The sequence below is a fragment of the Oryctolagus cuniculus genome, chromosome 8 (genome assembly GCF_051225735.1).
Source record: "Oryctolagus cuniculus isolate XC-2025 breed Fujian yellow rabbit chromosome 8, ASM5122573v1, whole genome shotgun sequence".
In the NCBI taxonomy this organism is placed as follows: Eukaryota; Metazoa; Chordata; class Mammalia; order Lagomorpha; family Leporidae; genus Oryctolagus; species Oryctolagus cuniculus.
In genome coordinates this window covers 137,073,955-137,195,850 of record NC_142874.1, presented here as the reverse complement: position 1 = coordinate 137,195,850, position 121,896 = coordinate 137,073,955, and the positions used below count along the sequence as shown (strand labels likewise).

The following is a 121,896-nucleotide window of genomic DNA, read 5'->3' as shown; positions in this document are numbered from 1 at the left end:
CCAGAGTGCTATTTAGGACATCCGCCATTCTAAATATATCAATTCCCAACTTGACTCTCACTGGGATTAAACGTGACAATAGGTCTGATCTGATTTCATCATCATTTAAAAAAAATCATCTATTATTTTTCACTTAATGTTTCTGTGTGGGAGCAAACTGTTGAAATACTTACTTAAGGTATGCTAGGCTGATCTTCTGTATATTAAGATAATTGAAAATGAATCTTGACGTGAATGGAGGGGGAGAGGGAATGGGAAGGGGGGGGTTGTGGGTGGGAGGGACGGTATGGGGGGGGAAGCCATTGTAACACATGAGTCGTACTTTGGAAATTTATATTCATTAAATAAAAGATAAAAAAAAATCAAAAAAAAAAACAAACAAACAAAAAAACAAAACAAAAAAAAAAAAAAAAAAAGAACGCATATGGGATATCAACGTCACAGGCTGTAGCCTAACCTGCTGCACCACAATGCCGGCCCCTAATTTCATTTCCACAAACTTTCTGAAAAACCCCTGTTATTAGCTTAGCATTCACAGTGTAATATGAGTCATGTACCACTCTGACCTGATCTTTTCAGGAGGTGGGGTTATATGTGCGAGGCGCAGAAGCAATCCTAAAACCCCTCCCCCGTTTTCATTTTGCCCATCTCAGTTCGGCGTCTGTCCTGGCCTCTCCCTGTCCAAACAAGTGCGACTTGAACCTCTGGGGAGCTCTGGACCACGTATCATCAGGGAACAGGAATGTGACTGCCCCGGGTCACTCGGAGGCCACAAAGTTGGCTGAGAGGGGAAGACAGGGCATTGATTGTGGCAAAAAACATCGGAACCTCTGAGGCAGCCCTGGTGTTGGAGGGTGATATGTTGACTGCATCTCATGATGAACTCTTGGAGAAAGATCCGCCAGGGGACTTCCACCACGCCATGGAAGATACAAATTGAAAGATAAGATTGTTTTGGTGCTAGAAGTTGTTGAAATCTGTAAAAAGCTTTTTCATACATTTCCCATGAGGTCTTTGAAGACCTCTCATGATCAGATACACACTCAGAGGCGGAGAGTGGGCTGGGGGAGAGAGATCTTCCATCTGCTGGTTGGCTCTCCAAATGCTTCCACACCTCCATCAGGGTCAGAGGCTGAAGCTGGGAGTCGGAACTCCTTCCCGCGTGAGTGGCAGAGAGCCAGGTCCTTGAGGCATCACTGCTGCCTCCCAGGGTCTGCATAGCAGGAAGCTGGAGTCAGGAGCTGGGAACGGAACCCAGGCGCTTGCCTAAGGGACGCCCCTGAATGTCCTGAGCTGGGACACTTGGAAGGGGTGAGGATGCCCGCTAGCCCCTGCCGGGGTTTACAGGCTCACACAGCCTAACCACATGCCCGCGAGGGGCACCTCCCACCCCTGTGGCCGGCCAGGAGGCCCTGGCTTCAGCAGCCACGAACAAGCGTGCGAGGAGGAGCGTGCAGTTTCTAAGGCACACTGTCGCCTGCAGCGCGGTTCCTGGGGCGGGGAGAGCGCGCGACGACAGCTCGCACACTCGAGGATTTTATTCTGGACGCCAACTGCAGAAAGCAAAATTTAAAGAAAACGATCTGTCGGTTGCTCTCTCCGGGAGAGGGCGAATCCCGGGCTGGACGGCTTCCTCCCGCGTTGCGCTCCGCCTTTGCTCTCCAGTGCGCACTGCGCCCCGGGACCCCTTTGTGGCCGCAGCGATCCCGGACCTCGCTTCCTCCTCCGCTGCTCATTTTCTGAAATCCCTGCAGGCGCTAGCCTTGCCTAGTGGCTTGCCGCTAGCTCTGCTTCTGGGACGGATCGTGCTGGGTACTGACACCCAGCTGACACCGTTTGAAAACGGGGCGGGGTCCCAGGGTGGGGTCCACCGGGTAGAGAGCGACCGACCCCTCGCCACCACTTCGGGTCATCGCCAGATCCCTAGAGGGCCTTGTAAACGAGGAGTGGCTTCTCCTTGGAGCCCGCCTGAGAACCTTGTCCTCTGTCCAGTCTGCTCCCAGGCTCATAAGGCGAGGTGTATCGGACAGAGCCCGGGGGAGACCCAGTGAGCCCGACTGGCGCCCCCGTGCCTGCCCGGGCCTCTGCGCTCAGCTGTTGGTTGCGCCTGTGCTAAGTTCTGGGTGGGAATCTTTGGAAGTGGGCTCAGTGTAATATGGGATAATGCAGATAGCTAGATTAGGGTCAGGAGCTGGAAGCCACACCTCCCCCACCACGTGTAATCCTATGGGCCCACCTGTCAATTAAATGACCCCTTCCCCAGGATGTACCCCTGCTTACCTGGGCAAACAAGTGAATTTCTCTCTCCCTTCCTTCCCTGGCCCACTCTCCCTGAACAATGCCCGTGTGTGCGTTTTCCTCACCTTTAGGTAAACTTCATCACTTTGTACGTTGTATTGGTGCCTATACTTAAAATGCCTCTCTAAATACGAGGCAAGAGCCTGGCATGGAAATTTAGGCACAGTCTGCCCACAAGTGTGCAGCCACTGTCGGGAATTCCTCCATTCTGTGACTTCCCAGACGCCTGGCGCTTCGGATTCTTCTTGGTTTGCTAATTCTTGGGTTTTTTCAGATCAGCTGGTCTCTCCTAACAAGCACGAGTTGTTAGTATCCTGGGAGTTGCAGGCAAGTTACAATCTGAGATCCTAGGTGCCACTACTCTTTTGTGGCCATTTAACCCCTAACAAGATTCTTTTTAGTTCTGATTCCAAAGCTCCCTTTTCTAATCCATCTTATCTTACTTGATTGTTGAGCACCTGCTATGTGCCAGAGGCTGCTTCCTAGCCCAGGGGAAAGGTACAGTGCTAAACAGGGCAGGCAGGCCTGTTCATGGAGCTTACGCCCAAGGCAGTAAGAACCTGTTCTGTATTTTGAGTCTCTTTTTCTAAGCTGTCAACTAAATTCTTGTGGCTACTCATTCTCACTTAACCCCAGGGTGGCCACATAAGTAAATTTCACTTTTATACTTGGGGTGCTGGGTTGAAGGTTTGTGTCCTCTCCAATCCTTGTTTTGAGATCCTAGCCTATAACCCTCCATGTGGTGGGATTAGCAGGTGAAGCCGCTGGGAGGTGATTAAGCTGTGAAGATGGAGAATTCACGAATAGGGATGGCCATTAGGCCCTTATAAAGACAGGCCAGAGCGTTAGCCTGCCCTCTTTCTGCTTGCGAGGATGCTGGGAGACGCCCATGGTCTGCAGCCTGGAGCAGGGCCCTCCCCAGCACCTGCCCGTGCTGGCATGGCACCTGCTGTCTCAGCCGCCGGAACGGTGAGAAATACAAGTGTGTTGTTTGTAAGCTGCTCAGCACACATCTTTAACTGTAGGAAAACACTAAAGCAGGTGTGGGAAACCGCTCTGAAGTGCAGTATCTGAAAGTTATTGTGATGGTACTGAAGCAAGCCGGGTTACTATTTAGGAAGGCGGCTGTGGAATCTCCCCACTTGGTTCATACGTGTTGCTGTCCGTGTGTGAAGTCGGTCGCCCTCTGTGGGTGCATATGTGTTGCTGTCTGTGTGTGAAGTCAGGCTCCCTTTGTGTGTGTTTGTAGTGGGCATCTGCTGTTGCTACCACCATGCAGCTTCTCCCCGTGACGCTGAGGAGGAGACATTCCCGTCATGCCTCCGTCATGATCTGAGGATCGCCACACAGCTCCCTCTACCCTGGATGCCCTCTGTTCTCCCCAGGGGAAAAGAGTGGCTGCCTGGTGGGTGTGTTTGGGTGCAGAAGCCGAGCATGTTAGTTAGATTCGGTCTCTTTCTCTTTGGCACCTACAGGTCTGCTCCTCCGCCCCAGGAATCTGGTGGTGAGGCCCCCACGGTGGCGGGAGTGCGTGTCTGGGTTGCCGCAGGCCCTCTGGTGCAGGAATTCGTAGGCTCACCTGGTTACTGGCCTGAAGCCCCATGGTAAAGGTGCTATTTTCACACCTCTCCATTTGGCTCTGGGGTCTTTTTCTCAACTGGCTCCAATCTAGGGTGGGACGTGGCGCGCTCTCAAGCCTCCCATCTTCCCCGGCTCATAGTTTGGATTAAGTGAAGCCGACTCCACATGTGAGACTGCAATCCATTCCCCCTTGAGTGTGCTGATTGGTTTAAGGTTGAGCCTATCAGCATAATCAGGTTCTCATTGGAGAACTCTTGATTTGGGTCTGCTGGACCTAAAAGAGAGCATCCTGGGATTAGAGCTGTGGTGGCCATCCTGTTGCAACACAAAGCAGAGAGAGGTAGAAAGCTAGTCCTGAGGATGTTTGGGTTCAGGCTTCAGTCCTATCTGGAGCAAATTCTTCTGCATCTGGATTTTCATTTTAAGTGAAACAATTTTCTTTTGGCCTAGGCCAGTTTGGGTCGATTTTCGGCCATCTACAGTGGTGAGTCACTCTTCATGTTGTTTTCATATTGTTCATTTTAATTGATTTTAGAAGCCTACAGATCACTTTTAGAAAGTATTCAGTCACCCCACGAAGGAACTTGAGTTTTATTGTTGAGATATTAATTGCGTTAGTCATATGTGTTACATATTTCCTTTGTGTATTGGTCTGTAATTCTGGTAACAAATCTAATGTGATCTTGGACTCACTTTAAACAGATGATCATTCTAGTTTCTTTCTTAACTGGATTTGTTCTTGAAAGTTATAAAGATCATTATAAATGTCCTAGAGGAAACAAACTCTTTGGGGAAAGTCACTTTAGTAATATACCAAGATAAGCAATCGACATTTTGGTTGGGAATTTTGGTGAAGGTGAAATTCATCAAGAAGAGTGTTGAGATTTGGATGAGCAACAAAAAAGGAGAAGGACTTCCTGCTAACGGGAAGGAAAGCAGTGGAGGTAAGAGGAAGCTACATTCATTGCTATGGAGGGAGAGATGGCTTCTGTTTTATAGAATTCTTTTTGAAAAGAGAAACAGAGTGACAGAAAGGGAGAGAGAATGAGGGAGGTCTTCCATATGCTGGTTCACTCCCCCAAGTCGCTGCAACTGGCCAAAGCCAGATGCCCAGAATTCCATCTGTGGTCTTCCACATGGTTGGCAGGGACCCAGGTGCTTGAGTTGTCATTGGTTGCTTTCGCAGGCACATTAGCAGGAAGCTGGATTGGAATCAGGGCAACTGAAACTTGAACACTCTGATATGGGATGCCAGAGTTGTAAGCTGGGGCTTAACCTGCTGTGCCACAATGACAGTCCTTGTTTTATAGAATTGCTGTTGGAAAGTGGTTGCTCATCGAAAGATTACATTTCCCAGCACCCTTTGCAGCTAGACAGGATCATGTGACTCATTTTCACCAATGAAGTGTGAGTATAAGTAATGTGTTACTTCTATGCCAAGTCGTCGTCGTTGTCTTTTTTTAAGATTTATTTATTTGAAAGTCAGAGTTACATACAGAGAGAAGAAAAGGCAGAGAGAGAGAGAGGGAGGGAGGGAAGGAGGGAGGGAGGGAGAGGTAGGTCTTCCATCTGCTGGTTCACTCCTCAATTGGCAGCAATGGCCAGAGCTGCACTGATCCAAAGCCAGGAGCCGGGAGCTTCTTCTAGGTTTCCCACATGGGTGCAGGGGCCCAAGGACTTGGGCCATCTTCTACTGCTTTCCCAGGCCATAGCAGAGGACTGGATCAGAAGTGGAGCTGCTGGGACTCGAACTGGCGCTCATACAGGATGCCGGCACTGCAGGCGGCAGCTTTACCCACTATGCCACAGTGCCGGCCCCAGCCATGTCTTTTAAAACAGTGGTGCACTCTTTCCCCCCCAACACTCCCAGAAACCTTTTATTTAAGGTATACAAACTTCATGCATTTCATAAATACAACTTTAGGGACATAGTGATTCTTCCCACCTACCTTCTCTCCCACCTGCCCTCCTACCCTTCTTCCTCCTCCCTCTTTTATTCCTATTCTTACTTATTAAAATCTATTTTCAATTAACTTTATACACAGAAGATTAACTTGATACTAGGTAAAGAGTTCAACAAGTAGTATGAAAAAAAAAAAAAAAACCTGTTCCTCCTCAGTTTTTTGATTTTACTTTTGATTTCTTCTACCCATTATCCAATCAGGAGCATGTTGTTCAGTCTCCATGTGTTTGCATGTGTTCTAGAGGCTCTTGAGTTGTTGATTTCCAGCTTCATTCCTTGCAGTAGGAGAAGGTGCATGGTATGATTTTGGTTTTTTTCTTTTTGAATTTGCTGAAACTTGCTTTATGGCCTAGCCTATGGTCCATTCTAGAGAAAGTTCCATGCACTGGTGTGAAGAATGTGTATTCTGTAACTGTAGGATAAAAAGTTCTGTAGATATCCTTTAGGTCCATTTTGTCTGTAGTGTCAATTAACTGTTTCCTTGCTGATTTTCTGTCTGGTTGGTCTGTCCTTTGCTGAAAGTGGGATATTGAAGTCTCCCATTACTATTGTATAGGAGTCTATGTTTCCCTTTAAATTCATTAACATTTCTTTTATATAGCCAGGTGCCCTGTAGTTAGGTGCATGTACATTTATAATAGTCACATCTTCTGTTGAATTGATCCCTTAATGATTTCATAGTGCCCTTCTTTTGTCTTTTTTAATAGTTTTTGTGTTCAAGTCTATTTTGTCTGGTCTTAGGATGGCTACACCAGCTCTTTTTTGGTTTCTGTTAGCATGGAATATCTTTTCCATCCTTTCACTTTCAGTCTGAGTGTATCTTTGTTGGTGAGATGTGTTTCTTATAGGCAGCAAATAGTGGGTTTTATTTCTTAATCCACTCAGCCAGTCTGTATTTTTAACTGGAGAGTTGAGGCTATTTACATTCAAGGTGACTATTGATAAGTATCGACTTTGCCCTGCCATTTTTTTGTGAATATTCCTGTTGTTTACTTTGGATTACCTTTATACTTCTATGAGGGGATTTTCTGCCTTTACCTTCTTTCGTAGTGATGACCATGTTTCTGTGTTTCTGTGTGTAGCACATCCTGAAGCATCTTTTGAAATGTTGGATGAGTGGTGACAGATTCTCTCAATTTTTGTTTGTTATGAAAGGTCTTTATTTCACCTTAATTCATAAATGAGAGCTTTGCAGGGTACAGTATTCTGGGTTGACAGTTTTTCTCTTAATACTTAGAATATATCTCACCATATATATCACAACTGGGCTGATCTCAAGGCAGGAGCCAGGAGCTTCCTCCGGGTCTGCCATGCAGGTGCAGAGGCCCAAAGACTTAGGTCATCTTCTACTGCTTTCCCAGGCCAAAACAGAGAGCTTGATCAGAAGTGGAGCAGCTGGGACTCGAACCAGCTGCTGTATGGGATGCTGGCAGCATAGGCACGACAGCTTTATCTGCTACACCACAGTGCCGGCCCTATCTTCCTTATTGTTTCTTGAATGGTTGCGTTTATTTTTAGGCATTTGTGGAGATACCTGTTAATTTTTTTCTCCTGTGATGGCTTTTGTCTTTGGACTATGCTCCTGTCCCTGTGGATTAGTGGAGTGTCTACTCTTAGTACCCTGAGGTGTATGCTAGGTGTGACCAGGGAGTTCTGTCCAGTGCATCAGGGTGAGGGGAGTGTCCAAGGTGACACCCAAGTTGAGTGTAGTAAATCTCTCTCTCTCTCTCTTTTTTAAATCAGAAGGGAGGTTTAATCTGCTCTGTTGGCATTGTCTCACGCTCACCTCCTCTCTTCCAAGGAGACCAATGCCTGGGCACTAGCCCCAGTAGGTATAATATTCATTTGCGCTGCCACAAGAACCACACAAAGGATCCCCTTTGTACTCAGTGTGAGCATGGATCCTGCAGCAGCGACCCTTACCAGGGAATCGGGGAGTCCTGAGCATGTGGAGCTGCCCACAGTGATTACCCAAAGACCCAGCCATACCCTGCACCCTTTCACTCAGCCACAGTGTGCTCACAGTCCTAGCACACAGTTCTCCCGTGGTCATGAGTACTGTGTAACAGCCCCAGTCAATTCTCCCATCCAGACTTGGGCATCCCTTCTTGGCTATCTGCTGGGCATGTAGATGTGAACTGGTGTAGCTGTTGTGTATGTCCAAAATGGCGCCTGCCCACTCTTGGCTAGTTATAGGACACTGGTGCTGGGTGGTCGTGGAGAGAGAAATGTGGCCCCGTTTCCCTTCTAGGCTGGCAGGTATACTGTCCCCCACAGGATTCCCAGCCGGACTCGCGCAAGGCTCTTCCTACAGCTTTATTGCCAGTGGCTGCTGCAGTCTGGTCTCGCCTCACTCCATTTCTGGTGCTGAGGCTCTTGGCTGCTGGGGTCCTGAGTTGTGCATATCCACACTCTCCACATTGTCCGTAGTGTCCCTCTAATATGCATGGAGTTTCTTCTGCTGTTTTCTCCCTAACTCTTCCCTGAGATTGCACTCTCTCTATGCTTTTTTTTTTCTTTAAACTCTCTTGACCTAGACTAGAGCAGTAAGCTCCCTCCCTGTTCTGCCATCTTGGTGTCTCTGGGTCTGCCTCTCTTGGAGCCCTCTGACAGTGGTCCACTCTTTTGGTACCTTTTCTCTCTTCCATCTGTATGATTCTCCAGTGTTTGATGGAGGCATAAACCCTAAGATGCTTTGGACTGTTTAGTGAAAGCCTCTGCTGTATTTGCTGTGCATTTGCGGATGTGTTTGAAGCAGTGGCAATGAGTGATTCTCAGTGTGGTTTCTAGACCAGGAGAGTCACCATTGCTGGGGACTTGTTTCCACGCGCTGTCTTGGGCCAACCCTAGATGTGTTGTATTAGAAAGTCAGAGAGATCTGTGTTTCAACAAGCTCTCAGGGGGCTGCGCTTTCCCACCTCTGCTACTCTAACTGATCAAGTGCTTTCTTCCTTCAACTTGGCCTTTTCTTCATCAAGCCCTCCCAGGACCCCCAGTTTCTGGATTTCACTGTGAATGGTGGCTGAAAGTTAGCAATGAATGGTATTGGAAAATCATGTGCGCGGGATAAGATGCTTGGGGAATATGGAGTTCTGCTGAATTCTGAGGACAAGAAACTTCCTGAAGCTTAAAACAGCCTATAAACAGTTTTTTTCCAGTTATAAATATTTTCATTTGAAGGAAAGCTGTCCTAGGGTGGGAGTTACAACCCAAATGCATCTTAGGCAATCTAACCAAGGGAAGTGGGCTGGGTGGGGGGTAGCAACGAAGACTAAGCAGCAGCTGATGGTTCAGAATGTGACCCATGTGCTCTCAGATCTAAACATTTTAAAACAGATCTGGGCCAGCGCCGCGGCTCACTAGGCTAATCCTCCGCCTTGCGGTGCCAGCACACCAGGTTCTAGTCCCGGTCGGGGTGCTGGATTCTGTCGCGGTTGCCCCTCTTCTAGGCCAGCTCTCTGCTGTGGCCAGGGAGTGCAGTGGAGGATGGCCCAAGTGCTTGGGCCCTGCACCCCATGGGAGACCAGGATAAGTACCTGGCTCCTGCCTTCGGATCAGTGCGGTGCGCCGGCCGCAGCGGCCGTTGACGGGTGAACCACGGCAAAGGAAGACCTTTCTCTCTGTCTCTCTCTCTCACTGTCCACTCTGCCTGTCAAAAAAAAAAAAAAAAAAAGGCATATCTGGAAAATTGGATTTTCATGTCACATCTTCTGGTTTGTAGATGTTGACTTACATTAAAAAAAAAACACCTAAGTTTTGTGTAGGACAAACATTGCCCGAGTGTTGAATTTGGCCACTGGGCCTCCAGCTGCACACCTGTGTCTGGAGGGACCAGGGAGCCAGGAGCCTGGCCAACGTCTCCTCAGTCATCAGGAGGCAAAATAGCTTCTACACACAGAAGATGAGCTTCAAAGAAGGGATGAGGAAGAGCTTGCACGAAGTAGTTGCCAAGGTAACGTCTTGCTGATGAGAAAGGGACGGCGATTGGGTTTTATGTCGACGCAGTGGGAGAATGAAACATAATTTCCCCGTCTCCTTTCTGTTTAAGATCAGCGAGGAGATGGATGTGGTCGCAGTGCTCTGCCTGAGGTTAGCAGGGAGCAATTCCTTTCCCATTTGGAGAGACCCCAGTGAGACCTGATCAACTGGCAACACACAGAAGTCACACCATTAAATCTTCCAATTTGCTAGCAGCAAATCAATGAACTAGTGGCTGCCCTAAGCTAGCATCCAGGGAGCTGTGCACAAGCTATTTGATACCTGAATTTTAGTGAGGGGAAGGTAAAGCTTTTCTTAAAGCAGAGAGGAAAAGATAGTATGAAGTAATGGGAGTAGACAGTTGAAGTTTTATGCAAAGAGAGCGGATTGTTTTAAATTCTGTCTTAACCTTGTTGTAGAACTAATGGTAGGGTTTGGTTGCATGTTCATACCAACCAATTAATAAGCAAAACTTTTGTTCTATTTCATGTCAATGAAGCTGAACTCTTATTTTTTATTATACAAATAAGACGTTGCTATAGGGCCTGCAGGCAGTCTCTTCATTCTGAACAAGACTCTACCTTGGCATGTTTTCAGCACAGTGAGACGGAAACTTCCCAATGCCAAGAGACACATATTAGACTGAGGAACTTCACTTTCCCTTTAATCCTTACCTAATACGCAGTTATTAGCTCTACTGCCTTGACCTGTGGCCTGAAGGTGGTCTTCCTTGAGTGTAGAAGTCTACACCCTCATGGGAGACCTGGAACCTGGCTCTGGCCCCAGCCCAGCCCTGGCTATCATAGATGTTAGGGGAATGAACCAGCAAAAGGGAAATCTCTCTCTCTCTGTTTTGCTCTCAAAAGAGATCTGACTCTGGATGTGGTCTTGGTTACTTACTGGGAGCAAATCGCAAGGTCTCCCCCATGACACAGTCGGGCCTCCTTTCCACTTCACAGCCTGTCTATGCCTTTTCATAGAGGTCTACTTCATTTTTTTTAAAAAATATTTTATTTATTTGAAAGGCAGAGTTAGAGAGGTTCATTCCCCAGATGGCTACAACTGCTGGATCTGCGCTGATCCAAAGCCAGGAGCCAGGAGCTTCTTCTGGTTTTCCTACATGGGTGAAGTGGCCCAAGGACTTGAGTCATCTTCTACTGCTTTCCCAGGCCATAGCAGAGAGCTGGATCAGACGTGGAGCAGTCAGGACTTGAACCGGTGCCCATACGGGATGCCGTCACTGCAGGAGACAGCTTTACCTGCTGTACTGCTGCACTTGCCCCTCCACCTCATCCTTTGAATAACTGTAGGTTCTTGGACAGGTATCCAAATACTGGCTGTCATTTATGATGTGTCCTCTTTATGTTGTGATATTGCAATAAATATCCTAACAACCTATTTCTGCTTACCTGTATAATATTTTGAAGGACAAATTCTTCCCTGTGAAGCTAGAAAATCTAAGTGCAGGTGGGTTTAAAGTTTCAGTATTTTACTGCCCTGCAGTGGGTTTAGAACAATTCATATCCCTATCAATAATTCATTAAGCTGTTGGTGTCCCCGTGGCCTTTCAATATATTGTAAGATATCTCAGCTTTCTCAACATGATATGGAAAAAATAGTGGTTTTGTTCCAGTTTTTTTTTTTTTTTAGTATTACAAGAGACTTTGAACATTCTTCCATACGTTTTAAAGGTGCCTGCATTTCTTTTTCAGTGAAATGTCTCTTCATCGGCTTTTATAGAAGTTGTTGGCATATTTGTGATGGGCTGTATTCATTCTTTATGCACTAAGCGGTTTAGACTTTTGTCACATGATTGGTTTAAAATATGTACTTGTGTTCAGGTGGCCCATGTTCTTAGAATTCGTAGTCTCAGGTGAACTCCCCACCTGGGGAAGGACTGGCCAAGGCTACACACACACGCCAGGGTCTCCGAATCGCTCAATGACAATAGACCTACCTTGGACTGCTTTGTGAAGGCCTCTGCTGTATTTGCTGTGCACTTGTGGGTGTGTTTGATGCAGAGGCAATGAGCGATTCTCAGTGTGGTTTCCAGGGAAAGTGCTTGAATCTCGGGTGCGGGGGATGCAGGTACGAGGTGCGTACAAGGAGGCCCTAACCCACTTGTACACACCTGTGAAGGAAGACAGTCTTAGGATCCGAGGGAGACAGTTCAGCGAGTGGCTCGAGCCGTGTCCAGGACACCGGTGATGGTGTCCAGCAGGAGTGGCTGGGTGATTGTGGTGCTGGGGCAGGCAGGGCTGGGTCCTAGCTTGGGTTTGGAAGACCGATGTGATGTGTATTTAGATGTCTGGAGCTCAAACTCGTAGGACAAGTTTTGTTTTTCCCCGTTCACATCCAAGGACAGCCCTCTGTCTCGCTGCTTCTTGGTGTGTGTAGAGAACACTCATGTTTCCTGCAGTGCTGGTGTCTTCCCAGGCCAGGGCTGTGCGTGGAGAGAAGCTTGTTCAGGCCATCGGGCCAGGGGTAGACTCTCTCGGGGATAGGGGGCAGCTTTTCTTTCTGGTGCTCCGTGTGGTGCCCTCCTGGCACCTCTTCTCGTGTGGGGCCCTACGTTGACCTCCAGGTCTGCATTCGAGTGGATGGTGAAACCTCCACCAGTGTTCACCCCATCCCTCTCCTTTGGTTTTCACAAAGAACACTGAAGAACCTTGACATTCCATAACTAGCAACAAAAACTGTTGCTCCGTTCCTTCTTGCAGATAGATCTTTTTTTCTCACATAGGCCGCTTTTCAGACAGGAAATCTGCAAAGAGCCCCGTGTTTTCCCACATGCGGTCTCCGCCAGTGCTGTTTGCACAATGCCTTAGTGCGTCCTCACTCAAGAGCTGGGTCTGTTACTCCATTGACTGACGTTTTCACATGGCGTTTTCAGCTGCCTGAATAACTGCAATATTTCCCAGGAAAAAAAATCAAAGTAATGGGAGGGACCTAAAATTATTCATCTCTTAACACCACCAGCCTACATTTTCTGCCTGGAGCCTGGTGAAGTTCTCATTTTTAAGGTTGTCTCTAGCTACCAGGAGTCTGTGCTTTTGTTATATAGGTGATGTGTAGATTGTAAAAATCAATGACCATTACAGATTGTCAAAGCAGCCGTGATTATAAAATGATGAGATCAGCTGAAAACTGCAGCTCGCAGACATCCAGGTTTGTAAGAGAAATTGAAGACGAGAGGGGAGAGTCGATTGCATTGAGTCTGCCTCCTGGTCTGGGAGCTGTGCTCTTCCCACTCAGGCTCCTGGCCTTGCAGGAGCACAGGACTGGGAGATGCTGGACTCTCCAGTGAGACGCTGCTATCCCCACCCTGCCACAGGCCTGGGCCAGGTGTTGTCATTCTCAGTGGCCTGGTGTCTGTGTTAGTCAACCTAAGGCACACGGGAAAAGACCTTGTGATGTGAATCAATAGAAGAAAGCTCCTTTGGTTTAAAAAAAAATTCTTTTTTTTCTATTGGTGGAATGTGCTGTGCATAGGGTCAGGTATGCCTCTGACAGTGACAGGGCACTCACAGGTTATGTCACAGGAAAGTCCTCACAAGCGGTTATGTCCCCTGTGACGGTGTGGATGTGGTTGGAGTGTGTGACCCAGTGACTCGTGTGTTGAAAGATTTTTTTTTTTTAAGATTTATTTTATTGAAAGGCAGAGTGACAGAGGGAGGGAGAGACAGAGAGAAAGAGAACGTCCCTCCCCAGCTTCATTCCTCAATTGGGTACAACAGCTGGCGCTGGGCCAGGTTGCAGCCTGGAGCCAACAACTCCACTGGGTCCCCCTCATGGGTGTCCGTGGCCCAAGCACCTGCTTTCCCAGGCACATCAGCAGGGTGCTGGATCAGAAGCTGAGCAGCTGGTGCTTGAACTGGCGCTCTGATATTGCATGCCATCATCACAGGCGGGCCATCAACACAGGCAGCAGCTTGACCCCCTGCACCACAACACCAGCCCCTCAGGTGTGTCAACTTAATTCCCATTGGGAGGTATTAAGAGGTGAAGACTTAATCTGGCTTTGGTGTCTAGAGGTGGGGCCTTCGGGAGGGGATTTGGTTTGGACAGAGTCATTTGGGTGGAGCCCCCATGAGTGATCAGTGGTGCATTTATAAGGAGAGAGAAATCAGAAAGGCACATGGACACATGTGTTCCCCATGTCTTGCCATGTGGATCCTGCCCTGCTCTGGGACTTTGCTGACAAGCAGGTCATCACCAGAGGCAAGTCCTTGAGCCCCCAGAGCTGTAAACTTACCCAGCCTCAGGTATCTCGTTACAGGAATGCAAAGTAGACCAGTGCACCCCCTTCCCTTAATATCTGCTCATGTAAGCTCATGTGCATTTTTATCCTCTAAGTCTTTGCTGATGTCATGGAAAGACCTTTCCAGAACGGATAAATATCTAATTTCCAAATATCTAATCTTTAGATCAAATGTCACTTCTTTCCGTGCTTTTTTCTTTTTTTTTAAATGAAATATTTATTTATTTGAAAGGCAGAGTTACAGAGGCAGGAGCTTCCATCTACTGGTTCACTCCCTAAATGGCCACAACAGCTTAGATGGATCAGGCCAAAGCCAGGAGCCTGGAACTCCATCTAGGTCTCCCATCTGGATAGCAGGGGACCAAGCACTTGGGCCATCTTCTGCTGCTTTCCCAGGTGCGTTAGCAGGGAGCTGGATCAGGAGTGGAGGAGCTGGGACTCGAACCCATGCTCATATGGGATGTTGGTGTTGCATGTGGTGGCTTAACCCAAGGCACCACAACACTCGCCCTCTATGGTTTTCTAGATCCTTCTTCCCAGGTAGAAGTTGCACCATATATCCCCTTATGTAATCACTTTATTAACATAAATATCCTCATTTTACAGAGTTGGTGCTGCCTTAGCACATGTGCCAAAGGACAAAGGAGGACATTGAGTCTAGGGGAAAGCACGGAAAGTAAAATCAACCTCCCACCCACTCCTGTGCAATGGGCAGAACAGGGTGCCAATTTTGGCTCTAAACTTCTAGCAGCTTGTGCAGAATTGAAGACACGATGAATGATAAGATTTGAGTATTTCCATAATATAAAAACAAGTCAGTGTTCTGTGAATGTTCTTCCTGAATCAGATCAGAGAGAGGCTCCTCCTTCGAATACAAGCCCTGCAGGATGTAGGGGAGGAAGCTTCCACGGTGATACACAGGTGCATATTTCATTGCATTCAGGAGTTTTTTCAAAACAGTTGTTTGGTGAGCAGAGAAAATGAGAGAGAGCGAGATCGAGTGAACACCTACCTCCATTCACTGGCTCACTCTACAAATGGCAGATGGCCAAAGCTGGGAGAGAGAGCTCAGTCCAGGTCTCCCACAGGGGTGGCAGGCACCCAACCACTTGGGGCATCACTTGCTGCCCTCTTTGGTCTGCACTAGCAGGAAGCTAGAATTGGGAGCCAAAGTCAGGAGCTGAATCGAGGCACATCAATTTGGGACATGGATGTCTTCACCAGCACCTTAGCCACTGGGCCAAATGCCCACATCCAGCAGTTTTTAAATGCTACACATTAGAGGCTCATAATGAGATACCATAGCTGGGCAACAGCAGTGCCACTGAGATATGAACACGTGGCTGTGGGTCATGCTCTTTTAGTTTTTCACTGATTTTTTAAAAACTGAATTATGGGGGCCAGTGCTGTGGCATAGTAGGTTAAGCCTCTTCCTATGGCACTGGGATCCCATATGGGCATTGGTTCATGTCCCGGCAGCTCCCCTTCCAGTTCAGCTCTCTGCTGATGGCCTGGGAAAGCAGCAGAAGATGGCCCAAGTGCTTGGGCCCCTGAACCCACATGGGAGACCTAGAAGAAACTCCTGGCTCCTGGCTTTGGATTGGTCTAGCATTGGCTGTTGTGGCCATTTGGGGAATGAACCAATGTATGGAAAGACCTCTCTCTCTGTCTCTCCCTCTCTCTCTAACTCTACCTCTCAAGTAAATTAATTAAAAAATCTGAATTATGTAATTATTTACATAAAGCATATATATTGACATAGAATTAATGTAGTAGATGGTCTGTTTATCTTTTAGAACTTTCAGAAATTATTTATCATGAGAATGTTAGCTAAGGGTTGTTTGGCTGGGCGTTCAGGCCTACATGTGTTATATTACATTACATCATATAACATCACATTATATATATATATATATAATGTAATTTTCCCAGCAAGAACCAAGAGTGCGGGTGACCTGCAGCCTGTTGAAGACAGTGTGGGTCGCCTGGCAGCCTGGCAGGATGTGCCCGCATTGTATTTTAGTAACCAGCCTGGCAGGCGTCCAGGAAAGCAAGTCCAAAGGGAAGAGTGAGAGACAGCCAGGCAGGAGCCTAGAAGGGTGGAGATGGGAGGGGGCCCCAAGCAGTGGGTTGGGGTTGGGGGTGGGAGGTGTGGAGATGCCCAGGTACCATCTTTCCTGTTGAGTCTGCTCATGTCTGCGCTCAGTCCCTTTCCCACCATTTCCACCCCTGGGAGTTGCAAGCTGCTAGAAATACAGGAAGTACAATTCTAGCTCCTCTGAGGGCTCCAGTTAGCTTTTGCCAATGGGAGATTGGGAGGAGGCAGGGAGGGGCAGCTATTCACCTGGCTGTGACCATGGTAACAGGGGTGGTGCTGGGGTGCCAGGGACTCCCAACAGCACTCACGGTGGTTCCAGCATCACCTGTGGGAGCTTGGACCCTTAGTGCCTGCTACGAAGCAGGGGTTGGCAGCCTGCAAGATGGCCACCTCTTATCCTGGCCTCCTGGGACTCATGACCTCGTGTATTCCTCTGCTCTTGAGTGACTTGCTGCCACCCAGTAGAGTATGGCACCATGGAGGATGCCATTTCTGTGCTGAGGCTGCAAACACTACCTTCTGTTTGCAAGCAGCCTCTGCTGCCCTTTTAGCTCGCATGCTTCGATGAAGAAAGCACCGTGCTCACGGCAGCCACGTGGCAAGGACTGAGGCCAGATTCTTGCCCACAGACTACATGGAGCTGGATCCTGCCAATGCCTCCGTGGGCCTGAATATGCACCTCTCCTGTCTGAGCCTTCAGGTGAGCCGAGCCTGCCCGACACCCCGATTGCACCTGTTGGGGCAGTGGCAGCCTCTCCCAGGTAAGACCACCTTCGGCTTAGCTGTGTTTGCGACGCACTTGTCACTGTTAGAAAAAGAGTGCAGAAAGGAGACATAATATGAACTTGCAGCCAGAACGAACTTATTCAGAGAAAATAAATTTGCAGAAGTGGGTGACCAAGGCTTCAACCCCAAGTTCTGGCCCTTTTATATTTCAGGAGGGCCAGGGGTGGGGTAGGGGTAGAGGGTTGCAGGTGGGGGTGAATTCCTGGAACTGGTCTTTCAGGTGGCGTGAGGGGCTTTGGGGACCTGGGAAAGAATATGGGGGTGGGGTGTGAAGGCAGCAGGTGTGAGACCCAATTGAGATTCAAGGTCATGGAACAAATTCCAGTGTTTGTCTTTTGGGCAATGAGCGAGAAGGGCTAAGGCTTGTGTGTTTGTTCCATCAGTCACCATTTCCTGTGTTAAATCCCATGTGTCTGGAATCCCTGAACACTACTGATAAAACCACAGGACTGTTTGCCCTGGTAAGGAGGTAAAGGAAACACTATAGGATTCTAAATGTCACTGCTTTGTAGCTATAAGAAAATGGGACGTGACTTTGAAAGAAGTTTGTTTACTTATGAGAGAGAGAGAGCGCGCATGCGAGCAGGTAACGGGGAACTCCATCTGGGTCTCCCATGGGATTCACTCTAACTGCCTGTGATGACTGGGGCTGGGCCAGGCTGACCCCAGGAGCTGGGACCTCAGTCTGCATCTCCCTGATGGAGGGCAGGAACCCAGTTCCTTGAGCTGTCCCCTGCTGCCTCCCAGGGTCTGCATTGGTAGGAAGTTGGAATTGGGAGCAAATCCAGGACTTGCATCCAGGCACTCTGGTATGGGAGGTGGGTGTGGTAACCACTAGGACAAATGCCTACTCCTCCCCTCTTTCCTTCTCTCTTTCTCTCTCTCTCTGGGGTCAAGGTTTGTCTCTCTGCCATCCTAGTATCTGAGGAAAGTCAACTTCAAAACATGGAGTTATTGGTTGGATATATGAGAGGTCTTCAAAAAGTGCATGGGAAATGGGATTGAAAGATAGGATTATTTTGATGCAAAAAATTGATCTATGCACAGTCTTTATTTTAATTTTTAGTTTTAACAGATTCAGTGTTCTTTGTAGATACAATTCTAAGAACATAATGATATTCCCTTCTTCCTCCCACTCTCTCCCTCCCACCCTCCTTCCTTCTCCTCTTTTTTTTAGTTTTGAGATAGCATATTTTAAATTTACATTATGATAAAAAGGCTCAAAATGCTGAATAAGAAGTTTAACAAGTAAAAAGCGAAAAGTTTGCTGGTAATATGGACAATGGCTATAAACATTAATTGAATGGCGAAATGACCATTTCACCCATAATCAGTACATTTTAAAATAAACACATCTTTAAGCTATAGTAGTATAACATTCTTAACTATTGGTTTCATAAAGGTATAAAGCAAATTTACAAAACTATATTTGCAGCAATACTGTTAGACACAGGCATTTCTTTTTTCTTGTTCACTTTTTTAAAATCTTCGTTCCCACCTATAAAGGACAACAAGCAGTATTTGTCTTTCTGGGTCTGGCTTATTTTAACGTAGTGTCCTCCAGTTGTGTCCATGTTGCGGCAAATGGTTGAATTTCATTTTTTATAGATAACAATATTCCATTGTGTATACATATACCACATTTTCTTTATCCATTCATCTGATCTGACACCTTGGTTGCTTCCAAATTTTGGCCATTGTGAACAGTGCTATTACAAACATAGTGGTGCAGGTATCTCTCTGATACTTTGTGCTCAAGTTTTTTGGGTATATACCCAGTAATGGACTGGTGGGTCATTTGGCAAGTCTATTTCTAGCTTTTTAAGAAATTCGTACACTGTTTTCCACAGTAGCTACACTCATTTACATTCCCACCAACAGTGTATAATGGTTCCCCTTTGTCCACATCCTTGCCAGCATTTGTTGTTCTGTGTTTTGGATTTTAGCCATTCTGACGGGGTAAGGTAATATCTGTGGTTTTGATTTGCATTTCCCTGGTGGGTAGTGATGTTGAGCATTTTTTCCATAAGTCCTTTGCCCATTTCTCAAGTAGATTGGTTGTTTTGTTGTTGAGTTTTTAAAGTTGCTGCTATATTTGGGATATTAATCCTTTGTCAGATAAGTGGTTTGCAAATATTTTTCCCTTCCTGTTGGGTGTCTCTTCACTAATTTGATGGTTTCCTTTGCTGTGCAAAAGCTTCTGAGTTTGATGTATTCCCACTTACTTAGTTTTGCTTTTGTTGCTTGTGTTTTGATGGAAGTCATCCCTATACTAAAGTCCTGGAGTATTTCTCCTACATGTTATCCTGGCAACTTCATAGCCTCAGGTTTCAAATTTAAGTCTTTGACCTATCTTGGGTTGATTTTTGTATATGGTGAGAGGTATGGATCTAATTTCATTCTTCTACATGTAAACATCCAGTTTTGCCAGCACCACTTGTTGAAGTCAATCCTTACTCCACTGTATGGTCTGAGCACTTTTGTTAAAACTCAGTTGGCTCTATGTGTGTGGAGTGATTTCTGGGCTCTCTGTTCTGTTCTATTGATCTGTGTATTGGTTTTTATGATAATATCGTGCTGTTTTAATTACTGTAGCTTTGTAATGGCTTTGGAGTCAGGTATTGTGATGCCTCGAGCTTGATTTTTCTTGTTCAGGGATCACTTAGACTATTCTGGGTCTTCTCATGCAGTCTTTTCATAATACACATCGTCCATGAACTTCTTGGAAGCCCCATTGCATAGCTCCTGCCCACTGCCGGCAGCAAAGGTGACCCTTGGGGACTCTAAAGGACACACAGCAGCTGCCTCTCCGATTTCCTGTGAGAGTCTAGAGAAGTCCAACTGCTGCCCACTCCCTGTAATGGAACAAAATGTGTGTGTCTGTATCTCTGTGCTTATGTCACTACATGTGTGTCTGTGTATGTGTCTGTGTGTATGTGGGTGTATAGGTCTGTGTGTGTGTGTGTGTGTGTGTGGGCAGACTCCTAGCTCAGCAGGTAAACAGCAGTCTCCACTGCATTCTCCCTAGAGACTGAGACAAGAAAGCAACCTACACACCAGCCCTTAGTGGGGCTCCAAAGAGAGGTGGCAAACTCTGCAGTGTCCAGTGCAGACCAAGTCCAAGACAGCTAAAGCTGTGGCTTGATAGCAAAGGGAAAGAAAAGATGTCAAAGAGCTCTACCCCACTCCCTGCAAAAAGAAAAGCAAACCTGAAACCCAGGAGGCAAATGAGCTGCCCTCCCGCCACCGGAAGGAGACACTCAGCACAACTCCAAGTGCAGAGAGTCAGCGAGCTTATGTGAGGAAGGACAAGTGAGCTGGGTGAGCTTCTGACACAGGGCTGCACGCGAGGGCGAAGGTAAAACATCAGTGTACACCTGGCCCTGGAGGGATGCCTGTTCCCCAAGGACCTCAGAGCAGGTAAGTCAATGAACTGACTTGTCAGACAATTAAATTATTGCTTATTCTTTTTTAAAAGATTTATTTATTTGAAAGGCAGAGTTCAAGAGAGGGAGGGAGAGAGGAAGAGATCTTCCATCTGCTAGTCGCTCCCCAAATGGCCACAGCAGCAGGAGAGGGGCCAGTCTGAAGCCAGGAGCCAGGAGCTTCTTCCAGGTCTCCCACGGAGGTGCAGGGGCCCAAGTACTTGGGCCATCCTCCATTGCTTTCCCAGTGCATTAGCAGGGAGCTGGATGGGAAGTGGAGCAGCTGGGAATCAAACCAGCACCCATCTGAGATGCCAGCCTCCCAGGTGGTGACTTTACCCACTATGTCACAGTGCCGGCCCCTGCTCATTCATTTTTATCTGGCATTTTATCCTAAAATTTGCAACGTCTTTTCCAACTGAAGCGCGTGGGTGATTCCCCGGATAGCCCGACAGACGCAGTGTGGCCCTTGCTTATGGGCATGTAGGGGGCGACCTCAGAGAAGCCGGGAGCACACAGAGCCAGGGCAGTGTGAACCCTCTGGAACGGCGGGGTCAGTGCAGGGGGAGGAAGGGCACCCTGCGGGGGCAGTGTGTTGTCTTCTTGTTTAGTTTTTACTGTGTATGTTTATTTACTTTTTATTTACATGAAAGGCAGAGAAAGACAGGGACAGAGATCAACCATCCATCTCACATGCCCGCAACAGCCAGGGCTGGGCCAGGCCAAAGCTAGCAGTCTGGAAATCCATTCGGCTCTCCTGCATGGGTGGCAGGAGCCCAACTACTTGGGCATCACCTGCTGCCTCCTAGAGGTGCACATTAGCGGGAAGCTGGGACGGAAGCAGAGCTAGGACTTAAACCCAGGCATCCCATACAGGATGCAAGTGTCCCGAGCAGCCTCTGAACTGTTGCACCAGGCATCTACCCTGTCTTGGTCTCTTCTGTGGTTCCTCACGGCCTGGGGCAGACAAAATTATGGCCTCCCAGGATGGGTATATCCCTGTCAACATGTTACCTACTGTGGCAAAAAGGACTCAGATGGGAACAAGGTAAAGATTGTGAGATGGGGGGAGGGCCTGGATTCTCTTGGAGGCCCCGTGCACTCGCAGGGATCATTGGAAGGACAGGAGGGAGACAGGGGGAGATGTGGTGATGATGGACATGCAGGCTGGGGTAGTGCAGGGCTGTGAGATGAGGCTGGCAAGGACAAGGAGACATCTGCCCCCCAGGGCCCCTGGCAGCCCATTCAGACTTCCGGCTCCTAGAATGTAGGGTGTCAGCTGGGTTTTTAAGTCGCTAAGGTAGCGGTGGTTTGTTACAGCGCCTGCATGGCCCCCTGCTGCTACAAACCTAAGCTTTCATTCCCTGAGTCTTTTGGGTAATAGAACTATGGAGGATTACAGTGTTTTTCCTTGCAAGACGTCCTGGGTATTTATGCATGAAAGTAGTAGATTGGATGGCTGGAAGGAAGAGGGCCACTATGGTAGCAGCAGGAGTGGGCGGCAGTGGGTTGAGGGTTAGTGTGTGTGGGTGCTGGCAGGGTGCCTTCTCTCTGGTTTCCTAGAGCGGCTCTCGCAGGGGAAGTTCTCTTCCATCTACAGAGCTGAGTGTGAGACCACCACCCCTTTGGCAGTGGAGCTGGGGTGTGAACACAGGCAGATCCAGCATGTGACCATGGCAGGAAGTGGCTTTTCTCCATGCTTCTTAATTCCTTGAAGGGAGAAATTGAGTCCTGTGTGAAGGAAGGAGTGTGGGTAGGTTGTGATAAAGTCAAGGGCATCCTCTCTTGGACACATGGGAGGTGAGGCACCTGCCTTGGCCAAGAGGAGGGGGAGTTGATATTCCTCCTTTTTCCTCCTGTCTGCCATACCCCGGCACTTTAAACAGTGGCCCCTGTCACAGGCAGCTCCTGCCCCCATTCCTTTTGCCAAAAGAACCTACTGAAAGAGAGCTAACCTTTCTCGGGGCACAAGCAGTGTCTGCCACCAGGAACAAGGATACGGAGCTGGCGGTGGGGTGGGGTGGGTCCTCCATCAAGGGGTTAGGGGTTGAGTGAGTGAGATCCGGGGGCAGTAAGATAAGAGACCAAGTCTGAGTGCTATGCTGCTGGGCTTGCAGAGCCAAGGTGGGTATCTGTGAGACCTGGAAGAATTCAAAACCCTGCAGGTGCTTTGTAAAACGGACCTTTGTGATAATGACCGCTCCTTCACATCGTGACTGGGGGATTGACTTAATGAGCGTAGGGTGCTGTGAGCAGTGCTGCAGGAAGGTAGCAGTTACTCTGCTGCACCCAGCCCCCAGCTTCTCATTCCCCAGTGCTCCTGTTTCTGCTGCCCCTGCCGCAGTGGCTGCTGCATCAGCGCTGCTACTGCTGCCTGTTCCCACTCCACCTGCGTCCACCATGAGGCGTACACCATGCCCTCTGCCTTGCCTGTTACTGTTACGCCATGGCTCTGAGTATTCTACCCCATTGCCACCTTACTACCGTTCTCATAATTTCTAGTATTTCCATTGACTTTCTCTGCTACTGCCGCTACATTATTGCAACTAGTGCCATCACCACTACTGCTGCTACTGCTGTTACTGTGCCAAGAATACCATTAGTGCTAGTGTTACTACTGCTGTTACTGTGCTAAGTATGTAATTAGTGCTGGTATTACTACCACTGCTACTGGGATAGGTTTACCACTAGTGTTAGTGTTACTACTGCTGTTATTGTTCTAAGTATATCATTAGTGCTGGTGTTACTACTGCTGTTATTGTGCCAAGTATATCATTAGTGCTAGTGTTACTACTGCTGTTACTGTGACAGGCTTACCCTAACTGCTAGTGTTACTACTGTTGTTTACGTTTATCATTACTACTGCTGTTACTGTGATAGGTTTACTGTTAGTGCTAGTGCTACTATTGTTACTATGACAGGTTTACCATTACCACTAGTGTTACTACTGCTGTTACTGTGCCAAGAATACCATTAGTGCTAGTGTTACTACTGCTGTTACTGTGCTAAGTATGTAATTAGTGCTGGTATTACTACCACTGCTACTGGGATAGGTTTACCACTAGTGTTAGTGTTACTACTGCTGTTATTGTTCTAAGTGTATAATTAGTGCTGGTGTTACTACTGCTGTTACTGTGACAGGCTTACCCTAACTGCTAGTGTTACTACTGTTGTTTACGTTTATCATTACTACTGCTGTTACTGTGATAGGTTTACTGTTAGTGCTAGTGTTACTATTGTTACTATGACAGGTTTACCATTACCACTAGTGTTACTATTGCTGTTACTGTGACAAGTTTACCATTAGTGCTAGTGTTACTACTGCTACTGGGATAGGTTTACCATTAGTGCTAGTGTTACTACTGCTGTTACTGTGCTAAGTATGTAATTAGTGCTGGTATTACTACCACTGCTACTGGGATAGGTTTACCACTAGTGTTAGTGTTACTACTGCTGTTATTGTTCTAAGTATATCATTAGTGCTAGTATTACTACTGCTGTTACTGTGACAGGTTTACCAGTACTGCTAGTGTTACTACTGTTTACATTTACCATTACCATTACTACTGCTGTTACTGTGATAGGTTTACTGTTAGTGCTAGTGTTACTATTGCTGTTACTCTGCCAGGTTTACCATTACTACTAGTGTTATTATGGCTGTTACTGTGACAAGTTTTTTTTTTTTTTTTTTTTTTTTACTACACAACATATTTATTTATAGCAATAGTTATAGTTCTGCAGGTAACAATTCCAAGACAGATTTCACTGGGTTAAGACTGAAGTGTCAGTAGGACTATGTTCTTTTCTGGAAGCCTGCAGGAGAACTGTTTTCTTGCAACCAGAGACAACCCAAAGTTATCAAATTCTGGACTATTCCTTAGAAAGTGGACATCTTTGGGGATCCTTATACCACCTACTGTAAGTGGTCTAATATTAGAAAAACCTAGCCTTCTAGATCTTCTCTACATTAATCTTCATGAGGCATGACAAGTTTATCATTAGTGTTAGTGGTACTACTGTTACTGTTCTAGGTTTACCATTAGTGCTAGTGTTGTTATTGCTGTTACTGGGACAGGTTACCATTAGTGCTAGTGTTACTACTGCTGTTACTGTGACAAGTTTATGCCACTACCACCACAGTGTGACTGCATGGAAAATACTTCAATTACAACGAATATGCAACATAGACCTCTGTAACTTTGAACAGGGGTGTAGGAGTAGATCCTGAGGTCATCCTGGGTTTGTCAGACAATTGTTTGTCATCTGGCTTTTTTCTCTGGGTTGTTGCCATCATTTTGAACAAAATGACTGTCACTTCCCTGGAGGGGTGTGTGTGCATGTGAGGCAGTAACTCTTCTGGCTGCACTAACACTTGTCAGTGACAAATGCACCTCACATCTATTCCCCAGTGGCCCTGTGTAGAGGGCCAGCAACCGCACAGTCATGAAATTCCACGTCTCAGGTGGAAGGGATGATTTCAGTTGTCACCAGCAGCCCAGCCGTGGGTTGCTCAGCTCAGACTGAGTCAGATATTTTGGGGATAATTGTAAGGACTGACCTTTACTGGGGGTTTGATGGTGTCTCATCAAGCACTGTTCTGGGGACCTGAATGCAGATGGTCTTTTTGACCTTCCCAGAAACTCTGTGATGTGGTCACCATCTTTAATCCAACAGTCGAGGAAATGCAGGCACAGTGGCATTAAGGCACTCGTTAAAGACGAAACAGCAGGTGGGAGAGCTGGGATCTGCGCTCAAGCAGTGTCACTCCAGAGAAGATGCAGTTGGCCGCCATCAAACAGAAGACTGCACCAGGTAGCGTTTTACTGGAAGGAGATGAAGGCTCGGTGGGGACTGCTGCCCATGGTGGTTGCTCAGTACATTCTAGACCAGTGAGTGAATGAGTGAGTGAGTGAGTGATGAGTGGGAGCAGAGAGTCCACTAACATGTCATTTGTGTGAGTGAAGAAAGGAGCAGTCATGACGAGAGCTAGAAACCAGAGAGGTGGCTCAGTTATGGGTGGGAATAGACCAATGAAGGCTTCCAGGAGATGGAGCAGAAATGGGTCAGCTGGTGTGTGCTAGATGGCTGGAGAGTGTGTTGCTGGGTCTTCAGATGCTCTGGAGTTTCCTGGGCTTCTTGGGTCTACTGGTGGCTGGGGAAGCATCAAGCAGTGGCGGGAGATGAGTCTTGGGGATGCTTGATCTTTTCCTGAACTTCGCTGGAGTGGCTCATGAGAAAGTTCTCCCTTTACAAGAAGTCAGCCGGCGCCTCTGACTACGTGGAGAGTGAGCTGCTTGCTTTGATAAAAGCTCCTTAAAATTCAACTACCCCCATCTTACTGGTAGGGACTGTTGAGTCCCACCCAAAGGGGTCAAGTGACTCGGCAGGGCCACAGTGCCAGTGAGGGGGCAAGTCCTCCTGATTCTCCAGGGTCCACACTGCACCTTTGACGAAGGTTGATTCATTTGCTCACCCTGGCCTGGTGACAGTCCCTTGTGCTGACTTAAGTACAGTGGAATTTCAGACCAAAAGCTGGGCTCGACTTTGCTAATGGCCGTTCTGATATTTGTGAGGTGGTAAGTACTGGTGGGGAGGTGGAGGACACGGTACCTTTCTGCACTCTTGGTGGAGATGTAGATTAGTACAGGCTTTGTGCAAAATGGAATGTTTGTGCCTCAAAAAATCACAAACACAACTACCATGTGCCCCAGCCATTCTCCGGGGTGTGGACCCAAGGGAAGTGAGATCATGTGCTGAAGAGTTGCCTGCACTCTCATGGCCACTCTAGCACTGTTCACAACTGCCGAAATATGGCGTCAGTAAAGCGTCCATCGGTCGGTAAATGAGTAGAGAAAATGTGTTTTATATATATGTAGTGGAATGCTAGTCAGGGAATCTCAACATTTACCACTCTATCGGTGAACCTGGGTGATACCGTGTTAAGTGAAATAAGTCCGACACAGAAAGACAAATATTGCATGATTGATCTCACGTTAATGTGGAGTCTCAAAAAGCTGAACTCATAGAAGCAGAGAGTAGGATGGAGGTCGCCAGGGCTGGGACTGGGGTGAAGCTGGACACAGGTGCAGAGGTTAGCCAGGACTACGTTCTGGAGGTCTGTTGCATAGCGTGGTGACTGCACAGTAGGTGCCTGTGTAGTTAATAATCATGTGTTGTCTACTTGACAGTGGCTTAGGGGGTCGGTCTTAACATTCTCACCACACAAAAGAGAAGTCTGGGAGGAATGTTAATTAGCTTGGTTTAATTGTTTACAGGTGTATATACATCAAACCATTATGCTGTCCACCATAAATACACAGAATTTTAGTTCCTCAATTATGCCTTCTTAAGACTGAGTGTTAAAGGGGAGAGAGAAATCTAAAGTTAAAACAAAACGAAACAAAAGGTTGCTTTGAGCTGGAGCCACAGGCATATTTTGTCTTTCATAACACTGGTCACAACAAAGATCTAATTAGCTAATTAATCTACACCGCCTTCCCTTGTTATGAGGTCAGACAGCTTTCATCTTTAAGATGGACAAACTAAGGTAGCTCGCATTTGCCTTCATTTAATATTTAAAGCCTCTTTGTGAGGGAAGCGGCCCCAAAGAATTCTACTTGCACTCATATTAATATCACTTAATTAAAAACATTTTTCAGCGTGGCAACAAACAGCGCAAGCACCTCAGCTGTAGCATGTGCTCTGCTAGCAGCGAAAATTTGCCTCTTTACGCCGTCAACAAATGTGAGCCTCGTGATTGTGATAAATTATTTAGAGGGCATTTGCTTTTAATTATTACTTTCTCAATAAATTTTGAAATGTAACACCAGAGGAACTAAGACGACTTACTTAGAGACGAATGGTTCAGATTGGACCCATTCTGGCTTTCTGGAAATGATCACCTTATCAAACATTTCTTTTGCTTTTACTAAGGTAGGAAAAGGGGGAGACCCCCGGGTTGATCAGACCCTCTTTTTCCTGGCCGGCATGTAACTTCTCCAGAGTTGTACTTCTGCGTGGTTCCACCTTAAGAGAAAATATCCCATCTCCTTTCAAAATGTTCACAGTAATTATTGCTGGGGTCTGAAATAAAACAGTGATTAAAGTATGTCCTCTCCAGAACCAACTTGACAAACCACAGTAAAAGCTTCCTGTCCAATTCCCATGCGGTCTGGGTGATTTAGCGTGGATGCAGCCTGCTATTGGTTTTTTCTGTACTTTGATGGTAGAGTGCTACTTAGGTTTTCTGTCACTCAAAAGGGAAAAAAATACTATTTTTATTCTTAATCTCACTACACACTTTTATTTGTAAGACAGTTTGGTAGAAGCCACACAATGAAACATTTTGCATCCCAGAGAAGTGTTCTCATTCTAACTCACGTTGTGGCTGGGTTGGTGACCTGTCATTCAATCTGATCCCAAGACATCCCCTCCCGTCTTACATTTCTCTTTTCCATTATCCCATCATTTGATTCTTGCAGGATTTATCTGGATCAGCCTAGGGAATGGAGCTCAAGTGTTCAGCTGTAAGCCCCTTTCTTCTTTTTATTGTAATAATCACAATTTTGTTTTTCAAATTTATTTTCACTTTATTTGAAAGATAGAGAAAGCTTTCATTCACTGGTTCACTCCCAAATGCCTTGCGTAGCTGGGAGTGAGCCTGGTGGAAACCAGGAGCAGGGAACTGGATCCACGTCCCTCCTGTGGTTGCTACTTGACCATCATCTGTTGTCTTCCATTAGCACACAGCTGAAATCTGAAGTGTAAGAGCCGAGCTCTGAGCTCTGAATGCAGGAACTCTGATGAGGGATGCGGGTATCAACCATGGTGTCCAACACCTGCTCGCTCACTCGCGCTCTCTCCTTCCTTTTGTGAAGCTCATAGAGAAACGTGCAGCTCCTAGAGTGTCTCCCTTTCACCTGCGACGCACTGATGAGCTGCTGTTAGTTCTCCATGTTGCTGATGGAGAGATGCAGACGGAGCCAGCACGGGGCACTCGCTGCAGGTTACGCAGTCAGTCAAAGCTGCAGTCAAGAGGAACAAAACACAGGAATGAAAGTTGGTTAAATGGCCAGCGCCGCGGCTCACTAGGCTAATCCTCCGCCTGCGGCGCCGGCACACCAGGTTCTAGTCCCGGTCGGGGCGCCGGATTCTGTCCCGGTTGCCCCTCTTCCAAGGCCAGCTCTCTGCTGTGGCCCGGGAGTGCAGTGGAGGATGGCCCAAGTGCTTGGGCCCTGCACCAGCATGAGAGACCCTGGCTTCAGATCGGTCGGTGCAGCACCGCCCGTTGGGCAGTGGCTGTAGTGGCCATTTGGGGGGTGAACCAATGGAAGGAGGACCTTTCTCTCTGTGTCTCTCTCTCACTAACTCTCTGTCAAAAAAAAAAAAAAAGTTGGTTAAATAAATAAACTCATTGCTCCAAGCACAGTACTAACTGGCGATGCTGGGCCAGAGGCCCCGGGGGCGGGGGGGGGGGGCTGTCATCAGGCTGTGGGGTTAGCACCTTCCTGGGGACGTAAGGACATTTAGTAGCCGTTTCTAAGTTTGGGAGGAAGTTGAGTCTTTTCTACAAAATGTCTCTTGGTACTATTGTCAGACCACTGGGCTAAGCCAGGATGGCAATTCTTATTTTGTTTCCCAAACCCCTTTTGGTGTTTTATCTACTGGAGCGTTCATTTGAGACAAATGGCTTGTGTACTCTCTCTGGTCAAGCAGAAACCAGAATGAATGACAAAATCGCCCAAGAAAATCTGTCCTCCTGATTTCCCACGTGCAACCAGCTGGAGGATCGCCGTCCCCCTGACAGGCACTTCCGTGGGCTCCGCTGGTACCTGTCAGCTGCCTGGCTCATTGTGGGGGTGGTGGCAACTGCTTCTTCAAAATAAAAACTGCAAGTAAGGATATTTAAAAAGCGTGTCCATCCTGGTCGTCTCCCCAGCTGTGTTCCTGGTGGAATTAGAGTGGCAGCATCAGGGACATCTTTTCTGAACCTCCTGCAAATCCAGACTTGCCTTGTCAGTGGCTTTGTGTGTTCACTCTTATTCCCTACATTCTTATTTGTATATTTTTCTCATTTTTATGAACGTCAGCTATACACCAGGCACTGTGCAGGAAGCTTTAGATATTTCACTTAGTCCCCAGACGGCCCTACAGAGCGAGTGTTCTTACCCATGTGTGACTGTGGGGAGCAACTTGGACTAGACTAAGTTACTGGAATTAAGACTTATTCTATGCATCTGCTCTCCCACAATATGGCGCTGAGAGGGGAGGAAACAGCTTCTATACAGCTGCCTCCAGTTCAACCAATAAACAGCAGGACCTGCTCCTGATTGGAGGAGAGCAGCATACTCGGCGTGTGGGTAGCAGAGTTGGGATTGGTGGAAGAGGACTATAAAGGAGGAGAGAGACAACATGCACCAGGAACATCTATCTGAAGGAACACCTGTGCAGCCCCCGAGAGAGCCGGCCGGCGGTGTGCCGCTCCCCCGCAGAAGTGGGGAAAGTGGCAGGGGGAACCGCCCTTCCACGGAGGTGGAAGGGACGGTAGCCAACCCAGGAAGAACCAGCAGCAAACCCGGGGAGGGCCGAGCAGACAAAAGAACAACGCAGGGTCCTGTGTCATTCCTCCACGAAGAGGGGGAGCGACATGTGACAGCACCAAGTTTGAGTGACTTGCCCAGGTCACCCAGCTGAGGGACACACAGGTCTGGCTGACTCCAAGGCCTGTCCGTGTTCCTCACTGGCAAGCTCCATGCCTCGGTTGGGACTTTACTTCATTCTGTACAGTCTTGCCGAGCTGACCCCGTGTGGTTGTCCTCAAAGACCGATCACCCTCCCCAAGGGCAGTGACACAGGCTTCGTGCATCGCTGAGGGACTGGTGGCGATGACTCAGGCTCTCTGTGGGCTCAATGTCTCTTTCTTCATTTTTTTGAAGATCTATTTATTTGAAAGAGTTAAAGAGAGGGGGGGAGGGACACACAGAGGGGAAGATGTTCCATGCCCTGGTTCACTCTCCAGATGGCTGCAACAGCCAGAGCTGGGCCAGGCTGAAGGTAGGAGCTTCTTCCAGGTCTCTCACATGAGTGGCAGGGGTCCAAGCGCTTCAGTCATCCTCCATTGCTTTCCCAGGTGCATTAATGGGGAGCTGGATTGGAAGTGGAGCAGCTGGAACTCAAACTGGCACCTGTATGGGGTGCTGGCATTGCAGGCGGTGGCTTTACCTGCATGCACAGGTCCTCTTGGCTCAATTTCAAGTGCCCAGTTGTGTGTGTGTGTGTGTGTGTGTGTGTGTGTGTGTGTGTGTGTGTACACGGGTGCATGTGTATTCTCTGGCAGGGAGAACTGCCAATGACGGTTTCCCTTGGCTGCTCCTTCTTAGGGGCCTTTAGTCAAAGGTCAAGTAGAGCACGGTACTTCTCCCAGAGAGTCCTTCCTCTTTTTAATTTTTTTTTTTTTTGACAGAATGGACAGAGAGAGAGATAGAGAGAAAGGTCTTCCTTTGCTGTTGGTTCACCCTCCAATGGCTGCTGCGGCCGGCGCACCGCGTTGATCCGATGGCAGGAGCCAGGTGCTTCTCCTGGTCTCCCATGGGGTGCAGGGCCCAAGCACTTGGGCCATCCTCCACTGCACTCCCTGGCCACAGCAGAGAGCTGGCCTGGAAGAGGGACAACCAGGACAGAATCCGGCGCCCCGACCGGGACTAGAACCTGGTGTGCCGGCGCCGCTAGGCGGAGGATTAGCCTGTTGAGCCGCGGCGCTGGCCTGAGTCCTTCCTCTTAATTCAGCAAAGACAAGTGAAACTTTTGGAAGAAAACAAAGACAAACCGTCAACACCAATGGCCAAACACCCACATGCATATGCATATGCACGGATAAAACATGTGGTGTAGATGGAGGGGGCTTTACAGCACGGATGCATCGTGTGAAGCCAGGTGTACTGGGCTTCTGGTGCTGGGGTGAGCTCTGTGATCACCCTGTTGGCCCAGCCAGGCTCTCTCATGTGTGCAGTCACTCGGGCATCTCTGCTTCCACGAGTTCCTGCGGTACAGTCCTCCTGGTGCCCTGCCCTCCTCTTGCCTTGTTTTACTACTCCCGGTGTTCAGTGGCAGCCCCCTCCCCCACTGGCCCGGGGGTGGCTGGATTTGCTTTATCTTAAGGTTCTGGAGCCTCAATCATTCAAGGGTCTGTGCCGGCAACCTCTTTGGTTCCCTGCCAGGATAGGAAAAGACTTGCTGCTCTTTCAGTTTCAAAACTTGGCATCCCCTGTTGGATTGCGAATCTGTTCCTGTAGTGTTGAGGGATATTTATTGTGCTCATTTGTAGGGATGGGGCTATTTTTTTTAGAAAAAATATTTATTTGAAAGCCAGAGTGACACACAGGGAGAGAGAGAGAGAGAGAGGGAGGGAGAGCGCACGCTTCCATCTGCTGCTCACTCCTCAAGTGGTTGCACTGGCTGAGGCTGGTCCAGGCTGAAGCCAGGAGTCTGGAACTCCATCCAGGTTTTCCCTCCATGTGTGGCAGAGGCCGAAGTACTTGAGCTGTCTGCTGCTTCCCAGGCACATTAGCAAAAAGCTGGACCAGAAGCAGAGTAGCTGGGACTTAAACCAGCACTGCTGGTTGGGTGTTCCAACTATGGCTTAACCTGCTGAACTGCTATGCTGGCACTGGACTGGGGGTATTGAAAGAACTTGCCATATGACCAGTCACTGCCCTCCCTTGTGACTCTATGGGGACTCATCCAACCACAAGGGTAAGGAAATATCCCACATCTACAGCAGGATATCGTATTTTATTCCCTCAGTAACTTCTGCATCCTGGGCAGGTCTTATATTCATGGAAATCTCATAAAGGCAGGTATCAGTTTCCATGTCTTAGACTCCAAGTGATGGAGATCAGCTCTGACTCAAGCAGAGAGGGGTGGCGAATGCAAAGCACAAGGGAGGCTGGGAAGAGATCACATCTGGAAAATGAATGTGAATGAGAATCGAGAAGCGTGGGACGTGGGCCATGCCTGGCGGGTGGTTGTGCTGTGGCTGTGCGTACATTTAACTGGCCCTTTGTCTTCACTTCCCTGGCTCAGGGGAGTGAGAGCCTCTGACACTGACCTTGGTCCTACGCCTGTGTTGCCCAGGTAGCAAGGAGAGAGGAAGGATCATGACTTGGTGGGGCCCGCGGGAAGCCTCTAAGAGAGTGCTAGTGGAGAGACGGGTGCCCCAGAATCAACAAAGGAGGGGCTTTCCTCAAAAACAAAAAAGAAAAGGATTTGGGCAAAGAAAGCCCAAGAAGAAAAATCTCATTACCTGTGAAATGTGTTTTCACAGTACTGTTTTTTTTTTTTAAATTTTTGAATCTCAATTAGCATCCCTAAGACTGTTCTCAGTCTCAATAGCTCTCCCTCTGGTTCCTTCTTAAATGCATACTTTTTTAGGTTAGCAATGGCCTTAAGCCTGTTCCCATTGCACACAGAGCTGCCGCAGAGTGTACAGTCAGAATTGGATTCTGAAGATTGATGTCCTGTTCAGCCCCAGACCATCTGATGCCTGGATTTCCTCTGGGCAATGAGGCTGCCTCCTTTGTCTCCTCTCTGGCCCGTCAAGTTTGCACCACAGTAATAATATTTAATAAGAGCGGCAGTAACACTCTGTCACGCCTTCTCGGATGGCCAGAGAGGAAGGCAGCCCCAAATAAAACAGGAGCGACTGCCGAACAGATAACACGGTTGTTTTAGTTCTTTCACCTTGACAAAGGAGGAGGTGGCTGGAATGTTGATTGAGCCTTGTCTCGCCCAACCCAGGGGCATGAAAACTCAGTGCCTGGGTGAGGCTGTGAGGGGCACTAGATTATGTATTAAATATTCCTGGGCTATTTGCAGCTGCACCTTCTGACTGGGTCTAGAAAAACAGCCTTGCTGTCCAGGATAAAGGAAATAATGCTTTTGTGGCTTGACCACTACACCTAAGTCAAGAGGCCTTCTATTTTTTATTAAGATTTATTTATTTGAAAGGCAGAGTGACAGGGGAGGAGACAGGTCTTTCACCCACAGGTTCACTCCCTAAATGGCCACAAATTTTTTTTTTTTGGGAGGATCAGGGCTTTATTAGTCATTCCTGGTTAGAAAACGCGGGGCTTGGGCTCCCGAGGAGGGGGCAGAGGCTCTGCCGGTCACTGCGGGGCAGGGCCAGTTGCCCATGTGGGCACGGCTCCCTCTCGATGGTCGCCAAGCCCAGGCACTGAGGTCAGCAGGGAGACTGGGAGATGGGGGTGCTGGTGCATCGGCGGGAGGTGAGGCGACTCCTTGTCCCTCAGGAATGTCCTGAGACGGAGGCCGGCCAGGGCCCTTGGTCTGGCCCATCCATGGACCTGCAGCTTGTCCCCAGGGGGCCACGACCCTTCTCCGGGCACAGGACGCTGGGCTGTCCAGTTCCAACCTTCTGGGCCTGCCACTGGCCCACACACACAACACAGCGGCCCCCTGTGCGGCAGTCGGCGCAGTGGCTGGCCGCTGGGCCTGGTCCAGCAGAGGCCGGCCTGGGCTCTGGAGGCTCCGGAGTGCCACGTGCAGCAGGTGGATGCCACAGGACGCAGCGGCTCCCAGGGTCAGGCGGGTAGGCTGCAGGGCAGGTGCGATGCAGGCTTCTGGCCCTGCCGGCTCCCCTACTGCTGCGGTGCCGTGCCCGCCATGGGCTTCTGGACCCCGAAGGCTGTGATGAAGATGTTGACCACCACGATGACGAACACCAGGCCTGTGGCCAGGTTGTTGAGGAAGTCCAGTTTGGCGTGCTTGGCCGGGTTGTTCAGGTCGTACTTGACGAGGAAGATGAGCAGCACCCCCACGCCAATCTGCAGCGCCAGCGAGATGGAGATGAGGACCACCAGGGGCACGAAGAAAGCGAAGCTGGGGCCCTGCTCCACCACGGCCTTCAGCTGCGACGCGTTGGCTATCAGCAGCGCCATGTCCAGCCGCGCTCTTCTTGTTGGCGTAGTGGTTCACGTTGATGGGCCGGTGCCTCCAGCTCCAGCGGGGCGGCGAAGCGTCGGGCGAGCCAGGTCGCGGGTCGCCGTTGAGCTCATACTCCTCGGGGCCCGAGTCCATGATGCGGCCGCTGGGCCGCCTGTTCCGGCCTGAGCGCGTCCGCACCTCCGCCTTGGGTCCCGGCTGCGCACCCCCCCCCCCTTTTTTTTTGTGGAGGAGAAAAACATGCAATTTAATAAACATTTACATAATGTAGATAGGATAGAAATGCAAAGTGAAAGCTAGGAGCGCCCCGACGTGGGTGGCGGAAGCACGTGGTCCATTATCTGCTGCTTTCCCAGGTGCACTAGCAGGAAGCTGGATTGCGAGCGGAGCAGCCGGGCTGGAACTGGAGCTCCAGTACACGCTGCTGACCTCGTTGCAAGGAGCGACTTAACATGTGGCACCACAGTACCACTGCCAAAGGCTCCTTTTCTGAGGATGGTGAAGCGTTTTTTGCCAGGTTCTTTGCTGATACAGGGCAACGCATTGAAAAGAAACTTCTGCACACGGAAGGCTCCTAGAGATGTTATTTATATCAGAAAAGGATTTTACTTTGGCCTCCTGGAAGAATTTACATTAGAATTTTTAAAATTAACCAAGTCCTGGGGGCCTGCCCTGTAGCACAGTAGGCTAAGCTTCTGCCTGCAGCACCAGCATCCCACATGGGTGCCAGTTCTAGTCCCGGCTGCTCCTCTTTCATTCCAACTCTCTGCTTCTGGTCTGGGAGAGCAGTGGAAGATGGCCCAATTGCTTGGGCCCCTGCACCCATGTGGGAGACCTGGAAGAAGCTTCTGGCTTCGTATCAGCCCAGCTCCAGCCATTGCAGCCATCTGGGGAGTGAACCAATGAATGGAAGACTTTTTTTTCTCTGCCTCTCTACTTCTCTCTCTGTTATCTCTACCTCTCAAAGAAATAAATAAAATCTTAAAAAAAAAAACCCAAAAAATAACCAAGTCCCTTACTGGATTAAAATATTACCTAAGTGCTGGCACTGTGGTACAGTGGATTAAAGCCCTGGCCCAAAGCGCTGGCATCCCATATGGGTGTTAGTTCTAGTCCCAGCTGCTCCTCTTCCCATCCAGCTCTCTGCTATGGCCTGGGAAAGCAGTAGAGGATGTCCCAAGTCCTTGGGCCCCTCCATCCACATGGGAGACCCGAAAGAAGCTCCTGACAGCCATCCGGGCAGTGAACCAGGGGATGGAAGACCTCTCTGTTTCTACCTCTCTCTCTAGCTCTGTCTTTCAAATAAACAAAATCAATCTTCAAAAAAGTCATCTAGACTTTCTCTTAGGAACACATCTACTATTTAAAGAAGCTATGTTTTCAGGCATCCCATTTTGTAACTGGAGAAACGAGGATAATTCAGAAAGAGTCGTAGAACTTCCATGTGGTTCTGGAGGAGGATTTGGGGGTCAGGGTTACCCCCTTGTTCTCCCAGGAAGACAGAGGCTTCCACGGAGGTAGGAACTAGGAGCATAAAAACCAAGCCCTAATTTGAAAGTCAGTCCACCGTGGGTGGTGACATTGCCAAACAGTGCTGTGAATGAGCTGTCACGTTGATGGCTCGAATTTCCTGCATGGGAAGAAGAGACTTTTAGTGCATTTGACTTCTAGACATAAAATTTATTCCAAGAACAGCCCAGCTGCAGATTCTCTCCTTTGTGGTTTAGGGGAAGACCACTTCAGCCTTTTGGGGTCTCAGTTCCCTCATCTGCAAATGAAAAGTTTTGATCCAGATAACCTCCGAGGCCTTTTATAGCTCCCAAGGCTGGTGCTCTGCTCTTTATCAGAGTAACATCGATCCTGTCACTCTGACATCCTGTCCCTGCTCCTTTGCTGAACTACATCACTGACCTGTGCTTTATCTTCTCATTTTATAAATATGCCTAGTGTTTTTAAAGTTTATGCCCAGGCTTGACATTAGTTAAGAGGTCTGAGGGACAGCACAGCCTGAAGTCAGGAAGCGGCCCCTCCTCACAGGGTCAGGATTCACTGCTATCTCCAAAAACCAAGTATTGCAGTTCTCGCAGAGTATTGTCATTCACACAGAGTGCTGGCAACCAGGCTCTGTGCCTAGAGTTTTTATTGGAGTTCTATTACATTGGTATGATTGATAGAGTTTTTGGCCGAAAGATTGGCTTAGTCTCCAAGTCCCCTCCCCAGCAGGGATAATCACGAGGCTGAAAGTTTTAAGTTTGGTCTTGCTGGTGTTGCCAGGTCCCAGATGAGCCATCCCCATTGCAGAAACTGTTCAGGGACCACCGTGAGTCACTGGTTAGCAAAAGCCAGCAGGGCCCACCGTGAATATCAAAGTCACTCGGATCTGGAAGTTTCAAGGATTTAGAGGGTGTCTCCCAGGACTTGGGGACAGAGGTCAGCCCAGTTCCTGATCACACACATGCTGCTTTGGGCTCTCTCCTGTTCTGTCATCTTTATGAGGGGCACAACTAACAAGCGACTGATTCCATCAGTCTTTCTCTGCCGAAGACATCAAGGTCATCATCAAGGTCATCCGTTGGTTCAGAAACAGAGCAGCAGAATAGGTAACATCATAGGCTGCTAGTGCCCATCCTGATTCTCCCATTTAATAGCACAGTGGTCTTGGCAAGGTAGTTAGCTGCCCAAAGCCTCAATTCCCTCCTTAATAGAAGGGTAAGTTTAACATGAAGCCATGAGCTAATCTCTATGGCGTGCTTAGCACTGTGTTGGGCATATCAGGGCTTATGGTTCCCTATTAATGACTGAAGATCTCTCTCTCTCTCTCTCTCTCTCTCTCTCTCTCTCTCTCTCTCTCCCCCTTTAAAATGAAAAAATAAATGTTAAATAAAATTCTAATTACAAAATCACCAAGAAATTAGAACTTGAGAGAAAATGATCTTCTAGGGCTAGAAAATGTGAAGCTAGGGGAGGTTTCGGTTGGCTTGGGAGTCCTGGGAGTCCTTGTATCCAAGTGTGGATCACCCAGCTCCCCTTCCCTGTGAGGGGAGCAGAGCTTCTGACATCATGAGATGAAATGACCACTGACTGCATGAACCCCATTGTAGTAACCCCCAACGTGGGCAACCTTTCTGCCCTCTCTGCTCACCTCATCAATATCTTCTTTGATCTTCTGTTGATTGCCTCAACTTGCTGAGGTCAGACACTCCAAGAGGAAGGCAAGGAACACTGGCTGCAAAGGAAAATTGGAGATCTTGCAAAGGATGCAGAATGTCCCCAAAGTGACTGAAGTGATTTGGAGAACTGTTCACTCACTCACTGACTGAACAAATGTCTGTTGGGTACCTACTGGGTACCAAGTACTTGGACACTAGCCCTGAACACAACACAAATCCCAGCAGCATGGAGCAGCCAGGCCAAAGTCAGCCAGAACCACTGACCAATGGGTCTGATGCAGTTGAGCCAGTGACCAGTCAGAAGACATGGTCAACAGGAAGGTGATACACTGGGTGCCTTCAGTGGCTTTCAAATATGTCCACAGGTTCTTTGATGCTCCTCTTGCAAATGGTAGAGCCTCCTCCTCCTCCCTTCAGAGATGGCCTGGCCTTTGAGGTTTGCTTGTAAGAAGTAGAGTTGGATAAGATTTAGAGTAGGGGAGAAGCTGCCGCCTGCAGTGCCAGCATCCCATATGGATGCCGGCTTGAGACCTGGTTGTTCCACTTCTGATCCAGCTCTCTGCTGTGGCCTGGGAAAGCAGTAGAAGGTGGCCCAAGTTCTTGGGACCCTGAACACACATGGGAGACCTGGAAGAAACTCTTGGCTTCTGGCTTTGGATCAGTGCAGCTTCATCCGTTGTAGCATTTGGGGAGTAAACCAGCAGATGGAAGATCTCTCTCTCTCTCTCTGCCTCCCTGTAGCACCATCTTTCAAATAAGTAAAAAAATCTCTCTTAAAAAAGGAGTAGAGTTGGCAGCAGTGATGCCGTGTGACTTCACAGGCTATCGTAAGACATGATGTGACTTCTCACTTTTCTCTTATGGGCCCTGGTTGCCATGAAAAAGGTCCTAGCACCTGATAGCACCTGAAGTTGTCATGCGGGGGAGACCACGTAGGGAGACCAAGAAAGAGAAAGCTGCTCCCAGACTGACCCCTCCAGCTGGGGACAAGGGGAGCAGAGAGGAGCTGTCCTCACTGTGCCCAATTAAATGGCCCATTTATGGGCAAAGTAGATTTTGTTGTTCTAAGACACTAAGTTTGGGGAACATTTGTTAGTTGCCATGATAACTGGAATGATGCTCCAAACAAGAGTGATAGGAAAATACAAGGTTTGTTCAGACCCAGAAGCAAACCAAAGAAACCTTTGAATAGTTTTGCAGAAATAACCCTCCTTATGATCATCTGTTAAAGTTAAATGGGAAGTGATGGTCGTTTGAGCTGTCATTCAATTCTTTTTTGGAGGAAATTAGTGGAAAAAACTTCACATAATGATGCATGAAGATGCTTAGAGCCCACTTTAGTGAAATCTGAGGTATATACACAGATTGTGCTTTTTGAAGATTTATTATTTGAAAGGGAGAGACAGAGAAAGGGATCTATCCACCGAATCACCTCCCAAATGTCTGCTGGTCCAAGCTGAAGCTGGAAGCCTGGAACTCCGTCCGGGTCTCCCATGTGGGTGGCAGGGGCCCAAACACTTGGGTCGTCCTCTGTTGCCTTCCAGGCACATTAACAGAGAGCTGGATCAGAGGTGGAGCAGCCAGGATTCCAACTGGTGCTCTGATACGGGATGCCGGTGTGGCAGGTGTGGGCTTAACTCAGTATGCCTCAGCGCCGGCCCCCACAGCCTGTCTTCATTCATGCTTTCTAAATCTTTTTTTCCCCAAAATCCTAGTCAAACCCTTTTTGACCACCACGGTTTGCTCCTCAGATCTGTTTCCAGGTTAAATGGAGGCACAGAAAGTGACCTTCTCCATCTCTCGGGATGTTCTGTAGCAGGAAGTGGGGCTGATGGCGGGGGTGGGGTGGGGTGGGGTGGGGTTGTGTTTGCAGTGGCTTTCCCCGGGGGGGGGGGTCAGGAAAGTATGCAACATCTCAGAACCAATCCAAAGCATGAGCAGGGATAGTTTTGACCTCCTCAGAGGGGCCTGCAGACCTACAGAGCCTTCCTGAAGGTTCCTGAAGCCAAGCCCTCCGCGTGGAAGGGGGCACAGAGGCATCCCTTCCATCAGACTAGCACCCGGCCCCGGGTCAGGAGAAGCGGATTTCCCTTTGAACGTCAGGATGCACGCGTACCTGGGAGGTGGGTGCCATGCCGGGAAGAAGGCCAGCCGTTTCCGTGGGAGCACGGAGCTGCTTAGAGTTCTCGTTTTATAGTCGTGGTCCCTTAGGATGGGCCTGGCGCTTCTGTATTGATTGCCGTCTTCACTAACGAAGTTAGGGAGAGGATTGAAGTTGCACAGAACGTGGGCTTTAGCAGAGGCAGAGAATACGAGCCTGGCATTGTTTCCTGGCCTCTGGGCATGTTTGGGTCCTTGAAGGTTCGAGCCAGGGGGATTCTTTATCTTCCAACATTTTTATTTAGGGCAATCAAACCTTGCAATCTGTGGTCCTCTGCTGTAGGGAATCTCAGACTTCAATAAAGAGGATGGTATTTTATTATCTCCTCCGGTTGTTTCCAGAACTTCAAAAAAAATTACACAAACACTTCTAGGGAGTAGCAGGGTCGAACAAACCACTCGAGTCTGCTCCCACTTAGGAAAGCAATTTTCGTTGTTCGGGACCTTTGTAGCCAGGCTCCTACCACGTGCAGAGTTTGGGTTTTGCAGCAAGCTCTTTTTTTTTTTTTTTTTTTTTTGACAGGCAGAGTGGACAGTGAGAGAGAGAGAAAGGTCTTCCTCTACCGTTGGTTCACCCTCCAATGGCCACTGCGGTTGGTGCACTGCGGCTGGTGCACCGCACTGATCCGATGGCAGGAGCCAGGTGCTTCTCCTGGTCTCCCATGGGGTGCAGGGCCCAAGCACCTGGGCCATCCTCCACTGCACTCCCTGGCCACAGCAGAGAGCTGGCCTGGAAGAGGGGCAACCGGGACAGAATCCGGCGCCCCGACCGGGACTAGAACCCGGTGTGCCGGCGCCGCAAGGTGGAGGATTAGCCTAGTGCGCCGCGGTGCCGGCCGCAGCAAACTCTTGTGCCAGTGGCCAGCATTGCTCCGGGAGTAGCCAGCTCTTCCGTTCTACGGAGGACATAGAGAGGGGAGCTCGCCAGTCAGGGGGACTGTTCATCGCACACAAAGGGAAGCCTCCAAAATTTTGCTTTTGTGGCTCCTACTGGCCAGCAGGGATCTGGTTCCCCCAGGGTGAGCTTATGTCCTTTTGCAAGTGAGCTACGTCTGAAATCCTGTGGGGTGCGTGTAGGAAAGTCTGCCTGATGAACCTGAACGTGGAGTCCGTATCTCAGGCCCTGCCTTGGCTCTCTGGTGGCTCCTTGACCAAACTCTTTGGGTCTCAGTTTTCCCCATCTCTAAACTGGGACTAAGTAATATAACTCCCTTGCAGCTTTGAGCAGAGGCTTCCACAAAGTGGCCTCAGATAGTCCCTGGTGTACAAGTCTGGCAGGTGGTCCACGAGTGTTCACTGCCTCTTCAGAGTGGCAGGAGTGTTGTGAAGATCAGGTGTGTGGGACAGGGAAATTGTCACGCAAGAGACACGTGGCTGTTGACCTCTGCATACGGATTGAGATGGATGTGGGTAGAGGATAAGAAGAGAGCCTTCAAGACCATCTGTCCAGTGCCAGGGAGCTAAAAGTGCCCTCAGATGCTGAGTGATGTTTAGGACTGCTGTTCCCACCACGGATGTGAGCCTTTGTCCTAAAAGTGGAACATCACTGCCACTTCTTGGAAGCCAGCTGTCCAGAGTGGACCTGTGGCAGGCTGGTAGTCAGTGTGACAAAATAAGAAGTATGCATGCCAGGGAGTTCATGAGGAAATGGAGTTAAAAGACAACACAGACCCTCATGTCTGGTCCTCATTCCTGGCTCCTGGCAGGCAGCTTCTAAAACCCTTGGAACTTCCTGAGTTTTGGGGGTGAGCAGAGCATCTGTTCAGAATTATCACCTGTCAGCCACCCCTGGGTTTATGCTCACAAAGGACCCTTGAGGGTGTGGGCTCTTGGAACATGGAGACCCAGCGGAGCCAGCCCTGTGGTCAGAGGGTTAGGTCGTTCAGCCCCATTGCTGACTGAGAAGACGGGATGGTCTGTGAGAGTGACTCCGGGGCCAGTGGCCAGTGACTTAATGAATCATGCCCAGTAGTGCAGCCGCCATGGAGGCCTTAGTAACAGGGCTCTCAGAGCTACCCAGCTGGGCAATGCATGGAGGTGCAGGGAGGGCTGTGTGCCGGGAGTTTGGAAGCTCCACTCTTTCCCCATAGTTTGCCCTGTGTACCTCTCCCATTTGCGGCTTCTGGGTTGTATCTGCCATATGCACCAGTCATAGTAAGCTCTTTGCCTGGGTCTGTGAGCCATTCCAGCAAATTATCCAGCTCGTGGAGGGGGTTATGGGGGTCCCTGATGGATAGAGTGTCAGACGTAGGGGACGCTAGGGCTGATGATTGGTGTCTCAAGTAGGAGGCAGTCTGGTGGGACTGGGACCTTGATTGGTGGGATCCACACTAATTCCCCATAGTTAGCGTCAGAATTAAACCACAGGACACTGGCTGGTACCTGCAGAGAAATGGAAAATGGCTTGGTGTGGAAAACCAGCCGTGACCGTGGTGTCAGAAGTATTGTTACTATGAAGGAGGGGTTTCTTACGGTCCTCACCTCACCAGAATGCTGGCTGGAGCTCCTGCAGTCTCATCTGGCTCCACCTGGGGCAGCACAGCAGGGAGCCCTTTTAGCAAACAACAAGGCAGCCAACCCGGCTGCTCTGTGCAGGGGCTGGGGCAGCAGTGAGACCCAGCCTGGGCCAATGCCAGTCCCAAACCAGGTGCAAGTGGCAGGTGCTTGTGTGCACAGTTCCCTCCACCCGGTACACACTCGAGCAGTGAGTTGTATGAGGTGAGTGCTGTGGGCCAGAGTAGGGGGTAGGGGGTAGGGGGTGGGAGGTAGGGGGTAGGCTGGGGCACCTGCTTTACCTGGAAGACCTCCAAGGGCTGATTCTAAGTGGGGCCAGGAGTTTTGAACCTGAGTCATCTGGTCTGCTGGCCACTACAAGATCCAGCCCAGGCTCAGGGTACACAGGTGGCTGCCATGTGTTCCAGCTTCCTGTTCAGGTCAAGTTACCTGGGGAGAACAGCAAGGGGAGAGAGGGCCGGGCTGCGAGGGAGAGGAAGAAACCCCCAAAGGACCGGACCCCTGCTAGGGGGCTGCATGGAAGACTGTGTTGAATTTCATGGAAGCTGGAGGAGAATGTCCTGATATCCAGTCCCAGCTCAGACCAGCATCAACTCAGCCAGACATTCAGAACATGAATTAAAAAGCCAACTGATCTAGCTGGAGCTATTGTGACTGCGTCTCCACACCGCTCAGGCTGATGGCCCAGGGCACAAGCTTCAGCAGGGGAGGGGGTCTCAGCAGCACAGGGGTCAGGCCCATCCCTGGGGCTGAGGCCCCGCACTGTGCTGGGGGCCACTGGGGGCACTTCTCATGGGCCAGTGCTCCATCTCCTTAGGAGTCTGTTCTCACCTTGTCAGGTGCAGAGAAGAACCAGGGTGTAGAAAAATAGAAGTTGGGGCTTGTGTTCCAAAAGTGGGGGGCTCCGGAGTGATGGCTGCTGTGCGGGGTGGTGAGGACCGGGGCTACCATGCCACCTGCAGTCGCTCCATCTCTTGTGGGTCTGAACCACAGCTACCAATTTTGGGAAGGAGAACATTCACTCTCAGCTTCGACCAACAGTTTTAAAGGAGGTGATTGGGCTGGGAACCGCACAGAGGCGTGAAGCCCCTCTGGGGTGAGCCTTTTAGGAAATTGTTGATTTTTCCCTGTGCTCACTGCTGCCTTGTAGACAAGACCCCACGCTGTCCTTGGGCAGGAGAGCACATGGCTAAAACACAGCCCCTGGGCCCCAGCGCTCTGGTTCCAGGGTGGGCGTTTACTGCATGATTCTGGGTCAGGTCCTTCGACTTCCTCATCTGTACAATGGGAATAACAGGATGCCTGCCTCTGAGGGCTGTAAAGAGAGGCTTCCTATCAGTAGTGCTGAAAACAGCTCCTGGCCCATCGAGAGCTCTGTATTAGGGGTTGGGGTTAGTGTTGTGCAGACACAACCCAAATTCTGCCCCAGGTATACTTTAAGAATATTCTAACTATGTGTCCCCTAAAAGCCAACCTATTAGAAGTAGCTCTGGGGCCAGCCATGAGCTCCTCATCCTGGCTTAGTCTTCACCAGGTGTGTGTGACCTGGGCCAGTTCATGACCTCTCTGAGTCTGGCCCATACACTGGGGACAAACAGTAGTAGCTCCTGCCAAGTGTTGTGGGGGAGGTTAAATGAGGTAAGACATGAAAAATGAGTCACCTACCTGCTTTGTGCCTCAGTTCTAAATTTCTGCAAAGCGAGGATAGTCGTAGAATCTACCTTGTGGGGCTCTTGTGAGGGTGAAATGAGGATTAAATACAGGGAAATTGCTTAGGACGGTGCCTTGAGCCTAGGAAGCATGAGGAGGGCTCTTCAAAAACCTCCTGGAGGCATTTGGGTTGATTCCATGTCTTAGCTATTGTGAACTGAGCTGCAGTAAACATGGGGGTACAGACAACTGCTTCATATACTGATTTCATTTCTCTTGGGTAAATTCCCAGGAGTGGGATGGCTGGGTTGTATGGTAGGTCTATATTCAGATTTCTGAGATATCTACATACTGTCAGATAGTGGCTTTATCAGTTTCCATTCCAACCAACAGTGGATTAGGGTACCTTTTTCCCCACATCCTTGTCAGAATTTGCTGTTTGTTGATTTCTGTATGAAAGCCATTCTAACGGGTGTGAGGTGAAACCTCATTGTGGTTTTGATTTGCATTTCCCTGATGGCTAGTGATCCTGAGCATTTTTTTCATGTATCTGTTGACCATTTGGATTTCCTCTTAAAAAATTCCTGTTTAAGTCCTTTGCCCATTTCTTAACTGGGTTGTTTATTTTGTTGTTGTTGAGTCTTAATCTCTTTATATATTCTGGTTATTAATCCTTTATCAGTTGTATAGTTTGCAAATAATTTTTCTCATTCTGTTGGTTGCCTCTTCACTTTGCTGAGTGTTTCTTTTGCAGTACAGAAGCTTCTCAATTTGATGTAATCCTATTTGTCAGTTTTGGCTTTGATTGCTTGTGCCTCTGGGATCTTTTCCAAAAACTCTTTCCTATGCCAATGACTTGAAGGATTTCCCCAATGTTCTCTAACAATTTGATGGTGTCGGGTCTTAGATTTAGGTTTTAGATCCATTTTGAGTGGATTTTTGTATAAGATGTAAGGTAGGGGTCTTGCTTTATGCTTCTGCATGTGGTGATCCAGTTTTCCCAGCACCATTTGTTGAAGAGACTGTCCTTGTTCCAGGGATTGATTTTAGCTCCTTTGTCAAATGTAAGTTGGTTTTGTAGATGCTTGGATTGATTTCTGGCATTTCTATTCTGTTCCATTGGTCTATCCATCTGTTTTTGTGCCACTGCCAGGCTGTTTTGATTATAACTGCCCTGTAGTATGTCCTGAAATTTAGTATTGTGATGCCTCCAGCTTTTGTTGTTGTTGTTGTATAAGATTGCTTTAGCTATTTGGGGTCTCATATGTTTCCTTATGAATTTTAGCATCATTTTTTCTATATCTGAGAAGAACATCCTTGGTATTTTGATTGGTATTGCATTGAATCTAAAAATTGCTTTCAAGAGTATGGACATATTGATGATATTGATTCTTCCAATCAGTGAACATGGAAGATTTTCCTCTATTTCTTTTTTGTAATGGACTCTAAAGGTTATGGAAGAATTTTTTTTGAGGATTTATTTATTTGAAAGAGTTACACAAAACACACACACACACACACACAGAGCGAGAGAGAGAGAAAGAAAGAGAGGTCTTCCATCTGCTGGTTCACTCCCCAGTTGACCCCAATGGCTGGAGCTGCGCTGATCCGAAGCCAGGAGCCAGGTGCTTCTTCCAGGTGTCCCATGTGGGTTCAGGGGCCCAAGCACTTGGGCCATCTTCTAGTGCTTTCCCAGGCCAGGGAACTGGGTCAGAAGTGGAGCAGCTAGAACTCAATCTTCTTTTTCTTTCTTTAATGTTTTGTGATTCTCATCATAGAGATCTTTGACATCCTTAGCTAAACTTATTCCAAGGTATTATTTTTTTGGAGCTAATGTGAATGGATCGACCTTAGAATTTCTTTCTCGGCTATGGCATTATCTGTGTATACAAAGGCTGTTCATTTTTGTGTATTGATTTTATATCCTGCTACGTCACCAAACTCTTTGAGTTCTAATAGTCTCTTAGTGAAGTCTCAAAATCATGTCATCTGCAAATAGGGTAGTTTGACTTTCTCTTTCCCAATTTGTATCTCTTTGATTTCTCTTTCTTGCCTAATGGTTCTGGCTAAAACTTCCAAGACTATATTGAATAGCAATGGTGAGAGTGGGCATCCTTGTCTTGTTCCATATCTTAGTGGGAATGTTTCCAACTTTTCCCCATTCAGTGGGATGCTGGCTGTGTTTTTTTTTTTCATAAATTGTCTTGATTGTGTTGAGGAATGTCCCTCTTATACCCACTGTGCTTAGAGTTTTCATCATGAAAGGATGTTGTATTTTGTCAAATGCTTTCTCTGCATCTGTTGAGATATTCATATGGTTTTTGTTCTTCAATTTGTTAGTGTGTTGCACCACACTGATTGATTTGCAAAAGTTGAACCATCCTTGCATACCAGGGGTAAATCCCACTTGGTTGGGTGAATGCTTTTTCTGATGTGTTGTTGGATTTGATTGGCCAGTATTTTGTTGAGGATTTTTACATCTATGTTCATTAAGGAAATTGGTCTGTAGTTCTCTTTCTCTGTTGCATCTTTTTCATGTTTAGGAATTAAGGTGATGCTGGCTTCATAGAAAGTATTTGGGAGGATTCCCTCCCTTTCAATTGGTTTGAATAGCTTGAGAAGAACTGGAGTTAGTTCTTCTTAAATATCTGGTAGAATTCAGCAGTGAAGCCATCCAGTCCTGGGCTTTTCTTTGTTGTGAGGGTCTTTATTACTGATTCATTTTCTATCTTGGTTAGGGATCTGTTTAGATTTTCAATGTCTTCATGGCTCAGTTTAGGTGGATTGTATGTGCCCAGGAATCTATACTGCTTTGCCAGCCATAGCACAGAACTGGATCGGAAGTGGAGCAGCTGGAACTTAAACTGGTGCCCATATTGGATGCTGGCACCGCAGCTGGTAGCTTTACCCACTATGACACAGCACCAGCCCCTCAATTTCTGTTTGTTATAGAAGGTCTTTATTTCACCTTCATTCATAAATGAGAGCTTTACAGGGTATAGTATTCTGGGTTGACAATTTTTTTTCTTTTTTTTTTTTTGACAGGCAGAGTGGACAGTGAGAGAGAGAGACAGAGAGAAAGGTCTTCCTTTGCCGTTGGTTCACCCTCCAATGGCCGCCGCGGCCGGCGCGCCGTGGCTGGCGCACCGCACTGATCCGATGGCAGGAGCCAGGAGCCAGGTGCTTTTTCTGGTCTCCCATGGGGTGCAGGGCCCAAGCACCTGGGCCATCCTCCACTGCACTCCCTGGCCACAGCAGAGAGCTGGCCTGGAAGAGGGGCAACTGGGAAAGAATCCAGCGCCCCGACTGGGACTAGAACCTGGTGTGCCGGCGCCGCTAGGCAGAGGATTAGCCTACTGAGCCGCGGTGCCGGCCCAATTTTTTTTCTTTTAAGATTTGGAATATATCTCACCATTCTCTCCTACCTGTAGGGTTTCTGATGAAAAGTCAGCTCTGAGTCTAACTGCAGATCCTCTGAAAGTAACCTGGAGTTTCTCTCCTGCACATTTTAGAATCTTTTATTTATGTTTTACTATGGAAAGTTTGACTACAATGTGTCATGGTAAGGATCTTTTCTGGTCATGTCTATTAGGAGTTCTATTTGCTTCCGGTACTTGGATGTCCCTTTCTTTCTCCAAATTAGGGAAGTTTCCTGTTATTATTTCACTAAAAAGGCCTTCTAATTCTTCCCCTCTTTCCACACCTTCAGGAATTCCTAAGGCCCTTAAGTTGGGTTGTTTGATAGTATCCTGTAGATCTGCACCATTGTCTTTTAGTTTCCTAATTTCTTCTTCTAGTTTTTGACCTGACAGTATCATTTCCTGTGCTTTGTCTTCTAAGTTGTATATTCTTTATTCTGCTTCACTGATTCTGTTGTTAAGGGGCTTTCCACTGCATTTTTCATTTGTTCTATTGAATTCTTCATTTCCAAGATTTCATTTTGATTTCTAAGATCTCATTTCATGGGAGAAATTTTCTTTCATGTCACATGCAGATTTCTTTAGTTTGTGGATTTGCTTCTGATTACTTTTTTTTAAAAAGATTTATTTATTTATTTGAAAGTCAGAGTTACACAGAGAAGGGAGAGGCAAAGACAGAGAGAGAAACAGAGAGAGGGGGGGTTCCATCTGATGGTTCACTCCCTAATTGGCTGCAATGGCTGGAGCTGTGCTGATCTGAAGCCAGGAGTTTCTTCTGGGTCTCCTACACTGCTGCAGGGGTCCAAGGACTTGGGCCAACTTCTACTGCTTTCCCAGGCCATATCAGAGAGCTGGATCAGAAGTGGAGCAGCTGGGTCTCAAACTGGCGCCCATATGGGATGCTGGTGTTTCAGGCCAGGGCGTTAACCCACTGTGCCACAGCACCAGCCTCTCTTCTAATTACTTCTAAGTAATCCTAAAATAAATTTTTTTTGAATTATCTTTTTGACATTTCTTTCATCTCTTCATCTTCACATTGTAGTATTTTTTTTTTTTATTTTTTGACAGGCAGAGTGGACAGTGAGAGAGACAGAGAGAAAGGTCTTCCTTTTGATGTTGGTTCACCCTCCAATGGCCACCAGGCCGGTGTGCTGCGGTCGGTGCACTGCGATGATCCAATGGCAGGAGCCATGTACTTATCCGGGTCTCCCATGGGGTGCAGGGCCCAAGGACTTGGGCCATCCTCCACTGCACTCCCTGGCCACAGCAGAGAGCTGGCCTGGAAGAGGGGCAACCGGGACAGAATCCGGCTCCCTGACCGGGACTAGAACCCGGTGTGCCAGCACCGCAAGGCGGAGGATTAGCCTAGTGAGCCACGGCACTGGCCCAGATTGTAGTATTGAAGTGTTGTGTTCTTTTGGGGGCATCATGTTGTCTTCCTTATTCTTGTTTCTTGAATTGCTGCATTTATTATTAGGCATTTGTGGAGATACTCGTTCATTTCTTTATTTTTTTCCCTGTGCTGATTCTTGTCTTTGGACTATGCCTCTCTGTGGATTAGTGGAGTGTCTACTTTAGTGAATACCTAGAGGTGTTTGGTGGGTGTGGCCAGGGAGCTCTGTTCAGTGCTCTAGGTTGGAGGAAGTGTCCAAGGTGACACCCAGGCTGGGTGTCGTAAATCTGTTTAATCTGCTTCTCGGTTGGCATAATCTCAGCTCAACTCCTCTCCTCAATGGAATCCAGTGCCTGAGTGCAAACCCCAGAGGCCATAATATTTGTCCACACTGCCACGAGGACCACACAAAGGATCTGTGCAGTCCTCAGTGTAAGTATAGATTCCGCAGCAGTGACCCTCAGCAGGGAATCAAGGAGCCCTGAGTGTGTGAAGCCTCCTGCAGTGACTGCCCATAGTCCCAGTCACTTCAGAATTGGCCCTTAAGGAATGAGAGTTTCTCAGGCAAAAAATGATCTAAATGAAAGATCTCTGCGAGTGAGCTCCCGGTGGAAAGAACAGGCTATCAAAGAAGGAGGTACCTTTCTCTGAAGGGAGGAGAGAACTTCCACTTTGATTATGGCCTTGTCTAAATAAGGTCGGAGTTGATGAACTTAGGAGGCTTCCATAGCCTTGGCAGCTCATGGCAAGAGCCTCAAGTGATTACTGACATCATAAATAAGAGCGTCATTTGTTAAATCAACAACAGGAGTCACTGTCCTTAATGTGTCATGCTATGCGAATTAACGGTAAAACTAGTATTCAAACAGTACTTTATACTTTGTGTGTCTGTGTGGGTGCAATCTGTTGAAATCTTTACTTAGTGTATGCTAAGTTGATCTTCTATATATAAAGATAATTCAAAATGAATCTTAATGAAGAATGGGATGGGAGAGGGAGTAGGAGATGGGATGGTTTGCAGGTGGGAGGGAGGTTATGGGGGGAAAACTGCTATAATCTAAAAGCTGTACTTTCAAAATTTATGTTTATTAAATAAAAGTTTTCTAAAAAAATAAGTTAAATGTATGTACAGCAAAAACAGCACAAAAAATAAAAGTGGCATTGAAAACAAACAAAAACCCAAATCCTGAGCCCTCCCATGCAGCCTCAGTGTTTTCATAGTCCCGGCACACAAGCCTCCCACAGTCACGAGCACCCAGCCCCAGTCAGTTCTTCCCGTGAGACTTGGGCATCTCTGCTCCACGGGTTGCTGTATAGGGACATGAGCTGGCACAGTTGTTACCTATGTCCAGAGTAGTGCCTACCCGCTATAGCTTGTTACAGGACACTGGTTGCAGGGTGATCAGGGAGAGAGAAAGGAACCCCCCTTTTTTTTCCCTTCTAGTTAGGCAAGTACACTGTCCCCCACAGGGCTCTAAGCCGTATTCCTGCTAGGTTGTTCTTGCAGCTTCATTGCCAGTGGCTTGGGTTGCTGCATTCTGGACTCCTCTCACTTTCCAACGCTGGTGTGTAGGCTCTCGGCTGCTGGGGTCCTGAGTTGTGCGTGTCCACACCCTCCACATGGGTCCACACTGTTGCTTTAATTTGTGTGGTGTTTCCTCTGCCGTGTTTTCCCCAGCTCTTCCCTGAGACTGAACTCGCTCCACTTTTTTTTTTAAACTGTCTTCTCTTAGACTCGAATAGTAAGCTTCCTCCCTATTCCACCATCTTAATCCAATCCCTCAATGTGTATTTTCTTTGATATTTTGGTGATGTGAGCCCTGCATTGGACCCTGTCTCCCTCTGTTTCCTGGGTAACGGCTGATTCTGCCCATTGCAGTCCGTGGTGTCCTATCTGATTTTTGGTGACTCAGTCAGCATCTCTCTGGGTACCATGCATACACGGCGAGTTCGTGGTGGGCTGTTTGCTGATTGAGGCATTCCCCTAGCATTAGCGGTCTCCCGAGTCCCTCCCTACAGAAGGCACGCAGGTGATTAAGGCTCCCCAGGGACTCCTGCTACACCTGGGTTTTGGGGCCATCGCTGCTTGTAGGCAATCCCAGGGCATTTTTGGCTCAGGCCCTGGCTCAGGCAGGAAGAGTTCATGTGAATTAATGAGCGCCCACAGTCTTGGGCTATTTGGAATCTTTGCTTGAGTGGCTACCCTTCCATGGTGGTTTGTCATTGTATGCAAAGACTACATAAGTGAACAAAAGCACAAAGACCTTCTTACAGAACTCTTAGGATTGCTACCCATGCATTTTCTTCTTCAGTCCTCAGAGAGCAGTTATCATTATACCCCTTTTCCAGAGGTGGAAGCTGAGGCTGAGATAGATAAGCTGCATGCCCAAGATGACACTGCTAGGGAGTGGCAGAGCCTTGAGGGGGCTTGTGCATCTTGAATCCCACACTTTGTTGCCTCTCCAGCTGCCTGTCACGTGGCCGGGTGTCAAGGTCAAGGTGTCATGTGGCGAGAGCACGGCCGTGTCAGATACAGCACTGGAAGGCCCCGGCTGTCTCTTCATTCGCCTGTGTGCCATGTAAGGACTGGGAGGAACGCAGCTCCGACTGAGGAGGCTTTGCGGCTCAGGGTGATGCTTCAACTGTGCTCATCAGAACTCACGCTGGTGATAAGATTGTCAGGGGCCGACACTTGGGCATCGCTGGCTGTGTTCCAGAGGAAGGCAGCATTCAGGTGCTGCATCTTCCAGCTAAGGGAGGCCCAAGAGGACCAGGGAAGCCCAAGCCAGGGAGAGGCCTGGCAGGTTCTCCCTTAGCGGGAGGCAACCTATCAGCTTCTCTTTTTTTTTTGACAGGCAGAGTGGACAGTGAGAGAGACAGAGAGAAAGGTCTTCCTTTGCTGTTGGTTCACCCTCCAATGGCCGCCGCGGCCGGTGTGCTGTGGCCGGCGCACCGCGCTGATCCGATGGCAGGAGCCAGGAGCCAGGAGCCAGGTGCTTTTCCTGGTCTCCCATGGGGTGCAGGGCCCAAGCACCTGGGTCATCCTCCACTGCACTCCCTGGCCACAGCAGAGAGCTGGCCTGGAAGAGGGGCAACCGGGACAGAATCCGGCGCCCCGACCGGGACTAGAACCCGGTGTGCTGGTGCTGCAAGGCGGAGGATTAGCCTAGTGAGCCGCAGCGCCGGCCTTATCAGCTTCTCTTCTAAGAATGCACTCATGTAATGGTCATGGCAGCAAATTCCAGGTACTAGTCTGGGTTCCCCAGAAGTCTCCACAGAAGCTAGGATTTTAGTAGAAGGGATTTTATTTACTTAGGTATTTTTTGTTTGAGAGCAAGAGAGAGGGGGGGGGGGTGGAGAGAAAGACCCTCATCTTTGGGTTCACATCCTAAATGCCCAGGAGCTGGGAACTCAGTCCAGGTCTCCTGTGTGGGTGACAGGGACCCAAACACTTGAGCCATCACCTGCTGCCTCTCAGCTTTTGCTGTAGCAGGAACCTGGAATTGGGAGTGGAGCCAGGACCTGAACCCCATACTCCAGGAAGGGATTGGGCATCAAAATGGTGTCTTAACCGCCAAGAAGTGGCTTGAGCTGGAGTAGTGGGAGGGGCGGGCAGTCAGTCTAGGCCTGTAGTTAGAGCTCTGTGTGGGTGGGGCCCTGGGAACCAGGGTGGAGCAAGTGTCCCAGAGGCATCATGCCAGAGGGGCTGGGGCGGGTCTATGAAAGCGCTGGCTCGGGGTGTGCGCAGGAAGGCTGTTCTTGTTGGGTCCAGCAGAATGACTGATGTCAGGGGCAGCTGTCAGGCCATGGAAGCGCAGGCTGCCAACAAGGCAGGGCCGGGGGGATGTGGGCAGTGCACCAGCAGCTGTGCTACAGTCCTTGCATGAGCCCCAAGGAACCTGAGAACCTGAGACAGAGGCTTACCTGGCCCGGGTCATAAGGCAGATAAGTGGTGTCATGGGTTGAGTTGTGTCCCTCCCCTGCCCCCTTCAAGTCCTAGCTCCCAGATTGTGAGCTTATCTGGAAAAGGGCTTCATTAGCGCTGATGAAGTCGTTTGATCGGGGCTGAGTCCAGCAGAGAAGGGGACCCCCGCATGCAGACCAAAGGTGGCCAGCAACCCAGGGAGCCAGCAGGGGGGCAGGGAGGGGGCCTGGAACAGGTTTGCTCAGAGCCCTCAGGAAGAGCCAAGCCTCAGACACTGGATGTTGGACTCACAGCCTCTAGAAGCTTGGGAGTCTGCAGTGTTGCTGAAGCCAGAGTTGGCGGCACTTTGTTACGGCAGCCTAGCGCAGATTAATGCGGGTGGCAGCTGTCGGTCATGTTGGTTAGTATCTCCAGCTCCAGTGTGTGGGAGGATGAAGGTGGTGTGGGGAGGGGTCCGGGGAGGCTGGGCACTGGTGGGCACTGTGCAATGTCACGGTCGGTGTCTTGCTTCCTTCTGTGGCCTCCCACACCTCCCCAGGTAGCCAGCTCATGCTTGTCCAGGGTGCTCCGTGAAGTGGGCAGCTGTTCCACTCCATCCGCACACAGCCTGGACTAGGAGGGACACTGCGTGGCGAGCTAAGGTGCAGGCCCGGCTGTGTGACTCCGGGTGCCACGTCTTCCTTTGCAGCAGTCACACTGACTCAATCCTCAGGGCACACATGGGTCTTTTTAAAAAAAATTCATTGTATTCATTTGAAAGGCAGAAAGAAAGAGAGAGAGATAGGGAGGGAGGGAGGGAGGGAGAGAGAGAGAGAGAGAGAGAGAGAGAGAGAGAGAGAGATGTCTTCCACCCACTGGCTGCAACAGATGGGACTGGGGCAGGCTGAAGCCAGGAGCCAGGAATGCCATCCAGGTCTCCCATGTGTGTGGCAGGATCCAAGTACTTGGGCCGTCACCACTACCTCCCAGGGTGCACATTAGCAGGGAGCTGGACTGGAAGCAGGGGAGCCAGGACTTGAGCTGGTGCTTTGATTCGGGATGTTGGCACTGCAGGTGGTGGCTTCACCCACTATGCCACAGCCCCGGCCCCCCAGACACACGTCTTAAGCTGTCCTCAGGACCCTTGGAAGGTGCAGCAGGGAGAGCCGACCCCAGGGCTGGAAAGAGTTCCTCCAGGAGGCGCACGGAGCATCGCGATCGGATATAATCAGAGCGCGAGGGCCCACCTGTGTGATCTGAGCGCCGTCTTGTCTTCCCTTACGGGACTTCTCGTTTTCCACCTCCGTGAGGCTGTGTGCAGAGAAGCAAGCATCTGTTCCCCTCTCAACGGGAAGCGTCTTCAGGGCTGGGTCCGAGTGGCTGTGAGGACAGGATCTGCAGAGCTGCACTTGCACCTCCCCCCTCCAGCACCGTCCCCCCCCCCCCCCCCCCCCCAGTCAGTATCGCACAGAATGTGGTGCTACTGCTTTGTCAATTTTCTCAGCCAGAAAAATGTTCCGCCCAGTGTCTTTTGTTCTTTTTCTGAGGTGGCTACAGGGTTATAATTTACTGGCATGGAGAGAAAAGTGAGGTGTTTTTTTTTTTTTTTTTTTCATTGCAATTCCATTTTCCCCCTCCTCCTCTGGGATTCTTGGGAAAACCTGATTAAAATGTCAGCCAGAAGAATGGCTGGCGATTCTTTTAAAGGACTGATGAGAGCAGCAGGGCCCAAAGTGGCTGGGAGGCGAAGAAAGCCCCGTGGGGGATCCGAGGATGGGGCTCTGTGCTGTTGAAGAACAGCAAAAACAGGAACGAGAAACCTGGGTGGGCAGGAAGGGGATAGCAGCCTTATGGTGATTAACAGAGACGACAATCCTGTCCTGGGCCCTGTGCTGAACCCTTGTTTCAGGATCTCTAGCGTCCAAACCCTTCAATGCAGGCGGGGTTTCCCTCTTCTCCTTGGAGGGGGAGGTTGTGTCCTTCAGTCGCACGGCCAGGGCCTGCAGGTTACACTGGGAGTGAAGTTTCTGGTGGGAGGAGCCCAGCAGGGCAGCCCCTGTGCGGACTGGACGCCTCTGCCGGGGGTTTGGGTGCCAAGCCCTCCTGGGTTTCCCTAGGACTGGATCTTTGCACCCTGATCTTGTACCGGGCTCCCAAATCTTACTAATTGTTTCCTGCTTAAAATTCTCCCTTTGGAGAAAAGCTGCTGACAGGCGTACGCACAGAATGGAGTGGTTCTCCGTAGAAAAGGGAGAGTTTGCTGACTTAGCTGCGGCGACTCCATCCTGCATTGGCTCAGCATTGGCTTCCAGGGGTGTTGCACAGCACAGTGGGGCCACAGCGCTCGGCTGCTTTCATTCCCTCGGGGCTGTTTGTGTCTCTGCTGTGCCCTGTGGCTGCCTCCCGGAAGGGAGACCAGCAGGACAGGCAGCACACGGTGTGGGTGTGCAGTGGACACTGGTCATGCTCACTTTTGTCACTCAAGGTCCAGGGTGGGTTAAACCACACCAGTCCCATCTTCCCTACTGCTAGACATGCCCATTGTATTTTTTTAAAAATATTTATTTATTCACTTTAAAGACAGAAATACAGAGAGAAGGAGAGAAGTGGGGGGGAGAGGGAGGAGAGGAGAGAGATAGAGATATCTTCCAGATGTTACATCAGCTGGTTCACCCCCAAATGGCTACAACGGCTCTGGCTGGGCCAGGCCAAAGCCAGGAACTAGGAACTTTATCTGTGTCCCCTGTATGTATGTAGGGGCCCAAGCACTTGGGCCATCCTCTGCTGCTTTCCCGGGTGCCTCAGCAGGGAGCTGGATTGGAAATGGTGCAGCTAGGACTTGAACCGGCGTCCATATGGGATGTCAGTGCTGCAGGCAGAGGCTTAATCTACTCCACAATGCTGACCCCACAGTATGGGCATCGCATTGTTCTTAAATGCTTATTTTCATTTATTTAAAAGGGAGAGTGAGAGTGAAAGCAAGAGATCTTCCATCTTCTGGTTCACTTGCCAGATGCACACAATGGCCAGGGATGAGACAGGCTGAAGCCAGGAGTCTGGGACAGCGTCTGGGTCTCCCGCGTGGGTGGCAGGGACCCAAGCCCTTGAGCCGTCAGCTGCTGCCTCCCAGGATGTGTGTTAGCAGGGAGCTGGATTGGAAGCAGAGGCAGCACTCAAACCTGGGCACTCCCATATGGCATGCAGGCACTCAACGCGGCAGCTTAACCCTCTGCACCACAGCGCCGGGCCCCGTGTTGCCCATCAATAACTTTCCTTTACAACGATAATCCTGGCACCTCCTGGTGGGTACAAACATGTATGCACTCGCCATCCCACCCTCCGAAGACGTCGCTGGGACATGTGGGTACTGATTTCCGGCTGCTGCATGACTCTGTGTTAAGTGCTCAGTGCCTAGGAGAGCAGCTTCTTGGCTGGGCACAGAGCGGACGTGGGGAGTGCAGGAGATAGCATGCCGGGACGAGGGTCAGGGGCCCCACGGCCCAGTGTGGGGGAGTCCTCCGAGACATCCCTGCCCAGCAGGGAAGGGAGGGGTGCACAGCAGGTTTGGCACCGAGGACCCCCGCACCTGCCGCCCCTGGGGCTCCTTTTCAGGAGGGAGGGTGCAGTATCTGATAGAGGCACGGATGGATTTTGGAAAGGACGGATTTCTCAGGAAGTGGCAGGTGCACCCCTACCCCTCGCCGTCTCCTAGGAGATGAAAGGCATGTCACCGGCTGGACCCCGTGTGTGCTGAGGGAAGGCATCACGGGAGGGAGGCCCTCCTCTGCCCCGAGTTTCCAGGTGGGCTTCGACGTTTCAGCCCCTGTGAGCAGAGGATCCCGCTGGGGCCCATCCTCAGGGGGTCTGCAAGGCCCCAGGCTGGCCGCCTGCTGAGGCGGTCTCCTTCCAGCAGGGGGCAGCATGAGCAAGGAAGAGCCTGGATGGTAGGCCAGACGCATGAGTCTCTTGGGTCCTGGGATTTCTTATTTGTATAAAAAGCAGGATCAAGGGACTCTGTTCCCGGGAGGGTGGTGACCTCCCTAATCTGTGTAGGCCCGGAACATTCATTCTGTTCTTTTTGGTCTCTGCTCACACACTTTCAACTCTCTTCTCAGAAGATGGCATAGCAGCAATCTCAACCATCAGTCCTCCCCTTCCCCTTCCTAATCCTCCCGTGGTTTTGTTTAGGAATCTAGCCCAAAGGGCAGGGTTGTGCTAACTTGAAGCAGACTTTTTTTTCATGCAAACATATACAGGGGGAGCAAAGGGCAGGAATGTAAATTACGTGAATGATGAAATTTTTTTCCTAGATAATACAGTTATTTGATAATAACACTGGCTTGTCCTGAATTTTCTCATTTGCAATTAGATGTAGGCTGTTTTTTTTTTTTTTTTTTGTATGCAAGAGAAAATGTTGCCAAGTAGACTAATGGGGTTTAAAAAGACTTAGATTAGAAATGAAAAATGACAAAAAATGAAAAGCTACCAGTGTTCAAGTCGGGAGGCACAGGAGCCTGGATCCATGACCCTGGGGTCTCAGCATTTGCTGGCCTCCAGGCCCAGTTGAAGGGTATCAGTGCCCTCTCTCAGCGTCTTCGTGGTGCGCATCTCAGGGCTGGAGGGATGCATATCTAGTCCCTCCCTCACCAAGTACTTAACTCCTTGTTCAGCTTCTCTACTACAGGGTCCTTCAGCCTCTGCTTGAATGTCTTAGGCACGGGGAGCTCCATCTCTCCTGAGTGATCTTGTTTCATTTATGGGCCACAATGTTGGAAGTTTTCTATGTTGAATAAAAATCGACTCACTTTTTTTCCCCAAGATTTATTTATTTGGCTTAAAGAGTGATGGGGGGTGGGGGATGGGGAGAAAGAGAGAGAAAGAATCTTCCCTCTGCTGGTTTGTGCCCCAAGTGGCTGCAACGGCCCCGTCTGGTCCAGGCAGAAACCAGCAGCTGGGAACTCTATCTGGGTCTCCCAGGCCCAAGCACTTCGGCCGCTTTCTGCTGCTTTGCCAGGTGCATTAGCAGTGAGCTGAATCAGAAGTGGAGCAGCCAGGATTTGAACCAGCACTCTGGTATGTGGTGCTGGGCTCACAAACGGTGGCTTAACCCACTGTGGCACAACGCCAGCCCCGGTTCTGCACTTTCATGGGCGCATTCTGGGCTCGATGCTGTTTGTGTTCTGAGGCTACAGTGGTGAACAGTCTTGCTTTCTGCAGGTGGGAGACTGAGAACCAAAGGCAGATGGAATGAGGGGCATGAGACAGGCAGAGAATGAGCAGGAAAATCTCCCTGGGGACTGATTGCAGCAGCAGTCCTGAAAGAGCCCAGGAAGGCTCTGGGGGAAAAGCAGCCCGTGCAAAGGCCCTGGGGCAGCAGTGGTGCTTGGCATTCACAGAGCAGCCGGGCGGCCAGCGCGGATGCAGAGGGGACGGGGTTTGTTAGAGGGTCTGTAAGGGAATGGGGTTGTGAGGACCAGGGTGGGGGGGATTTTACTCTGAATGGTACAGGGTGCCACTGGAGGTGCTGAGCTAGGAGAAACGTGATTGGCTGAGCCAGCAGCGGCATGACTGAGTGGAGTTTTTAAGCTTTGCCCTGCACACTGGCTGCACAGGAAGGTGGGTGGATGTCCTGGGAGCAGCTGAGAGCTAAGGAGCCTGGCACGGTGGTGGATTCTGAGCGGCAGGCTGTGCCTGTCCCTGCTGGTCCTGGCTCAGGTTGTCTCCTGGGGCTTGTCTGACACGCCCCAGCCCCTTCCATCCCTTTGGGTTCAAGTGAGAACCAGGCAGCCATCGCCCCTCCCCGTTGCTCCTCACACACCACCTTCCTAGCAAGCGTGGGGTGTGGTTTGCTATTCGCTCTTGTAAAACACACTTCCTTTGCCATAGGTTGAGCGCTGTGCTACATATCTCGTTCTGATCCTGCCTGTATTTTAAACTCGCACCTGTGCTGCTGCAGGTACCGAATTGGTGGCTTCTGGCTGGAGCGTCATCTTCCAAGGAGGCTGGTGAGCTGTGGGAAGAGCGTGTCAGCTCACATGCCTCCTGGGGTGTCTGCCCTTGCCTGCTCCAAACCTTCCCACTTCTTCCAACCGTCCCCAGCGTCACATAGCTGGGAGCCTTCTCCAGGCCTGGCTGCTCTCTGGGGAGCCCACACGGTCTATTTTTCCCAGTCCCGAGGTTTGAGAGCAGCATTTGTGCTAGGCAGCTCCTCGCTCTTTTCAGTCCTGGAGAGGAAGGGGTGCAGGAACTCTTGACAGTAGGAAACAGAAGCCACAGCACACATGGGGGCCTGGATGCCACATGTGCCGGAGGGGACATTTATCTTAGTTTTCACAGGCAGAGCAGACAGTGGCTGGGAACCCTGGCTCTTGGGTCAGATCGCTTCAGTTTGCCTTCTTGTTCTGCCCAGCAGCTGTGTGACGCCGGGTAAAGCTCGCAGCCTCTCTGAGCAGCGTCTCCCTTACCTCGTGATGCTGACGGGCATTGTGTTCCTTTCGTGAAGCTGTTACTAGGTGCAATGCTGTATATAAATCTTCTAGCAGATCTGACACTGAGCAGGCCCTTGGCAAATCCTGACTGTAATTTCTAAATCGGAATCCAGACAAAGCCAGGGCATCACAAACATGAAATATGAGGTGTTTCTTTGCACCGCCAATGATGCTAGAATCTCTTTAGTGGGAATTTCTGGTTGCACTGACAGTATGCTCTAAGTGACCACAACGCGGCTTTCCAGCAGGCTGTCAGCGGGGCTCGGCTTACGTGTGGGATAAGCGTGTGGGAGACGCCCAGTGTGCCACTAAGAAGCGTGTTGGAAGCTTCCTGTCCACAGGCAGTCTCCACGATGTCATGTGTGTCCCCTTCCCTCTCCTCCTCCTCTCTGACTGCACAATCGTAATCGCAGGGTTGGGCTCTAATTCTGCAAACATCTTCAGGGTAGCAGTGAACTCTAAGGAGTGACAAGTGGGTGGAAGAGGGCAGGGAGTTTGGTGTCACTGAAACCTTGCGGCCGGAAGGGAACTCGGCCACGGTTTCTACTCCTGTCTGCCTGCAGAGGGCACCGTGGACACAGAGCTGGGTGACAGGGCCACGCTCACCCGGCTTGTGGGTGGACAGGCACTCGGACTTCCTGTCCCGCCTTCTTTCTTCCATGCAGGCTCCTGGTAAGGATTGCAGTTTCAACACCCAGTTTTGGGTTTATTTCCTTTTTCTTAAAAGCTGGGGGAATGGAATTTGGAATGTCCCATGGCCATCTACCCCAGGAGGGGAAGTTCTGCCTTCATCACAGCTCAGATACCCAACCCCGGGCCTGCCCAGGACCTGCCGTGACCCCGCCTGGGTCTGGGGTGCTCTGGGGGTGGGCGAGGAGCAGGGAGCGCAGTGGGGGCGGCACGGCCTTTCCTCCTCTGCCCCGCCTTGGACTTGTCAAAGGTTCCTCCTCCCCCATCCCCCGTTTCACATCTCTCCTTCTAGAACGTGAGCTCCGGCACGGCTCTGTCTTCACTGGCTCCATTCCCTGGCATTTGAACGGTGCCTGGTGTGGAACACAACCTGAGGGAGTGCGCTGTTTATGGGGTCCTGCTGCCTGTTCCAGTGTTTCTTCATGGGGTACTGAGGGTGCACCTCCCTTCCTTAGTACCAGAGATGGGAAAACATGAGAGAAATTAAAAATGTTCACGGGAAATGAAATTAAAAGATGAGTTTCTGTGGTACAAGAACATTTTGAAATCCTTGCTCATGAAGTCTTCTAAAAGCTCATGAAAAACGCACAGTAGGAAAAGAACTATGCATGGGATCAAACTTGTTGCACCAAAATAACCTCATCTTCTTTTCAAAAAATTTATTTAAGTTACACAAGTTTCATGTATTTCATATATACAGATTTAGGAACATAGTGACACTCCTACCTTCCCTGCCACACTGCAACCCTTCCTCCTCCTCCCTCTCACATTCTCACTCTTAATTTTTTTAAAAGATCTATTTTCAGTTTACTTAATGATTGTATAGTCAACCCTACACTATGTAAAAGAGTGCAACAAATAGTATGAAAAAAGCAAACGAACACTGTTCCTCAATAGAAGAGACAAGGGCTATAAACAATCATTGAATCTCAAAATGTCTATTCACTCCAATATGTTACATTTCAGGTACTCTATTAGTTACCTCAGATCAGGGAAAACATATGGTATCTGTCTTTTGGGACTGGTGTATTTCACTAAGTGTGATGGGTTCCAGCTTAATAGATATTGTAGCAAAAGATAGTATTTCATTGTTTTTCTTACAGCTGAGTAGTACTCCATAGTGTGTGTGTGTGTGTGTGTGTGTGATGATTTCTTTGTCTAGCCAACCGTTGGACATCTGGGTTGATTCCATATCTTAGCTGTTGTAATTGTGCTACAGTGAACATGGGGGTACAGACCACTCTTTCATATGCTGATTTCTTTTGGCTTGGGTAAATTCCCAGGAGTGGGATGGCTGGGTCATATGGTATAGGTTTATATTCAGATTTCTGAGATATCTCCATACTGTCTTCCACAGTGGCTATACCAGTTTACATTCCACTAACAGTGGATTAGGGTACCTTTTCCCCCACATCCTTGCCTGCATTTGTCTTTTGTTGGTTTCTATATGTGAGCCATTCCAACTGGAGTGAGGTGAAACCTCATTGTGGTTTTGATTTGCATTTGCCTGATGGCTAGTGTCCTGAGCATTTTCCCAAGTGTCTGTTGACCATTTGAATTTCCTCTCTTGAAAAATGCCTGTTCAAGTCCTTTGCCTATTTCTTAACTGGGTTGGCTGATTTGTTGATGTTGAATTTCTTGAACTCTTTATAGGTTCTGTATGTTAACCCTTTATCATTTGAATAGTTTGCAAATATTTCCTCCCATTCTGCCTCTTTACTTCGCTGAATGTTTCTTTTGCAATGCAGAAGCTTCTCAATTTGATGTAATCCCATTTTTCAATTTTGGCTTTGATTGCCCGTGCCTCTGAGGTCTTTTCCAAGAACTATTTGCCTATGCCAATGTCTTACAGAGTTTCCCCAATGTTCTTTAGCAACTTGATGGTCTCTGGTCATAGATTTAGGCCTTTGATTGATTTAGAGTGACTTGTTGTATAAGGGATAAGGTGTGGGTCTAGTTTCATACTTCTGCATGTGGAGATCCAGTTTTCCTAGCACCATGTATTGAAGAGACTGTCCTTGCTGCAGGGGTTGGTTTTAGCTCCTTTGTCAAATGTAAATTGGTTGTAGATGCATGGATTGATTTCCAGACTTTCTATTCTGTTCCATTGGTCTGTATGTCTATTTTTGTGCCACTACCAGGCTGTTTTGATTATAACTGCCCTGTAGTAAGTCTTGAAATTGGGTATTGTGATGCCTCTGGCTTTGTTTTTGTTGTATGAGATTGCTTTAGCTATTTCGGGTCCATATGAATTTTAACATCATTTTTTCTAGATCTGTGAAGAATGTCATTGGTATTTTGATCGGGATTACATTGAATCTGTAAATTGCTTTTGGTGATATGGACATTTTGCTGATGATTCTTCTAATCCTTGAAAATGGAGGATTTTTCCATTTTAATGACTTCTATTTCTTTAGTGTTTTGTAATTTTTATTGAAGAGATTTTTGACATCCTTGATTAAACTTATTCCAAGGTTTATAATTCTTTTTGGAGCTCTCGTACATGGGATTTATCCTAGAAGTTCTATCTCAGCCATGGCATTGTCTGTGTACACAAAGGCTATTGATTTTTGTGTGTTAATTTTATATCCTGCCACTTTACTAAGCTATTTTATGAGTTCCAAGTTGCACTGATAGCTCATTTATTTGGTACCTTTCCAATTTCTTCATGTAGGCACCGATTGCTGTAAACGTCCCTCTTAGTGCTGCTTTTGCTGTATCCCGCACATTTTAATATGATGTATTGTCTTCATTTGTTTCCAAAATTTTTTTGATTACTCTTTTGAATTCTGCTATGATACATTGTTCATTCAGGAGCATGTTGTTCCGTCTCCATGTGTTTGCATGTGCTCTAGCGATTCCTGAGTTGCTAATTTCCAGCTTCATTCCACTGTGGTCTGAGAAGATGCATGGTATGGTTTGGATTTTTTTTTTGAATTTGCAGATATTTGCTTCATGGTCTAGCATATTATATATCCTAGAAAAAGTTCCATGCATTGATGAGAAGAATGTGTATTCTCCAACTGTGGGGTAAAAAGTTCTATAGATATCAGTTAGGTCCATTGTGTCAATTAGCTCTGTCGTTTCTTTATTGATTTTCTGACTGGTAGATCTGTCCACTGATGAAAGTGGGATGTTGAAGTCTCCCATTATCATTGTATTGGAGTCTGTATCTCCCTTTAGATCCATTAGCATTTCTTTTAAATAGCCAGGTGCCCTGTAATTGGACGTGTATACATTTATTATAGTCACGTCTTCCTGTTGAATTGATCCCTTAATCATTACATAGTGCCTGTCTCTGTCTCTTTTAACAGTTTTTATGTTAATGTCTATTTTGTATGATATTAGGATGGCCACACTTGCCTTTTTTTGCTTTCCGATAGCATGGAATATCTTTTTCTACTTTCACTTTGTTGGTGAGATGTGTTTTCTTGTAGGCAGCAAATAGATGAGTCTTGTTTTTTTAATCCATTTGGCCAGTATGTCTTTTAACTGGAGGTTGAGGCCATTTAAACTCAAGGTAACTATTGATAAGTAACTAGTTGACTGTGCCATTTTTCTGTGAATATTCCCATCATTTACTTTGGATTTCTTTTGCACTTTTACTGGGGGATTTTCTGTTTTTACATTCTTTCATGAATGGCTTTCTTTCTGTGTTTCTGTGTGGAACACATCCTTTAGTATCTTTTGTAAAGCTGGTTGCATGGTGACAAATTCTTTCAATTTCTGTTTGTTATGGAAGGTATTTATTTCACCTTCATTCATAAACGAGAGATTTGTAGGATACAGTATTCTGGGTTGGCAGTTTTTTTTTCCTCTTAATATTTGGACTGTATCTTGCCATTGTCTTCTAGCCTGCAAGGTTTCTGATGAGAAGTCAGCTGGGAGTCTAATTGGAGATCTTCTGAAAGTAATCTGGTGTTTCTCTCATGCACATTTTAGAATGTTTTCTTTATGCTTTACTATGGAAAGTTTGACTACAATATGTCATAGTGAAGATCTTTTCTGTCATATCTGTTAGGGTTTCTATGTGCTTCCTGTATTTGGACATCCCTTTCTTTCTCCAAATTAGGGAATTTTTCTGTAATTATTTCACTAAGTAGGCCTTCTAGTCTCTTCCTTCTCTCTTTCCACACTTCCAGGCACTCCCAAGAACTGCATGTTGGGTCATTTGATAGTATCCCATAGATCTAAAACACTGTTTTTAAGTTTTCTAATTTCTTCTTCTTGTTTTTGGTGTGAATGTAAAATTTCCAGAGATGTCTCTTAGCTTGGCTATTCTTTCTTCTGCCTCACCAACTCTGTTGTTAATGCTTTCCATTGTATTTTTATTTGATCTATTGAATTCTTCATTTCTAGTATTTCATTTTGATTTCTCTTTAAAATCTCAATGTCATAGGAAAAATTTTCATTCATATCGTATATGGTTTTCTTTGTTTCGTGGATTTGCTTCTGATTGCTTCTGAGTAATCCTGTGATTCATTTTTTAATTCAATTTCTGGCATTTCCTCAGTGTGTTCATCATGTTCTAATATTGAAATATTGTGTTCCTTTTGGGGGGTCTAATGCCTTCCTTATTCGTGTTTCTTGAATTTCTACATTTATTTTTAGGCTTTGTAGAGCTTTTCTTTTTTCTGTTTTTCCCTCTGATGGCTTTTATTTTTGAGCTATGCCTCTGTGGCTTAGTAGAATGTCTACACTTTCAAGAGGTGTGTGGTGGGTGTGGCCAGGGAGTTCTGGTCAATGCTTCCAGGAGGGGTGAGTATCCAGGGTAACTACCAAGTTGGGTGTGGTTGATCTCAATGCCTAGGTATTAGCCCCTAGTGTGTTCGACACTCATCACGCCACCTTATGAACCACACACATGATCTGCACAGTCCTCACTGTGAGCACGGTTCCTGCTGCTCTAGGCACCCAGGAAGCTCTGGCGTGTGGAGCACACCCAGTGATCGCCCAGAGCCCAGCTGCACACTGCACTCTCTCACGTAACCGTGGTCTCGGTACACAAGGCTCCCAGAGTCACTGGGTACAGAGATTTTTTTCTGCCCTGTCAGCCTCTTCCAGTCAACAGAGAGGCAGATGTTCCTTGAGCCAGTTCTGCCTAGGTGTCTTGATCCTGGGAGGAGGCTGCAGGTGCCTAACTATCCTAGGTGGTTGCCCAGCCACCTCCCAGCCAGGTTCAGAGTGGTGGGGACTGCAGATTCCTCCTTCTGCTGGAGTCTCTGGATCACCCACACACAAAGGAGCCACTGGACGAACGTTGCTCTCTCCCACCATTGCTGCCAGTACTGCTGTGCTGTATACAAGGATTCCACAGCTCCTGCCCAAACCCAAGATGGCGCCTGTGCTGTTTCAGAGGGGCAGCGGGCGCTGTTGTGGGGAAGCTGGGGAGAGATAACAGTTCCCTCTCTAGTTCCATGGGGTCCATGGGCAACCGCTAGCAACTGCTAACCCCTAGGGCTCCGGTCTAGACTCAGGCCCTGCTCTCCCTATGGCTGTATCACCACGGGTTGCAGCAGTCCAGTCTCCCCTCTGTCTCCAAGCTGCTGAACACTCTGGCTCTTGGCTGCTGCAGTGTGCCTGTGTTCACGTTCGTGCTGCATGTCCGCAGCCTCTACACAGGTCCACGGCATTCGTCTTCCTCTTGTAGGACTTCCAGTGTGGTTTCCTCTCCAATTCTCACCTGAGAGTGCACTTCCTACACTTTTTTAAAAGCTGTTTATCCCTAGCCTACTAATCCCCTGTCTTGATCCGTCTCAGCTCATCTTGTACTTCTATTTTTCCATGAACTATTTGAAGTTGCCTTGTATATCTGCCTCTGTTGGAGATGAAAGATCAGAGAACTGGATTGGAAGAGGAGCTGCTGGAACTGGCACCCGTGTGGGATGCCGGCACTGCAGGCAGCGGCTTTCCCTGGTACGCCACAGCGTCGGCCCCCCCACTCCTGGCATCTTAACCATTAGGCCAAACATCTGCCCAAGGAAATCTTTTGAGTAAAGAGCAAGCAGCTTCTCTCCTGAACTCTCTTGCTGTGGTCCACGCCATGTCTCATATCGCCACCCCATCCCATACGCATGCATGTGCATACCCACACCCTCCCACACATTAGGGATGAGTTTGACGTGATTCAAGGAGCCCCTAAGGTTTCATCTGTTTTCCTAATGTATGTTTCTCACAGCCTTAGAGGTAGCCAAAATCACTGCTGTCAGGATGGTTCTCTGGGTTAAGGAGTATTTATAATCAACTCTTTTTTTTTTTTTTTTAATTTTTTGACAGGCAGAGTGGACAGTGAGAGAGAGAGAGAGAAAGGTCTTCCTTTGCCATTGGTTCACCCTCCAATGGCTGCCACGGCTGGCGTGCTACAGCAGGCGCACTGCACTGATCCGATGGCAGGAGCCAGGTGCTTCTCCTGGTCTCCCATGGGGTGCAGGGCCCAAGCACTTGGGTCATCCTCCACTGCACTCCCGGGCCACAGCAGAGAGCTGGCCTGGAAGAGGGATAACCAGGACAGAATCCGGCGCCCCGACTGGGACTAGAACGTGGTGTGCCGCCTCTGCTAGGCGGAGGATTAGCCTAGTGAGCCGCGGCGCCGGCCATCAACTCATTTTTAATGATAAATATTTCACCTAGAGACTCCAAATATTAACTGTTGGTGATGCCAATACATTTACATGAATTAGTTTCTGAAATAAAAATAAACCCAGAGGAGAATGGAACATATGGGAAGTGAGAGAGCTATGGTTTCTTGAGGAATCAGAAGGGTGGGCTGAGAGTATTCTAGAACACTACCCCTCAAAGTGTGGTCTGGGGACTGCTGCTGATCACCAAACATTCTTTTTAGTTAAGCTAACTTCGTTTTAATGGCGTTAGAACTTTCTCATTGAACAGACTGGCATGTTGATTTACATTTTAGTGCAAATCCCTTATTTCCCCACTGACTGCTGACAAGCTACTCAGGGGCCGGCAGCTTTGCGTAGCTCTGGCCCAGGCTTCAGGCCACTGCCTGGGAAGGTAGGTCCTGGCATGCACCGAGGAGCCCCGGCTTCGAGGGCAGCCTGAAGACTCTGCTCCTTAGAGGTGGCAGGCAGGGGAGAGGAGTTCCATTTTGCTTACTTTACAGATTTTCCTAAGGACAAAGTTTTACTTTAAAAATTTTTTTTGATTTTAAATTAAATTTTTTTTTTTTTGCTTCAGCATTTTGACCAATGCCTGCTGCAGGAGACTCCCAACGTACTTTGCTGTGTATCATCAGGTGGTACAACGGGATAAACAACCAAGTCAAATAGAAAAAGAACTTGTATCCGTGGTCCTTCAATTGCTCGCTGGGTGACCTTGGGCCAGTTGCTCGTCTATTTTGTAAAGTTTGAGTGACAGAAGCCACCATGCAAGTTCTATTATTGCAAGCTGTTGCAGCACCATTCCTAGAAGGCTGGTTCCCGACCACGCGGATGAGCCATATTTTCCACACATTATCTCAAGTCCTTTTCTCCACAACTCCACAAGGTTGGAACCATTTTTGACACCCATTTTGTAGATATGCATACAGAGGCTTAAAAAAACCCAAAGCTTAAGAAAAGTGCAATAATTTGCCTAAAGTTGGAGCTGGGGCAAGATGAGTCAGAGCTCAAAACAGAACCCTTGAAGGCAGCACCCACGGCTCTCCTGAGGGCATTTCTGTCCCATTTGGCACTAATGAGTCGGCTGTGTGGGCTGTGACTTTCTGAAGGACGTGGACTGAGTCATTAAGCCTCCACCTTATCTTCTCCACGGACTGCAAAGCTCACTTGAGTGCAGAAATTCCACCAAAAACTCCGTTATGGAAAATAAAAAAGAAAAATGAGGTGAGATCCCTCTAAATAGGTCTCTAAAGGTCAATGGGATTAATATACCCTTCGAACATGGTTATTTTAGCTGAAATAAAGGAACGGCAGGGGGAAGCGTCACCAACTAGTTGTGTAATAGGAATGTAATGCATTTGCCCTTTTCCTCTTCCTCTGTGGTGAACGTGTGATTACAAGAAGGAAGTGGATAGAATAAATGGAGCAACCCCGACGTCGTGCCCTGGAAATGAGTTACCTGCAAATGTTATTTTATATTCTCAGATTCATCAAAATCCTCAACTCAAGGTGCCTTAAAAAGAGCAAGTAGATAATGTGCAGCTAAAATTGATGGATGAGAGGCCTGGGGAGAAGCTGTGCTCCCGGGGACATTTGCAATGGGCTCCTCTGTTCTGTATAATTTAAACAAACTACCTCTAAGCCACTTTATAGGTCAGACTTAATTTTTAACCTCCCGTGAAATGAAAATTAACCTTGAGGTAAATTCATAGAATTTCCCAAGTAGAAATTAGAGCCCTAGCGGACATTAGTAAGGGTTCCCAGAATAAAAGATCCCCTCTGTGGTTAGAAAGTTCTGGAAGCATTGGGTTCGGCATAGCTTTATGGATTGGTAAAGTGCAGGACTTCTCAGAGCCTCTCATGTGCCAATGCGGACCATAGGCCTCCCAGCACCAGGTTATTTGTTTGGATGCCTCCGCACAGTCCCATACTCTTGTGTTGTCCCACTGAACGCTTGCTTGCTTGCTTTTTTTCTTTCTTTCTTTCTTTTAAATCTTGCTAGGGTTTTGATTGGAAATGCATTTTTTAAAGATTTATTTATTAATTTGAAAGAGTTATGCAGAGAGAGGAGAGGCAGAGAGAGAGGTCTTTCATCGGATGGTTCACTCCCCAAATGGCCACAATGGCCAGAGCTGCGCCAATCCGAAGCCAGGAGCCAGGAGCTTCCTCCAGGTCTCCCATGCGGGTGCAGGGGCCCAAGGACTTGGGCCATCTTCTACTGCTTTCCCAGGCCATAGCAGAGAGCTGGATCAGAAGTGGAGCAGCTGGGTCCTGAACTGGCGCCCACATAGGATGCCGGCGCTTTACGCCAGGGCGTTAACCTGCTGCACCACAGCGCCAGCCCCCCGCTGAACGCTTTCTTCCTTTTTCTGGGGATGGCGTTCTGCACCATGGGGCTTTAGGGAGTGTGGAGCTGCTCTGACCACGCACGTTTTATAGTTTAGGAAACTGAGTTTCCCAGACTTTGTGCTTCGTAGTCAGTATCCTGTTTTCGAGTCTCCCTGTGAGGTGTCTATGATGTAGTGCAGTTGCAATTTTCCGGACGTGGAACTATCGCTTGGAGGTGGGAGTCGTCTTTGCAGATGGAGCTCTCAAGTGTGTTGACATCGAGGGTCTCGGGGATGATGCCCCATTCAGATCAGCTTCAGAGCGTCTGCTCTGCATACTGCTCCACTCGGGCTCCCCGGCTTGCTGCCGGGACGCTCATCTTCAGGACTGAAGAGCAGCAATGGGCTTGAGTGCTTGCAGCAGAAAGAGGACAGGTTAGGACACCGTAACAAGCCAAATGACGTTGCTTCATATACTCTTAGAGCTGCATTTTTTCATCTGCATTTGTGGCTGCTACACTAGCTACCTCGTGGAGTCACTGTTTGGATGAGATGAGATAATGTGTGCAAATACCCTTCGTAGGAGAGGGGGTACCCACATAGCTCTTGTCTGTGGACTGAGGGTCTCAGCTCTGCTGCTTTCTAGCTATTTTTTTTTTTTTTTACCTTGCCAAAGTTATTTTATCCAGTTGGTTCATCTTCCAAGTCTCTACCTTCTAGGGCTGAGTGGATTCATAAAACTGTCCTTGTAATGTGCGTAGCACGGTGCCTGGCCTCCAGATGTTAGATGATGTTAATCCGGCCTGTGAAGCATTACAGACTTGAGAGCATCTTGAATTCTTGGTTTTGTTAGGGGTGGAGAAGTCGGAAAGCAAGGTAAGGAAAAGATAATTAAGAGGGCAAGATTGATGGATGATATGGTGGATAAAAATACACACGGTATTACAAATTTTATCCAGAGCTGGCTGAGTGACTGAAGTCTATGCATTAGCTGTCTATTGCATTGTACTCACACTTGGCAGCTAACAACGGTCTACACTCACTATCTCTGCGTGTCTATGGGGCAGGAATCTGGGCATGACTTGCTTAGGTTCTCTGCAAAGATGCCACACATCAGCTTGGGCTGTGGTCTCATCAGATTGCTTGACTGGGAAAGGGTTTGTTTCTGAACTCATGTATTGTTGGCAGCCTTCAGATCCTTGTAGGCTGTGGACTGGGGACTTCCATTTTTGGCTTTGTGCTGGCTGCAGGCTGCCCTTAGCTCCTGTCCCATGGGCCTTCCCAACATGCCTGCTTCTTCCTGCACGCCAAAGAGGACAGAATGTCTACCAAAGGGGGTTCCAGCGTCCTGCCATCAGGCGAGTGGATGTGGTCCCACACATCCCTTCCCATTTGCTGTATTCTTTTCTTGGGAAGAAGCCCTAGATTCTGTCTGTACTCAAGAGGAGGGTGTTGCTTTGGGATGTGAACCCCAGGAGCTCAGGCATCTGGCTGCCACAGGTTGATTCAAAAAACCAACTTAAGGAGCTGATGTGGTGCAGCTGGTTAAACTGCTGTCTGCAAAGCCAGCATCCCACGTGAATATGGGTTCAAGTCCTGGTTGCTCCACTTTGACCCAGCTTCTGTTAATGTGCCTAGGAATGTAATGGAAGATGGCTCAAGTGCTTGGACCCCTGTCACCCATGCGGAAGACCCAGATGGAATTCCTGGTTTCTGGCTTCAGCTTGGTCCAGCACTGACTGTTGTGGCCATTTGGGGAGTGAATCAGTGGATGGAAGTTCTGTCTGTCTCTCTGTGTCTCTTCCCGTCTCTCTGACAACTCTTTCAAATAAATGAAATTAAAAAAAAAAACTTAAAAGGATGAAGACTTTGAGAGAATTGTCCCCAAATCCAAATTTTAAAGGTAACACTTTTGCGATAAAAGTGACCTGAATGGACATGGTCTCCACTTGGAAGCAACAATACACGCCGCAGTCAGCACGTAAGCTGATAAAGTTGATCAAGGTCGGGTGCTGTTGCATGAGTTCCTGGTCACATCTTGTCTGTTTACAACTAGAAGGGTTTTTCTTATCCGTGCTTGCCCTTCTACTTTCTGAGTGTGTAACCACTCAGCATTCTATCTTTTTTTTTTTTTTTAAGATTTTATATTTGAGAGGTAGAGTTATAGACAGAGAGAGAGGGAGAGACAGAAAGAAAGATCTTCCATCTGCTGGTTCACTCCCCAAATGGTTGCAATGGCTGGAGTTGAGCTGACCCAAAGCCAGGAGCTTCTTCTGAGTCTCCCACTTGGGTGCAGGGGCCCAAGCACTTAGGCCATCTTCCACTGCTTTCCCAGGCCATAGCAGAGAGCTGGATTGGAAGAGGAGCAGCTGGGACACGAACTGGCGCCCATATGGGATGCCGATGCCGCAGGCAGAGGCTTAGCCTACTACGCCACAGCGCCGGCCTCGGCGTTCTTTCTTGTACGGCTTTTTCCCTGATTGCCTCTCCACGTGACTGAAAACTGTTCTTATTGTGCAATAAATCTTTGATAAGACCTCTCATTACCTGCAGAGATCCAAAAAGACAAAATTTGCCTTTATATAAATGCCTTTGATCGTGTAGGTCCAGGGTTCTGAACTTACCACATAACAGCATGCACATTTGCATCTCTTTGGCTGTGTAGACCTGTGGGAGCTTGTGCTCATGGCTCCAAAGGCCTTTATTATAATCAGGAACACTCACCGCGTGCTTGATACTGAAGCTCACAGCACAGAAGCAGTGATGCATGGAGCTGTGTCTCACTCACCTGCTTGATAATCACCTTGGAGAGAATGACCCACACAGACATCGTGAGGACCAGACACTAACAGTCCAAGGGCTTAAGGTCACCTGAACTTGGGGCATAAAGATGCTCTAAGAGCAACAAATTATAGAGTGTGAAAATCTCATGATTCAGCCAGATGAAGACAGATTTTTGGTTAAACTCGAACACGGGCATATGAAATCATAGTCACCCACGTGAAAAATGGAAGTGAGCCGGAAGGGCCTTGCTTCGTTTCCACTCTGCAGAAACCGCGTGAGCCAGGGATAAATGCGTTTGGATGCTGAGACGGCTCCCTGGAAGGAAATCTTCACTGAAGATTTTTCCAGACTCTGATCTGTTCCCCGGGATTTGCCAGTCGTGCTGTTGATTCATTATTTTCACGTCATTTGGAGCATTTTTCATCTATGATGTTGGTTTGTGGCTGAGTTCTGCAGAGAATAAAATCAGCAAAATGCTTCTACTTGAAGTTCATTTTTCTCCGGATGTTCTCGAGAGCACCAGCAGACCCCGGAGAGGGTTTGTCACAGGGCAGCGCTTGCTTATTGTACCCGAGTCGGATCTATGCTTCACCGAAGCTTCGAGTGGAGGAGCCAGCTGTATAAATAAGCTTATCAGTAAACTGAAGGTTCCTTATATATATTGTTGTCTTGACAGATTAATATTCTTAGGCTTGTGCTTAAAAAAAAAAAATCACATTCCTGGAACGAGTCAGCTAAAGACCCCCTAAAGAGAAAAATCGTGACATTACCTGTAGCAAAAAGAACGGCACAAGGAAAGATCTGAGGCCATCTGTGTTTTCCCTTGATAGGGGACCTTGGGCATTTCATTTAACCCCGACTGGAATATTCTATAAATGGCTTTTGAGATCTAGAATCCCTTAGTTGCTTTGGAGACAGAGAAGGAAGCAACATTTTACTGAGCGTCAACTCTCCAACCTTCAACCTTGTGGTATTTCCAGAGAACAGCCGAGGTTGCCTTGTGCTGACTTCTGTGATTAGTGGCAGAAGAGGAGAAAAAAGCTGAACAGCCAATCTGGAGCTGTCAGAGGGAAGGTGTTCCTGGTACGTTCGGCCGCCACTGCTTAGCATCCCAAGCACAGGGCCCACGCCACGTGTGTCGTAGCAGGTGTGAAGAGCATTAGGACATGGTCTCTGCTTTAGAAAGGCTGGCACGATCAAGGGAAAATCAGGGTTGAGAGAGAATTAAAGTAACGTAAGGCAAGGAAGATTTAGGGCAGGTGTTACTGGAGTTTACACGGAACCGTCCTGTCTCGTTTGCAGAGGATGGGCCTGGCAAAGCTTTCATGAGAGATGACGTTTGAGTGGGCCGTAAAGGATGGAGAGGAGCGTCTCTGATGAAAACGGAGCTCAGGAGCTCCAGGTAGAAGGAGATGGGAGAATGCGGGCTGTGGGGGCGAACGGACTGGTTCCGTTTGTATTGGGAAAGGAGGCCATGGGCTCCCGGGTCCCCCGACAACACGATTGTGGCAGCTCAGATCGACTATGTGCTGGGCGTGCTGGCCTCTGAGATGAACACATTTTCTTCTCTCTGCCATCAGAGTGCATTTTAAGGACACAACGGTTGCCCCGCCAGTGTCCTGTCTTGCACTGGCCTGGTAGAGCCGCATACCCTCTGTGTGCTGCAGTGCCTTCTCACGGTGTGAGAGACCTGTTTGGTGTCTTCATTACCCGACAGCACTGCGTGCCACCCAACATTCACTGTGTCTAGAGCGTTGAGGAATCAAGGCCCCTACGCAGATGAAACCACTCTTGGCCCAGCGTCCTGTCTTGAACACGAAGATGGTCGGCTTCCCAAAGAGACCATTCCAAACCAGGTTAAACACAGCCTCTCTTTCATTTTTATCTCCCTGGTGGCTATCACCTTCATATCCATTTTGGTGCTTAACTAGCTTTTAAATATTTGTCTTGCCTTTTATGGAGTTTTTTTTTAAAAGCATTATTGAGTTGCATGCCAGCTGCCTGAGTTATCAAAGACCACGTAATGGCATGTAAGGAATAAGCGGCTCTTATGCAATTTGCCTTGTCCTTGTCAATTGCAGGCAGAATGCTCATGAATTATGCAAACTCGCGCTGTCCTGGAGTGAGCCCGCCAGCTTCAAGTATTCATGAAGAAGTTGCTCAAAGCTTCCCCTTAAGGAATCATCCTCTCAGGGAAGTGAAGTGGCAGCAGCAGTTCAGAACCAAAATAAATATTGGACCAGGGTCCTGAACAGAGGCTCCTGGGAGATTTGGGCAATTCTCCACCCTCCCTGGGATCTACCTCCAGAGCCCTTTTCATACAAGGAGGAATCTGGCTGCCTCGGGAGCAAAGTATAACAGCAATAACAGCAAGAGACATTTGCCAGGCACCTCGGTGCCAAGAGCTACATGTTAATTCCAAAAAATCCCATGATGTGGTTACCATTTATGGTTACCAGAAACTGAAGCACAAGAGAGGTTAAGTTACCAGCACAGGAGCACACAGTAGGGGCCAGCGCCGTGGCCAGTGCTGTGGCATAGTGGGCTAAGCCTCTGCCTGTGGCACTGGCATCCCGTATGGGCACTGGTTCGAGTCCCGACTGCTCTTCTTCTGATCCAGCTCCCTGCTGTGGCCTGGGAAAGCAGCAGAAGATGGCCCAAGTGCTTGGGTCCCTGCACCTGCGTGGGAAACCTGGAAGTAGCTCCTGTCTCCTGGCTTCGGATGGACCCAGCTCTGTCTGTGGCGGCCATCTGGGGAGTGAGCCAGCAGATGGAGGATCCCTCTCTCTGTCTCTTCCTCTGTGTGTAACTCTACCTCTAAAACAAAAAAAAAATCTTCAAAAAGAAGGGCACACAGCAAGTGGTGGAGCTGAAGCAGTCACAGGTCTTCATCTGTCTGTAGCACTGGGGATGGCATGCAGAGGGCAGAATTCTAGGGGGACTTGTGCTGTGGATGGGGGGTGGGGTGGGTGCTGAAGACACTGCCCGGTGCTGATGCTGAGTCCCTCTCTGCCCATTGTCCCCAGCAGCAGAGAGCCACTTCCCCTGAGGTCATCCTCTCCCTGGACTGTCAGAATACACAGACTTGTCTAGGAGGAGAGGGGATTCGAAGGCCTGGCCCCTCCAGCCCTAAGGTCTGACGACTCTGCAAGCTGCCCCAGCTCCAGGGTCCTGTGTGCCATCCTGGATCAGCCACCTGACCCCACTGCCTTCTCTCCACGGTCAAGGACTCTTCCAAGAAGTTGCATGCCTTTTTCTAGCTGGGTTGACTGAGGTGAGCGGGACGAGCCTGGCTTCAGTGGGGGAGATTTGGCCCACCTGCCTGGCTCCAACACCTCCTCCCCAGCTGTGAGACCTTGGGGGCACCGTCTTACCTCCATGAGCCTTAGAGCCATCACCTGTCCACAGGCAATGGTGGTTGTCGCGATTCAGTAAAGCTCACTGTTCAGGACTAGCAGGTGGTTTGGAGTGCCTCTTGGTGGGGGCCCTGCTTGGTACAGGGAGAGAGAGAGCAGGATGGTGAGGGCCAGGTGTGCAGGTGCTGGAAGGCCTTCGGCCGGGCATTGTTCCTGGCCCTCTGTGGAGTGAGAGCCACAGGCATGATGTCAGCCTTGCTTTGTGGGCATTTTCTAGGTGTGGGATGTGCTCACCTTTCCATGAATTTGTGTGGTCGTGTATCTTCTCTTAATAGATGACTGTGCTAGTTTGATTATACAAGCCTAGTGGTGGGGCAAGGGTGGTGGACTTGAGTCTAGGCTGCTGGCTTCCAGATCCTTTGTGGCACTCAGGGACAAGCAATACCTGGCACATGCACACACACACACACATACACAACACAAAGACATCCAAAATCCCAAGCATGATTCCACTGTGTGGGAAACATGTGGAGGTGGTGCCCTGAGGTCCTGACTGGCCAGGCTACCCACGCTGTCGTGTTCCACTCCTCGGAGAAGAGACCAATCTGAATGTCCCAGGAAGCGTGGGTCCCCCTTCCAAGCTCAGCAGCAAACGGGCTCAGGGTCTGGGTTCCTCTGTGGAACAGCAGGGCTGAGCTCAAGCAGGAAGCCCCTGTGGGTCCGTGTGGCCCCGATGTCAGCACGTGGGCCACCACCAGGCGGGACCCTCTCTCCTCATGTCCTTGCTGCATGTGTCCAGCCAGTCGGCACCGCAGGAAAACACAGCTAGGAGCAGGAGCTCCCACACCCTGCTCCTCTCACACACGCATTGTGCATTTCCCAGCAAGGTGCACGTGGGCCAGGCTTTCTGCAGAGCCCCTTTCGTTGAAAAGGGGTCAGTGGCTGGGTCACAGACCACAGCTTGAGAAAGCTCCCTTCTGCGCCAGCTGGTTGCCCCCTTTGGTCTTCCCTCACCCCCCAGAAGCAGTGGGACCTGAAGATCTTGGGCACAGCTGGGAGCAGGATACCTGGGGAAGAAGAGTCTTGGCCTCCTTTTGGGTGTCTTTGTTCTCAGCAGGGAGCAGGTCCTTGGACACTGGAGCACAGGAAACCGAATTCTGGGAGCTCTTGCAGCCTGAGACCCTCAGTGGGCAGGGCTGAGGGTGCACAGGGAAGCTTGTGCCCCCACCCCACCCCCAGGGGGCAGAACTCAACAACGGAGAAGCCCCTTCTCTGCCAGGCACTCACAAGGCTCGGGCGCTGGGGTCATGGGAGGCTGGGGGAGGAGCCGCCCTGGCGAGGGGCACTAGGGGAGCTTATAGTTGCTTCCCTCTCGGGGTGCTGTTGTCCTCAGCTCCTGCAGCCCCCATCTGCCCGAGGGACACAGCAGAATGTTCCCTGGGAGCTCCTGGCTTGTCCCTCCTCTCCCAGAGACGAGAAGGCCGCTGTAGGGCCACAGAAGACGTTCAAGCTGGGAAGGAGCCTGCGCCCACTCTGCGGCAGGGTTGGCTCCGCTACAGACTGTGGATTTTGGTGAGCGGTGGGGACGGCTCCGGGGACTCAATGTAGAGGGTGGAGGTACCGAAGCAAAAGAAGGTGCTTTCTTTTCTTTCTTTTTTTGGGGGACAAGCAGAGTGGACAGTGAGAGAGAGAGAGAGAGACAGAGAGAAAGGTCTTCCTTTGCTGTTGGTTCACCCCTCAATGGCCGCCACAGCCGGCATGCTTCGACCAGCGCACCGCGTTGTTCCGAAGCCAGGAGCCAGGTGCTTCTCCTGGTCTCCCATGGGGTGCAGGGCCCAAGCACCTGGGCCATCCTCCACTGCACTCCCTGGCCACAGCAGAGGGCTGGCCTGGAAGAGGGGCAACCGGGACAGAATCCGGCGCCCCGACCAGGACTAGAACCCGGTGTGCCGGCGCCGCAGGCAGAGGATTAGCCTAGTGAGCCGCGGCGCCGGCTGTTTTTCTTTATTAATCTCTTGTATCCTCTGGTCCTCCAATTGGGCCTTGCAGTAAGGGGAGCTTAGAAATACATCTCTCAACCTCAGCACCGCTGACATTTGTGCCAGAACCTTCCTAGTCAGGGCTGCCTGTGCATTGTAGGATGTTCGGCTGCGCTGCTGGCTTCTACACACTGGACGCCCTTCCCCACAGTTTTGACCCTCAGAAGTGTCTGCAGGAAGTGCCACGCATCCTCTAGGGGGCAGCATTGTCCCTGCTTGAGAACCACTGCCTTGGCTCATTTGCGCTGTCCTGTATTCACATCATTCTACGTGTACAAGTCAAACACTTGTGCTTTGAACACTTAATGTTGAAATACTTAATGTTCCTGCATATTTTTGATGTACGTGGATGTGGCATTTCCCTGTACAGATGCTGGACGTATTTTTCCAGTGGTCATCAAACGCGTTGTAACCCAGCGTTCAGCATAGTCGTTAAGGGGATGCAGGTACTTCTTCACCTTTCTCTGCTTGATGAGGGCACCAGAGAGATCGCAGTTAGAGAGACTTACAGGTGATGAAACACGGAGCTTCTACCACACAGAGCGAGACTTCAAAGCCATCCCCAGAAGACTCCCTCAACCGGTGAAGGAGTAAGAATCGATTGCCAGGTGCTGCAAAGTCTTAGCTGTTGCCAAGGTCAGTGTTGATAATGGGGTCCGCAGCGAGCCCTTTCCAGAAGTGAAATACAGAAGCAGTCGCATGTGCATCACTCAACACCCCGTTTAGTGTCAGCTCGCCCCGTTCCTTCTCCTGTTCTGGGCTAGGTTTCCCTCCCCTCCCTCCAAATAATGTGCGCTAGGAAATGCAAAGCATTTTAAGCCAAACAAAGCATAGTGGAGGAAGCAACTGGGAAAATAATAATAATCAGGCGACCTGCTCCCAAGCCTCTGGACTCTCTGGGCTTCTGAGTGAGCACCGCCGACGGGGCACGGTGCCTTCCTCCCGCACAGCGATTGACAGCTGACTGCCAGGAGGGCATTTGCTGGCCCGAGGGGAGGCCCAAACCCACTCCACGAGAACGCAAAGTCTTTGTCTCCCGGGAACAAACAGTAGTTGCTTCTCAGCATTTAATAGTCCCAGCGAGGTGAAGGTTAGCAGACAAAGTGAGAGAGCAATTGTGGGAATTGTGTGTGAGATGGCAAGAATCAAGGCTGTTTGGCTTACAGAAAAGAACTAATTGTTTTCTGAGGGGTGCTGCATTTCTTTGTCTCATTGTTTCTTCCTTATGGTCTTTGATTTGCACCCCATTTCTTGTTGCTTCTTTCTTCTATGGAACACGGATATGCATGTGTGTGTGTGTGTGTGTGTGTGTGCATACCCACACACGCACAGAAAATTCCCCGGGGGAACCAGCCTTGATTCAAGTTCTTTCTGCTTGAGATGAGCTCTTCCTTATCAAATCTCTCTGTGTCTGTGGGTATTGATCACTCCTGCTAGCTCAACGACAAAAGAGCAAGAATTTAACGATGTCTTTGAAAATTTTTAAAGATAAGACTTTCTGTAGGGTTAGTTTTCCTCTGTGATCAAAGTATCATGTACCGATCTTAGAAAAATTTGAATCTAAACAGAGGAAAGGAGAAAGGGAGTGAGTGAATGAGTGAATGAGAGAGAGAGAGAGAGAGAGAGACAGAGAGAGAGAGAGAGAGAGAGAGATTGAGACCTATGCATGCTTCTACCGGTGAACAACTAGCCACCAGTTGGCTTCTGATCAACGCTGTAGCTTCCCCGTCCATAGGTGGAGGTCAATCAATAGGAAGCCGAGTCCTGACAGCTCCTGTGCGTTGTCTTTGCTCCTTTTGTATTTCCCCGCAGTGCTTCATTGTCTTTGCTCCTTTTGTATTCCCTGCAGTGCTTTGCATGAAGTTAGAGCTCTATAAATGTCTGTTGAAGGCTTAATATTTTTCACTTTACATCTGTGTTACTTAAAATATACCAAAGAACAAAGAGAATTAGCCAGCAACACGTGGGATCTGAGAATGCCGTTGCCAGTCCTTTTGGCCAGCCCCTCGTGGTAAATCACTGCTGGCCCCAGCTCTAACAGTGGCAGAGCCGGGGACAACCTCATCTATCCAAATCTCAGTCCTTTTGGCATCCTGCTGAGTGAGGTGCCTCAGGAATGTCTAACTCTGCGCATTCATTTAAAAATCAAAATCGAAGTATATTTTAAATGCTTAGTTTCTCCTTTAGCCTTTCAGGAGAGGTTGAACCATTTTCCTTTGAGCTCTTCTTTTTCATGGGTCTCAGGTACCATCCTAATGAGACTCAGATGCTCTTCAGGCCACCACCCACGTTTCTGATCACGAGGGCCCAGGTGTGAACCTCGCTGCTGAACTTCTCAGGTGACGCTGGTACTCGGTCATGTTGAGAACCACTGCTCTGGCTCATACACGTTCCATCTTTTTTTTTTTTTTTTTTTTTTTTTTGACAGGCAGAGTGGACAGTGAGAGAGAGAGAGACAGAGAGAAAGGTCTTCCTTTGCCGTTGGTTCACCCTCCAATGGCCGCCGCGGCCGGCACGCTGCAGCCGGTGCACCGCGCTGATCCGATGGCAGGAGCCAGGAGCCAGGTGCTTTTCCTGGTCTCCCATGGGGTGCAGGGCCCAAGCACCTGGGCCATCCTCCACTGCACTCCCTGGCCACAGCAGAGGGCTGGCCTGGAAGAGGGGCAACCGGGACAGAATCCGGCGCCCCAACCGGGACTAGAACCCGGTGTGCCGGCGCCGCTAGGCGGAGGATTAGCCTAGTGAGCCGCGGCGCCGCCCCCACTTTCCATCTTTGACAGTATTTCTGGAGGCTGCTTCCCACTGCACTGAAGTTGAGGTTCTCACTCGTGAAAATATTGTATCATCATGAAATTATCATGATTTTCCACCAGACTGGTAAGTTTATGTTTATAAATAGGAAGTATTCTTGTAAGTCAGCGAGGACTGACTTCCAATATTTATTCTCCCTTCTTTGTGTTAGGAGTTTCTGCAGCTTCACACACCCACTCAGCAAAAACTGCGCTTCCCAGCCTCCTTTGCAGCTGGGTTTGGCCATGTATGTGACTTGGCTTTGGCCAAGAGGACATGAGAGGAAGTAGTGTGTAACTTTGGACTGTGACTTTAGAAGGAAAGAAGCTTGCTCTACTGGAAGTGACTGGACCAACTGTTATGTGACTGGACTGTTATGTGATGGGGAAATAAACGCAGATCTTAGGGAAGCCCCTAGTTTTATCCTTTGTTATGGTCTCTCAACTGAAACAACAAGGCTAAAACAGTCTAAACGCTGACCCCAGATCTGCTGGATCTCATTTTAAATTTATCGTCCATGGTATAACTCATGGTTAGGGCTTCTGGGCTGGGATCAAGGCTCATGTGTTCTTTCTGGTTCTGCAGCCTGGCAATGCTAGCCACACCTGTTTATTCAATAACTCTATGTTGACCAATGCCAGGCTGTCTACTCTCCAAACTAGTGAAAGGGGGGTGTACAGTTTTATTCTAAGACGCTGTGTGACTCAGAGAAGGACCCAGTGGCCAAGGCTGTCACTTATGCAGAAAGACCTCTCTTCTCTTCCTCTGGAGCACACACTAGGGCTCCGTCTCCAAGCTGTCCCAGCAGGTAGGTGTGGCCCTGTGACTGAGTTCCCGCCCACTCTGGTAGGTCAGCATGCCCTCAACTCTCCTTCCCTGCCTTCATTTTGTTTGCCACCCTAACTTCTATTTCTACCTTTTGTTTTCCTACTCAGGCTGACTTCCCTTGGAGACTGCCCAGAGTGATGGTCTCAGAAGCGGGGGTCTCACTGCTGTCTCCTCTGTGTTGAGAAGCTGCTCCCTGGCCTCTCCTCCCTCCATCACGGTCTTCCAGCCAAGTCCAGTGCTCCTCTCGCAGGTTGTAGTTAGAAGCTGCTAATTCCGAAACATCAGGCTATCCTAGTGTGCGTGCTAGTTGCTTCAAGTTCATTTTTCCACTGTTGCTGTCTGCATTATTATTTTCCTATGCTTCTTATTTCCTGTCTTTCTTGGGCTGTGTGCCACACGTCTGGCCTTGGGAAACACATGCCTGGGAGCATGGACATATCTTTTATAACACTGAGTTTTCTCTGGCAGCATAATGCCAGCTGTAGTCTCCGTTTTCTGCTTGTGTTTGAGTTGTCCTTAGAGTAGGAGCAGCTGGGCGCCGTCTTCCCTGCCTCAGATGCCCATTCTGAGCAGGTGTGTGTCTGGAACTGAACCCAGAGCATGTAACGAGCGAACGAGCGCTCATTAGGAGACGGGCAAGTGAGACACCCGAGGGGCAGGCATCGTTTTCAGAGGCTGATTCTCGGGAACACAGAAGAGTGGCGGGGTGAGACAGTTCTCAGACAGTTTCGAGTGTCAGGTGCTTGTAACTTTGGTCTTCAAAGCACCGTGCCTGCAAATGGCTTAATTTTGTCAGAGTGTGGATGACTTTGCCTTGCTGCTAACAGATGAACCTTCAATTCTTTTAACGTGGCCCTCTCCATCCGCCCACCACTCAGGCGTTTGGGCCTCTCTCTCTGTGTTCCCTGTGTGCTGGTTGGCTCCCTTTTACCTGAGGAAGCTGCCTGCATTAGTTAGGGCATCTCAAGCTCCCACAACAAGGAGACTCGAAACATGCAGTGAAGCAGATGCAATGGCCGTCTGTGCCCACTGGACAGTTGAGGGTGGGTGCTCATGGTGGCCAGGAGAGGGCTCCCCCATGAGGTCAGGCAGAGAATTGACCTGATGGTACTCTACCATCCCCGCTGCCCTACTCCTCTTTGTTCAGTTGGTGGGAGGGGAAGAGAGACAGGAAGTCCAGGTGGGAGGGGAAGAGAGACAGGAAGTCTAGGTGGGAGGGGAAGAGACAGGAAGTCCAGGTGGGAGGGGAAGAGAGACAGGAAGTCCAGGTGGGAGGGGAAGAGACAGGAAGTCCAGGTGGGAGGGGAAGACACAGGAAGTCCAGGTGGGAGGTTTCTGGGCCAGGCTTGTCAGTCGTTGATTCCGTTCCTATCCCCTTGGCTGGAGTTGTCACGCTGAATTGCACGAGAGTTTGGGGAAACAGCTGGCCAAGTCCAGCAGGGGAAGGGGGCGGACGTTTGTGGGCAGCAGGCAGCGTTTGCTGCACACCTGCTGTGGCTCTCCTGTGGCCCCGTGTCTGCCTCTTTGCCTTTCAGGCCACAGCGCAGAAGCAGCCTCCTGCCCCAGGCTCCTAACCTGAGTGACATCGTCCCTCCTCTGCTTCCTATCTGAACTTCTATTATGGCCCCGCTTTAATCCTCTCTGCACTGCAGTTAAGGTTTCATGCTTTGCCCTTCCCCACACAACTGCAGATTCCTTCAGCAAACACCGTGGGCTGCTGGGGGCAAGTGCACGGGCCTGGATTTCCATCAGCTCTGCTACTTGTTAGCTACAAGACCTCGATCAAGTCCCCGTCTCTCTCTTCTCATCCTCCTCATTTTAAGAACAGTGGTGATACTGCACAGCGGTGTCGTAAGGGTTAACTGAAATAATGACGATTCCCCGTGGGGCCTTGCATTTAATAGATGCCCCTTAAATGTTAATACAGATGCCTTTTCTCTCTTCCACAGGGATTTTCCCATCATTGCTCTTTAGAACACAGTGTTGCTGTATGGAGCTCTGAAGTCCTACGCCTTCCAGCAGTATAACTTCCAGAAGTATAATAGCAAAACCAGAGGTTTGCATCAAGAGCTTCAACTCCTGGTGGATGGTATGGGTGCAGAGACCAGGACAGAGGCAAGCCACTTGGAGGAGCGTCAGTGTGTTGGCCGTGCAGGCACCTGCTCGGCTCTGGAACATTCGTGGCCTGCCTAGCAGATTGTGTTAACTCTGGCCAAGCCTGCAGCTGCCTCTGCCCTCTGAGAATTTCTGTACACTGAGCAATGTCTGTGTCCTTGCAGATAAAGCCAGAGGCAGTGGGCAGGGCCCCAGCCAAGGCAGCTACCAGCTGACCTGCTTAAGCCTCTCCCATGCGCTTTTGGGACATTGGAGTGTGAAGGGAGGTATGGAGGGAGTTAGAGAAAGGCCTAGAATACATAGCAGTGGAATCACTCAGTGCAGATTTCCCCTGATGCTGCACCTCTTCAGGCATGCTGGGAAGTGGTATTCTAGCTTTGACCACTTGCCTGGGCGAAGGGGAGAAAAGGCCGAAGCATGGAGACTTTCCACCGGGTTGTGTTGCTCTTGTTGCCTATGGAATATCAGCACTGTTGTCCCAGAGCAGGGACTGAGCCTGGGTGAGGGAGCCAAGGTGGGGGCACAGTGCTGGAGAGCAGGGCCCTGGAGCCAGACCATTTGACAACTTCTTGCAGCTTTGCGGTATGACTGACAAATAAAACAAATATGGACCACGTGCTATCCATGTATAGAATGCATAGAATACACTCTACCAACCAGTCTCCACGCCATGCTCCAGAACTTACTCCCTTTGAAAGCTTGTCCCCTTGTGTCACTCCCCCTCTTCATGGAGGGACGACACAGGACCCTGCGCTGTTCTTTTGTCTGCTCGGCCCTTCCCGGGTTTGCTGCTGGTTCCTCCCGGATTGGCTGCCGATCCCTCCACCTCTGTGGAGGGGCGGCTCCCCCTGCCACTTTCCCCACTTCCGTGGGGGTGGCACACCGCCGGCCGGCTCTCTCCGGGGCTGCTCAGATGTTATCCGGATGTTCCTGGTGCATGTTGTCTCTCTCCTCCTTTATAGTCCTCTTCCTCCAATCCCAACTCTGCTACCCACACGCTGGGCACGCTGCTCTCCTCCAATCAGGAGCAAGATCAGCTCCTGCAGCTCATCAGTCAAATTGGCGAGAGGCAGCTGTGTAGAAGCTGTTTCCTCCTCTCCCAGCGCCATATTGTGGGAGAGCAGATGCATAGAATAAGTCTTAATTCCAGTAACTTAGTCTAGTCCGAGTTGCTCCCCACACCCTTGGACCAACATCGCCCCATTTCTCTCATCCCCATTTCTCTCATCCACGGCCCCTGGTCACCACCGTCGCACCCTCTGCAGCTCTGAGTTTGACTCTCGAGCTTCCACATGTGTGCGAGATGGTGCAATGTCTGTCTGTGTCTGGAATCCTTCATTTAGCACCACGTCCTCCAGGCTCGTGTGTATGGTCGCAAGCAACAGGATTTCCTTCCTGTTAAAGACTGACTCAAATTTGCACGTATGCGTGTGTGTGTGTGCGTGTGTGTGCATGTGTGTCTTTTTTCATTCATTCATCCATCCTCAGCCATGCAGGTTGTCTCCATATCCTGGCTGTTGTGGATGTCGCTACGATAAACATGAAGTTGGCGCAGCCCTTGGACGTCCTTTGGGTATACACCTGGCAGTAGGGTTGCGGGATCATATGGCGGAACTATTTTTAGCTTTTTGAGGCACTTCCATCTGTTTTCCCCAGTGGCTGTACCAATTTACATTCTCACCCACAGTGTACCAGCATCTTCCGTGCCCTCGCTGACGCTCTGTTGCTGCGTGTCTTTTTGATACCTGGTGTGGTTCCCTTTCCAATTGCCTGATGGTTAGTGATATGGATCACCTTTCACATACCTGTTGGCCATTCAGGTGTCTTCTTTGGAAATATCCGTCCAGCGTCAGGTCCCTTGCCCATTTAAAATCAGGTCACTGTCTGTCTGTCTTGTTGCTGTTGAGTCGTATGAATTGCTTATATATTTTGGGTGTGAACTCCTTATTGCTTACATAGTTTGCAAATATTTTCTCCTGCTCAGTGGTTGCAAGCTCACAATTTAGAGTCATGCAGCCTCATGTCTCCAAATGGCTTTGTGGCCCAGCTTCCACATGTGTTAAGTGTGCCTGATTGGGGGTGTGTGTTAACATAAGAACACATGCAGGAACCAGAACAGCGCTGGTAGGGATAGAGGGTGTGGTTGTTCCACGATATTCATATATTTGGAGCACCAGCGTTTCCCTCCTTCCCTCGCTGTGTGTCACGCCGGGACGAGGAGCCTCCAGGCCCTTCTGTTGGGTTCAGACCCGTCAGGGGCATTAGGTGTGTTTGTGCAGGTGTGAACTGATGCCAAATCTCAAGCAGGGTTTGTGGGAGAGAGAATACACCAGAAGGGAATCAGGTCTGGCTTGATTGGGAAGGCAGGTTTATGAGACTTGAAGAGGAGCAAACTCCAGAACTCAGAGACACAGCTGGCCCAGGAACCATGGTCTCCCACAGTGGAGCCTGTCACAGAGGAGAGGAGGCTGAGAACTGAGAAACTGGCGTCTGGGGTGAGCAGGAGAGACGTGGATCCAGAGAGCAGAGTGCGTCCTGCCAAGCAGGTGGGACCCTTGAGGCTGGGCCAGCTGCTCCTTGCAGCCACGATGAATCCAAGCCCCAGGTAGACTGTGGGCCACGAGGAGCTGCTCAGGGACCCGTGCCTGGGGAAGAGGAGGGAAGAAGCAGGGCTGGGCAGAGAGGCTAGACCTTGATGCAGCCCCTCGAAGCCTTGGCCAACCTGCCTGGCAGCCCTGGCTTGCACGCGGCTGCCAGAGTTCTCCTGCATGGATGGAAGTGCTTGGCTCTTCCCATCTGCCTCCTTCGGTGCGTGGAAAGTTCTGTGGTGGAGGCAGATTCTGGAGGGGCTGACACTGGGGGGCATCCTCCCTGGAAGGGGAGCTGGGTGGTACATCTCGGGGTCCCCGGACGTTTTCTAGAGATGCTGAAGCAGGGCTGTGGGCTCTAAGGCCTGTTTCTATCAGCAAGTGGGGCTAATGAAACACATGCAATGAGTATCAGCGTGACCTCGTTTGTACCCAGGCCCTGGTGCAGTCTGGGGACATAAGCGTTGTCAGTGGATGGCTCACGTTATGATGAAAACTGTGATCTGAGGTTCCCCATCCCTTCCAGTCACTCCTGGTCTTTTCTTAGACATGCCTGCAACTCTCATCTCTCGTGGAGGCTAGTTTTTTTTTTTTTTTTTTTTTTTTTGACAGGCAGAGTGGACAGTGAGAGAGAGAGACAGAGAGAAAGGTCTTCCTTTTGCCGTTGGTTCACCCTTCAATGGCTGCCGTGGCCGGCGCGCTGTGGCCGGCGCACTGTGCTGATCCGATGGCAGGAGCCAGGAGCCAGGTGCTTTTCCTGGTCTCCCATGGGGTGCAGGGCCCAAGCACTTGGGCCATCCTCCACTGCACTCCCTGGCCACAGCAGAGGACTGGCCTGGAAGAGGGGCAACCGGGACAGAATCCGGCGCCCCGACTGGGACTAGAACCCGGTGTGCCGGCGCTGCTAGGTGGAGGATTAGCCTAGTGAGCCGCGGCGCTGGCCGTGGAGGCTAGTTTTATCTTGCTTTATGCCAGGTCAGGGAGTCGGATGGGCACCGTGTGCGGGAAGTGGTCTGGTTCATCACGTGGCGCACCTGGTTGGGCAGGTGCAGCCCAGGCGTTTGGTGAAGAATCAGCCGGAGAGGAGAAACACTCCCCAGCTCGGCCTCCCAGCTCCACCCCTCCTTTTTAGAGAAATTAATCTTTATGATTAAATGGCGGTGTTGATGCTGAGAGTAACATCCTTAATATCTTCCACCCGCCTGTTTCATCTGAGGCATCAGCACAATTTCCCCGAGCTTGTTAGTTTGGGCATGTTTGCCTCCTAACAGGCAGCTGCATTTTGGGTTGATTATTTGCATTTTAAAAAATAGGCTGCTCACACTGCATTAAATTTTTATAGCTGCTGTGTTCATTGATCGGATCACTCTGTTAGCGGTTACTATTCCGGCTGTATATTTTAATTACACTTGAACAATCAGCCTTTCTCAGTGCTTGAGTAATTTGCGGAGTTTAATTTGTCCCTTTGTCTAATTCTGACTTAAATTATTTCATTAGTGTTGGCAGCCCTGTATTACACACCCTTCCTGGTCTTTTAAAATCAATTTCTCGGGGCTTTAATTATGTAGAACAGTCAATAAAAGTTGATGCCAACAAAGGAACTATGGAAGCAAATGATCATGGAGGATATATACCCACGAGATGTACCTTATTAATGAACATCCTGAGAATTTTTGCCAACACATTAGCTAATGAACTTATGTCACACCCTCTGAGAACGGTCAGCAATTTTGTCTTTCATTTAACAATGGACAGTGGGGCAGGGAAGCCACGTGAACCACTGTCAGCTGCACGACAAACCGGAGGGAAATCATTCGATGTTTCTGGATCATGGAAACATGACACAAATGATGTAGTGAAAGGCAATTGTAATATGTTAGACTCGGATCATGATAACTTTTATTTTCATATTCAAGAAATTGTATGAGGAAGAGACCCACGTAGCTAGGTCAGGGTTTACTACTTGCAACATGCAAATACTTTGTGGAGAAATTGAATTAAAAGTTTATTTTGGTGCAAAACATTTTGAAATCCCTGCCCAGTTTTTGCATAACATGCACAGCATTCGTATTTTCCGTGTTGTCTGACAATACCTTCTGGGCAACTGGGCTCGTGGTTGGTCCTGGGAATGGGGCAAGCGATGACACCCTTCACTCTTCCAAGCTGGGCATAAAAGGCAGTAGTGGCTGCCATGCTTGGAAAGACTGCCTTGTGTCCTCGCTTCCCAGGGAGCTGAGTTTTTGTAGAATTTTATTTGAAAGATGATAGATATAGATAGATGATAGAAATGGATGATAAATGATAGGTGTATTATAAAATAGATAGGTGGTAGAGATATCTCTTCCATCTGCTGATTCGTAATACCTGGGACTGGGCCAGACTGATGTTAGAGTTGGGAACTCAGTCCTGGTCTCCCAAGGAATTGTCTTAATCAATCGACAGAAGTGGATCAGTCCTTTCACCAAAGCCTAAGTGTGTACCCGGTTGATTTTTTTTTTTTCTGTGAGAGAGAGAGCGGTGAGCTTCTATCTCTGGTTCACTTTCCAAATGTCTGCAATAGCCAGGGCTCGGCAGATGGAAGCTGAGCCAGGAATGCTGTCCAGATATCCCACGTGGGTGGCAGCGGCCCAATAGCTTAAGCCATCACCTGCTGCCTCCCAGGGTGTGCATCAACAGGAATCAGCAGCAGGGACTTGAACTTAGCCACTCTGAAACAGGATGCTGGCATCCCAACCAACATCTTGACTGCTGGGCAAAATGCTCACCTCCGAAAGGTTATTTCTTGAAATTGTAATTAAGGGAGATCTGAGGGAGTATGGGTGAGGAGCAGGATCTTCTTAATTCCTGAAAGTTCTCCTGGTCCCCCACCACCATGCTCCCCAGCTGGGAGTAAGCCCTCCTTATTTTGAACTTCTGTAGAATTTGATCTAAGCATCTCTTTCAGGGATTATCTGCTTTTAAATGGGATGTAATTATAATACTCACTAAATGGTAATTATGCCAGGCTAAGCTCCTTGGAAACAGAGACCTTGTCTGATATCTTTGAGTTTTCTATAGTCCTGGTTTTGTACCCAACAAATACTGAATAACTTGAATAAGTTACTCTCAGAAAATGCTAAACAGGTACAAACAGCTGAATACAACCATCAAATACAGACTGGCTCTGTGGGGCCAGTCCCCAGCACAAGTGAAACATTAAGGCACCTGTTAGGAGTTCCATCTTCACGAAGAGCAGTCTCTCAAAAACACGATGAAAACCAGCAAGCAAACCAAACGCAAACGAAACCAAACAGGGTTTCTGTTCACAAAGTGTGCACAATCGCACACAATCAACTTTTCCCATCTTTTTAAAAAATGTCTCCAAGGTCTCCCGAAACCCCAGGTCCTCCCTGGGCTTCAGCAGCCTGCCGCCCTCCCTGGCGCTCCCCTTGAGCCTGTCTGTGTCACTCCTGCCAGTCTGTCTGGTGCGTCCAGTTTCCCCTTGCCCTGCAGCAGTGTTGATGGGTCTTGGTAAGTCAAGATGCCCTGGATGGGTGTGAGGGGGGAGTGCGTGGCTGTTCCCCTCTCACTTACAGGAGCCAGGAAGGAGCGTTCAAAGTTACCATCTAGACACACTCAAATGTGTGTTTCACTGAGGATTTTAGAGACTGGAAATTGTTATCACTTCCTTGTTGGAAAGAGCAAATGAGAGAGCCTGTGTGTGTGTGTGTGTGTGTTTGCGTGTGTGTTAGGTGGTGAGGGTTGTACCTGACTGTCTCTGAGCTGGGCCTCTGGACCAAACCACCTGCGTTGAGGTGGCTGCACAGAGGGGCATGGCAGGAAGCCGGTTTTGCTGCCGGGTGGCAGATGGCAGCTCCAGAGCTGAGAGAGCAGGTGAGAGCTGGCGCCCCGCCCCAGGTGGTACCTGCGAGGACAGGTGCACGCCTACCCTCCCCTTGGTGAGACGCCTGCCGGTACGCCTTTCTCGGCTTGTGCGTTCAGAATGTAAGGAGAGCAGTAGTCTTTATTCCAGTGCCGCTTAGCTTGCTTCATTTGCTTTTATGACAGTGCTTGGGTACGAGTAAATGACAATTTAATGTGTATAATAACTCATTTAAAGTTTTAGCGCAGGCTTGAGTGAAGGTGATGGGGTTTGAGCAAGCTGTCGTCCGAGGCTAAGCCAGTGCCCGTTCTTGGCAGAGAACGGCTCTCACCTCCACATTCTTTCCCTTCTCAGCTCTTTCTTCCTTACACTTGGTTCTACATCTCATTGTGCAGGAATTCTGTGCTTCGTACCTACCCTACCTCCCTACATCCTTTTGAGATTCATAACTGAAAATTACCCTCCACCACTAAAATTCCTCTTGGCTCAAGGAATCTATGAATCATGAACAGCTCGGGCAGGGGCTGGGGGCCTCCAAACGAAGCCCCAGCCTCCTCTTTCCCTGTCCATCAGAGACAATCTGCCAGGGGTCATTGCCTTGCTCTTAGGTGGCTTCTGAGGACCAGGCGATGCTTGGTGACTGGGCCACCATCCAGTGAGCAGCTGGTGGAGAGAGAACAGGAGGCCCCTGAGTTTTCTGCTCACTGGGGGAGACTCGGACCCAGCTCAGGGATTGGGCCGAGGGGGACGAGCACGGGGACTCCAAAACCGCGCCTCAGCCCCTCCCTGCCACCTTGGGCTGACTGCTGTGGTTGCGGCCAAGCAGGCGACGGCATCCTACTCCGCACAATATTTCTACCTTTCACGTTCCCCTAGCAGAGGGGAGTGGGCTGAGTCACAGGGCAGCTTTGTCCCAGGGCTTTTTTTGTTTGTTTGTTTGTTTGTTTGTTTGTTTTCTTCAGCAGTGTCTAGAGCGCAGCCATTCCTGAGAGTTAATGGCTAGTGACTGGGAAGTCTCCTTGGCCTGCCTGCCAGGAACCCAGGCCACCTGCTCCCGGACTGGACTTCAGCACAGGCTGATGCAAAGTGCCGACATCCAGAGGGGCCACTCTTCAGCCTCACCTCTGCCCGATTCCAGGAACCCTGGGCTGCCTGCCTGGGAGACACGGGTAGATTCCTCAGTCTCAGCTGCCTCTCAGTCCCTCGGGCACTTTGAGCTGTGCCAAACTGCAGGGACCGAGATGACTGCTTGTAGACGTGTGGCCCATCAAGGTGTTCTTAAAAGTTAGTGTGTATGAAAGCTGGCTTTTACTTCTTATAGTGATCGGGGGGAAACAGCTTAACTTCTGCAACTATCTCTTGGGTCTAGACCAGGTGCACTTAAAAAAAAAAAGATTTGTTGCATTTATCTGAAAGGTAGAGTTAGAGAGACAGACTGAGCGAGTGAACTTCTGCTGGTTCATTCCCCCAATGGCTGCAACAGATGGGGCTGCACTAGGTGGAAGCCAGGAGCCTTGAACTCCATCATCCATGTGGGAGTGGTCCACGTGGGTGGCAGGGGCCCAAGCACTTGGGTCATCTGTTGCTGCTTTCCCAGACACTCTCATGGGATGCAGACATTGCAAGTGGCGGCTTAACCTGCTGCGCCACATTGCCGGGCCTCAGCCTGCACTTTATTGCCAGCCAGAAGGTTGCTGTTACAGGTGGAGGAAGCAGGTTTCCAGGGCACATTTCTCTCCTCTTTGAGCAGCCTGGGAACAGGAGCACCCGCTGCAGAGCTGATGGCCCCTGGGCTGGGTGTGGGTTGAGAGGAGAGAGAGAGAGAAGCCAGGCCTCCTTTTGTGGAAGCCTTTAGGTTCCAACTGGAAACGGGTGTCTTAATTATAGATACTTTTTTTCAGTTTGGTTTTGTTTTTCTCTACATGAGGAGGCAGTTAATTTCCACAAAGCACAACAGCGTTTTGGAATGTCAAGCTTCCCAGTCATTTTTGTTTGCATCTCAATGGCCGCTTTCACAAGAGGGCAAAGAGCGTGGTTTGAACACTGAGAATGGCAGGGTCGCAGGGCAGCAGCGGGGACCCCACTTTATGGGGCAGGCGGAGGGAGAGCTGAAATCACAACCTCTCATTTACCCACTGGTGAGAATGCCGAGCGAACTGCAGGCTGTTTCTGGCAGGAGTGTTTGTTTCTGTGGAGCGAGACCAATCTGAAAACGCATGTTGGGTTAGCAGCTCCCTGTCCTCCTGACTGGGGGTAAGGGTCTTGAATGCCACTTTTGTGCTTACTGGCTCTGTGCATGCATGTCCACATATATGTGTATGTGTGCACATATGCATGCACGCAAGCATGTTTGTGTACATGTGTATGTGCACACACATGCATGTGTGTGCATGTATACACGTGTATGTGTACATATACATTGTGTATCATGCGCACACCTGCATGTATGAATATATACATGTGTATATGTGCTCACACATATGTGCATATGCATATGTGTGTTTGTGCACATGTGTATATGCTTATGAGTGTGTACGTATGTTATGTGTGCATGCATATGTGTGCATGCGCATGTGTACGTGCACCCACATACATGGGGAGGGATGGGAGGAACATTGCGGGAAGAAGGTGAGGAACAGGTAGGACCACAGATGTTCTCTCAGTCCTGCGGCCTGGGCTATTTCTTTTCCTAGGTGTACACAGTTCAAGCTGTAGGAGCCATGAAAAGGAAACAGGTGCCTGGTGGGGGATGATGAAAAGATGGGGCCTGCAAGGGAACACTTGTGCTTGGTCTTTATTACCTGTGCCTAATCTTTCCCTCCGAGACCTACATTTCAGTCCTTAGAAAAGTACAGCTCAGTTTTAACTTCTGTCGTGGAGACCGCAGCTGAACGCCGACCATCTAATCTAATCAACATCGTGCTCAGTGTGGCTTTCACTCCTTGCTGAGAGCCTTGTTGAGCCTTTTTTTCCTTTTTTAACACAGTGACTTAAATGCATCCACAGGATGGACACAAATCTAAGAGATAGCAGGAGGCCAGGGGCAGGCAGGGAAGGCAAGAGAGCTGGCTCATTCCCCCCAGGGGATGGCAGGCCTGGGCAGTAGGGCTGCGGCTTCTAGACCTGGGGATATTTGTTAGGAAAAGAATGGAGATCGCTGTTGGCCACCGGCATCGAGAGCACGGGTGGTTCACTCTGTTTGTATCTTGAGTTTTGGAAACCGTTTGGAGGCTATTCCTGGTCACAGAGTCCTTGCCACTTGGGGCTGCATCCTTTGTATCAGCGGAGGCCCCGGAGGGGAGAGCGTCCCCTCCACTACTTGTCCCAGTAGCCGTTCGTGGTCTGCCTGCTGATGAGTGGCTCAAATGTTGCCCTTACAGGTGCACAGGACAGGAACGTGTGTCCCAGGAAGGGTGGCCTAGGCCAGGCCAGATGTGCAAGCCAGGGGAGTCCAGCAGGAGGCGTGGGGGGAGGAGGAGGTCTCTGGTTCCCGTCAGCACAGTTCACCAGGTGACTTCCAATGTCTCAGGTATCTGATAATTCATTTCCAAGCCTGCTCCTTCCCCTGACAGCTGGAGGTGGGCACACCTGTGGGCCATACACCTCTGACATCTTCCTGTCATGTCACGCTCGCCACTATTGGAGAACACACAGCAAAGGCTGTCTTTTCTGTGCTAGGTCTGCAGCCCATCACCATCAATGTGCTCACTGAGGATGCAGCCACAGCGACTTGTCTGTACTCCAAGGTGAGGCGGACACCCTGAAGGGGGCAGCTCCCAAGGGACCCACCCAGTTGGACACTTTGGCCATGGAAGCATTTTCTAATAGATTTATTTATTTATTTATTAGATTTATTTGAAAGTCAGAGTTACACAGAGAGAGAAGGAGAGGCAGAGATAGAGAGAGAGGTCTTCCATCTGCTGGTTCACTCCCCAATTGGCTGCAATGGCCCAAGCTGCGTCGATCCGAAACCAGGAGCCAGGTGCTTCTTCTGGGTCTCCCATGCGGGTACAGGGGCCCAAAGACTTGGGCCATCTTCCACTGCTTTCCCAGGCCATAGCAGAGAGCTGGATTGGAAGGGGGCGGCCGGGTCTCGAACCGGCGCCCATATGGGATGCTGGCGCTTCAGGCCAGGGCGTTAACCTACTGCACCGCAGTGCAGGCCCCTCTAATAAAGATTTATGTATTTATTTGAAGGGGGGTGGAGAGTACGAGAGCAAGTGCTTTTATCTGCTGGGTTATTCTCTAAATGGTTGCAATGGCTGGGGCTGGTCTAGGCCGAAGCCAGGAGCTTGGAACTCCATCTGGATTTCCCTCATGGGTGGCAGGAGCTCAAGTACTTGGACCATCCTTTCCCCTGGTGCATTGCAGGGAGCTGGATGAGAAGAACAGCCAGAACTAGAACTGGCACTCCCATATGGGACGCCAGTGGGGCAGACAGCGGCTTATCCCGCTGTGCCATAACACTGGCCCCTCTTTTTTTTTTTTTTCCAGTTTGCAAAATGACACTGTCTACCAGGCTCTGCGTGGAGTGACCTTTACTTTTTGGTCCACAGACCCCACAAATGCCATGGCTATTCTGCGCCTGGCTTGCCTGGGACCCACTCATAACACAGCCCATTTGGGAGCGGAAGGGGAAGTTCACAGCAATCCATTTGTCTAAGTTACAGTATTTGCACCAAAGGGTTTGGTGCACTTGATTATGAGAGAACATAGTCACATAATCACATTATGTGGGCTCAGAGTAAGTGGGGTGAGTGGGATAGGTGGACGCTCTCCTCTCCCTTCTCTTTCTTCTGCATGTAGCGCCCACCACTGTCCAGTGAAGGGAGGGAGGGAAGCCTAGCTTCAGTAAAACAGTACAGTACAGGGAAAAGACACGCTCTGACAGTAGGAATGCAATGTGCAGCGGCCCCCGGATGTGCCGTAAATGCAGAGCGTGGAGGTTGTCATTTGGTCTGTCTGGGAGAAACACTGGAATCTGATTGCTATGGCACCCCGAACTCCTGTCATCCACAGGCCTTCCGTTCTACGGGGGCTAAAGCCGTTTTGTTTTCAAAGGGGAAGATGTATCTGTGTTTGCCCTCCTTTGCTTTGTGAAATTGAATTGCGGAGAACTCATGAATAATAGAAAGAACACTAAGGACTGTGAAATTAACACTGGCACGAAACAGAATTTCTAAACGGGGAAATTGTGCTGCAGGAAGGGCTTCTGCACCCTCCTCCAGGCAGAGGCGTGGAAACCAGCAGGACTGAGTCTGGGAGGGTGATGTGACCTTTACACTTCTGTATGGTGTCTGCCTTCTGCTGGGTGAATGTTTTCAATTCCTTTAGGTCAGATACTTGTTTCCTTCTTGAAAAAAAAATTTACTTATTTATTTGAAAAAGATGAAGTGACAGAAGAGAAGCAGACTCAGAGAGATCTTCCATCTGCTAGTTTACTCCCCAAATGGCCACAATGACCCGAGCTGAGCCAGGACAAAGCCAACAGCCAAGAACTCCAATCTGGGTCTCCCATGTGGGTGGCAGGGCCTCAAGCACGTGGGCCATCTTCTGATGCCCTCCTAGGCACGTTGGCAGGGAGTTGGATTGGAAGTAGAGCAGCCAGGACTTGAACTAGCACTCTGATGTGGGATGCTGGCATCCCAAGTGGCAAGCTTAACCTGTGGGCTGCACCACAGCACCGTGTCCCCAAGGTAGTTGTTTCTGAGTGGGAGCTACGGTGGCTACGGCTGCACCGAGGACCACAGGTCAAGTGATGACATCTGTCCTTGGAAGCCAGCATCTCCGTCTTAAATAAAGAGAATAGCTCGCTTCCGCTGAGCACTTCCTGTGTGCCAGCTACAGAGTGTAATGTCATTTCACAGTGGCCCAGTGAGGAGGGCACAATTGTCTCCACTGTACAGAGGCCAAGACTGAGGTTCAGAAGGGCTAAGCCACACAGCTCGTGAGAGAGCTGGATGTAACCCCAGGTGGAATGCCTCCTGAGAGCGTCCATTTCCCAATCACAGCACCCCTGCATCTCACAGTCCTTGGTGCCCTTTGTCTGCACAGTCCTCCTGCGGCTCCTCTCCCTTCTCCACTTGACTCCCCCATGAGGCAGTACCCTCTCCTGTCTGTGCCTCCTGTTCCATGTCCCCTCCAGGTTGCCACAGGTCACCCTGACTCATCTAGGGGAAGAGGGGCCATCCAGCCAGAGCATATGGGAACAAGTAAAACTATGGACTCCTTCTACCCTGGAGTCACCGCAGCATGTGGGAAGTGATGAAAAGCTTGTAAAGCATTTATGCAATATACATGGTTGGGAGTCTGGGCTTTGAAACCAAATGGATTTCATTCATGTAGATTGCTTATTGAGCACCTACTGTGTGCCAAGCACTGCGCTACAGGCTGGGTTTGAATTCCAGCTTCACCACTTAACAGCTGTGCACCTTAGGGATATACTCAGCTCCTTCATGAGAAGTACTTCTGGACTGGGCTAAGGTTAGGAGCTAGCACACAGTAGGAGCTCAGTAAATGGGTTTATGAATAAAAAATTCAACGATGATGTGGTTGGGTGAGTGCCTGCTTATAGTGGTTTCCCTTGGGAGTCTGCTTGCCAAGAGTTCAGCTAGCTGGTCTGCTTCCCAGGGCGTGGGAAGTCAAGGTGCTAAGCTAAGTGATCAGCCTTTGCAAAGGCCTTGTAGAGTGATGAGGATGTAGCCCAGAGCAGTCCCTTGTGTCTGGGCACGTGGCATGCTCAGACGGGCATACTCAACCCCACAAGGCATTTGTGCCTCAAGCCATTGGATACCTGCCTGTTCCCCTGCCTTCCGTCACCACATTCTCCTGACAGATGAGGGGCTTCCCTGGGTATGATCAAAGGAGTAGGCAGTTGCTTAGGAAGTGTGCGTGAGTTTATTTTCTACCACGACAGAATTTCCACTTGTCCTTCTAGATGCTAGCATCTCACCTCTATTTAGTGCATAGTCCACTGACATTAGCACTGGGGGTTTCTCGGATGCCCTCAATAACATGACTTGGCTAATCTAATGTGATTCAGTTAATGGGTTTTCTATCTATCGGTGTTTATGAACCGTCCCATCCATCCCCCCTCCTGCCAGAGAAGTGTGCGTGCGGCAGGCCGAGGTGTCCTCTTTGCCGAAGCCACTGAATCTTTGAAGAGCAATGTGCCTCCATGATATTTGCACAGTGAAAGCTACTTCCTTCTTTCCAGTGAGTTACCAAAAGAGCAAAGAATGGATCTTGAAGCAGTCTGGTTTTAAAGTGGCTTTTTTCCTTTCTAAATCTACAAGGAGTCATGATGGTTACCCATGGTAACTGCTTGAGAATGATTTGAATTATTGGTAAGAAATAAAGTGAGATCAGGAGAGTCGCATGAAGATTTGCATTTGTAAAAAAAATTCCACTGCAAGCCTTGTATTTCCAATGGCATAGACTCACAGGAAGCTGTAAGGGTTGGACTTGTCGCCCAGGTTGGCACCATCTGAGGCACTTACGGCAACGCTCTGTGTTTTGAGACTGCAGGGAACAGTCTAAATGCCTGCGCCTCCAGGGCATCAGGCTGAGGGTGTGAGAGTCACCGCCCTGCCCCCAGCTCTTGCGTAGGTCAACGCGGACACCTGCTTCATGGCCTCTGCTTGTGATTGAGCTCTCAGGACTCCAGGCAGAGCCTTTCCTTCTCCCTTCTCACCATCGTCAGTGGTTTCCATCTTGCTCTTCTAGTTCCGGGAGACAGAGCCCTGACCATGTTGCAGTACCCAACGCCGTCTGTCTCCATGTTCTTCTGACTGTTTCCTGCCAGCCGTCCTCCCCTCCAAGCCCTGGGTCCAGCTGCACCAGCTCTCCTGCTACACTCAGTCATGCTGAGGATGGCCCTGGGGTTGGGTCATCTCTTGCACGTCAACTTCTCAGTATGTTTTCCCTACGTTCCTCCCAACTCTACCCTTCCCTGCCATTTCTTAACTCCTTTTCCTGCCTTATTTTTTATCCTAGCACTTATACCCATCTCACATACTGTCTATTTCCTTGTTTGATCATTTATTGTGTCTCCCCTCCCTACTGCAAGGAAAGTTTGAGAGCAAGAATTCTTCCTGTCTTGTTCACCGCCAAATCCCCAGGCCTGCAGATGTGTCTGGCTTCTGGTTAGCACTCAATACCTAGGAGGGAAATTCAAAAGTTTGTGGACAATGGAATTAAATGATGTTTGTTTTGGTGCAATTTAATAAAAAAGTATGAGTACAGTGAGTCTTGAAAAAATTCATGAAAAATGAGTACTGTGAAAAAAGTATGTGTGGATTTCAAAATGTTTTTGTACCAAAATAAATGTATCTTTCAATTTCCTTTCCATGAACTTTAAAAAAATTATTTTAAAAAGTTCTCTTAATTTTTTAAAAAGATTTATTTATTTTATTTGAAAGTCAGAGTTACACACAGAGAAGGAGAGGTGGAAAGAGAGGTCTTCCATCTGTTGGTTCACTCCCCAGTTGGCTGCAATGGCCGGAGCTGAGCCGATCTGAAGCCAGGAGCCAGGAGCTTCTTCTGGGTCTCCCACATGGATACAGGAGCCCAAGGACTTGGGCCATCTTCCACTGCTTTCCCAGGCCGCAGCAGAGAGCTGGATTGTAAGTGGAGCAGCTGGGACTTGAACTGGTGCCTATATGGGATGCCTGCACTGCAGGCGGCGGCTTTACCCGATATGCCACAGTGCTGGTCCCTCTCTTAATGTTTTAAAAATATTTATTTTCATTTTATTAGTAAAGCAGAGAGAGACAGAAGAAAGACACAGAGAACAGAGTGAGGTCTTCCATCTGCTGGGTCACTCTCGAGATGCCTACCACAGTCAGGGCTTTAGCAAATCAAAGCCAGGAGCCTGGAACCCAAACTAGATATCCCACATGGGTGGCAGGGACCCAACTACTTGGTCATTGTCATGGGTGGTTGGGTCAAGGTTCTTGTCTCTGATGTAAGAAGGCATTTAAGGATGAAATGCAGATGTAGGTTCAGCACAGAAGCAAAACTTGTTTGCATGCAAAGTGAGAGTGCACACTGCGGACGGCGCGTGGGCACGTTCAGGAGAGCTGCACTCCAGGCAGTTTGGGTTCTTTCCTTTGTAGCACCTGGGGCGTAAGGGATAGTGAATGGGTAAAGGGCAGGATCCAGGGGTAGGGCTTGAGTAGCACCCATTTCCTTGCCCCTTGCTTTGGAAAACTCAGAAACGTCATGGAGTCGGGTACATCATGGGAGTAGCCGTGTCAGCCTATAGCGAGCCGAAGGTCGCCGTGGGGACATAGCCTGCAGCCATGGTGGATATTGTTGGCTGATGTCTGCTGAAGCTGTGATTTTCTGCTGCATGAAAGTGGGCACGGGTTGGGGGTGGTGCAGTTGGGGCTGTAGCACAGGAGAGGCTGCAGGAAGGGGCTGGCAACTCAGGTCCTTGCCTACGTTACCATCACCTCCCACTCCCAGCTTATGCATTAAGGGGAAGTTGGATCAGAAGCTGAGGAGCTGGGACTCGAACCAGGCACTCTGATATGGGATGCTAATGCAGATCTCAGCAGATAGTGAGGATGGCTTGAGTAGTTGGGTTCCTGCCACCCACACGGATGACCTGGATTGAGTTCCTAGACCCCTGCTACAGTCTCAGCCTTGGCCTGATCTCAGCTTTTGCTGGCATTTGGAGAGTGAACCCTCAGATGGGGTATCTTTCTCCTCTCTCTCTCTCTCAAAAAAAAAAAAAAAAGAGGATTGCTGAAAAAGCAACTGAAAGTAAAAATCTACACACAGAAGGACATCTACATATAAATGAAAAGTATATGAAAATTAATCTTGATGTGAATGGAAGGGGAGAGGGAGTGGGAGAGGGGAGTGTTGTGGGTGGGAGGGAAGTTATGGGGGAGGGGAAGCTATTGTAATCCATAAGCTGTACTTTGGAAATTTATGTTCATTAAATAAAATTAAAAAAAAGTATATTAAAGACCCAGACCAGAGGACTAATGGAAGCCAAGAAAGAGCAAGCAACTGGTTTGCAATTTTAGTTTCTTCTCCAAGTCCCTTTCTGACCTACAGGCAAGGACTCCAACCTCTGGAATTCATTGTTTTTCTCCAGGAGGAAGAGATTCTCCGCCCTGTCCTTTGCTTTTCATATTTTATTGTTTCAGTCATTTGCTTTGTGATCTTTTAAGCTGTGGCTTGCTGTTTGTAATGAGTGAAGGAAGGCATATTTGCTCATTGGAAACTTTCATTATTGTTAAGACTTATGCAGCAGAGTGAAGCCCCCTCCTGGGGCTTCTCCGTAGCCATGGCTTGCTATTGGTAAATATTCATAAATCTATCTATCATGGAAATTAAATAGAATGCCTCAAAATTACTTTAGGGGCCTAAGGTGGGCCTCAAGGAGTGTACTGGGAGAAGGCGTGTCACTTGCAGCTTTGGAATGAAGAACTTGTTCTGGCTGTCACACACTTTATCCTGGAGAATTCCAAGGAACCAAGCAGAGAGTGGGCTCAGCAGGTTCTATCCACACCAGAGTGGAGTCTCTTCTAGGGGACCAAGTGCAAAGTCTTAAAAGTCCTCATCAGGGCCGGCGCCGCGGCTCACTAGGCTAATCCTCCACCTAGCGGAGCCGGCATACCGGGTTCTAGTCCCAGCTGGGGCACTGGATTCTGTCCCGGTTGCCCCTCTTCCAGGCCAGCTCTCTGCTGTGGCCAGGGAGTGCAGTGGAGGATGGCCCAAGTGCTTGGGCCCTGCACCCCATGGGAGACCAGGATAAGCACCTGGCTCCTGCCTTCGGATCAGCGCGGTGCGCCGGCCCAGGCGGCCATTGGAGGGTGAACCAACGGCAAAAGGAAGACCTTTCTCTCTGTCTCTCTCTCACTGTCCACTCTGCCTGTCAAAAAAAAAAACAAAAAAAAAACCAAAAAAAAAAAACAAGTCCTCATCAGTAAAAAGAGACTGGTTGGCACCAATTGCATTTTGGCTTATGCTTTTCTTAAGGCCCTTCAATGACTTCTTAGGGTGGTTAGAGGTTTTTCTTTAGGTCAATATGTGTTTACAGAGGGACTGGCATTGTGGCGTAGTGGGTAAAGCCACCACCTGCATTGCCAACATCCCAAATGGGCACTGACTCATAGCCCAGCTGCTTTACTTCCAATCCAGCTCCCTGCTAATGGCCTGGGAAAGCTGCCGCAGATGGCCCAAGTCCTTGGGCCCCTGCCACCAACGTGGGAGACCTGGATGAAGCTCCTGGCTCTTGGCTTTGGCCTGGCCCAGCCCTGGCTGTGGGTGGCCCTCTGGGGAGTGAAACAGGGGTGGAAGATCTCTCTCCTTCTCCCTCTATGTAACTGACTTTCAAATAAATCTTAAAAAAAAATTATATATGTTTGCTGAGACCTTCCGATGGGAAGGAATCCCAGTTGTAAAGCACCCACCAGGAAGGTCCAGCCCTGTTGGTAAAGAGTTCATGAACTAAAGGGCTTGTGGGGGGGCACACCGTGAGCATGCTTTTCACTCTCCCCTCCTGTCCTCCTGTCCTCCTGTCCTCCTGTCCTCCTGTCCTCCTGTCCTTTCCACCCTGTGGGCCAGTCTGGGGTATGGGATGGAGACCGAAGGGCTTGGGGATTCTGGTGAAGGAAAGAAGGCGAGTGTTTAATCAGAAGCTGTTTCCAGGGACAGATAGCTGTTCTTGGGTATCATTTAAAGAACTATCATCTAGGAAATTAAAAGCATCAGCAATATTTGCAGTTGTGGAACATCAAGGTCGGGAGAGGAAAAAAAAAAAAGCCCAAGAGGGCATTCTTGTCGCTGATTCCAAAGGAACTAATTCTTAGGGTTATTAGCTGCCTCAATTTACAGCGCCATACACTCTTGAACACCAAATGCTCATTATCAAAAATTAAAGAAGCGTGGAGCTGAGGTGTGAATGATATTTTAGATAATAGATTTTGGAACAGGCGTCATATTAAGACTGACCTGACCTTACAACCAGTAACTGTTTCCTGTGGACGGGAGACAGTCCTCATACCTGGAGTCCCTGAGCAAGGGAAAAGCAAGGGAGACTCTTGTTTCTACTTCCAGTGTGGGGCCCCCTAGTGGGCAAGCTTGTTTGGCAGCCGGGGCTTGGCACTGGGGTCTGTCTCTGTGTCCCCAGAGTGCATCCGCCTCCTGGACCTTGGTCTTGCCGCAGGAAGGAAACAATAGGCACCCTCAGTTGTAAGCCACCCACAGTCCCTGCATGAGTGTTATGGGTGGAATTTTGTCTTCCAAAATGCACACGACATAGTCCTAACGCCCTGCACCTCAGGATGTGACTCTGCAACAGGCTCTTCAAGGAGGAAGTCAAGTTAAAATATGTTATCAGAGGGGGGCCCAAACCCATTATGACTGGGCTCTTTAGGAGAAGGGGCACACAGGAGTCAGATGCACAGAGCAACAACCACACGAAGACCCAGGGAGAAGAAGGCATTTGCAAGCTGGCGGGGGAGGCCGCAGCCACTTGGACCACCCCTTGATCTGGGGCAGCTCAGCTTTCAGAATCGTGAGAAAGCACACCTCTGTTCTTTAAGTCGCCCAGTCCGTGGGATTTGTGTTTCCAGAGCCCTAGCAAACCAATGCTCTCGGTTTACAGGAAGTCAGGAGAAGGTTCTAAGGCGGGTTTCAGACTGCTTCATGGGGGCATTTGGCCCATGGCAATGACTCACTGTCCAGGAGTAGGGAACCTTTTTTCTTCCAAGGGGCATGTGGACATCATAACCTCAATTGCAGACCATACAAGATGATCAGCCTGATACCGGTTTATTGAATTTTGAGCCCTGCCTGAAGCTGCCTTGGCAGGGCCAGATCAGGTGACTGTGCCAACCTTACACAGCCCACGTCTTTCCTCACCCCTGCTGGTTCTTCCTAGCTCTGCTGTTTTCTTATTTCAAGCCAACCTACACATAAATGCTAAGACAAACAGCTTCACGAGATTTCCTTTGTCACTGAAATTCTTTAGTGGAGTGACGGCCATCATGCCACTGTCACTGGCACAGCACGGTTGTCTGATACCCATAATCCTCTCCTAACCCATGAATGAACCTGCACTCTGTCAAAAACTTCTGGTTCTTCCACTTCTATTCCCAAAAAACTCATTTCTCATGATTCCTCTGATATTCTTCAGCCAACAAATGACTGTCAGGTCTCCAGTGGGCTTGGGATCCCTCGTCTGCCTCACCCTTGATACGTCACCTGTGAAGTGCTTTTCTGTCTGTGGTCCCTTCAGGCCACCTCTATTTCCTCAACAAAATTTGTTTCGAAGCTCACATCTCAGTCTAGAATATTCTGATCACATCTTTGGAGAAAGAGTCTCCCAACCGTTCTTAGTAATTTTTTAAAAGTACTCCTAGCCAGAAAAAAAAAAATCCGTTCACCTGTGTCTAAATTAAAGTCTTCCCTGATGGCTCTAACCTATTTGCTTTTTTTGTTTTCTTGGAATATAAGTGGAAGACTGTTATCATCCTCCATTTAAGGTGCTTTACACATTTAAAGCTTGTTATGAAGCTGACTTTTAACCTGTTCTTCCAGCTAAGTACTCTGTTTTTAAAATCCTTTTCTTACTGGATATATTTTCCAAGCTTTTAATTATCATCTGCAACTTTGTCTTTGCAACAAATCCAGGCAGAAACATCACACTTCATTGATTATAACATACACCTTTTCTTCACATTTTAACATTAAATTTCAACCTTTGACAAGATTCGTCTCAAAACCGATGACATCGTACTATTAGAAGTGGCAGCACTTGTGTTTATTTAGTGATAATTAAAATGAAGATGTATCTTGAATGATCCAAAAAGCAAGAGGACTAGATTAAAGGAGACTAAAGACATGTGGCAGCCAAAAACATCTGATTTTTGATGCAATTCTGAATGAAAGAGAGCAAATAGAAAGGAAGTCATCTCTTTGCTAGCTGGGAGGAATAGGAGCGTGAACTATGTTGTCTCGGGTTGCTCCAACAAAGCACCATAGCCTTGGAGGCTAAAACAACTGGAACTTCTCCTCACCGTTTCAGAGCCTGGCAAGTCCCCGATCCAGGCTTTGGCAGAGTTGCGAATCTGGTGAGGGCTGTCTTCTGGGCTCACAGACGGCAGCCCTCATGCTGTGGCCTTACGTGGCCTCCCTCCAAGCACGAGGGGCAGTGGACAACAGAGTGAGAGAGCAGGAGCAAGCTCTCTGGTGTCTCCGCATAGTAGGGCTCGGGTCCTATCATATCAGGACCCCACCCTTAGGGCCTCATTTAATCTTTTTTTTTTTTAAGATTTTATTTATTTATTTGAGATAGAGTTACAGACAGTGAGAGGGAGAGGCAGACAGAAAGGTCTTCCATCTGCTGATTCACTCCCCAAATGGCTGCAACAGGTGGAGCTGCGCCAATCTGAAGTCAGGAGCCAGGTGCTTCTTCCTGGTCTCCCACGGGGGTGCAGGGGCCCAAGGACTTGGGCCATCTTCTACTGCTTTTCCAGGCCATAGCAGAGAGCCTGGATTGGAAGAGGAGTAGCCGGGATGAGAACTGGCTCCTATATGGGTTGGCGGCGCCACAGGCGGAGGATTAACCTGTGCCATGGTGCCAGCCCCTGTCATTTAATCTTAGTTATCTCCTAAAGGCCCTGTCTCCAACTATGGGGGCACTTCAAAAAGTTCATAGAAGAATGCAATTAAAAGTGAGTTTATTATGCCTTGTACTTAACTCCCCTCCCCTCCAAAGCCCAGTACCCTGATCCAGGAGAACGTCCACCCAAGTGGGCCTGACCCAGAGGAATGGGCCACTCCTTATCAGGAGCAAAGGATTTGGGGGCTGAGACTGGACATGGGTTATTGCAGGAGAGATGAGAGGAACTGTCAAGTTTAAGGCCTGTGCTTTCTGAGCAGCCTTGAGCTTTAACCCTTGTGCAGGCTAACTGCCTGTTCCAGCACACTTTGTAACGATGAATTAGCGTTCATTACAACACGTGATGAATTGCTGATATTTCCTCCCACCTTTTTTCACTAGTTGGTGGCCACTTTTTGCAGCTGTTTTTCTTTATTCTTGAAGACCTTTGTCTTCAGAGCAGTCTCTGGGCTCAGCCCTCTGGGACCATGGCGGAGACGGGGAAGCCTCACTCTCTCTGTTTGGATATTTTTGTACTGGCCCCGTTTCTCCTAGGGCTTCTCACACTGTGGGGCTGATGTAATCATGGCCCTCTCACTGACTTCAAAGGGTTCTGAGAGTAAAGTGCAAAATAGGCTCACAGAAATTTCCCAAACACAGTTTGGATTTATAAAAAGCATTGGTAATTTTTTAAAGATAGGAATATTAATCCTGGAAAATGAGTGGATATTATGAGCCACCAGCCAGTTAAAGTTAATCGTTTCTCCTCTGCTAGTAGAAGAAAGTAAAAATAATAATCCTTCATAAATGCATTCATTTTTCTGGGGAGAAAATTTTGAGTTCTGTTGTGGTTTCAAAAGTAGACAGGATCTTTTGAACTAAGTTTCCACCTGACAAAGGCCAAATATCTATTTATTATCTTCAAAATGTGAGTGTAAAGATTGTAGACTATTTTGAGAGTGCTCTATAGTACATATGATCTAAAGTGGATATTTGGTGAATTTCCGTAACTTTGCAGATTTCCCTGGAAGAGTTCCTTTGCTCTCCAAGTAGAGTCTGGACAGTGACTGGGTGTGTCCATGGTGTTGTTTCCCAGATTGGAGAAATCTCACATATGTATACTAAACTCTTTTTAAAAACAAGGTATTTATTTGAAAGAGTGATAGAGCTAAGGAGAGAGAGGGAGAGAATGAGAAAGATCTTTCATGAACTAGTTGGGGCTGGCTGAAGCCAGAAGCTGGGAACTCCATCCAGGCTCCCATGTTGGTGACAGATGCCCAAGTATTTGGGCCGCCTTCTGCTGCCTTCCAAGGTGCGTTAGCAAGACGCTGCATGAGAAGCAGAGCAGCTGAGACCCAAGCCAGCGCTTTAATATGGGAGGCTGGCATTGCAGGGGGCAGCTTAGCTGTACCAGGCTCTGCATGGCCATGGCACTCACCCCATCACCTTCAGAAAATAGGATCTTACTGTAAAGACACAGGGAATATGGGGACAGGAACAGGAAACAGGCAACAAGGCTCTAGGGGCTAACTTTTGGCAGTCTTTTCTTCTTCTTCTTTTTTTTTTTTTTTTAAACTGAGTCCAAAAACTAGAGATGCTTTTGACAGCTTCTTCCAATCTACATTCCCTTCCAACTGGCCAGTGTGGACACTATACCTGACACGTCCAGGACAATACAGCTGGTCCTCTATTTATGATGGCTCAACTTGGGATTTTTCAGCTTTATGATGGTGTGAAAATAAAATGCATTCAGTGGAAAATGTAGCTGAAATTTTGACTTTGACTCTTTTCCCTGAGATGGCAACATGAAGTCTGGGTGATGCTAGGCAGCCCTGTGTTTACAAGGGAAGGAGCTGATCATCTACACAGTGCTGTATTGCTGAAGTAGGATGTTTGAGAGATTAGGTGTTTTCAGTGTATTAAAAAAGATTTTATTTATTTGAGAGGTAGAGTTAGAGAGAGAGAGGGAGAGTCAGAGAGAGGTCTTCTGTCCACTGATTCACTTCCCCAAATGGCACAAAAACCAGAGTTGGGCTGATCTGAAGCTAGGAGCCAGGAGCTTCTTTTGGGTTTCCCATGTGAATGGAGGGGCCCAAACACTTGGGCCATCTTCTACTGCTTTCCCAGGCCACAGCAGAGAGCTGGATGGAAAGTGGAGCTGCCGGGAGTAGAACTGATGCCCCTCTGGGATCCCAGCACCTCAGGTGGAGGCTTAGCCCACTATGCTCCTGCACCAGACCACTCAGTGCGTTTTTTGACTACAGTGTTTCCAAATTATGATGGGGTCCTGGGACGTAACCCCATCATAAGTCAAAGAGCATCTGAACTCTTTTTCTTGTTTTCTAGACTTTTCTACGTCTTCTGCTTGTACAGCAGTTCTAGTGGAGGAGGAGAGAAATGGTGGATTCTTGATGTGGAGTCACAATGGCTGACATCCAAAGTAGATAAGAAAAACTAATATCCCAGCCTTTGGAAAGATCATTGGGAAGAAAAGGTGGCTTAGCTAGCACAGGTAGTGAGCCATCAAGAGCGCTAAGAAATGGGGAGCTGTGATTAGGAAGTGGATAGAGATAGATTTTCCTTTGGTCAAAGAGAATAATCACTTCTGCCTGGCTCCCACTTTGGCACTGTCTTTTCATTGTTCTTACCTTTCGTCATGCAGGAGTGACCACCATGGGCGGCACCCACCGGGAGGGAAAAGTAGCAAGGTGGCTTTATGATAAGTTAGTTGCTAAGGCCTTTGTTTCAAGAGACCATGGCTACCGATCCACTGACAAAGTAGACATAAGCATGTAGCATTCTCACAACCACCATGAGGGTGCTTCCAAAAGCACACGGAAATTGGAATTAAAAGATAAGTTTAGGAGACTGGCATTGTGGCGCAGCGAGCTATGCTACAGCCTATTATGTTGCGTCCTATGTTGGAGGGCCCATTAGAGTTCCAGCTACTCCACCTCTGATCCAGCTCCTTATTAATGTGCCTGGGAAAACAGCAGAACATGGCCCAAGTCTCTGGGTCCCAGCCATCCAGGTAGGAGACCCTCATGGAGCTCCAGGCTCCTGCCTTTGGCCTGGAGCAGCCCAGAAAGTTGTGACCATTTGGGGAGGAAACCAGTGAATGTTAAGATTCCCTCTCCCTCTCCCTCTCCCTCTCCCTCTCCCTCTCCCTCTCCCTCTCCCTCTCCCTCTCCCTCTCCCTCTCCCTCTCCCTCTCCCTCTCCCTCACCCTCTCCCCCTCCCCCTCCCCCTCCCCCTCCCCCTCCCCCTCTCCCTCTCCCTCTCTCCACCTTCAAATAAAATAAATTAAAAAATAAAAAAGAAAGATAAATTTACCTTGATGCAAAAAATTTTGAAAGTCGTGCCTGGGTTTTCCATAATGTGCATTTTTTTCATGAACTTGTAGACTCCATGTACGTTGCTTCCTTGGCATATTAAAAAACAAAATCTCGTTCAGAAGACACAGTGCCTTCCAGGGGCAGGATAAATCACCTCTTCCTTGAGTTTAACGGAGAGCGTGATCTTCACGCTCTGTGTCGATCTGTTCACTAACTCGCCCTCTTATCAGGTATAATATATTCCTGTTGGCAGCGTGATTTAATTGCACTTGCAGTAACTGATTCAATTGAACACTTTAATTAGGTAATTATTTTGTTATAAGAGACACTCTCCTACTTGCTAGAGAGAGAGAGAGGGAACTTCTCATTTTTCTCTCTCAAGCTAAAAATGGAACCTGGATTCTTTTCTTTTATAACAAAGAGGAATAAAAATGATCAGCCAAAGAATGAGGTTGAGATTGAGCTGTACATTGAAGAAAAATAACCTTGACTTACATATTAACAAAAGACAAGTGTGTGTCTGAGAAATGAGGACAGAATTAGTTTGTCATATCCTGTGTACTGTCCACGGGTGGGTCGATGCTTTTGAATCGCTGCCTCAGTTTCCCTACAGAAATATGGATTTTTTTTTCTCAGACCCTAGGTAAGACATAAAGAAATACTATTGTCCCTTCCATCTCAACAAGTGTCCCTGCCTCCAGGGATTTTTCCCAAGCAAATTTAATTAATTATCTCCCTCTTTGAAAATTTATTATCAAAGCTGGTCATTTGTTAACTTCAGTAGGAACCTTTGTCTTGGAGAGGCCCCGGCTCTGAAATATTGCCTGAGATAGGAGTGTCTAAGATAAAAGCTGCCCTCTCATTCCCAGGCACTTGTGAGGTTCAACCTGATTATCTTCTGCCTGGCAAGAATGATTGTAAATAATCTAAGGACACCTCAGATCAAGAAAACAAATAATTAGAGCTGACATGAGAAAAGCCAACAGGACCCTAATTAATTGATTTGCTAATAGCCATTCTCCATTTAGACCAGATTGGGTTTTAAGCTGTGACAAGAGCCACAAGATAAACATTTTCTTTCTCTGAGCTTCCGATTCCCCATCAGCTTCCCAGTCTCACCATTAACTCTTTGGAGACTTCCGTTTCTTAATGGGTTGGGGCCAGTTCTAAATGGCTTCATCTAAAGCATAATATCTATTTCTAAGCTGTTGTTGGAATGGTCAGACAACACAGTGATCACATTTTGCCCTAGAATTTTTTGCCTTTTACCTCTTCAGCATCCAAGTTAGGACAACAGGAAACATTTCTCAACTGAAGACTCAATTTTTAAAAAGATTTATTTATTTATTTAGAAGGCAGAGTTAGAGAGGGAGGGAGAGAGAAATCTTGCATCCAGTGGTTCACTCCCCAAATGTTCACCACCCCAAACTGGGATGGGGCCAGGTCAAAGCCAGGAGCCAGGAACTCCATCCGGGTCTCCCACTTGGATGGCAGGCACCTAACTAAATACTTGGCCAGCTTCTGCTGTCTTCCCAGGCACATTGGCAGGGAACAGGATCAGAGACAGATCAGCCAGGACTCTAACTGGCGCTACCACATGGAATGCCAATGTTACAGGTGGCAGCTTGACCCGCTGTGCCACAATGCCAACCCCAGTTGAATCTTCATTTAAACAAAGGAGTGAGACCTTTCTGTTAGGACTTGTTAGGCCACTGGGACACACATACCTAATTCCAAAAACCTTGGTGAAATGCGAGCACAAATAGTTATTCTCAAACCTGACAATCTTACTGCCCAGTACCTTGTTGGGCCAACTCCAACTGCTGTGAGACCTTCTTCCTGGGCATCCCAAAGCGACACACCCTTATGTTGCAACTCAGGGGTCTTCCGCACACTTCAGCTCACTTTATCCCGGTGGATGTGAGTCTCTGCATGTTTGCATGGCCCCTTCCCAGCAAACAGCATAAAACAGGCTGCGGCTCACTGCCTGGTGGTGGTCTGAATCTCTTGTCAGACCCCTCCTTGCTGCTGTCTGGGTGGGCTGCATCCTTACTTTTCCCTTACCTGTGCTGTCCTGTCTTCAACAAAAGTCTTTTCTGTTTTAACTGGCTGCCTTCTCACCTTCATCTTTGAGCCCTAAATCCTAAAACTAACACTTCCCTAGTGGACAATAAGAATAATTAGGATTCTGTTCGGGAAACCAAGGCCCAAGAACACTGAATTTCAGCTATCGCTGCATAGGAAACTGCTCTCCAACCTAATGGTGCCGACCACGGGTGTTTTATTATCTGTGGCATCTTTGTGGATTGAGTGGGGCTGTTCTGTTTAATGTGAAGTCATCTGGGGACTGTGCGGGACTGGGAAGTCCTCCTGGGTGCACTTGCTGCACTGGCGGTAGATGCTGGTCACCTGTTGGGGGTTCAGCAGGTGACAGGAGTGTCCCGATATGCTGCTTGTGGGCTTTGTACAGCAGAGTGACAGGGCTGCGGGAGAAAATGATCTAAGGGCAGAGAGAGGAGGTGCAGCTGTCCAAGACTACATCGCTTCTGCCACTCTCTAACAGTCACAGTGATTCACTGTTCCGGTCAGGATACATGGAAGGCACGAGTCCATCTCTGGGAAATCAGCTACCCCAAGCCTCCCATCAGAATCAAAGGAGGCGTTTCATTGCCGTGTCCTGGAACAGCTCTGTCTTGCTCTTTCTCTGTGGCCGTGTTCATGGGTTGTTGTAGTGACTTCCGCAGGAGCTGGGATGGCTTCTGTAAGAATAGATTTGAAGCAAGAGCTGTTCCAAGAAGCCACGTTAGCTCTCTCCTGGATTTTCCTGTTTTAAAGGGAGCCTGCAGGTGACAGCCTTGCTCACGCTTTGCCCCAGATGGATTTCCCAGAGATTTCTTCTTTGTCCTGACTGCTATGGTTGCTATGGCTTAGTGAAAGTCCTGGAGTCATGTTTCTTGGGTTTGAATTTCAGCTCCTTTTTCTTTTTTTTAATAAAAAGATTTATTTACTTACTTATTTGAAAGGTAGAGTAATAGAATGAGAACGTGTGCATTTGCATGGGAGAGCTCTTCCATTTACTGGTTCACTTCCCAAATAGCTACGATGGCTGGGGCCGGGCCAGGCTGAAGCCAGGAGCCGTGAACTCCATGAGGGTCTCCCGTGTGAGTAGCAGGAGCCCAGGTGCTAGGTCCATCTTGCAATGCCTTTCCAGATGCATTAGCTGGAGCTGGATCAGCAGCGGCGCAGCCAAGACTTGAACCAGCACTTGGATAAGGATGCCAACATCGCAAGCAGTGGCTTCACCGGCTGCATTCCAGTGTTGGTCCCCTAGATGATGAGCTGTGTGAATGTGAGAAAGAGGTTGGGACTTAGAAACCTCAGTTTCCGCATCTTTGTAGTGGGGTTCTCGTTCCACTGCACAGATGTGGGCACTGAGGTTGTGGGCTCATCCTGTGAGGCCCACACTGTTGGGTTTGTGGGGCGATGGTGTTCTCCAACAAGAAGTACCAGAGTCAGTTTTGGTGAACATGTCTGCTTATTAACAGTCAGGCATGGCCAGTGCCGTGGTTCACTAGGCTAATCCTCTGCCTGCGGCTCTGGCACCCCGGGTTCTAGTCCCAGTTGGGGTGCTGGATTCTGTCCCGGTTGCTCCTCTTCCAGTCCATTTCTCTGCTGTGGCCCGGGAAGGCAGTGGAGGATGGCCCGAGTGCTTGGGCCCCGTCACCCGCGTGGGCGACCAGGAGGAAGCACGTGGCTCCTGGCTTCAGATCGGTGCAGCGTGCCGGCCATAGCGGTCATTTGGGGGGTGAAACAATGGAAGGAAGAACTTTCTCTCTGTCTCTCTCTCACTATCTAACTCTGCTTATCAAAAATTAAAAAAAAAAAAAAAGTCAGGCGCAAGCTTTTATAGGGCAGGCAAAGGGGAGTAGCGAGTTCAGGGTAGCAACATTTATTCTGTAGGATAAAGCAGATGCTGGCACCTCTACACTTGAAGCCTACCTAGCCTTCCAGGTGGCCTTTTTTTTTTTTTTTTTTTAAATTTTTTGACAGGCAGAGTGGACAGTGAGAGAGACAGAGAGAAAGGTCTTCCTTTGCCGTTGGTTCACCCTCCAATGGCTGCCGCAGCCGGCGCGCTGCGGCCGGCGTACCGCGCTGATCCGAAGGCAGGAGCCAGGTACTTCTCCTGGTCTCCCATGGGGTGCAGGGCCCAAGCACTTGGGTCATCCTCCACTGCACTCCCTGGCCACAGCAGAGAGCTGGCCTGGAAGAGGGACAACTGGGACAGAATCCGGTGCCCCGACCGGGACTAGAACCTGGTGTGTCAGCGCCGCAAGGTGGAGGATTAGCCTAGTGAGCCGCGGCACTGGCCTAGAGGTGGTCTTATGGATCTGGGCCACACACCAGGAGTTGGTTACCTAGTTGACAATCACAACGCCCTTCAACAGGAAGTGAGGGTGGGGGAAATGTGCCTGGGGCCTCTGCTGCCTGCTAGCAGTTAGGTCATGGGTGGGTCAAGGTGTGCTGAGTCCTCAACCAGGTTTTCCCTGGGGGCCGTGGTGAGCCACACCCTCTTGACCTCCTGCATAGGCTAGGCAGGCAGTCTTCCAGCCAGGCACAGGATCACCCACGTGAGGTGATACCCTCGAAGGGCTCAGCACAGTGTCTGGACCACGGTGAGTGTTCAGGAACTTGTAGCACCTGCTGTGATATCGTGTGAGTGGGTGGGAGAACCCACACTACAGGCTGTTGAGCATAAAGCCACAGGATACTAAGAAGTCACAATTGAATTGGGGGGATCTTCTCAGCCAAAAGTCTTTGAATTTGGAACCAATACGGCTATACCAAGTGGATTTCCAGTTTTTCTCCTGCTCACCCAAGTTTCACATCCATGCCTCGAGACTGTTTCTGGTGCTGAAGAGGATGTTAAGATGGGAGGGAACTGGGCAGTAGTGGGAAGAAGCAGGGACATGAATATCCTCCACATCATGGCTTTACTTTAATGTTATGGTATCAGAACCTCTGGAATGTAGGATCCTAAGGTGTTTGAATTCTTTGAAGTCATTTCACAGCCTTGACAAGGGCAAGACTGGGTACCAGCTACCAGGTACTTTGCGCAAATGAAGGCTGGCAGTCCCTAGAGCTGTTCCACCAGATGATCAAGCTTGCCTACTGCACTGTGTCCCACCTCCCAGACTCACTTGCCACCTGCTGCACTGTGTTCCCAGTTTGGGAAGGGGTAGCTCACCCAGGGTTTGCCATTGAGAGGTTTGTCCTTTCCTCTGGCCTCCCTCACCACTTCCAAGTTCAGGGACCCAGGGGAGCCCTCTGGCCTCTTGTCCCATCTGTTACTCCTTCTGCCTTACTTGAGTACGTCGACTGCTCTGTGATGGTGCAGATTCCAGATCACGTTACCTTTCTGCACCACTCTCTAAAGAGGGTAAGGAAACCCTTGCTGTCAGTCTCCGTGTCCTGTGGATCCAAGCCCTCCTGCAGGTGCACTTTCCCACAGCCTAGGGTGGGGGGGGGTGTCACACATTGTTTGGGGTATAGATGGACAGGCCATCTTCCAGTGGGCCAGTCGGTTTTGAAGTCATCCTTATCAGTGCACCACCTTCATGTACCCATGGTCCCTGCACTAGGGGAGCAAGGATTGGGTGTTCTGTGTTGACTCCCAGAAACCTCAGCATGACATTTTCCAGCTTCCACTCAGCTGGGGGTGTGTGAATCATTGACACCCATCAGATTCAACTGGAATCATACGCGTTTTGTTTTTCTCGAGTACACATTTCTTAGTGTCTATATATAAGTGGTGAAAGATTTTTTTGGAAACTGAACCTTGACAGAACTCTTAAAAAGCATTACTTCTTGTACACAGGCAGGATTGCAGTCAGAGAGACAGGTGTGTTTCTCTGTATTCTTCAACAAATATTTATTTATCACCTTCTACGTGCCAAGCGCTGCCTAAGTGTTGGAGCTGTTTCAGGGGTGCCAAGATACAGATGGGGCCCCTGCTCTTCTTGCTGGGTGTCTATTCCACAAGAAGAGACAGGCATGAATCTAAAAGCAAATCAGACCAATTCTTGTGTCTGGAAGAACACACGGAGATCAGTGTGATTACGCCGCAGGACCTGGTTCTGTGAGATTGTGTGTCAGAGGCCCAGGCTTAGACGGTGTGTGGGAGGATCCTGGAAAAGCATCTCTGAGAAACAGTGTTGGAGCTGAATATGAGTAGAAATAGACAAACTGGTATGTTGAAGTTAATTAGATCTGTGTCCTCATAGAGAAAAAATTGTTTATTTTACCATTTGTCATGGTCTATGATGGTATTTTAAAAGTTAATGAAAAAAATGGAATTATGAGTTTATTTTGGCACAGAATTTTTCTGAAATTCATGAAATATTTTCATTATACTTATATATTTTAATTATATTTATATATTTTATATATATTATGAAAACATTTTTTGAGCCAGATTTTTTGAAGATTTATTTATTCACTTGAATAGCAGAGTAAGAAAGAGAGCTATCTTTCATCCTCTGGTTCATTCCTCAAGTGGAATGACTGGGGTTGGGCCAGGCTGAAACCAGGAGCCAAAAACTCCATTCAGGTCTCCCACATGGTTGGCAGGGTCTCAAGCACTTGGACCATCACCTGCTGCTCTCCCAGGTGTGTTAGCAGGGAGCTTGATCAGAAACAGAGCAGCTGGAACTCAAACCTGCCCTCTGCTGTGGGATGCTGATATTGCAGCAGGTGGCTTGACCTACTAAGTCACAATGCTGACCCTGAACCAAACATTTTTTTTGCACAAAAGTCAACTCAAACTTTTAATTTTAGATATGGCAACAAATTATAATGTGCTTTCTAACTATGTTGACTAGATTTTCTAAACCTAAAGTCAGAACAGTGTTGTAGGATTGGTTCAGGTTCTGTCTCTGGTGCAATGAAGAATTTGCAGACACAACATAGATAAAAGTTAGCAGAGGAATGAGAGTTATTTGCATGCAAAGTGAAGCTATGTGTTCAAGGGGAGTGTGGGCGTGCTGGAGGGTGAGCTGTGCCCAGTGAGGCTCCAGATCATTGCTTTATATGACCTGGAAGCATAGAGGGCGATGTCTAGGGCAGGGTTTATTAGAATATTTGTAGGGGGCAATGTTTGGGGGCAGCGGTTGAGAACCACCCATGTCCTTGCTCTTTCCAAGTCTAATGGTGTCAGCTGCATGATGGGAGTAGGAGGGTCAACCCTGGTAATTTTATCATAATGACATTAAATTACTTATAGGTCATTGTGGGCATGCAGTCTGCAGCCATGTTGGTTATTTTTGGTGGTGCTGGTTCTGGGCAGTTTTTTTGTAGTACAAGGGGGAGGTGCTGGTGACCTTGGCTCCTTCCTGCCAGCTACTTCCTTGCCTATATTGACATGACTTGTTAAAAGACATTTTTCCCTGAATTGTCAATCTGTTTTTAATCTGTTTACTTACTTACCCTTCCTGTTTGCTCATCTATCCACCCAACCAACCAACTAGACATCTGTCACATGCATGTTTTTGCCCAGTATCATGGTAGGGACTGGGGCATAGGAAAGTATGAGAATGAAATCCTGGTTTGTTAGCATTAACTTTATCTTTCACTGGGCTCTGCACTACTGTGCTCCTCTTTCTGCCTTTTCAAGCACAGTATTTATAATTTTCGCGTAGTCTCCCTCACAAGAATCCTCAATCAGGCACAATAACTCGTTCATTTTGTGTTGCTCAGTATGGTGATCAGTACGTAGTGCTTAAGAAATACTTGTGGAGTTGATCCTGTGGCATAGTGGGTAAAACTGTTGCCTGCAGGGCCAGCATCCCATATGGGTGTGGGTTTGAGTCCCGGCTGTTCCTCTTCTAATCCAGCTCTCTGCTATGGCCTGGGAAAGCAGCAGAAGATGGCCCAAGTCCTTGGGCCCCTGCACCTGTGTGGGAGACCTGGAAGAAGCTCCTGGCTCCTGGCTTCAGATCGGCCCAGCTCCGGCCATTGCGGCCATCTGGGGAGTGAACCAGTGGATGAAAGACCTCTCTCTCTGTGCCTCTGCCTCTCTGTAACTCTGCCTTTCAAATAAATAAATCTTAAAAAATGTTAAATGAATGAATTTAATTCATTATCCATATTAAAGAGCATAGCATTGAATGTCAGATGAATGATCAATGGTTTCTATGTAGGCTAAAACTGGAGGACTTGTTTGATGCTGTGGTGTAAAATGCTAATGTCACACCCTCAAGGAGGCAGAGACTTCTGGGGAGACCCCAAAAGGCATGACCAGGAGCCGTTGGTACTGGTCACTCTGCTTCCTCGTTAGTGTAAATCTCAGCCCAACACTTGCCTTTCAGAGCCTCAGGTCTTGGAATCTTTCAGGGAGCAAAGGCATCAGCTGCATTAGCCTGCTCCTGGGGAGGATTCATGACACGAGAGAGACAGAGGGATCCTGTCTCTTGGATACAACCAGTGCACGGAACAACGACTTTAATGATGATAGCAGTCTATGAATTGGTACACCTTCATCATGCTGCACCACACGTGTCTCTAGATTCTAGATGTGTTTGATGAAACAGTCAAAAGAAAAACAGCTCAACATCTTGTCTTAGCTTCAGCAATAATGCCTACAAATTCCGCAGTAGAGTTCTCTTAAAGTACAAGGTATTGGCCGGTGCTGTGGCTCAATAGGCTAATCCTCCGCCTGCGGCGCTGGCACACCGGGTTCTAGTCCTGGTCGGGGCACTGGATTCTGTCCCGGTTGCTCCTCTTCCAGGTCAGCTCTCTGCTGTGGCCTGGGAGTCCTTGGGCCCTGCACCCCATGGGAGACCAGGAGAAGCACCTGGCTCCTGCCATCGGATCAGCGCGGTGCGCCGGCCGCAGCGCGCCAACCGCGGCGGCCATTGGAGGGTGAACCAACGGAAAAGGAAGACCTTTCTCTCTGTCTCTCTCTCTCTCACTATCCACTCTGCCTGTAAAAAAAAAAAAAAAAGTACAAGGTATTTTGGAAGAATGAATGAGGTGCCCCACGTAGATCTCTTAACTCTCAAAATAGATTTGAGAGACTCAGATGGCAAAGGGGGCCGGAGTTTTTTTCCCTCAGAGGTGAAGTCCAAATTAAATGATTTCCATTTGTTGTTCTTGAAATGGAAGCCGGCACAACAGCTGTGTTCTATCATTCTGTTCCCTCCTCTCTGCCCTACCAAATCCTCCTCAGATTTTCCACAGTTCATGGCTGAGAAGGAAACTTATAAATTATCTGACAGCAAAGTCAGATGATAAGTAAATCCCCATCCAGTTTGATCACAAAGTCAAAATGTTTGTGATCTGTCAACTCTTTAACAAGTCAATTGCTTCTTTTGAAAAATTTCTGTTCCTTTTCACGCAGAGAATGACCACATCATGCCGTGAGTTTTTCTCTGATGCAGGACCAAAGTTGCAAATTCTGCGGATGACAAAATATGTTGAGTTCCTAAAAACATGGCCTAGCAGCATTCATTTTGTTTGATTTTTAGCAATCTTATTTCATACTTTAATTCTCCATAGAACAGAGTCAAGCTTTGTGCCTTTGGTAACTCAAGTAGGTAATGCACAATTTGTCCTAAAGATTCAGGGAGTAAAAGTTTAGTCTTCGGGGCCTTGAGCCATTTGTGCTTTGCCATTGGTGTCACCAGATCTACGTGATCTTCAGAATGATGCTACACGTGTATTTTTACACACACTTGTATGTACATCTATATGACTGATGAAGCTCCCTCCACTCTAAGACTTGCTCATCAGACACATATGGATGAATGCCAACACGTGGTGCATGTTACGATATACTAATTTATAGGTTGCTATAAGAAAGACTTGTTCTGACTTGACTTCAGTTAGTCTTGTGCACAGATGACAAACTGGGAACCTTTGAAACCTGTCAAACTTAAGTTCTGGGGCTGGCATCGTGGCGCAGCAGGTGAAGCTGATGGCTGCATTGCCAGCATGCATATGAGTGTCTGTTTGCATCCTGTGGCTGCTCCTCTACTGATCCTGCTCCCTGCTGTTGTGCCTGGGAAAGCAGCACGAGATGGCCCACATTCTTGGGCTCCTGCTACCCACGTGGGAAGCATGGATGGAGTTCCAGGCTGTTGGAATGGGCCTGGCCCAGCCCCAACCAATGCAGTCATTTGGGGAGTGAAACAGCAAATGGAAGATCTCTCTCTCTCTCCTTTCTCTCTCTCTCTCCCTCTCTCCCTCTTTCTCACTCTCTTTCAAATAATCTTAAAAAATATATCTTAAAAAAAAGTATTCTTTCAAAAGTCAAGAAGAAGAACTTATTTAAAAGACTTTGAAGAATTGGTGTCTGGATGTTAGGGTTGAGTAAGCGTGTTCAAATCTGCTGAGTCACTGTGAACCTGAGGCCTACTGAGCCTCAGGAAGCTCTCCCAGGGCTTTCCCTTTCCAGATACAAAACTCTGGTTGACCTATCAGATCCAGAAACCCAGTTCCGAGAACGGCCCACAATTGGAGCCTTAGAAAAAGGGAGTGTTCCACAGGCAGTTTCAGCAATGGTTGAAGGAAGCGTTCCTGAGCCTGCCTTAGTGGTGTAATTGGTACTCTGAGATGTCACGTGGGTACTGTTGCTGAATCTGAGAATAAAGCCCTTCATCCTCCCCATGGAATTCCACTCATGTATGTGGAGTTCACAGGATGCTTTTCCAAACTGAAAAATTGGTTTCTGGGCTGAGGGTTTGGTGCAGCGGTGAAGAGGCCGTTTGGGATGCCTGAATACCCTATCAGGGTGCCTGGGTTTGCGCCACTTCGGACTCCAGCTTCCTGCTGATGTGCACCCCGAGAGGCAGCTCAAGGAGCTGAGCCTCTGCCTCCCACATGGGAAACCTGGAGTGCATTCTCAGCTCCCGGCTTTGGCCTTGGCCCAGCGCTGGCTGTTGTGGGTCTTGGAGGGGTTGTGGGGGGAGGTGGTGAACCAGCATATGGGGGATGCCTTTCTCTCCATTTGTCTTGTCTGTCTGTCTCTCTGTGTCACTCTGCCCATCAAATAAATAAATAAATGTAAAAATGTAAATATTATTACTTTCTGTGACTGAGAGTTTCTGAAGAAGATTCTGTCTGGGCAGGGAAAGAACAGTAAGATCTTTCATTCTTAAACTTGTCACATGCTTCCTGTCTCAATCAACTCTTTCCTGGCTTACAAATGAGGCTCAAACTCAGCATCAACATTTTGGGGATATCCAAGACGTCAAAAGTAATTTATTTTTCTTGCTCTTGCATGTCACAAGATAAGGCTGTGCAGTCCTCTCGAAGGTTGGGTCTGTCTTTGCATCTGCATTTTGGTTCTAAACATGAGGCAAAGGGCCAGTGGGAAGTGGGAGAGCATGTTCACAAGACAAACTACTTAGCAATAGCCTCCACTGTCATTTTCCTCAGTGATTTGGATCGTGCTGGGTCTTACTGGCCAGTCCTCCCAGTGGGTTGGTCTGCCTTAGTTGGGCCACCAGATGCAGACCATGTGTGCACAAATATTTCTTCAAGTCTGCACGAGTCCCCTAAGTGAGAAACTTGTACTTTCATTGCATTCTCAAAAAGCAATTTCCTAATGACTTATTAAAAGAATGCCATTTGCCAGCTCTCTAAAAAGTCCCACTTTTGCAAGGTGTCACCCTCTAATTAGAAATGTAGCATCAATGGTTAAGCTGAGTGCTGATCTGTGGGCCTTGCACAGCCTTTGCAGAGCCCTGTCACTAATGGGGGGGGGTGGCCTTTGACTGTTCCTTGGTGCCCGAATGCTGTGGCAGTGTTGAGATCTTGGGATTACCTGGAAATGTTGACTTTCAACTCTTGAAACCATGGCAACAGTTGGTTAAAATGAATCCCAGAGCTTTAAAACCTAAGATCTCATTGTTGAATTTCTTTTTTTTTAACCCTTTGGTTCTCAAATGGAAAACAGTTACTGGCAGGCTTTGTATAACTGTGATAGCCACTCACCTTTTTTTCTATAGAAAACAGCAGAACTTGGATGCAACTGTCTTCACGCAAGAGAAAGGAAAGCTGGTCTGTGAGCCCTGAAAGACCCCTGATGGTATGCTAGGAAACAGTGCAGTGTTAGAAGTCACTGGGCTGCCCAAGCTTGGAAATTAGCCCTCTTGTATCCATTTGGATAACAAGAGCCTTAAATTCTACTGATAAAATGTTGTAAAAATGTTTATTCATTTTTATTTATTTGAAAGACAGAAAGAGAGGGTGGGGGGTACAGAGAGAGTGAGAGAGAGAGAAAGAGAGATGTAGATATCAATCTTTCTTCTGTTTGTTCATTCTCCAAATGCCTTCAATAGTCAGTGCTGGCTGAAGCAGAGGCCAGAAGCCAGGAACTCCATCCAGGATCTCCCAAGTGGGTGATAGGGACTCATGTATTTGAGCCATCATCTGCTGCCTCACAGGCACATTAGCAAGCAGCTGGATCAGAATCAGAAGCAGGACTCAATTCCATGCAACTCTGATATGGGATGTGGGTGTTCCAAGGGATGGTTTAACTCACTGCATCACAACACCTGCCCCACCAAGCATTTTCTCGTATTCTTGTCTACTTCATCATTCCCATTTCTGCAGTCTAGGCAGGAGTCCATTAACACAGCTTCCTGCCTCTCCTCTTTTTTGCAATCCATCCTCATGTCAGAGATGTGCCCGAGTAATCTGGCCACTTGAAACCCCATGACAGTTCCCCAGAGTCAGAATAAAGTCCCATTTTTGACATGAACTCAAGGCTGTCTACTCAACAGACTGGCTCAGCCTGCCCTGCTAAGCTCAGCTCTGTTTGTCTCTCCCATGCACACAGATTCTACAAGGGATGGCTGATGCATCCTCATCAGAGCCTGTTATTTCTTCTGCTCCCAGATTTCCCCCTCTTCCCTCTTGCTCACCTGGGCTGCCTGCCATTAAGGTATTCTTCAAGTCTCAGTTCAATCATCCCCTCCTTTTTAAGATTTTCCGATTTTCTGCTCCTTCTCCTACACACGGAACACTGCCAGCTGTATTAGCATTGTTGCTATACAGACTTCACTTTAATTATCCCTTTGTATTGTTTTCTGCTGCCTTGTGGAGTCCACCAACACCTTGCCACAGTTACCTCTTTTTTTCTCAGTGTTTAGCACAGTGTTTGACACATGACAAATGCCCAGTAACCATTGAGCTGGACTGAATGGCCACTAACCCTTATTCTATGGCTATTCCTTCCTGACACAGCACAAGACAAAATGGAGGAGGCAGAACTATTTTAGCTGGCTTCTCTCATCAGTCTGGTTCCAACACCGCTCCGGGAGCTCTGGCCAGCATGGACAGAGTCTTCCTCTGTTGGATGCATAACCAGTCTACGCAGCAGGAGAGCAGACAAACCGAGGTCAGGGAGGTGTGGAAAGGCAAGTCTGGCTGATGTTGCGATGGAGGCAAGACTGGGCTGAACGCCCCTATCGACTCTGCCATGTTCTGCTCATCACTCTACTTCTCCCTCCACCGAACGTCTCCAGCTAACAATTTCATTTCTTCCTGTTTGGTGCCCAACACTTCTCTCCATTCCTGGTAAGGTTCCTTTCCTTTGTCCCTTTTTGAGGGGTCTTCTGCCCGGATTTCTGAGGCCTCCTGGAAAACAGGGCCATTTCTTTGATGACTGAGAAGGTCACGGGTCCTGCTCCATCGCATTGCCAGCTCTCCAAGACTGTCTGAGAGTGGAAGACCATACTCCAGGCTGATGTCCCCTGTGAGAAACTGCCTGCCTGCACTTGATTATGATCCTCAGTCGGCCACTTCCAGATCCCGTGGTTATGTTGACCCATTCAGGTACTGGAAAGCTGTCCAGTGGCAGCAGGACGTTCATCTCACACCCTTCTCTATTTACGAGTCTTTTAGCAGCTGGTTGACAAAATGAGCACAAAGAACGTCAGCTGAAGGGGATTCTGTTCCTGGCTGGGGCAGTGCGGAAGTGGTAGAGATGCTGGCAGGGTTGTGCTCTCCCAGCCTCCTTCCCGAGTTGAGACACATCTTTAAAAATTTTATTTGAGGTGGCGCCGCGGCTCACTAGGCTAATCCTCCGCCTTGCAGTGCTGGCACACCGGCTTCTAGTCCCGGTTGGGGCGCCAGATTCTGTCCTGGTTGCCCCTCTTCCAGGCCAGCTCTCTGCTGTGGCCCGGGAGTGCAGTGGAGGATGGCCCAAGTGCTTGGGCCCTGCACCCCATGGGAGACCAGGAGAAGCACCTGGCTCCTGCCATCGGATCAGCTTTCTCAGGCCATAGCAGAGAGCTGGATAGGAAGACGAGCAGCCGGGTCTCGAACCGGCGCCCATATGGGATGCCAGTGCTTCAGGCCAGGGCGTTAACCTGCTGTGCCACAGTGCCAGCCCCGATTTCATCATTTATTTAAATAATTCCTAGTGATTTCTTGGCTTCAATTATTCGATCCTTTATTTCATCCAAATTTAGCTGAGATCTGGGATGTCAGGTAAGTAATAGTATTAATAACTATCTCAGTAGGCTGGCACAACAGAGACGCACTTCTTAGTCATCTAAAACACAACACCAACGTTTCTGCTGCAGGCACTCACTCCCCACAGGCAGCCTGGGATTTGATCTCTTTCCCCGTGGGGTGTGGCCATGTTCCAGAATACAGGTGTTCCCCTCCTGGGAGCCAGGGTGCATTCCAGCCAGGTTGCCATGCAAGGTGTTGCTCACTTTTCGTCTGGTGGAAGCCAGTCAGCAGATTCTGTGTCCCAGGCTGTCCTGGGGCAGACACAAGAGGAACATGCCAAGTGTGGCTGAATTGTACAAAGTATTTCGGGAAGTTCACAGAAAATGCATGGTACCAAAATCAACCTGTCTTTTATTTAATTTTGATATATAAACA

At 48.8% G+C, this 121,896-nt stretch overlaps 1 long non-coding RNA gene and 1 pseudogene across 22 annotated transcripts; one reads left to right on the top strand and one right to left on the bottom strand.

The window, feature by feature from the left end:
- The first annotated feature begins 3,059 nt into the window (after positions 1-3,059).
- Positions 3,060-83,134, top strand: LOC149125175 (uncharacterized). 21 transcript variants are annotated; one of them, XR_016212165.1, is made up of 8 exons: positions 3,365-3,703; positions 4,330-4,363; positions 4,736-4,823; positions 5,190-5,286; positions 16,809-16,940; positions 66,932-67,578; positions 80,586-80,728; positions 82,428-83,134. It is a non-coding gene; the product is annotated as an uncharacterized LOC149125175 (long non-coding RNA). The 21 variants fall into 21 exon arrangements; XR_016212168.1 differs by lacking the exon at positions 4,736-4,823 and having other exon boundaries at positions 3,367-3,703; XR_016212173.1 differs by lacking the exon at positions 3,365-3,703 and having other exon boundaries at positions 3,733-4,363; positions 16,809-16,879.
- On the bottom strand, positions 33,459-34,547 carry LOC103350794 (ninjurin-1 pseudogene; annotated as a pseudogene). Its single transcript, XR_016212591.1, has one exon. The product of XR_016212591.1 is annotated as a ninjurin-1 pseudogene (transcript).
- Positions 83,135-121,896: the final 38,762 nt, after the last annotated feature.